This window comes from Leptosomus discolor, unplaced genomic scaffold (assembly GCF_034619465.1).
Source record: "Leptosomus discolor isolate bLepDis1 unplaced genomic scaffold, bLepDis1.hap2 HAP2_SCAFFOLD_167, whole genome shotgun sequence".
Classification (NCBI taxonomy): domain Eukaryota; kingdom Metazoa; phylum Chordata; class Aves; order Leptosomiformes; family Leptosomidae; genus Leptosomus; species Leptosomus discolor.
In genome coordinates, this window is record NW_028237868.1 from 1 (window position 1) to 127,500 (window position 127,500).

The following is a 127,500-nucleotide window of genomic DNA, read 5'->3' on the forward strand; positions in this document are numbered from 1 at the left end:
TACTTCCAACGGCCGCCGACGCGGCCCTTCCCGACCACCTTCTTGCTGCGGGGGGGAGGGGGAGAGGTGGGACCCCCGGAGAGGGACCCCCCCCCGCCACAGCCCCCCCCGACCCAGCGACCCCCCCCCCCCCACGACGTTCCCAGCGCACCCCCCCCCCGACCCCTCCCCAAGTGCCCCCCCCAGTGACCCAAATACCCCCCCCAGGGATCCCGGTTCCCCCCCAAGGACCCCAAATTCGCCCCTCAGTGACCCCCAGTTCCCGCCCAGTGACCCCCCAGGCCCCCCCAACCTCCTCCTTACAATTTCTGGGCGTGGCTGATGCGGTTGTACAGGACGTTGATCTGGGGAGGGGAGGGGTGAGACCGGGCCCCACATCGCCCCATAGCGGCCCGGGGCCCACATGTCCCCACACCGCCCCACACCTCGTATTTCTGCCGCCGCAGCTTCTCCATGAGGTCGAACTTCTCGGACTCGAGCTGGTGGATCCAGTCGTGGAGCTCCTTGGCCTTGACCCTGCGGTGGGTCGGGGCGTGGGTCGGGGCGCGGGGCAGGGTGTGGGTCGGGGTGCGGGGCAGGGTGTGGGTCGGGCCCCACCTGAGCTCGTCCTCCCGCAGGTGCTCGATGTCGAGCGGCCGCTTGCGCTCGGCCAAGATCCGCAGCTTCATCTCCCGCCCGGTCTGGCGCTTGCCTCGCCTCTGCTCCGCCTGTGGGGCACGGGGCGCTGTGGGGCGGCTGTGGGGCAGCCTCCACAGGCTGGACCCCATGGTGGGCTGTGGGGCGCTACGGGGCACCCAAAGGGGGCTGTGGGGTGCCCAAAGGGAATTGCAGGGTACCTTACAGGGGGCTGTAGGGCACCCTGTGGGTACTACGGGACACCCAGAGGGGGCTGTGGGGCAGCCAGTGGGGGATGTGGGGTGTCCTATGGGGCTGGCGCAGGCCTCCTGCCTCACAGGGGGCCCCTTACTCCCTGCCCTGGGGGGGTCGCTGTGGGGCTGGGGCTGTTCCGTGGGGCTGCCCCCCACCTTGGCCAGGTACCCCCCGAAGTGGGGCATGGTGGACAGCACTTTCTTCTTCTTGGCGTCGTCCTCCGCGCGCTTCTTTGCCTCCTCCTCCTCCTTGCGCAGCTTCTCCTCCTGGGGGGGGACATGGGGGGTGACGGGGGGATGTGGGGGGCCCGGGAGGGTCACGGGGGGGGGTCCAGGGTCCCCCCGCTCACCGCCAGCCGCGCCTGCCGCTCCCGCTCCTTCTCCGTGCGGCTCCGCAGCTGCTCGTTGCGCTCGGCGCGACGCCGCTCCTGGGGCACCCGCGGCTCCCGTCACCCCTGGGACCCACGGCTGCCCCACGGGGAACCACCAGCACCCACAGAGACTCACAGCCACCCACTGGGACCCACTGTCGTCCACTGGGACCCACGGGGACCCACAGGGAACCACCATCACCCACTGGAACCCACAGGGACCCACAGCTGCCCATGGGACCCACCAGGACCCGCAGCCGCCTGCAGGACCCACCATCACCCACAGCCACCCCTGGGACCCACAGGGACCCCCTGTCACCCACAGTGACCCACAGCCACCCCCTGGGGACCCATGGCCACTGACAGCCACCCACAGGGACCCACGGCGATCCATGGGGACCCATGGGCACACTCTGACCCCCATGGCCACCCACAGCGACCCCTGGGGGCCCCCTGGCCCCCTGCAGGGCCCCATAGGACCCATGGGGACCCACAGCCGCCTGCAGGACCCACCATCACCCACAGCCACCCCTGGGACCCACATCCCCCCCGCCCCGGGCCCCCCCAGGCCCCCCGGACCCACGATGCGCTCCATGAGGGCCACCAGCTCCTGCTCCTCGCGGCGCCGCTGCTCGAAGTGGGCGTCGATGAGGGTCTGCAGCTCCAGCAGGTCCTTCTCCATCCGCTTGCGGTGGATGTCCTGGGGGCACGGCCCCACAGCTGCCCCACGGCTGCCCCCCCCCAGCCCCACGGGCCCCCCCCCAGCACCTCACAGCCCCCCCCCCGAGCAACCCGCGGCCCCACAGTGACCCCCAGCAACACCCCCCAGCCCCATAGCACCCCTCAGCCCCACAGCGTGCCCCCCAGCCCCATAGCACCCCCCCCAGCGATCACCCAGCCCCATATTGACTCGTCATAGCGCCCCGTCAGAGACCCCCTGCCCCATAGAAACCCTCAGAACACCCCAGCAGCCCCCCCAGCCACCTCCATAGCCCCCTACCCCAGCCCCCCAACTCACATCGAAGTCGACCCTCTCCCCCTCGGGGATCTTGGGGGGCGCCAGCTGGGGCACGACGGGGCTGGGGGGGGCCGGGGGCAGCGGGGGAGGGTCAGGGGGGGCTGGAGGGGCAGCAGGGCCGCCTCACCCCCACCCCGACCACCCCCCAGCTCACCGGGGCCGTGGCCGCTCCTCCTCTGGGGGGGGAAAAAGGGGGGTTAGGGGGGGTTGAGGGGGGGTCGGGGGGGTTTGGGTGGTGGTGGGGGTCATACCTGGCTCCTTGGGGGGCTCCGACGCTGCGAGGGGGGGGGCAGGGGGAGAGGGGGGGGGTGTCAGGGTCTGCAGGACCCCCAGGACCCCCCCCGTGCTGGGGACCCCCGTGTCCAGGGGGGTCCCTGGATTTTGGGGGGGGGGGGTCCCCACACTCACCTTCCTCCTCCTCTTCCTCTGCCGCCTCCTCCTCTGGGGGAGATGGGGGGAGGGGGGGCACGGCCAGCCCCCCCCCAACCCCCCGTGTTAATGACCCAGAGCCGTTAATGAGGCAGTAATTAACAGCCGGGGCTCGGCATGGACCCCCCGACCCTCGTTAGTGGCGTTAGTTAATGATCGGGGGTGGTGGGTGGGTTAATTGGTGCTTTGGGGCTTCGTTAAGGCATTTCGGGGTTAGTTAATGCATTGGGGGTCAATTAATTAATGTATTGAGGTCAATTAATCAATGTGTTGGGGATTAATTAATGCATTGGGGGTGAGTTAATTAGTGTGTTGGGGTTGGTTCCTGCCTCATCGCCACCAGCTCATTAACAGGGGGGTTAATTGGGGGTAATTAACGGGGCTGGGGGCACTCACCTTCCGGCTGCTCCCTAGGGGGGGAAGGAGAGGGGTGAGGGGGGGCCGGGGGGGACGCCCATCCCAGTCGGGGGGCACTGGGAGCACTGGGAGGGCACTGGGGGGACACTCACTCCTCGTACTCCTCCTCGGCCTCCGACATGGCGGTGGGTTGGGGGGGTCCTGGGGGGATGGGGGGGGATGTCGGGGGGCCTCGTTGCCCCCCAGGTGGAGCCAGGCATTCGGGCCCCCCAGCCCAACCCCCCCAGCCCCCCGGACCCCTATCACCCCCCATGAACCCCCCATCACCCCCCATGAACCCCCCATCACCCCATAGCCCCCCGCAGGACCCCCTCACCACCCATAGCCCCCCAGGACCCCCATCACCCCCCATACCCCCACCCCATCACCCCTCATAGCCCCCCCATCACCCCATAGCCCCCACCCCACCACCCCCCAGGACCCCCAGCCCCACCGCTGGGGTTGCTCCCTCGGGCTCTGCAGAAGCTTCACACCCTCCCCCCCCCTCAAATCCGGGGGTCCCTTTATCGGGGGCTGCCCCACCCCCCCATGACATCACCCTCAGCCCCCCCCCGGGCCGGGACCCCCCCAAATTCCCCCTCATTGTTCCCGAGATGCCACCGAAATGTCACCGACACCGGACACCAGCACCTGTCGGGGGCAACAGCGGGGGGGGCCGGACCCCTGGGTCCGCTTAGGGGGCAGCGGGGGGCTGGACTTAGGGGGCAGCAGGGGGGGGCTGGACTTGTGGGGCAGCAGGGAGAGGGGTCTGGACCCCTGGGTTTGCTGGGGGTCAGTGGGGGGGGGGGTCCGGACCTGGGGGGCAGCATGGGAGGGTCTGGACCCCTGGGTCCACTTGGGGGTCAGCGGGGGGGAGGGGCTGGACTTGGGGGGCAGCAGGGGGGGGGGTGTCTGGACTTGGGGGGCAGCAGGGGGGGGCTCGGACCCCTGGGCTCACTTGGGGGGCAGTGGGTGACTGGACTTGGGGGTCCCGCACTCCCGGGTCCCCGGGGGGCGGTTGGGGTCACCCGGGGCCATTTTGGACGAAGACAAAGGCCGGGGGGAGGGGGGGGGGGCGGGGCGGGAATGTGGGGCCCGAATGTGGGGTCCGGACTCCTGAGTTCTATTCCCGTCCCCTGACGTCACCCCCCCCCAACCCTGATGTCACCCTCGCACCTGTCGGGGCTCCTGCCCTTTGTTGGGGACCCCCGGGGGTGGGGGGGTGTCAAAGTGGAGGGAGGGGCCCGAGCACGTGACCTCCGTTTTGTGCCAATTTCCTTTATTTCCGTAAAAAAAAAAACCTCATTGCCCCCCGCCCCCACCCCCAGCACCACAAACCCCCCCTCCCCCCCCCGCAAGCGCGAGTGGGGGCCCAGGCGTCCGGCACCGTGGGGGGAGGGGCGCAGAGGCAGGTGTGGGGCAGCCCCCCAAGCGGGGCTGGGGGTTCGGCCCTCCCAGAGGGGGGTCGCCCCCCCCGCCCCTCCCCCCTCAGGCCTGCAGCGCGATGGCCCCGTGCGTCACCACCAGGCGCAGCCGGGGGCAGAGGGGCGCCGCCCCCTCCCCCTTCCGGGGGGCCCCTCCCCCCGCCCCCCCCAGCCGCACGTGGGCGTAGAGGGAGAGTTTGGGGTCGGGGGGCGGGGGGAGGGGCGCGGGGGGCGGCGGGGGGAGGGGCAGGCGGCAGAGGCGCACGCGGGGCTCCCCCCGCAGCCGGCAGCCCCCCCCGCACGTGACGCAATCGTGGAGGGAGACGCGGGGCTGGGGGAGGGGGGGGGAGGGGCGGCGGGGGAGGAGGCGGCGGCGGCGACGGCGGCGGCGTGGGGGGAGGGGCGGCCATCGCCCCCCCGCCCCCTCCCCCTCCCCCGCCTGGCGCAGGCGCCCGTCGGTCTCGCGCAGGTCGTACTTGGGGGGCGGCGAGGGGGGGGCGGGGGGGCGGCGCGCCCCTCCCCCGCTGCCGGAAGGCGCCTTCGCCCCGTCTGGAGGGGAGGGGGGGAGGGGGGTCAGGGGAGGACCCGGGACCCCCCCAAGAGACCCCACCCCCCCCCACCCCCCCCGCAAAATGTCACGGGGTGCCCTGAAACACCCCTTCGGGGAACAAGGGGGGGGGGGGGGGCTTCAAACTGTGCGAGGGGGTCCCTAAAGTCTCCCAGGGGGCCCTGAACCCCCCCTGGGGGGTCCCCAACCTCCCCCAATTGGGGGGACCCCAAAAACAGGGAGATGGGGGGACCCCAAAAACAGGGAGATGGGGGGGCGAAGGGTGTTGGGGTGAGACACACCCCCCCCCCCAGACATCCTGGAACATTCTCGGGGGTGGGGGGGCTCTGGGGTTCCCCAGGGGGCCGTTTTGGGGTTCACGTGGGACATTTTGGGGTCCCCCCAGGTTTCGGGGTGTGTCCCCCCGGTTTTGGGGTTGTTTTGGGCTCCCCCGGGGCTTTCCGGGTCCCCCCCAGGGGGGTGCTTCGGGGTCCCCCGTGGCGGTTAGGCATGTGCCCGCCCCCCCCGGGTCTCGGGGTCCCCCCCCGGGTCTCGGGGTACCTCTCGCAGGTGTGGCACTCGCAGCGCTCGTTGTTCTCCCCGAAAAATCCCTCCCCGTAGAAGCAGGTGATCTCGTCCCGGGGTGCGATGTCCCGCAGCGCCTGCACCCGCGCCGCCGTCCCCTCCGCCGCCACCAGCTGCGCCCCCAAACTGGCACCGCGCCCCCAAACCGCCCCCCCCTGCACCCCCGGAGCTCCTCAGCCCCCCCCCCGGGACACCCCAAGCCTTTGGGAACCCCCCCCAAAACAAGTGAGGAACCCCCTGTGACACCTCAAGACCCCGGGGACCCCCCCCGACACCCCCAAACCCATGGGGAACCCCCTGTGACACCTCAGAACCCCCAGAGACACCCCCCCCAAAACCTTGGCAACCCCCCTACTTATACCCCCCAGACCTTTGGGGACCTCCCCCAACCCAGCACCCCTAAAAATGCTGCCCTCAGGGCCTCCCCCCTGACACCCCCACCCTCCTGGGGACCCCCCCAGCACCCCCAACCACAGGGGGAACCCCTTCACATGACACCCCCCCAGGGACCCCCCCCCAAACCCCATGGGGGTCCCGCTACCCCCCCCAAACACTGACCTTGCAGTTGGGACGACAGTCTGGGGAGGGGGGGGGGGGGGGAAGGGTCTGTCAGCAGCTGCTCAAGGACCCCCTGGCTTGTTTGGGGGGCCCAGGGGGACTTGGGGGTCCCCCAGGGGGGTTTTGGGGGGCTCTGGGGATCCCCCTGGGGCAGACAACAGCAGTGGGGCTGAGCCAGAGCTGGGGGTCCTGGGACTGGAGGGGGGTTGTGGAACCTGGGGAAGCTTTGGGGACCCCCCCAGGGGTTTGGGGACCCCCCGGGGGGTGTTTGAGGACCCTCCACGCGAGTTCTGGGGACCCGAGAGGGATTCAGGGGGGCCCCCTCAGGTGGCTTTGGGGACACTGCACCACCCCCAGGGGTTGATGATGGTGGCAAGGCTGAGCCAGAGCTGGGGGTCCTGGGGGAGGCAGGGGGTGGGTTGGGACCTCATGAGGGCATCAGGGACCCCCCAGGTGATTCTGGGGACCCCCTCTGGGGTCTCAGGGACCCCCTCAGTGTTTTGGGGACACCCCCCCCCAGTGTGACAAAGCCCACGGAGCTCAGCCAGACCCAGGGGATGACATGAACCCCCGGGGCAGGTTGGGGACCCTGGGGGGGTGTCAGGGGCGTTTGGGGCACCCCCAGCTGGGTTCGGGGGTCCCCCCCAGAGTCTCGAGGTCTCCCTCAGGATTTTGCGGGGGTCTCAGGGACACCCCCAGCACCTCGAAGCCGACAGAGCTGAGCGAGAACCGTGACATGACGTGAACCCCGGGGTGCACTGGGGACCCCGCGAAGGCTCTTGTGCCCCCCCGCGGATGCTTCTCCCCCCCCCCCCCCCGGATTTTGGGCTCCCCCCCGGGGGTCTTGGGGTACCCACCGTGGTTGATGAAGGCCACGGGCCCCAGCCAGAGCTGGGCCTGGCGCCGGCGGGTCGAGTACATGACGCTGAAGTCGTTGTCCCCCGCCCGCAGCAGCCCCCGGTCGCCCGCCCGCAGCTCGGCCACGCAGCCCACCAGCAGCTCCAGCGTCTCGTGCTTCCGCCTGGGGGGGGACACAAGGGTCTGGGGGGGGTCCCTGGGGTCGGCACCCCCCCGGGACCCCCCGGGACCCACCAGAGACGGGTGGAGACGACACGGGCGCCGTGGCGGTCGCGGGAGTAGCGGGAGCAGGGCTGGATGGCGACGCCGCTCTCGGGCAGCAGCAGCCGCAGGTACCGGAACACCTGGGGGGGCGAGGCAGGAACTGGGGGCGTCGGGGGGGGGGGGGCACACCCCCCCCCCCCCCACAGCGCGGGGGGGGACCCAGGCATCCTGGCCTGGTGGCGCCCATGGAGGGACCCGCCTGTGACCACCCCCCCCACCGCCTTAGGGAGGTGACAGGGACCCTCTCCAGAGGGTCTATAGAGCCTCTATAGAGCCCCGTCCCACCCCATAAGTCCCCCGTGCCCCCCCCCCCAGGTCCCCTTGGGCCCCCCCTAGATCCTTCCCCCACACACCCCCCCCATAAGCCCCACTGTACCCCATAGGAACCCCCCAGTATCCCCCAGGGACCCTCCAGCCCCCCCCGAAGACTCTTCTGTGCCCCACGGGGATTGCTCTGTGCCCCCCAGCCCCCTCTAGAGACCCCATGGGGACCCCCAGCCCCCTAAGCCCCTCCTTGGGGACTGTCCTGTGTCCCTCAGGGACCCTCCCGCCCCCCACAGGAACCCTCTTGTGCCCCACGGGGACCCCCCCGAGCCTCTCAGTCCCCTCTGGGGACCCCTCTGTGCCCCCCAGCCCCCCCCCCAGGGCCCCCCGCCCTACCCCCTGGGGACCCCCCAGGCCCCCCGAGACCCTCCTGTGCCCCCTAGGGAGCCCCTCCCCCCCGGGGACCCCCCGCCCCTCACGTGGCTCTTGAGCGCGGCGCGCTGCAGCGGGCGGCGGCGCTGGAAGAAGGCCCCGGCCCAGGCCCCGCTCAGCGCCCGCCACGTCGCCTCCAGGTCCCGGCGGCGGCAGAACCGCTCCACGGCCGCCCGCAGGAGGTGCCGCCGCCGCAGGGCGGGCAGGGGGCTGCGCCGGCACCGGGGGGCGTCACCCCAGGGGCAGGGACAACCCCCCCCCCCCCCCCCGACCAAGCAACCCTGGGACGGGGACACACCCCCCCCCCCCAGGAGAGGGAACTTCAGGACCACCCCCCCGCCAGCAAAAGGACCCCAAGATTAGGGACATCCCCCCCCTCCTCCAGGACAGGGAACCCCCACGATGGGGACACCCCCCTTCCCCAGGACAGGGGGCGCAAGGACCCCCGGGACCGTTTCCCCCCGTGACCGGGACACCATGCCGCCCCGGGTCCCGGGTCCCGTTCCCCCCCGACCGGAACCGCCCCCCCACCCCTCCTCCGCCCGGGACCCCCCCGGTTTCCCCCACCCCTCCCCATGACCGGGGCCCCCGGGACACCCTCCCCCCGGTGCCCCCCGCCCCACCTGACGCCCATCTTGTGGGTGCGGAAGCCGAGCGCCGAGTCCAGCACCAGGCTGGTGGCCAAGTCGTCGTTCTCGCAGAGCTCCCGCGCCGTCACCTGCCGGGACCCCATCGCCCTCCGCCGCGGCGAAACCTGCGGCCAACCGGGTTACCGGGCACCGGCCCCGCCGCACCGGGCCGGGCCCAGACAAAGAGCCCGGAGTTGGCTTGGGGGGAGGGAGGGAGGGGAGCACACCGGGACCCCGCGTCCCGCCCGGCCCCGGCCGTTACCGCAGCGCCGCCGGCCCGGCCCGGGCCCCGGTACCGGCTGCAGCGGGGGCCGGGCCGGGCTGGGCCGGGCCGCCGCCGCCGGCCCGCTCCCGCCGTCCCCGCCGCCGCACGCGCACGCCTCTCCGCCATTCCTATTGGCCGCCCACAGCTCTCCGCTCCCTTTCTGTTGGCCGCCGGTACAGCCAGTCGCGGGTCGGTCCCGCCCACGGCGTCCGGCGCTCGCCGCTCCCATTGGCCGAGGCGCGCTGGCCCGCACGGGCGGCACGTGCCGCGCCCCATTAGCCGGGGCGTTCCTGGGTGGCTATTGGCCGGCACCGACGCCGGTTACTCCTCTCTCCCGCCGCATTGGGCCAGGGGTCAGAAGCCCCGCCCCTCGCTCTCTAGAGGTTAGCAACCACCGCCCTCCCCGGCTCCTATTGGCCTCCCCCCTCCCCGAGCGCCCTCCCCTCGCTCCCATTGGCGGAGCGCGCTCTGCTCCGCGGCGCCGGAGCACAATGAGCTCTGCGTGACGCCTGTGGGAAACAATAAACCCCGCGCCCCGCTTCGCCCCGCCCAGGCCACGCCCCCCGCCCGCGCCGCTCCCGCCCTTTCCGCTGCGCAGGCTCCGCCCCCCGCGCAAGATGGCGGCGCCCAGTGCGAGCGGGCGGCTGTGAAGAGGTGCGGGGGGGGGCCCGGCGGGGCTGGGGGTGTTTGAGGGGGGTCCTGGGCGGTCGGTGGGCCCCAGGGGGAGACGAAGGGACCCCGGTGCGGGCCCCGGTGCGGGCCCCGGTGCGGGCCGGGCCGCTGAGTGCGCCGCGGCAGGGTGATGGCGGCGGCGGCGGGAGGAGGAGGAGGCGGCGGCGGCAGCGGCGGCGGCGGAGGTGGGGGGAGCCGACGGGAGCCCCCCCACACGCTGCAGGGGCTGCTGGAGATGGCGGTGGTGGCCGGGGAGCCCCAGCCCCCGCCGAGGGAGCCCATGGGTGAGGAGGTGAGCGGGGCCGGGGGGTGGCACGGGGGGGGCCGGGTGGGTTGGAGGGGCCACGGGGGGGTTAGTGAGGGGCATTGAGCTTCCAGGGGGGTCTCTGTGGGTCCTGGGGGGTGGTGGTCAGTGGGCCGCGGGGGGTCCGTGGGTCATGGGGGTCATAGGGGCTCCTGGAGGGGGCATGGGGGCTCACGGGGGTCCGGAGGGAGTGGGGCAACGAGGGGTCTGGAGGCTCCGGGGGGCTCAGTGGGCCCGGGGGGGGCGTGGGGGCCCCCGGGGTCCTGGGAGAGGGGGGCAGCGAGGGGTCCGGGGGGCTCAGCGGGTCGAGGAGGCCCCCGGGGGGGGGGGTCTTACGGCCACCGGCGGGTCCTGCAGCGGCAGCAGTGGCTGCGGGCGGCGGTGGCGGAGGCGCTGGGGGGACCCGGGGGGGCGCAGGAGGAGCTGCGGCGCTGCCTGGGGGTGCTGGCGGGGCCCTGCCCCGGGGAGGAGGCAGCCGAGAGGGGCCAGGGGGAGACGGGACCCCACGAACAGGCCCTGGAGCTGTTGGCGGAGCTGTGCGAGAGCCTGGACAACGCCACTGGTGAGGGGGGGGAGCTGGGAGGGGGCCAGCGGGTCGCTGGGGGCGACTGGGGGTCCCACAGAGGTCCCTGGGTGGGGCTGGGGGGGTCCCACGAGGGTGGTTGGGAGGAGGGGGGGGGGGCAGGCAGAGGGGCCCCAGCAGTGGCTGGAGGGTCTTGGGGGACCCGGAGGGAGTTGAGGGGCTGGGGAGTGTTCACGGGGTGGGCCAGGATGGTGCTAGGGGATGCTGGGGACTCCTGGGGGGTGGGTGGTTGCGGGGCTCGGAGTCCTAAAGAGCGTGTGGGGGAGCCCTATGGTTGTAGGGAGGGGGTTCAGGACACATGTGGGGGTGCGAGAAGGGTCGTGACACTCCTTTCTTGCTCCCTCCTCCTCAGATTTCTGCGCTTTAGGGGGGCTGGAGGCAGTGGTGGGACTGCTGGGCCACCCCTGGGCCCCCCTCCGGGCGGGGGCTGCTCGAGTGGTGGGTGCCTGTGCCCAGAACCTGCCGGGGGCCCAGGGGCAAGCGCTGGCCCTGGGGGCTCTCCCTGCTCTCCTAGGGGGGCTGCGGGGGGACCCCGACCCCCGTGTCCCCCCCTGCGCCTTGTTTGCCATCTCCTGTGAGTTGGGGGGGCGGGAGGCGGAAGGGGGGGGGCGCATGGGGGTGGGGGCACGTCAGGGGGGCTGTGAGTGTGGGGACGTCATGGTGATGGGGTTGGGAGTCATCGGGGGGTGGGGGAGCACAGGGGGCTGATGGGGTGGCGGGAGGAGGGTGGACAGGGGAATGGGGGCATTTGGGGACAAGGGGGTGGTTTTGGGGATGGGGGGGTGGGATTGGGTGTGGGGGTGGGGGGGAAGGTTTGACGCCTCCCTCTCCCCCCCCTCCCCTCAGGCCTGGTGCGGGCGCAGCCCGAGGGCCTGGAGCAGTTTGAGCGCCTGGGGGGGCTGGAGGCGCTGGGGGGGGCCCTGCAGAGTCCCCGGCCCCCCCTGCGCGCCCGCGCCGCCTTCCTGCTGCACTGCCTGCTGCGCGAGCACCCCCGCCTGCGCGGTGAGACCCCGCGAGCCCCCACCCCGAACACCCCCCTGCTCCAGGCACCACCCGCCCCAGACCTGCCCAGAGACCACCCAGCCTTGTACTGGGGACCCCCGGGACTTTTAACCCTGCAGCGGGAGCTCCCCCGGGACCCTCAGCCCCTCTTGGGACCCTCTGGGTCCCCCCCAGACCTTTGTGAGACCCCCCCCCGCCCTGTGCCAGGGACCCTCACAGTCCGTCTGGGGCCCCTTGGGACCCCCCCAGGCTTACCCTGGGCCCCCCAAACTCTTACTCAGACTCCTCCAGATCCCCCTCCTCAAAACACCAATCCTCCCTTGGGACCCCCCCCAGTTCCCTCCTGAGGACCCCAACCGCTCATGGGACCCCCCAACCTTGCTCTGGAGCCCCCCTACCATCCCTCCTGGCACCCCTTGGGACTCCCCCTCCTCCTGATGTTGTCACACCCTCCCCCCCCCAGAGCCCCTGTGCCGGCTGGGGATGGTGGCCCAGCTGGTGGCCCTGCTGCGGACGGAGCACGACGGGGCCCACGAGCATGCACTGGGGGCGCTCTGCAGGTGAGACCCCCAGGGGGGGCCGGGGGGGCCAGGGGCTCCCCTCGAGCAGAGCCTGGCGGGGACTGTAGGTGCACCCTAACACCGGGGTCTCCTTGGCAGGGAGGGGTGAGGGGGGTGTTGGGGTGCCTGGGGAGGATGGGGGATGCGGGGAGGGGGGTGCTGTGGGGCGGTTGTGCCCCCACCCAGCCCCTTTGCCCTCCCCTCCCCCCCCCAGTTTGGCTGCAGATTTCCCAGAGGGGGTGCGGGAGTGCCGGGCCCCCGTCCTGGGGCTGGAGGAGCTGCTGCGGGAGCGGCGGGGGCTGCTGCAGGGCCGGGAGGAGTTCCAGGTATGGGGGGGGGGGCGGGGGATGATCCCGGGGGTGTCCCCACGGCTGGGGGGAGGGGGTGGCAGCAGGGGGATACCCAGAGTGACACCTCCCCCTCCACGGCAGGAGGAGCTGGAGTTCTGCGAGCGGCTGCTGCAGCTCTGCTTCGAGACCCCCCCCGAGGAGAGCGGCATGGACCGGTGACCCGGGACCCCCCGGACCCCCCAGGATCCCCCGGGGAAGCCCCAGACGCCCCTTGCCGCACCCCAGCCCCAGGGGCATAATAAAGGCCTCGCTCCTGGACGCGTCCCGGGCTCTGCTGGGGCGGGGGGGGGGGAAGAGCTGCTGTGGTGATGTCATCGCTGATGTCATCTTGTCATCTACCTAGCGCCGGCCACCACGTCTACCCCCCCCGGGGGACCCGGGCGACCGGGAACGACTGGGCTCCCGTCAGCACCGCCGGGACGGACAGCGCCGGGGGCGGGGCCTAGAGCTGGAGGGCGTGGTCTCGCGCCGGACCGTTGCTGGAGGGCGTGGTCTCGCGCCGGACCGTTGCCGTGGCGACCGCGTCCCTCTCGGCTGGCGGGACGTCCCCGTTCTCGCTCTTCATTGGTCCGCCGCGCTCCGGTTACCGGCGGAAGGGGGCGTGACCGCGCCGCCGGCGGCCCTCCGCCATGGAGGAGGGTCTGGGGACCGTCTGCTGGTGGGGGCTGTCCCCGGCGCTCGACCTTCGCCAGTACCGTGAGCCCCGCACCCCCACCCCTCCCCCCTCCCGGTGCACTGGGGTGCCCCCACCCAGGTGCCCCCCCCCCCCCCGTGACACCGGCTCCCCGCAGTCCCCCCGGACCCTGACCCCGAGGCGGAGGCGGCGGTGCTGCTGGTGGGCGCGGCGGAGGGGCGGCACCTCCTGCTGACGGCGGCCCGGGCCCGGCGGGGACCCCCCCGCGCCATCACCGTACGGCACCGGCACGGGTCGGCGTCCCGGTTCTGGGGCAGCTGTGGGGGTCCTGGGGGGCTACCGGGGCTTCGAGGGGGCTGAGATTCCGGGTGGAGTTACCGGGGTGGGGGTTACTGGGGGACGATGGTGTCACTGGGGCTTCCCGGGCGGGTCGGCGTCCCGGTTCTGGGGCAGCTGTCGGGGTCTGGGGGGTTGCCGGGGCTTCGGGGAGGTTGGGGTCCTGAGGGGGGGTGGTCCCCAGGGGTCACCGGGGGGTGTTACCGGGGGTTCCCCGGTGTTACCGGGGGTTCCCGTCCCCCTCAGCTGTTCGTGGCGGAGCAGCGCCCCGAGGCCGTGGCGCGGCAGCTCCTCTTCCTCCTCCTGGCGGCCGAAGCCCCAGGACGTACCCAGCCGGCAGGTACGGGAAGGGGGGGGATGCCCAGAACCACCCCTCACCCCCCCCCCCCCCCCGACCCTGCACTGGGGCCCTCACCTCCGAGCCCCGTTACCCGCCGCAGCCCGCGCCGCTGCCATCCTGGAGCTGTTGGGCTCCGGTCGCCTCCGCGCCGCTACCGCCGCGCTGCTGAGCGGGGCCGCCGCTCGCCTCCGCCGCTGGGTCACCGAGGACCGGTACCGGGAGGGACCCGCCGACCTGGGACTGATGAAGGTCGATGCTTGGGGAACCGGAGCGGGGGGTGCCGGTGGTCCCAGGACTGACCGGTACCGGTGGGAACCGGGGGAACCTGGGGTGGAGGGTCCCGGGGCTGCCCAGTGCCGGTGGCAGGTCCGGGGATCCCGGTGCCGGCGCTGTACAGGGAGCTGCCGCCCGCAGTGCCGGGAGCGGGACGCGCTGGAGGCGGTTCTGCGGCGCTGGGAGCGGCCGGTGCCGGTACCGGAGTCCCGGGCGTGGGATCGGCGGCTGCGGCGGCGACTCGGAGCCAGATACGATGCGAGGGCGGCGGTGGCGGACTGGGAGCTGCGGATGGGGCTGCACCCCCGGGGGGTAACGGGGGCACCGGGAGGGGGGGCACCGGGGTTACCGGGGGCTGCAAGCCCGGGGGTAACGGGGGGGGGGGAACGACGACGACACACGGACGGGACCGGAGGCTACGGGGGTTACCGGGGGCTGTATTCTCGGGGGTAGTGGGGGGACGCTACCAGAGAGGTACTGGGAGTAACCGGGGGGTTACCAGGGGATGTATTCTGGGGAGTACCGGGGGGCTGCACCCCGGGGGGGGGAGTAACAGGGAGGACGGGGGCGGTACGGGGGTACATGGGGGGGCCCTGGGGTACCGGGGGACACCCCGGGGGCTACTGGGGGGAGAACACCGGGATCCGAGGAGAATTATGGGGGTCCGGGGCGGGGATCCGTGGGTCCATGCCCGCCCCCCCCCCCGCCTCCAGGCCACCACCGTCTCCCCGTGCGAGTTCGGGCGCTGGCGGGAGAGCGGCGTCGCCTTCGTCCCTCGAGGGGGGGGCGACGTCCCCAACCCCACCCTGCAGAGCAGCTGCCGGCCCCGCGCCGTGAGTGGGGCGGGGGGGGGGAGGGGGAGCGGGGAGGAGCATGGGGGGGCTCAGGGGGCGCTGACATCCCCCCAACCCCCACACCCCCCCCCCCCCAGGACGGGCAGCCGGGGCCGGACAGCGGGTACTGGGGGGACCACCGTGACCGGGCCCTTCCTCGCCTTCGGCCTCGACACCGACGGGCTGCGGAGCTCCGGAAAGGTGGGGGGGGGGGGGGGGGGCAGGGGAGTGTTTGGGGGGGGGTCCCAAGGGAGGGGCGGGGCTCACTGTGGCCCCCCCCACCCCCCCAGACGGCCACCGAGATCTCCCTGGCCAACGTGACGGCGCTGCTGCACGAGCTGCACACTGGGACCCCCACCCCCGACGACCCCCTCCGACGACCAGGACCCCCCCCACCGAGGGGGAACCCCCAGACGACCGAGACCTCCCTGAGGGACCCCCCAAAGGACCCGGACCCTCCCGGAGACGACACCGGCCCCCTGGGTGAGCAGCCCCCCGATCGGTTCCGACACTCCCCTCTCCCCGTGATCCCCGCCCCGTTCCTGCAGGCCCCCCACCCCCCCTGAATCCCCCCCCCCGGTTCCCGCAGGACCCTTGCTGCCCCTCCCGGTCCAGGTCCGGTTCCTGCCGCTGGGCAGCGCCTGCCGTCCCCCAGCCCGCGCCCGCCTGGGGGGGCTCTGCCGGCTGCTGCTGCTGGGCTGGAGGTGGGGGCGCCGGGGAGAGGAGGGGGGTGCTGCTGGAGGAGGGGGGGGGGGGCGCCCGGACGCCTGAGTCCCTCAGCTCCCTCGCCCCCCCCCCCCCCCCCCCCCCCCCCCAGGTCGCTGCAGGAGCTGACCCCCGAGCTGGGGGGGCTGGCGGCCCCCGGGGCCACTCTCCTGGTGGAGCTGCCCACGTACGTACCAGGACCCCAGACCCCCCATTCCCTCCCCCGTGACCCCCATCAGGGTCTGGGACCACCCCCCCACCGTGCTCCCTGACCCCAGGTCCCCAGTGCCCCCCCGCGGGGTCCTGACCCCTGACCCCCGCCCCCCAGGTTCGCGCCCACCCTGCGGCAGCCCCAGCTCGACGCTTTCCTGGCGCAGGCGGCGGCACTGGCCCGGGCCAGCGGCTTCGAGCCCTGGGGGGGCCCCGGGGAGCCCCCGGCCTGCGCCCGCTTCCGGCGGACCCCCCACCCCTGACACCCCCCCCCCCCCAGCCCCGCCGACCCCCCCGACCCCCCCCCCCGGCAGCTGCCGGGACCCCAGCCCCCCCCCTCCCAACACCACCCGGAGCCCCCCCCAGACCCCTCCACTTGGCGAAGGGGGACTCCAGGCTCTGCCCCCGTTCCCGCGACCCCGCCCCGTTCCCGCGACCCCGCCCCATTCCCGCGACCCCGCCCTCCTGTCCCCGAGGACTCCTCCCCCTCCCACGAGGCCCCCGCCCCCGTCCATTCATAAAGCGTCGCCGCCGCCCGCGATCTCCCGGCTCCGGCGCGGGCTAGGTAACGGGGGGCGAGGGGCTCCCGAACCCTGGGTCCCATTCTGGGGGGTGGGGGTGGGGGGGGGTGGGGTGTTGGAAGTCGTCACCGGGGCAGGGGCTGCCAGGCGCATAGGTCCTCTCGGATCAGGGCGGTGGGGGGGTCCCTGGGGTGGGGAGGGGGGCGGGGGGAGTCCCTTCGGGGACAAGGTAGGGGGGGTGTGTCACCGAACCCCTGGGCCCCCCGGAGGGAGGGGGGAAGGTGTCTGGGACTCCTGGGGGCGTGGGGAGGGGGGTCTTCGGGGTGGGCAGGGGGTCCTCGGACGCCTGGTGCCCTGGTGGGGGGGGTTGGGGGTGCCTGGGTCTGGGTCCTGGATGCCCTTGGCTGGAGGAGGGGGCGGGGAGGGACAGGGCTGCCCGGACTCCTGGGTCTCCCCGGGGTGGGGGGTGGTGGGGGTGGGGTGTGTCTATGTGTGTGTCGATAAGGGCTATATTTAGCCCCCCCCCTTATCGGCTCTGGAGCTGCCAGCCCCATATAGGGGCAGTGGCGGGTCTGGAGGGAGGGGGCGGCCCCCCACCGTGACCGGCCCTCCCCCCCCCCCCCCGCCCCCTCATCCTCCCCGGACCCCCCCAGCACCGCTCCTGTCTTCCAGCACAGGGACCAGCAGAATGGCTGAGTGAGTGGGGCGAGGTGGGGGGAGGGGGTCCGATGCTCAGCCGGGTCTCTGACCCTTCCCCCCCCCCCCCCACCAGGGAGGATGTGCCGGTAGGTGTTCCCCGCCCCTACCCCCCCCGCCCCTGTTAACCCCCTCGCCGTGTCCCAACTCCCTGCTGACACCCCCCCCCACCCCCCCCCTCGCGCAGCGCCCTCTGGAGGAGGAGCAGGAGGAGCCGGGGCCCCCCCCAGCGCCCCCCCCAGCCGCAGCCGCCCCCCCTGCGCCGCAAATCCTCGGCCAACTACCGGGCCTACGCCGTGGAGCCCCATGCCAAGGTGTGTGGGGGGCACATATGGAGGGGGGGGAATTTACAACAGGGATGAGGGGGGCCCCAGGCCCCTCCACCTGACCCCCATTTCCCCCTCCCCAGAGGCAACCCAAGATCTCAGCGTCCCGAAAGCTGCAGCTGAAGGTAAAGGGGGGGGGGGGGGGGGGGGGTGTCCCATGTCCTGGGGGGGGGGGGGTCATTGGGACGCCTGGATCCCCTCTGACCCCTCCCCCCGACTATCTGTGTGCCCCCCCCCCCCCCCCCCCCCCCCCCCCCTCCAGACGCTGCTGCTGCAGAGAGCGAAGCGGGAGCTGGAGCGGGAGGAGCAGGAGCGGGGGGGGGGAGAAGCTGCGGCTGCTGGGGGAGCTGTGCCCCCCCCTAGCACTTGAGGGGCTCAGCCTTGCCCAGCTCCAGGTGCGGGGGGGACACGAGCACACCCTGCCTGGCTGGGGACACACACAGGGACATGGGGACACACACACACACAAGACACACCAAAGGCGGCGGGGGGGGGGGGGGGGCGGCACGCCATGCCACTGGGGACCTGAGGGCTTGGGGAGGGGGCCAGGGGGACACACACCAAGGAGACGGGGACGGGACGGGTTGTGCAGGTACAACTCATGGGGACTCGGGGGGTGGGGGGGGGGGGACATTTGGGACCTGAGGGCTTGGAGGGGGGGGGGTGTCTAGGTGACACTGCGGGGGGGGGGGGGACGGATAGGGTGACATGGTGGGGGGTGGTGGGTGCAGTGTATTTCACCCCCCCCCCCGCCAGGAGCTGTGCCGGGAGCTGCATGCCCGCGTGGGGCGTGTGGATGAGGAGCGCTACGACATGGGCACCCGCGTCAGCAAGAACGTGGCCGAGGTGGGGACGCGTCCGTGCCCCCCGGTGTCATCGTCCCCCCCCCCCTCCCCGTCATCGGCATATGTTCCCGTCCCGTCCCCCCCCATTGTGTCCCCAGATGAAGGAGGAGGAGCTGTGGTGGCGGGTGGCTCCATGGTGTCCCCATGTTTGTGTGTCTCCCCCATGTCCCCAGATGGCAGCTGCGCCGTAGGTGCCTCCGTGTCCCCACGTCCCGCTAACGTCCCCAGGCCAAGGCGCTGCGTGGCACCTTGTGTCCCCCTTCCCAAATGGCCATACCCCAGCAGGCAGCTCACATCCCCGTCCCCCCCCGTTGTCCCCCCCAGATGGAGGAGCTGCGGCGGCGGGTGGCCGGGGGCCGCTTCGTGCGGCCGGCGCTGCGGCGGGTGCGGCTGTCGGCCGACGCCATGATGGCGGCGCTGCTGGGGGCGAAGCACCGGGTGGGCACCGACCTGCGGGCGGGGCTGCGGCAAGTGCGCAAGGACGACGCCGAGAAGGTGGGGACATGGGGGGGGGGGACACGGGGGGCGTGGCTACAGGCGGAGTGGGCGTGTCCCAGGGAGGCGACAGGGCGTGTGCCGGGCGTGGCACACGCGGGCGAGTCGCCACGTTGCGCCTGTTGAGCCTTGGCCGGGAGGGCGTGTCCCGGGCCGGGGCGTGTCCCGGGCGGGGGCGGTGACGCGGTGGGCGGGGCAGGAGAGCCGCGAGGTCGGGGACTGGCGGAAGAACGTGGACGCGCTGAGGCGGGATGGAGGGCCGCAAGAAGAAGTTTGAGGCGCCGGGGCGGGCCACGGCCTGAGGGTGAGACAAGGACACCCCCCCCCCCCGACCCCCCAGCACCCCAGGGGGCCCCTCCCCCAGGGGGACCCCCTGACCCCTCTTCATCTCGTGCAGGCGCAGCCGCCCCGGGACCCCTTCCAGGGACCCCAGCACCATCATCACCATCACCTTCATCACCCCCCACAGATAAACCACATCCACCCCCCCCCACCCCCCCCCAATAAATCACCCCCCAGCATTGACCCATTGACTCATGGTCCGACTACGGGTGTCGCCGCTCCCCCTCCAGGAGCTGGAGCCGCCCATTTTGTTCCATCTCATTTATTAGTGACCCCCCCCCCACTGCTGACCTTTGACCTTTCACTTTGGGGGGGGGGCATGTCCCAGGTGTGGGGGGGTGGTACCCATAAGGCTTTGCAAGCACCAGCATGTTTCCCAGCATCCTTTGCAGCCCCCCCTTCCCCACTCACGGGAAGGATTTTCCCACAATGCCCTGGGGTGTGGGGGGGGGGGTGGGGGGTGTGCAGGACCCAGAAGCCCTTGGGGCGGGGCTGGGGGTACCCAGAAGGCACTTCGGGGGGGGGGGGAACAGAGCCCAGTCTGGAGCCCTCCCCCCCCCTCCCCATATGGAGGAGGCAGCTCAGAGTATTGCACAGGGGGTTGGGAGAGGCCTGAGCTGGGGGGGTGTGTGCAAGGACAAGGACCCCCGGGGGGGGCCGGAGTGTTGGGTTGGGGGGGGGCGGAGGGGTTGCCCCCCCCGGGGGGTATTTGGTGTTGGAGGGGGACATACCCCAGAGGGGCTGGGGGCGGCAGCAGGAGGGCATCTGTCCACCCCCCAGTATTTGGTGTGTTTGGGGGGGGGTATTTGTCCCCCAGGGTACGCTGGGGGGGGGGGCAAAGCCCCCCCGGGTGTCCGGTGCTGTCGGGGTGGGGGGGACTCGGCCCCCTCCAGGGTCACAGGGGGCTGGGCCCACTCGCTGGGGACGCGGCCATACTGCAGGGAGGGGACGGGGGGACAGGTCACTGGGGGGGTGACTCCCCCAGACCACCACCCCGTGTGTGTCGTGTCCGTCGTCCCCCCCCCCGCCCCGCGTCCCTACCTGGATGTCGCTGAGGACCCGCAGGAACCGCTGTGCCAGCTCGGGGCCGTGCTCCATTGTGGGGATGTGGTGCCACTAGGAGGGGGCAGGGGGATCACAGGGGGGACACTTGCCCCCCCCCCCCCCGACCATTGTCCTACCCCCCAGGGCCCCTCCAAATCCCCCCTCCCCCCAGGAGGTGCCCCAGAGCACCCCCACCTCATGCTGCCATTACCCCCCCATAAACTACCCTGAAGATTCCCCCCCCTGACAGCCCCCGCAGGTATTGGGGTCCCCCCCCCCAGTGCCCCCATAACCCCTCCCTGCCCCCCCAGCACCTCCTGTACTCCCATATCCCCCCAAAGGACCTCCCCCCCCAGCTATGGGGGTCCCCACACACTCCAGCTCCCCCATAACGTCCTATCACCCTCCTCTGCCACCCAACCCGCCCATACCCCCTTACCCCCCCCCCCCCAGGACACCCCCCCCCCCACCCCCCCCAGCCCTGGAGGTCCCTGCACCCCGGCCCCCCCGTACCTGTCCCCTGTAGAGGATCCTCCCCACCGGACACACCACACAGGGCCGTCCCCGACCCGAACATCTCCCGCAGGCGCCCCCCCGCCAGCCGCTCCCAGCACAGCCTCCATGGGCAGGGGGTCCTCACGCACCCCAAACTCCCCCTGTGGAGAGGGGGGGGGGCCGTGGGGGACCCTGCACACACCCCCCCCCCCCCCCGCTCCGGGTGGGGAACATGAGGGTGGCTCATCCTCCCCATCACTCCCTGCCCAATCTCCCAGCAGCCCCCCCATGGCCTCCCCCCTCCCGCTTCCCATTCCCCCCTTCCCTCCCAGACCCCCCATATCCCCCTTGACCCCGCCCCATGTCCCCCCTCCCTCTTTGCTCCCCACGTCCCCCTCTTCCCTCCCACACCCTCATACCCCCCTGACTCCCCATGTGTCCCTCCTGCTCCCCATGTCCCCCCTTCCCTCCACCCATATCCCCCTGCTCCCCCACATTCCTTCCTGCTCACCCTGTGTTCCCCTACCCCATGTCCCCCCCACTCCCCATGTCCCCTCCCCCGAACCCCCCCCATATCCCCAGGTCCCCCACCCCACATCCCCCCTTCCTCCTGCTCCCCCATGTCCCTCCTTCCCTCCCAGGCCCCCCTCCATCCCCCCATGTCCCCCCCGATGTCCCCCCGTACCCACTCCCGCGCCAGCTCCAGCAGACTCTGCCTCGTCACCCCCGGGCAGGATCAGCCCGTCCAAGGGGGGGGTCACCAGCTCCAGCTCTGGATGGGGATGTAGGGGGGTGTGTCACAGTCACAGAGGGGGGTTTTTAGCCCCCCCCCTCCCCCCGGACCCCCCCGTACCCCCGTCCTCGCGGTGCCAGAAGACGAAGAGGTTCATGGTGCCCACCTCGGTGAGCAGCCGGCGGGGGCCGTGCAGCCACAGCACCTGCTGGCACCCCTGCGCCTGCGCCGCCTGCTGCAGCGCGATGGTGGGGCCATAGTTCCTGGGGGGGGGCACAGGGGCAGCTGGGACCCCCCACCACCCCCAGCCGCCCCTGCGCCGGGAGACCCCCAGACACCCCAAGCACCCACATCATTGTCCCCAAAATGTCTGGATCCTCACAAAAACATCTGAATCCCTCCCCCCCCAAAAAAGAACCTGAGGAGGTCCCTAAAAATCTGGGTGCCCCCCCCCCCCCAGTTGCATGGGTGCTCTGCCTTGTCATTAGGGTCCCTTCAAACACTTGGGTCCCCCAGTCCCCTCCTCGACCCCCTGGGTGCTCTCCCTCCCCTCAAATGCAGGCATCTGCCCTCAAAATATCTGACACCCCCCCCCCCCCCCCAAAAAAAAAAACAAACCTGGGGCCCCTAAAGATTGGGTCTCCCCCCCCTAAATTGCCTGGTTCCCACCAGGGTCCCCCCAAAGCTGGGTCCCCTGATCCCCTCCTGGATCCCTGTGTGCCCCCCCCCAATGCCTGGGTCCCCCTTGATGCCTGCATTCCCCCTCTGCCCCCTCCCAGACCCCCCTAAAAATCTGGGTCCCCTCCCCCATCACCTGGGTCGCCCCAAACATCTGGACGCTGCTAAAACTTTGTGTCCCCCCCCAAATGGCTGGGTCACCCCCTGTCCTCTGGGTGTCTGCCCCAAAGACCCCCCCGGGTGTGCCCCCTGGCCCCACTCACCCCCCCCAGCTTGCAGTGACCGGCCCCCCCGGGCCAGGCGCGGACGTGGGAGGGGTCGGCCAGGAGCCCCACGGGGCTGAAGTGGCCCCCCGGGAAGTAGGGCCCCACCGGGCAGAGGATGACGAAGAGCAGCGCCCGCCCGGGGGGGGCCACCCCCAGCGAAGGCTGACAGGGGGTGTCAGCACCCCAGAGTCCCCCCCCCCAGAACCCCAGTGGCCCCCAACCCCCCCCCCAGAACCCTGTGACCCCACTGGGACGCCCCCCCCCCCGAACCCCCATAATCCCCTCGGAGATACCCCCAGGACCCTATGAGGCCACTGAGATGCCCTCCCCGTAACCCCTCGGACCCCCATGAACCCCTAGAGCACCCCATAACCCCTTAAGGGTACCCAACCCCCTCCAGGACCCCTGTAACCCCCCCAAGCCCTAAAGGCATGCATTATCCCCCCCCCGGACCCCTGTAACCCCCCCAACCCCCTAAGGGCACCCATAATCCCCCTCCCCCACGACCTTCTAACCCCCCCGGGTACGCCATAACCCCCCGCCAAGTCCCCCAGAGACCCTCCCAGAACCCCCAGGACACCTGTAATTCCCCCAGGACCTCCGCAAGCCCCCCCAGGGCACCCCATAACCCTTAAGGGCACCCTCCCCCCAGGACCCCTGTAACCCCCCCCAACCCCCTAAGGGCACCCATAAACCCCCCCAGGACACCTGTAACCCCCCCCCTGGGTACTCCATAACCCCCCCCACGTCCCCCATAATTCCCCCCGGACCCCAGAGACCCTCCCAGAACCCCCAGGACCCCTGTAACTCCCCCAGGACCCCTGCAACCTCCCCAGGGCACCCATCACCCCCCCAGGCCCCCCCGAGACCCCCCCACCTCGGTGCCGATGAAGGTGGGGCGGATGTAGAGGCTCGCCACCTCCGAGCGGGGCACCCACTCCTGCTCCAGCCGCACCAGCGCCCGGATGCACTCCAGCAGCTCCCCCCGGTCGAAGGCCTGCGGGGTGGGGGTCAACCCCCAGGGACCCCGTGAGTGACCCCCTCCCAAAACCCAGGGGACCCAATGGGTGACCCACCCCCCCCAACTGCAGGGGACCCAGGTATCCAGGACCAATCCCCCCAGGGGACCCATAGGTGACCCCCTCCCACCCCAGGGGACCCAACGGGTGATCCCCCCCAACCCCAGGGGACCCATGGGTGACACCCCCCCCCCCCCCCCCGCAGGGGGCCCAGCCCCCCACTCACGGGCAGGCAGACCCTCTCGGCCGAGCGCTCCATCCGCTCCATGTTGAGTTCGGGGCGAAAAAGTCGGATTTTGTCGTCGACGGCCTCGGTACGCTTTCATGCCCTCGAAGAGCTGCGGGGGGGGGGGGGGGTCAGCGGTCACCGGGGGGGTGTCACCGGTCACCAAGGGGTCCTGGGGGTCCCGGGGGGGGGTGTTATCGGTCACCGGGGGTCCCGGGGGGCAGTGTCACGGGTCACCAGGGGGTCCCGGAGGGGGGGCGGTCCCGGGTTACCGGGGGGTCCCGGGCGGGGGGCGGGTCACGGGTCACCGGAGGGTCCCGCGGGTCCGGGGGGGGTCACCGGTCCCCAAGGGGGCCCCGGGGGGGGGTCTGACTGACCTCGACAGCGTAGTGCAGGGCGGAGGAGGCGGGGTGCAGGCGCAGGTCCTGGAAGGGGTGTATGCGGGGGCGGCCCCACCCGGCCGCCCGGGTCCACTCCACCGTCAACATGTGGTCGGTGAAGACGCGGCCGAACGGCAGGTCCCGGGGGTCCGGTTTGGCCCCGGGGCTGCGGCTCTGCTCCACCTCCAGCTCCGCCGCCTGGCGGGGCCGGGGAGGGGTCAGGGGGGTCGGAGGTCCTCGGGGAGGGGGGGGCTCAGGGGGACCTGGAGGGGACCCCAGCAGCCACGGAAGGGGGGGACCGGGGGGGGGGGGGCGGTCAGGGGTACCCCAGCAGCTGGGGGAGGGTGTGCTCAAAGGGACGCAGGGGGTCCAGGGGGACCCCAGCAGCTGGGGAGGGGGGAGCTCACGGGGACCCGGGGGTCCTGGGGGGGACTCAGGGGGACCCCAGCAGCCAGGGAAAGGGGGGCTCAAAGGGATGCAGGGGGTCCAGGGGGGCTCAGGGGGACCTGGGGGTCCTGGGGGGCTTGGGGGGACCCCAGCAGCTGGGGAGGGGGGAGCTCAGGGGGGGTCAGGGGGTCCTGTCCCCCCGCACTCACCCTGAACACGTGGGCGAAGCCTCGCCGGGGTCCCAGCAGGGTCACGAGGAGCTGGGGGGGGTCGGGGGTCAGGGGCAATGCAGACATTCCCCCCCCCCCCCCCCCAGTTCGTCCCAGTCTGGGACCAGTAAGGGAGAAGGGTGCAGTGGGCGGGGCGGGGGCAGGGTCAGACTCTGGGTCCCCGCCCACCTCCCCCGGACTTTGCACCCCTCGGACTTTGCCCCCCAGTGCCGCCATCGCCAGAGTGGGAGACACCCGGACGACTGCGGCGCTGGGGGGGCTCCAGTAGGAACTGGGGGGCACTGGGAGGACTGGGAGAGGCCCCAGTAAGACCTGGGGGATGCTGGGAGGACCAGGGGGCCCCAGTAGGCACTGGGAGGGCTGGGAGGGCACTGGAGGACCAGGAGAGGCTCCAGTAGGCACTGGGAGGGCACTGGAAGAGCTCCAGGAGGGCACTGGGAGGACCAGGAGAGGCTCCAGTAAGACCTGGGGGACACTGGGAGGACAAGGGGGGGCTCCAGTAGGGACTGGGAGGACATGGAGGGGCTCCAGTAAGACCTGGGGGACACTGGGAGGACCAGGGGGTGGGCCTCCAGTAGGCACTGGGAGGACATGGAGGGGCTCCAGTAAGACCTGGGGGACACTGGGAGGACCGGGGCAGGGGGAGCTCCCTTAGGCACTGGGAGGACTGGAGGGCACTGGGAGGACTGGGAGGGCACTGGGAGGGGCTCCAGTAAGACCTGGGGGCACTGGGAGGACCTGTGGGGCTCCAGTAAGGACTTGGAGGACAGGGAGGGCGCTAGGAAGACTGGGAGAGACTCCAGTAGAGACTGGAAGGGCAGTGGGAGGAGCTGGGGGGGGGCTCCAGCAAGGCCTGAGGGGGCACTGGGAGGACAAGGGGGGAGTGCCAGTAAGGACTCGGGGGCACTGGGAGGACTGGAAGGACAAGGGGGAGCTCCAGTAGGGACAGGGAGGGCACTGTGAGGACTAGGAGGGGCTCCAGTAGGGACTGGGTGGGGCTCCAGTAGGGACTGGGGGACACGGGGAGGACCGGGGGGGGCTCCAGTAGGCACTGGCAGGGCACTGTGAGGACTGGGAGGGGCTCCAGTAAGACCTGGGGGACACTAGGAGGACCGCGGAGGGGGCTCCAGTAAAGCCTGAGGGAGCACTGGGAGGACTGGAAGGACAAGGGGGGGAGCTCCACTAAGGACTCGGGGGCACTGGAAGAACTGGGAGGGGCTCCGAGAGGACCTGGAGAGGCTCCAGTAAGACATGGAGGGCACTGGGAGGACCGGTGGGGCTCCAGTAAGACCTGGGGACACTGGGAGGCCCGGGGGGGGGGGCTCCAGTAGGCACTGGGAGGACCAGGAGAGGGTTCAGTAGAGACTGGGGGGCACTGGGAGGAGCTGGGGGGGCTCCGGTAGGGCCTGGGGGGCACCAGGAGCACCAGGAGGGGGGCACTGGGAGGACCCCCGGCAGACACCAGGAGGACCCACGGGAGCCCCACCCCGGAAGCAGTTCCCTCGCGCCGGAAGCACCGCACTCACCGCTCCGCCGCCCCGGGCCCGTGCCCGCAGCGCCGCCGCCGCCATCACTCCTCCGCCCCACACCCCTCCCGCGGCCAATGGGGGCGCGCCGCGCCACCCCGCCTCCGCCGCCCGCCAATGGCAGCCGCCTTCCTGCCCGCCGCTCGGCCACGCCCCCCGCCGTGCCTCGCCGCCAATGGCGAGCGACCCCGCCGGCACACGCCCCCATCGAGGCCACGCCCCGTACGGAGGGAAGGGGCGGGGCGACGCGGTAGGCGGGGAAGCCTCAATAAACGCCATTTTCCAACCTTCTTTTAGCCTCGAGGCCCCGCCCTTATCTTCAACTTCAGCCATGCCCCTCCCCTCTCATTTGTATGCCGCCCCCACCCCCCTCCATTGCTTCTGATTGGCCCACAATGCCCCGCGGGCGGTGCCTGACACGTGCGTGGGAGGGGCCCCTCCCCACTGTGAGTGACAACACCCGCACGCCTGGGTCCCCCCCTGGGGCGTGGGTGGGGCCCGGGGCTCTGGGTGGGTCCCCTCCCACCCCCCCGTTGGCCCCATCAGCGCTGCCCCTCTGCCCCTGGATAGAGGGGTCCCAGGGTCAGAGGTCAGACCAGCCCAGCACCCCCCCCCCCAATCCCCACTGCGACGTCTGACCCCTCTGTTCCACGGTGGAGGGGGGTGGGGTGGGGGGAGGGGTGCCACCCACGAGTAGGGGCGGGGCGGGCGGGGGCTCTCATCCCCCTGCACCACGCCCGGGCAGGTGCAGACATGGAGAGGGAGCCGCAGTGCCGGGACGCCGGGGTCCCCAGGGAGGGGAACGGGGGGTTCCCGGACCTCGGGGAGGGGCAGGGGGGGGTCCTGGACCCCGGGAAGAGGGAGGTAGAAGGGGGGGTTCCTGACGCTGGGGTCCCCCCACCTGGCCCCACCTGCTGGGGCATCTGCTCGGCGGACGCATCAGCCACGACTTCGTGGTGGCCCTGAAGACCCTCCCCCCCGAGGAGCACGTGGTGCGGCCCGACCCCCCGGGGTGGGGGGGGGGGTCCTAGGGAGAGGTCCCCCTGGGGAGGGGTCCCCCGGATGCCTGGGTCCCCTGTGGGGGGGGGGTCAGAGGGGTTCCTGGGTCACATTGGGGGGGGGGTGTGTGTGCTGGATGGTTGCGGGGGCAGGGGGGCTCCTGGACGCCTGGGTCCCCCTGACACTCCCCCCTGCCCCCCAGGCGGTGGCCGTGGCCGCCCGGGAGCTGCCGCGGGCCGAGGCCTTCGCCCGTTGCCACGGGCTGCCCCGGGCCTACGGCTCCTACCAGGAGCTGGCGGAGGACCCCGACGTGGGTGAGACCCCAGGGGTCCCCTTTGGGGGGGGCAGGGGGATGGGGGGTGTGTGACTGGGACGGGGTGCCCCAGGAGGGGGGGGGGGGGGCTGGGCTGAGCCAGGTGCCTGGGTCCCCTTTTTTGGGGGTGGTGAGTGGGACGGGGGGCTCGCGGGGGAGGGAGGGTCTGGGCTGACCCGGGCTCGGCCCTCAGCTGTGGTGTACGTGGGGACCGTCACCCCCCAGCATGTGCCGGTGGCGCAGCTGATGGTGGCCGCGGGCAAGGCTGTGCTGGTGGAGAAGCCGATGGGCGTCGGGGAGCGGGAGGTGCGGGAGCTGGCTGCCATCGCCCGCGCCCGCAGGGTCTTCGTGATGGAGGTGGGCACCGGGCACGCCCAGTCCCCCCTGCCCTCACTCCTCGTGCTCCCAGTTCCCCCATTTCCAGTTTTATTTCCAGCTCCCCATCCTCCCATTCCGAGTTCCCCCAGTCCCCCCATTCTCAGTGCTCCCAGTTCTATTCCCAGTACCACCACTCCCATTCCAGTTCCTCTACTCCCATTCCCAGCTCTGGTCCCAGTGCCACCACTCCCCGTTCCCTCACTGCTCCCCTTCCCATCTCCATTTCAGTGCTCCCAGTACTCCCACTCCTCTCCCCTTCCCAGCCCCATCCCCAGTCCCCGCAGTGCTCCCCATTCCCAGTTCCCCCAGTCCTGCCATTTGCAGTTCCATTCCCAGCGCTCCCAGTTCCCCCCACTCCCCCCCAGCGCTCCCAGTGCCCTCGCTCCCCCCAGGGCTACTGGACCCGCTTCTTCCCGGCCTGGCAGCGGCTGCGGGCAGCGGTGGCCGAGGGGGCCCTGGGGGGTCCCCGCCTGCTGCGGGCGGCGCTGGCCCATCCCCTAGCGGGGCTTGAGCGGGTGCGGGAGCCCGGCCTGGGCGGTGGGGCCCTGCTTGACCTGGGGGGGTACCTGCTGCAAATGGCCACCGCCCTGCTGGGGGGCGCCCCCCGCAGCCTGCGGGCCCACGGCTGCCTCCACCCCACCGGTAAGGGAGCGCGGGGGGGACTGGGGGGAATGGGGAGGGGGGCACGGAGGTATAGTGTGGGGGACACTTGTGGGAAAGCAGGGCACGGGGGTATAGCGGGGGGCAGTGGGTACACCGGGGTAGAGTGGGGGGCAGTGGGGTACACTGGGTTGAAGTGAATGGGAGGCACTGGTGTACACTGGGATATAGTGGGGGGGGCAGTGGGGTACAGCAGGGTGAAGCAAACGGGGGGCACTGGTGTACACTGGGGCATAGTGGGGGGCAGTGGGGTACAGCGGGGAGAAGCAAATGGGGTGCACTGGTGTACACTGGGGGGCACTAGCGATGGGCGCTGTAGTGGGGGTAATGGCGCAGCAGTGGGGCCGGGGGCATGGGGGGGGTGGGGGGCAACAAGGGGAGTGGGCTGCCGGGGGTCGTGGCGGCCCACAGCCGCGAGGGTCGGGGGGTCCTGGGGGTCGCAGTGCCCCACGACTGTGGGGCGCAGGGGTGGACGAGACGGTGACGATGACGCTGGAGTACGAGGGGAACCGCCAGGCGGCGCTGACGTGCTCCATCGCGGCCGAGCTGCCGGGGGGTGCTGCCCTGGGGGGCCCCCATGGCTGGGCTGAGGTGGGGCTGGGGGATCTGCAGGTCTCATGGGGCTGCAGGAGGGTCCTGGGGGGATCTGGGGGTCCCACGGAGCTGGGGGGGTATCACAGGGGGAACTCAGGGGTCCCATTGGGGGGAACTCGGGGGTCCCACAGACCTGAGGAAGGACGTCCTGAGGGTCCATGGGGCTGAGGGGGGTGTCCTGGGGGGTCCCACGGGGCTGGGGAGGAGGTCCTGGGGGGATCTGGGGGTCCCACAGGGCTGAGGGGGGGGGGGACCATGGGGCAGGGAGAAGTGCCAAGACACCCAGGGTCTCTCTTGTTTCAAGACCCCTGCTAGGGAGGTCCCCAACTTGGCGGGTATATGGGGGTTCTCTACCTTGGGGGGCACATACGGGGGGCGGATCTCGTGCCCCCCCCGGTCCCTGACGTGACCCTCTGCCCCCCCCCCCCCAGTTCCCCCAGCCACATGAACTGCCCCACAGAGCTGGTGGTGGGGGGCCGGCAGGAGGTCTTCCACCTGCCCCCCCCCTCGCAGCCCCTCAACTACCCCCACGGCACCGGCCTGCGCTACGAGGCCCAGCACGTCCGGGAGTGCCTGCTGCGGGGTGAGAGGGGGTGAGGGGGGGCGAGGGGGGGCCCCGGAGTCCTGGGGTCCCCCTAACACCCCCTGCTCCCCCCGCACAGGTCTGACTGAAAGCCCCGAGATGCCGCTGGCCGAGAGCGAGCTCATCGCCGGCTACTGGATGAGGCGCGGCAGCAAGTGGAGGCTGTGGGGCTGGAGAGGGGACGCCGGGAGCCCCCAGCCCCATGGAGTGAGCCCCTGCCCCACAGCAAGCCCTCAGCCCCACGGTGTGAGCCCCATGGTGTGAGCCCCCCCCCCCCCTTTGAAACGCAATAAAGAGCTAATTGCCCCCCGCAAATGTGCCCGTTCCTCGCCCTCCCCCAGTCACAAACCAGTGGCCCCCCAGTACAGACCAGTGCCCCCAGCGCCGGGGTCCCTTTATTCACAGCAGCAGCCCGTGCTGCCGCAGCACCGCCCGTGAACGGTGCCGTCTTCGCCTCCACGTTGCGCTCGGCCCGGCGCCGCAGGCTCTGAAATTTCGGGGGGGGGGGGGTGGAGGGGCAGGAGGCGTTGGGGGGGCCGCCCAGCACCCCTGGGTGTCACCCACCCCCCTCCCAGTGTTTCCCGCTCCCTCCTTTTTGTGGATTCCCTGCCATTTTCTGGGGACATCGCCCAGGCAGGGCCGAGCCCCTGCAGCAGCTCCCAGGATGCCCACGCAAAGGGTGACTGCAAGCCCCCCCCCCCCCAGTGTTGCTCCCCCTAATTTCTTTTGGAGACTCCCCCCATTCCTGGGGACACCCCCCCCCCCATTTTTGGGGCTCTCACCATCAGCTTCTTTTTCTTGTTGTAGCGCAGCTTTGCCTTCTCCTTCCGCTTCTCCTCCAGTGCCGCCGTCACCGCCTGGTACTTCCAGCCCACCTCGTGCGCCAGCCGGCCCAGGAACGCAAACTGGGGGGGTGCAGGGGTGGTCGGGGGGGACCCCGATACCGGAGGAGCCCCCCCCCCCCATCTGCCCCCCCAACGCTTTTACCTTGCGGGTGGGCTTCAGGCGGATGATCTTGAGGGCGGCCGGGACGACCATGCGCTTGCGCTGTCAGCGGGAGGTCAGTGAGGTGGGGATTTGGGGAGTCCAAGAGGGATTTGGGGGTTAGGGAGGGGCAAGGGGGTTTGGGGGGGCCCCAGTGTCTCAGTGGTCAAGTTTCTCTCAGGGAGCATCAAACAATGTAGGTAAAAACACATCATTGACACGGGGATGGGACAGATTTACAGGGGGTCCCAAGGGGATTTGGGGGGGGGGGAGCAGGGTACTTGGGGGTGCCAGGGGGGTTAGCGGGATCTGGGGGAGCATTTGGGGTTCCCAGGGGGTGAGGGGGGGTCCTGTGGGGGATCCCACGGGTATTTGGGGGTCCCAAGGAGCGAGTGGGGTCCTGGAGCAGTCCCAAAAATCTGAGGTGGGTCTATGTGCGTTTAGGAGTCCCAAAAGGGTTAGGGGTGTCTGGGGGCAGACCTAGGGGTCCCACACGGACTGGGAATGTCCTGGGGGGTTCCATGGGGCCGAGGTGGTGCCGGGGGGGATTTGGGTGTCCCACAGGACTGAGGAAGATCTTGGAAGGATTTGGGGGTCCCCTCACCTTGTCATAGGGCGGGGGGATGCCGTCGAACACTTTCAGCCTCTCCAGCGCCGCCTGACCCCGCTTCGTCTTGTGGGGGAGCATCCCTGGGCGGGGGGGGGGGGGCGCACAGTGGGGGGTGTCAGGGGCACTCTGGGGCGTTTCCCCGGGATTTAGTGGGGTGGGGGTGTCCCGGACCGCCCCCCCCGCACTCACCTCTCACCGTCCGCCAGAAGATGCGGCTGGGGGCGCGGAAGTGGTAGGGCCCCCGGGAGGGGTTGGTGTTCATCCGTTTCCGCAGGAACGCCAGGAACTTCACTGCGAGGGGGCGGCGGGGAGCGTTACCCCACCCCCCCCCCCGCACGGGGGCGGGACCCAGGCATCCGGGGCTCCCGTTAACACCCCCCCGGCCACCGATCACCCCCTCCCCAAACTTACGTTTGTTGCGGTAGAAGTTGCCCGAGATGTTGATGCCCTCGCAGCGCACCACGACCACCCGCCGCCCTGGGGGGGGACACACACGACGGACGGGCTCAGGGGCGGCAGCGGCCGCGTCCCCGTCCCGCCGCCCCCCGCGGCAGCCTCAGGCCCCCCGCGCTCAGCTGGTAGTGCATGGAGGCGGCTCTCACGGTCGCGAAACTCGACAGCCGAAGAGGCTCGTCACCGCGCGGGGGGTCCCGGTGTTCCCGAGGGGGGGCGGGGATCCCACACTTACCCAGCAGCACCTGCTTGGCCACGATGGCCGCCAGCCGGCCGAGGAGATGCCCGCGGCCGTCGATCACCAGAACCTGCGGCACCGGGAGGAGCGGCGGGGGGCGTCAGCCGGAGGCCCCGGAGGCACTCAGGCCCCACGTGGGCGCGCTCCCCGCCGGCTCTCGGAGGCCCCCGCACTCCGCCCCGCTCCCCAGGGCTCCCCCGCCGCCGAGGCCCGCCGCAGCCCCCTCCCGGGACCCCCCGACACCCCCTGACCCCCCCCCCGGGCCTCCCCGGTCGCCCCGGCCCGCACCCGCGGCTCCGCCATCACCACCGCCCGCTCGAGAAAGAGGCTCCGCCCCCGCGCGCGCCGCGGGGTCACCCCTTCCGGCGGGGGTTGGGGCGCAGGGGCGGAAGTGACGTCTCGCGAGCGGCGGAAAGAGGGCGGGGCGCCGCGCTGGGAGGAGCTGCGCCTCCCGCACCGCTTGGCGTTATGGAAATGAGGGGGCGGAGCCTGGGCCCTCCCTCACCCCGCGAGGTCCTAAACCTCTCGGGCACCCCAAGTCCCTCCCAGCGAGTCCCGCGTGCCCCAGTACCGCCCAATACAGCCCCCAATATCTCCCCATATACCCCCACCGAGCCACTCCGCAGTGACCCCAGAGTCCTCCAGGATCTCCCAGGACCCCCTCCAGCGCACCCTAGTACCTCCCAGTGCCCCAAACTCATTGCCCTGTCCCCAGTATCTCCCACTACACCCTCCAGTGCCACCCCCCAATGCCCACCAGTACGACCCAGTTCCTTCAGCAGACCAGACCCCAGCTCACACAGACCGAGGAGCCGATCCGGGGCCGCAGCCCTCCCTGTATTTATATATGTACAGCAAGGGGAGGGGGGGCGGCCTTGTGGGAGTCCTGGGGGCACTGGGGGGGGCGGGCTCCAGTGGGGCTGGGGAGTCCCTGGAGGCAGGGGGCTTTGGTGGTCCCGGGGGGCTGGGAGGGTCCTGGTGGTCCCTGGGGGTCCACAGTGGTCGTCGGGGGGGGGGGGGTGTGTCCTGGTGGTGCTGAGGGGAGACCCCGGTGGTGCTGGGGGGTCCCGGTGGTCACTGGCGGGGTCCCGGCGTGGTCCCGGGGGGCGGGGGGGGGGGCTCACCCGTGGGTGTCCCCGTGGGGGGCGGGGGTGGTGCCAGTGGCCCCGTACCCCGCGGGGGGCCCGCCCGGCGGTCCTCCCCCGGCCCCCCCTTCCTCATCCCCCTCCCCCTCCTCCTCCTCGTCGCTGTCCCCGCCCCTGGGCGCCAAAGGCTCCGCCTCTTCGCGCGGCGGCTCCGCCCACCGCTGCGGCTCCCCCGAGGCGAAGATGCCGTAGAAGGCCACGCCCCCGTAGTGCACCAGCGCCGCGATCAGGAACACCCACTGCCACTCCTCCCGCGTCTGACAGCCAATCCGCAGCCGCCGCCGCCGCCAATCGGCGAGCCGCGGGAGCGAGAGCGGGGGGGGGGGGGGGGGGGGGGGGGGAAGGGGGGAGCGGGGGTGGAGCCGACGGGGCGGCGGGCGTGGTCGAAGAGGGGAGTTCGGGAGCAGGGAGGGGGCGGGGCCGAAGCAAAGGGGTGGGCCAAGGCAAGTGGGCGGGGTCACGGGGTGCGGTGAGTCTCAGGGTCCCAGTGCCCCCGGCCAACCCACTCGTTCCCCTCCCTTGTCCCAGTGCCCTCCCTTGACCCCTCACTGAGTCCCCCCCGGGCCCTAGTGCCCCCACCAGGGTCCCCCATACCGCCTCCTGTCCTACTGCCCCCACCAGGGCCCCTGATGCTCCCCCATACACCCCACTGCCCCCCCAGCTCCTAATATCCCCCCTCAAACTCCCCACTGTCCCCCATACGTCCCCATTACGCCCCCGAGTAACTATTTCCCCAGGGTTCTGATGCCCCCCCCAGGTCCCCTCGACCCCCAGCCCTGCACCCCCCCCCCACCTCGTCAGGCTCCCCCCACCTTGTGCCTGGTGAGGGCCCCCACGATGAGAGGACAGACCATCCCCGAGAGCGTCCCCACCCCATTGGAGAGCCCCATCAGCACGCTGGCGTAGCGGGGGGCGATGTCTAGGTGGTTCACGTTGAACCCTGGAGGAGGAGGCGGGGTGGGGGGGGTGTCACCCATATGCGTCCCCTCCACCTTGACCCCAGGCCCCCCCCCAATCCCCATCCCCACCGGAGATGGCGAAGCCACTGAAGCCGACGGCCAGGACAAGGAAGGAGATGGCGACAGCGCGCGACCGCGAGTACCCCACCACCAGCAGCAGCGTCGCCTCCATGCCGAAACCTGGGGTCAGGGCAGGGGGCGGTCACCCATGGCCAGGGATGCCCCAGACACACTTCCCCCATCTGCCCCTGGGGACCCCCAACACCCCCTGATTGCAGCCAGGTGTCTCCATATCCTCCCTAAGACCCCCTGTGCCCCAGAGCCCCACCATCCCCCACCCATATTCCCCTCCTTGTCCCCCTCCATGTTCCCCCACGTCCTCTTTTTGTCTCCCTCACTGTCCCCCCCCCATGTCTTCCTCTGTGTCCCCTTTATGCCCCCCATGTCCCCCCCTGCGTACCCCCTCACCCCCACCCTCGCCACACCCTCCCCTCACCGCCGCAGTTCATCATCTTGCGGACATTGGTGGTCGACATCAATCCCCGGGACCGAAGGAAATCGGCGATTTGGCCCCAATGGGGACGACGATCGTCATCACCAGGTGGGGCAGGGCCGAGAGCAGCCCCACCTGCGGGGCCGTCAGTCGGGGGTGGGGGTGGGGGGTGGGGGGGGTGTGTGTGTGAGTGTGGGGGGGTGGTGCCCTGGGGCACTCGTCCCCCCCCCCAGATGCCGGGGTTCCCCCGGGGCAGGGGCAGGGTCCCCACCTTGCTGATCTCAAAGCCAAAGACCTCCTCGAAGTAAGCGGGTTGGCTGATGAGCAGCAGGTAGAAAGTCCAGCTGCGGCAGAAGTTGGCGACGATGATGGCGTAGACGGGCATCGAGGTGAAGAACTGCCGCCAGGGCGTGGCCAGCTGTGGGGGCAGGGCTGCCAGTGACCTCCCGACTCACCCCCCCAGCCTCCTGACCCCGCTGCTGGGGACTCAACGCCCAGCCTGAACCCTGCACCCAGATATTTGACCCCTGACCCCACCTCTGACCCCTGACCTGACCCTGATGGCACCTCTAACCCCACTTTGACCCCCAACCCGGTCCTGACGGCACCCCTGACCCCAATTTGACCCCGTGGCCGATGACCCACCGGACTAACCCGACCCTTAACGCCACTGCTGACCCCTGACCTCATCCCACCCTGCCACCCATATCCCACAGCCTCAACACGGCCCGCCCCCCCCCCCTTGTGACCCTGCTGACCCCTGACCCCGCCCACCAGCAGGGGGTTGCTGCCGACGCTCTCCCCGATGCTCTCCTCGATGTACTTGCGCTCCTCGGGGGAGATGGTGGGGTGCTGGGCCGGGCTCTCATACGACACCAGCACCCAGAAGAGGTACCAGCACACCCCGAAGCTGCCTGGGGGGTGGGGGGGGTCAGGGCGGGGCCCCGGGAGAGGTCCCCCGCGTGGGGTCTGGGGTGTGTGGGGGGTGTCTCTCACCGTAGACGTAGAAGACGGAACTCCAGCCCGTGTACTGCACCAGGACGCCAGCCAGTGGCATGGCCACCACCGCCCCCGCGTATGAGCCTGCCAGGGGGACCCGGGCGTCCGGGGCGGGTAAGGGACTGCGGCCTCCCACTGCCCTGGCCCCTCCCTGCCAGCTCTGGGGCCCCCCAGAGGGAACCCCACTGTTCAGGGTCCCTGTTCCAGCCCACAGACCCTCAATTCCCCAGGGATCCTGGTGTTCAGGACCCCTAAAAGGGACCCAGGCGTCTGGGACACCCCACCCCCCGTAACACGGGATCCAGGCATCGGGGACCCCCACCCCCTCTATGATAGAGAACCCAGGCATGCAGTAATCCCACCCCCCATAACAAGGGACCCAGCTGTCCAGAACCCTCACCCCCCCCCCCCCCCCCCAATAACAGGGGACCGAGGCATCCAGGACTCCCACCCCCTCTAACAGAGATCCCAGCTGCGCGGGACTCCCCCCCCCAGGCCCCTGTCCCCACCGCAGAAGGCCGTGGTCGCCAGGCGGCTCCTCTCCAGGGGCGGGGCCCATTTGCTCCAGATCCCGTGACACGCCGGGTAGGTCACGCCCTGGGCGGGACAGGGCGGGGTCACATCCAGCCCCACCCACTGCGAAGGCATCAGCCCCACCCCTTCTCACCCCTCCCACCCTCACCCCCCCCACCCCACCCACAGCAGCCAATAGGGAGCGGACGCTCGCCCCCTCCCTAGCCCCACCCTGCCCCACCCAGCCTCAGCGGCCAATGGGGCACCATCATGGCGGCCCCGCCCGCACCTCCACCAGCCCCTGCAGCACACGGACGGTGATGACGCAGCCGACGTGGGTGCGGGCGGCCGCCGGGATGAGCATGTTGAGGAGCGACGTGGAGACGATGGCAAGGCCGAAGACCCTGTGGGGGCGAGGGGGGGCTGGGGGGGGGTCTCGTGCGACAGGGGGGAGGCGCAGCGGAGCTTGCGCAGGAGGAGGGGACACGCCACAGGTCCACATTTGGGGGCTGGGACTGGTGCCCCCTCCCCAACCCCATCCCGTCCCCCCCCTCCACATCCCATTCCCCCGTCTCCCCCCCAAACCTGTTAGCTGCAAACTTCTGGGCGATGAAGCCCCCGGGGATTTGGGTGACGATGTACCCCCAGAAGAAGGAGCCGTGGATCATCCCCACCGTCTCGGGATCCCAGTTGAACTGGGCGCGCTGGGAAGGAAGGTGGGGGGGGCAGCGGGGAGTGAGGGGGCAGCACAGCCAGGACCTCCCTGAACCTGCTCCTCCTCAACATGCCCACCCCCTGCACCCCAACTCCTCTGGCCCCCCCGTACCTGCGCTAGCCCCCCAGCGCCCCCCACCCCCCTGTACCTGCCCTTGCCCCCCGGCCCCTCTGTACCTGCCCGTGCGCCCCGTTGACCATGCTGACCACGGCCACCCCCAGGTTGCAGCGGATGCCGAAGCTGATGCAGAAGCCGATGGCGCAGAGGATGGCGATGCCGTAGCGCCGGGGGAGGCCGCAGCACGTGCAGTCCAGCACGGGGGGGTGTGGGGGGCCCCCCCCAGACACCCCCCCCGGAGACCCCCCCAGAGCCCAGCTCCAGCCCTTCCACATCCTCCTGCCGTCGCTCAAGGGCTCTGCGGGCACGGGGGTCCCAGGGGGCAGGGGGGCAGCTCTAGTCACCCCATGGCCCAGAGCTCCCCCTGGGCCCACCCCCTGAGCCCCACAACCTGGAGCCCCCCCCAGCCCCGGTGTCCCCACAGGCCCCATGTCCTCCCACCCCACTCCCCCCCCCGCTCCCCATGTCCCCATGTCCCCCTGGCACGGCGGCAGCAGATTACCATGGCTCTAAATCCCCCGTCTGAGCCCCCTGGGGGCGGGGGGGGGGGGGGGGGGGGGCCGAGGCCACACGCGTGTGCGACAGCTGGGGGGGGGGTGCATGCGCGTGTGCATGTGTGTGTCAGACCAGCACACACGTGTGCGAGTCCCCCACCCCCTGCGTGTGCTCCGTCACGCTCACACTTACATAAACCACACAGGGGATTAGGAGCAGCAAGGGGCGGGCAGGGGGGGCGCGTGTCAGAGCAGCTTGCACACGCGTGTGCACGGGGCAGGGGCGAGACACCCCCACCCCGGGGCAGCACAAGGGGCCCAGGTACCAGCCTCCCAACGCTAACGCCTCCGGCCTTTGCGCCCCCCAAGCGCACCCCAGCCCACATGCCGGGGTGTGGCCCCCCCAACGCCCGGGTCTCCCCCTCCTCCCCGCCACCCAGGCCCCCCCGTTGCCCCCCCACTGCCGCCCCGGTCCCCGCTCACCGGTGCAGACGGCCCAGCCCAGCCCCCACCTGCCGCCGGAACTCCTCCCGGTTGAACTGCATGGCGGCTCAGGGCACCATCGTCTGCTTTGTGCCCCTCCCCGGATGCCTTGGTGTCCCCCCCCGGGACACCTGGGGTCCCACTCCCCACTGCCCCCCACCGCCCGGGCCCGGCTCCTCTCCCCTGCACCCGGACGCCTGGGATCTCTGGGAGCCCCCCCGTGCCCTCCCCCGCCGGCGGCTCAGCGCTAAATCCCCCCACGCCCCCCCCCCCATGCGGGGGGAGGGGCGGGCTGCCCACAGGCCCGGGTTCCCCTAGAGGACCGAGACTGGGCAGCAGGGGGCGCCATCACTCGCTCCCATCACCCTTTATTGGGGATTTTCGTACAAATCAAAAGGCGACTGGGGGGGGAGGGGACACCCCAGTGCCCAGGGGCGACCCACCCCCCCCTCACACCTTCAGGGGCATCGTCACAGTGAGGACCTGGGGGGGGAAGGTCAGAGGTCAGAGGTGGGCAGTGCCTCCCCATCCAAGGGGTGGGGCTAAAGGGTGGGTGGGGCTAGGGACCACCCCACCCAGGTGCTCGGAGTGGGCGGAGCTAATGGCAGGGCCGGGGGTGGTGGGGCCGGAGGTTACCTTGGTGCGGCAGTGGAAGTGGGCGTGGCAGCGGGCAGGGTCAGGGGGGAGGGGCAGCCCCAGCTCCAGAAGAGGGGGGCTCCCCTCCCCCTCTGCCCCCCCCAGCACCAGCCGCTCCTCGCTCAGCCCCAGCCACAGCGACCCTGCCCCTGCCTGGGAGGGGGTAGGGCAGGGTCAGGGGAGGGGCCGGACAGCCCGCCCCCCCCAACCATGCCCTCCCGGACCCCCTCTTACCCCTCCCCGGACCTTTACAGGGACCCTCCGCCCTTCCACACACCCCAGCAGCAGGTTGACTACGCCCCCAGTTCCCCCCCCGACTCCCACAGTCCCCCCCTCAATTCCCCCCCAGCACCTCCCCAGCCCCCCAAGTTCTTCCCCAAGCCCATATCACCCGTCCCAGCCCTCCCCAGTCCCACAGCACCCCTCCCAGTAACCCCTGCAGCCCCCTCCTAGTACCCCCCACTCACGGCGTGGGGCAGGAGGACACGCGCCTGCAGCACCTGTGGGTGCTGGGCCGAGGGCTCAGCCACCACCACGTACTTGGGAGGTCCTGGGGGGCTGCGGTGGGGGGAGGGGGGCACAGGTCAGGCAGGGGGTGGTCCCAGGGGGGTCCCATCCCCAACTCAGTCCCACGGCTCCTACCTGGGGGGCGGCAGCGGCTCCTGGGGGGGGCTGCGGGGAGAGGGAGGGAGGTCAGGGAGGGGTGGGGGGACAGAAGGGTCCCAGGGGACACCAAGGGGGTGGGGGGGTGTTGGGAGCCCCCACTCACCCCTCGAGCTCCTGGATGTGGGGCCGAGGCCGCGCCCGGATGTTCTGGGCCGAGATGGAGCCCATGAACTTGCGGTTCTGCAGCACCCGCCAGCCTGAGGGGGGGAAGGGGTGTCACAGGGGTGCAAGACCCCCCCACACCTCCCAACCCCCCCCCCAGCACCTCCTCCCAGTCCCCCCCCCACTGCTGCTCCCATTCCCTCCCGTTTCAACTCCCCAGTTTATTCCCATGACTCCCAGTCTCCCCAGTTGTCTCCTTCCCTTCCCTACCCGCCCCAATTCCCACCCAGTCCCCTCCAGTTTTCCCTGTTCCCAGTTCACTAGCTCCATCCCCAGCCCCTCACCCCCCCCAGCACCCCCCCAGCCCCCCGCACCAGTCAGCTCCAGCTCCACCCCGTATTTCTCCGACAGCCCCTCCATGGCAATCGTCAGGAAGAATTCCAGGTACAGGGGGTCAGCCTGGGGGGTGGCAGAGGGGATTAGAGCCACCACTTTCCTCTCACGAGCCCCCCCGACACCTCCCCAGCCCCCGCCTCACCTGGAGGGTGCGGAAGAACCCCGAGTTCACCACCACGTCATAGGCGGTGCAGCCCCGGCCGCCTGCGGGAGATGGGGGGGTCGGGGGGTGTTGGGGGGCTGGGGAGGGCGCTGGGGGGAGCGTTGAGGGGGGGTGTGTGTCTTACCGCGGTCCAGCTCGGCGTGGGGCTCCCCCAGGCTCATGGGGATGCGGAAGGCACTGGCAGCAGTGGGGGGGGCGTGGAGGAGGCGCCGCAGCCCGGGGGGGGACAGCGGGGGGGGCGGGGGCACCTCCCCCGAGTGACAGACATTGACAAAGACCTTGGTCCCCCCTGCCCGGGTCTTCACACACAGCCCTGAGCGGGGGGGGGGGGGGGGCGGGTCAGGGGGCGGCCAGATCCCCCCTGAGACACCGCCCCCACGTCCCCCGGGCCCCCCTACCTGGCTGCGGGGTGACAGCGCGGGAGGGGGCCGCGGGGGGGGGGTCCTCGTCGTCTTGCGTCACCTGGGGGGGGGGGGAGAGGGGGGGGGCCAGAGCTCAGTGCCGGGACGTCAGTACCGAGAGCCCCGGGACCCTCTCCCCCGTCCCCACCTGCAGCAGGAGCCGCCGCAGCGTCTCGTCCTCCCCCTCCTCCGCCTCCAGCTCGGCCGACAGCAGCGACGGGTCCGCGGGGGCCGCCATGGGCTGCGGGTGGGGGGGAACGTGGGGAACCGGTGCCCGGGAGGGGCCTAACTGGCTCCAACGTCCCCCCCGGGCCCCGTCACCGACCTTCCGTCCCACCCGGGCTCCCCCAACCCCCTCCCCTCCCCCCTCAGGATCACCCCCCGCCGCCGTTACCGGCCACCGCTCGCTCCAGCCGCCCAGCACTTCCGGTTCCGGGGGCGGGTGGGGGGGCGTGGCCACCCGTCTCTATGGTTGCGCGGCGGCGCCAGGGCCGCTCCTTCCCCCTGGGTGCTCGTCTCTCTGGTGCGATGGCGGCGATGGCGGCGCTGGGGCCCCCCGCGGTCCCGGAGATTTTCAGCACCATGGAGGAGGGGCCGAGGCCCGGGGGGGCTGCACCGGGAGAGGTGGGGGAGACACGGGGGGTGCTGAGGGGGCTGCGAGGGACCTTGGGGGGTCCGGTGGGGGGGGCTGTGGAGCCGTGGGAGGGGTTCTGGGGAGCTCGAGGGGTCTCCTGGGGGTCTGGGGGGGGGGTCCTGAGTGAGCTAACGAGGCTGGGGGAGGACACCGGTGGGCCCGATGGGGGGTCTTGGTGGGTCCATGGAGCCAGGGGGGGTCAGAGGAGGGGTCTTGGGGGACACCGGAGGGCCCATGGGTTTGGGGGACACTGGGCATATGGGTAGGGGGGATAAAGGCTCTCGGACGCCTGGGGAAGGTCAGGGTCCATGGGGCGGGGATGGAGCCCCCACGGGTCTGGGGGACACTGGGCAGATGGGTAGGGGGGATAAAGGCTCTCAGACGCCTGGGGAAGGTCAGGGTCCATGGAGTAGGGATGGAGCCCCCATGCCGTGGGCCGAAGGTCGTTGCTGGGGGCCTGGGGGGGCGGGGGGGGTCGCACCCCGAGGGGACCCAGGCGTCGGGGCCCCTCCAGGTGTGGCTGGAGACCCACGGCCGGGCCCTGGGGCACTTCGTGGCCGGGACGTGGCTGAAACTGCCGGGACGGGAGACACTGGAGTGCCGGGAGGCCGCCACGGGTACGGGGGCGTCAGGGATCAAGGGTCAGAGTGTTGGGGGGGGGGGGTGTCAGGGTCAGGGGTCACGCCCACCCTCCCTGCCCAAGGGCGGCTGCTGGCAACGGTGCTGCGGGGGGAGGAGGCCGACCTGGCGGCGGCCGTGGAGGCGGCGGCGGCGGCGGCAGCAAAATGGGGGCGTCTGGGGGGGCCCCAGCGGGCCCAGTACCTGCAGGGGTGAGTCCTGGTGGTCTCTGACCCCTATCCTCTGATCCCTGACCTTGGGGGACTTCCCACACCCCCTTGTGCCCCCTGTGACTTTCCGTTTCTCCCCATTTCCCCCTTCCCTCCTGCAGCAACATGAGCCTCTGCGACCCCGTGTGACCCCATGCTCACTCCTGCTCCCCATGCCCCTCCCTGCCCCAGCACTCCCCATGTCCCCCCGTGTCCCTGTGCTCCCCCACGTGTCCCCAGTGCCCCCCGCTGTGCCCTCACCCTCTGCCCCTTGTCCCCGCAGGCTGGCGGTGGCGCTGGAGCGGGGGTCCCCGGGGCTGGGGGCAGTGGCTGCTCTCGCGGGGGGGCGTCCGCTGGCCCAGGCCCTCGGGCCTGACTTGGAGCTGGGGCTGCGGCTGCTGCGGGCGCCGGCGGGGTGGGCCCAGCTCGGCCCACCCGGCCTGGATGACTGGGTGCCCCTTGGTGAGTGTCGTCCCCGGGGACCCCTGGGACCTCAGCACCCCCTGGGACCCCACTGAGCCCCCGCCCCCCGTGCTGTCCCCAGGGGTGGTGGCTGTCATCCTGTCAGGTTCCTGCTCCCTGGCGGCGCTGCTGGGGAAACTGGGACCCCTCCTGGCCATGGGTGAGTGGGAGGACCTCCGAGTCGGGGGGGAGGGACACCTGGTGTTCAGAGGATCCAGGCGCCCGCGGCGGGGGTCTCAGGTGTTTGGGGATGATGACCAAGGTGTTCAAGAGACCACGGCCTCTGTGGGGACATGAGCGGGTGGGGGCACCCAGGGGTTTTGTGGGGGGAACCAGGCATCTGGAGAGAGGACCCAGGCATTTGGGGGGGGGGGGGGGAATGGGGACCCTTGTGTGCCCAGATGGGGGGTGCCAGGCCCCGGGGGGACCCAGGCATCCCATGCAGGCAACGCGGCACTGGTGCTGCCGCCGGCCGAGGCTGCGCTGGTGCCACTGCTGGTGGCGGAGCTGAGCGGGGAGGGGGGGGCGTTGCCCCCCGGGCTGCTCAACGTGGTGACCGGGACCCTCTGCCTGCGCCGCGCCCTCTGCACCCACCCCCGTGTGGCCGCTGTCACCTTCCTTGGCGCCCACCAGGTATGGGGGGGCCCTGCTCGGGGGTGGGGGCGGGGCGGGTATGGTCTGGGGTGAGATGACACAGGGATGTCCCCCTAGGGGGGATCAGGCTGCGGTTGGGGGGGTTCTCATGTCCCTGTGTCCATCCCCTGCGTCACACAGGAGGAGGTGCTGGATGTGGCCTGGGGGTCCCCATGCCGGGGACCGCAGCTCCGGGGGGCCCGGGGGGGCCGCATCGTTGTCATTGTCCTGGACTCGGCTGACCTGGACAGCGCAGCCGCTGCCATCGCGGGGAGCGCGGGAACCCCCCCAGCACTGGTGAGTGGGGGTCCCAGAGGGTTTGGGGGCTCCTGGGGGGGTCTGGGAGCATCTCAGAGGCTCCCTGACCCCCCCACCATGTGTTCTCAGTGCCCGTGGGGGGGCTGCGTGGTGCTGGCACAGGAGGGGGTGGTGGCACCACTGGAACGGCGGCTCCGGGCCCGACTCGGGGGGCTGCGGGTTGGGGACCCCCTGGATCACAGCACCGACGTGGGGCCGCTGCCCCCTGCCGCCACCCCCCCAGAGAAGCTGGTGCAGGCGGCACGTGAGGAGGGGGCTGAGGTGAAGGGGCATGGGGAAATTGGGACGTGGAGGGGATGAGGACACGGGAGGGTGTTTGGGACTGTGGGAGAACACGGAGGGGGTGCTGAGGTGAGGGGGAACATGGGGGCACAGGGAGTGGGGAGGGGGCCTGGGGGGAAGTGAGGGGGAACATGGGGGCGCAAGGGACATGGTGAGGCTGAGCTGATGGCAGACACAAGGGGATTGGTGCTGGGGGGGCATGAGAACAGGGGAGGCCTTGGGCACATCAAGGGGGACACGGGGGGACTGATAGGGGTGGGATGGGGGGGACATGGGGTCCCTCGGGCGGTACCCGAATGCCTGGGTCCCCTGCGGGGGGGGGGGAGTTGGGGGTACCCGGACGCCGGGGTCCTTTTTTCTCCCAGGTTTTCCAGCCATCGGTGATGCTGCCGCCGGGGGAGCGGTTCTACCCACCTACCTTGATCACGGGGGTGGCCCCCACCTCATGCTGCCTCCGGGAGCTGGTGGGTGCCGAGGGTGGGGGAGAGCTCGCAGAGAGTGGGCAAAATGGGGAGGGGGTGGAGCAGCCAGCCAGGGCTTAGGGGGGGGTACAGGGCAGGGGTCCGCTGACATATCGCCCACCCCAGGCGCCAGGGCCGGTGCTGGTGCTGCTGCCAGTGCGCTCCCCGGGGGAGGCTGTCACCGTGGCCTCGGGGCTGCCCCACGTGGTCGCTGGCTCTGTCTGGGCCCAGGATGTGACCCTCGCCCTCGACACGGCCAACAGGTAGCCCTAACCCCTGACCCCCCATCTTGGTGCTCGTTCCTCTGACCTTTGACCCCTAACCCCGCAGGCTGCCCCTGGGGCTGGTGGGGCTCAACACCCTCAACCCACTGGAGCCGGTGGGGGACGGTGCCAGCCTGGAGGTAGGGGGTCCTGGGGGGGTGCTGGGGGGGGTCTGGGTTGAGACTGTGCGGGGGTGGGTAGGAGGGGTCTGGGGGGCCCTGGGTGGGTTGGGGGGGGGATGTGGAGGAGCTGGGGGGAGCTCCAGGGTGGGTCTGGGGGCTGTGGGGACCCTGTCCCAGGACAAATGGGCTGTGCCCCGCACACTCCCCCCCGCCCCCCGCCAGGCATTGCGAGAGTTCGGGCGTCCCCCCTGGGAACCCCCCCGGGGTCCGGGAACCCCCCCTGAGACCCCCCTGGACCAAAAGCTCAGGTAATGCCCCTTCCCACCTCCCCACTTGCACCTTGGCGACCTCCCCCCTGCCCCCCCCCCAGCCGAGCACCTCTGATCTCTGACTTTGCACCCCCCAGCCCAGAGCCAGTCCTGGGGGGGCCTGCTGTGGCCCTCAAACCCGCTGATGTCGCCTCAGCCGTGGGGGCTGCCCGCTGCAGCGCCCTGGAGTGAGTGGGGGGGGGGGGGGGGGGCAGGGGATGTGGGCCCCCAGATGCTGGGGTCCCTGCTGGGGGGCGGGTCCCCAGCGTCCTCAGCGCTGCCACGGTCCCCCCCGCAGGTGGGGCCAGCTGCCAGGGGCAGCACGGGCCAGGGTGCTGCAGGGGGCAGCGGCGGCACTGGGTGACCGAGACGGCGGTGACGGGAGGCTGCGGGGGGCGCTGCTGCGGTGGGCGGCACACGTGGAGCTGATGGGCGGGGCTGTGCAGGTGGGTGGGGCGTGTGGGCAGGGGGAGGGGCCTGAAGCAGGAGGAGCTGGGTTGGGGGTGGAGCTTGAGGATTGAGCATGGCGTTGGGTAATGGGCAAGATGGGGCGGGGCTGGGTGTTGCATTGGGTGGGGCCAGGCAGCAGGGGTGGAGCTGGGTAGGGAGGGGGCAGGATGAAATGTGTGGTTTGGGCCACCGGGGTGGGGCAGTGGGCCTGGTCACGAGGGGGGGGCGTGGCTAATACCCGTGCTGAGGGGCGAAGCCTTTTGGCAGGGGCGTGGCTAATGTGCTCCCACAGGAGGTGCCCGGGGGGCGGGTCCTGGTGACGCGCAGGCCGCTGGGGGTGGTGGGTGTGGCCTGGAGCGGGCCCCGCCCCCTACAGCATGCGCTGGAGCTTCTACCCCCCGCACTGGCACTCGGCAACGGCATCGTGGTGGTAGCGCCCCCCAGCGGCATGGGCCCCGCCCAGCGCCTGCAGCAGGTGGGGACACCCCGGGAGCCCTCGTGGACCCCCATGTGCCCCCTGGGAGACCCCTCATGGACCCCCAGGGACCACTATGTGCCCCCCAGGAGCCTCTCAGCAACCCGTGTGGTTTTTCTCTGGGACTCATCTCATGGAAACCCCCTTTTGACCTCCTGAGGACCCCCCAGGACCTCACTTAACTCCCCCAGGGGTCTCTCATGGACCCCCAAGAATCCCCCTGCTGGTTCCCTGTGACCCCCCTGGGCTCCCCACAACTCCACTGACTCTGTGACCCCCAAGACCCCCAGCCTCCCCCCCCCCCCCAGGTGGTGACAGCCGCCTCCCCTTTCTCTGTCTCCAGGCACTGGTGGCTGCCGGGCTGCCTGGGGGGGCCCTGGTGGTGCTGCCAGGGGGTGCCGGGGGTGAAGGGGCAGCACTGGCACGGCACCACCCAGATGGGCTGTGGCTCTGCGGGGGGGGCACGGTGAGTAACGGGGGGGGGGGAGGTGGGGGGCACATGTCGGGCTGCAGAGGGCAGTGAGCCCTGCTGCGGGGGCGTCCCTGGGGTGCTGAGGGGGTCCCCATCGATTGGGGGCAGGGGCAGTTGTTGCAGGGGAGGTTGTGTGCAGCACGAGGGTGTCCCTGTCCCACGCCCCCCCTCAGCGACTCCTCCCCCCCCGCCCCCCCAGGACCCTGATTGGGCCTCGGCCGGACACGTCGCCCATGTGTGGGTGCCGGCAGGGGTCCTGGGGGGTCCGTGGCAGGATCCCCCCCCCGGCGCTGAGCAGGAGCTGGAGCTGCGCTGCACGCGCCCCCACTGCCTCTGGGTACCTGCGGGGGGGGCGTGAGGACACCCTCCCCCCCTTGCTGACCTCTGACCTGCGACTGTGGAGGTGTGACCCCTGACCTGTGGACCCCAACCCAATAAACGCCCCCGGGCTCTGCCTGCCTCACGTCTGTGCCCCGGAAAGGGTCCGAGGGGATCCCGGGGGGGGGGGGGGGGGGGCGGGGGGGTCGTGTCGTCGTGTGTGTGTCCCCGCCGGCAGGGGGCGCCCCACACCGCCACGTGCCCGGACGCGTGGGTTCCCCCCTGCGCTCGAGGCAGCCGCGCCCTCGGGTTAGAGCGCGCGCGCGCGCGGGGGGGGTCTTGGTCCCGGACTCCTGGGTTCGCCGGGGGGGAGCGGGACCCCTGGGTCCCCTTGGCAGGGGAGGAGGCTCCCGGACGCCTGGGTCCCATTTGGGGGAGGGCGGGTCCCGGACGCCTCGGTCCCCTTTTGGGAGGGGGGGAAAGGCAGGACTCCCGGGCGGGGGGTGGGGGGAGGCTCCCGGACGCCTGGGTCTGCTTGTGGGTGGGGGGGAGGCTCCCGGACGCCCGGATCCCCTCCCAGCCCCGGCGCCGCTTTCGCTTTCGGTCCGCCGCGGCCCCGGGAGGGGGTGTGTGTCCCTGGGGGCGGGGGGCGGGAGGGGGGGGGGGCGCCGGACCCCGCTCACCCCTCCCCTCCGCCGGCCCCGCCCCAGCTCGGTCCCGCCATGGACCCGGCCCCCCCCGGCTCTGCTCTGGTAAGTGGGGACCTTCCCGGACCCCCCCAGACCCCTCAACCACCCCCCCCCGACTTTCTCCCCATCCGATCTCCCCCGGGGTCCCCCTATAGCGCCCCCCCTCCACCTGCCTCACCGGCCCTGGACCCCCATGGGACCCCCAATCCCCCGCAACCCCCCAGGTCCCCCCACCCCCTGGTGCCTCCACCAGGCCCCCCCCTCCTGCTCCTCCTGGACATGCCCCCCCAGGTCCCCCTCCTGCTCCTCCTGGCTCTGCCCCCCCGCGGCGCCTGCTGCTCCTTCGACTTCAGCCCGGTCAGCAGCACCTTCACCACTCACGTGGATGCCCTGGTGAGACCCCCCACGGGAACCCTCAACCCCCGCTGGGACACACACCCCACCCCCCCCCCCCGGGACACCTCCCTCATCCATGTAGGTGAGAGACCTCGAATCCCCCTCCCCAAGACCCGTCCAACTTCCCTCGGCCTCCCTAAACTCCCCTGGGACCCCCCAGGAACCCCCTGAAACCCCTCACTTCCCTGGGAATCCCCCCCCCCCCCCCGCGTCCCCCAAACCCGCTGGCACCGCACCCCCCCCGATCCTCTGGGACCCCTGAGCCCCCCCCAGCCCCCCTGGATTTCCTGGGGGACCCCTTAAGCCCTGCCCGGGTCCCGCAGACTCCCTGGCTGATCTTGGACTACCCCGTGGCCATGCCGGGCAACCTGGAGATGGTGAGCGAGAGCCCACGGGCCCCCTCGTGTGCCCCCCCCCCCGTGTCCCCCCCATCCCCCTGACCTCAAACTCCCTTCCTGACCCCTTGACCCCCCCTGCACCCCCTCATCCCCCTGACTCAAAACTCCCCTCCTGCAACCCCTGACACCTGCTGACCCCCAACTCCCTTCCTGCACCCCCTGACCCCCCCCTGCACCCCCCATTCCCCTGACCCCCAACTGCCCTTCTGCGACCCCTGACCCACCGTGTCCACCCCCCGCCCCCCCCAGGACAGTGGCTGCTCCGACCTTTGGGGGCTGCACTTCGGGGTGGCGGCGTTGGGACGCATGGCGGGGGCGGCGGGGGGGTCGCTGGCCCCCCGGCTCCGGGCCCTGGCCGCCCACATCGCCTTTGTGGCCGAGTGCCACATCCATGTGAGTGGGGGGGTGTCCCCGGGGGAGGTCCCGAGAGCACATGGGGGGGGGGGGGGCTTTAGGGGGACTCAGGTGGTCCTGGGTAACTCGGGGGGTGGGCTCTGAGGGTCCCGAGGGGGCCTCTTGGGACCTTGCAGGGGTCTTAGGGGGGGCTGTGGGGGTCCCGGGGGGGCTCTTGTGACTGTGCAGGACTCTGGTGGGGGAGGCTCAGGGGTTCCTGGGTACCTTGGGGGGGGGAACCTGCAGGAGGGATCTGGGGGGGCTCTGAGGTTTCTTGTGTCCCCTGGGGCGTGAGGAGGGTTTGGGGGGGGTCCTGGGAGGGCGGTGTGTCTCGTGACACCACCACCCCCCCCAGGACCCCCAGGGCTGCGTCCAGCTGGAGACGGTGAACGTGTCACAGCTGCTGGGAGCCCTGGTGCAGCACCTGGCGGCGCTGCAGGGGCGACTCCCCCACTTCCCTGGCTGCGCCCGCCTGCGCTGCCACCCAGGTACCCCTCCGGGACCCCCCGCCGGGGACAGTCCACCCCCTGGTGAGCCCCCCCCCCGAGGCCCCCAGGGTCTCTGTGCCCCATGTCGATCTTCCCAGGCTCCCCTGCAGCCCCCCAGCACCCTCCAACCCCCCCAAATCCCCCCTGGGACCCCCCTGACCCCCATCTCCCCCCCAGGCCCCCCCACGCTGACCCCCCCTGCGGTGCAGCAGGAAAGGACCCTGGGGTCTTGGCAGGGCCCCCCCGGCCCCCCCCCCAGCCCTGGCACCCATGGGCTGGTGCTGCTGGGGGGGCTCGGGGGGGCCCTAGGTCTGGCTGCAGTGGCCTGGGTGCTGCGGAGGCGGCCCTGCACCCAGGTGGGGGTCACTGGAAGCACTGGGGGGGGGGGTGTGCAGGGGTACTGGGCATGCTGGGGAGGAGGGCGGGGGTACTGGGAGCAGTGTTCTGGGGCTGGTGCAGGGGTGCTGTAGGTACCAGGATGGGAACACTGGGAGCACTGGGGGTGGGTGAGGGGGTGGGTGGGGCACTGGGAGCACTGGGGAGGAGGGCGGGGGTACTGGGAGCAGTGCTCTGGGGCTGGTTTGGGGGTGTGGTAGGCACTGGGATGGGAATACTGGGGGTGCTGGGAGCACTGGGTCGCCGGTCTCAGCCCGCCCTAGCCCTCGCAGGGGACCCCGGCACCTGCACAGGACGGGACGTGAACAGCTGCGGGATCAGGGCTGCGGGAGAGACGGGGGACCCTGGATCCCCCCCGGATGCACGGAGAGACCCTGGGGGCCATGGAGGGGGTGGCCCGGGACCCCCCCCAATCCACAGAGAGACTGAGGGACCCCGCCCCCCCCCTCCATAAAGTTGGTCTTGTTTGGGATGTTGACTCTGAGCCTGATTGGGGGGGCTGGGGGGCAGAGCCTGTGGTACCCCAAGCCCCACCCCCCCCCCCCCCCGAGCCCCCTGCACCCCGAGGGGGGTCCCCGGGGCTCTGCCCCGCTCCAAACCCACCTGCTTCTCTCTGGAGAGGGAACTGCGATGGGCTGGTGAGAGACACAGGGGACCTGGGGGGACTGGGATGTGCTGGTGAGAGGCTGGGCAAACTGGGATGGCCCTGGGGGCACTGGTGAAAGGCACCGGGAGGACTGGGCTGGACTGGGGATGTGGTGCCCAAGAGGCGTTTATTGGGGTGGGGGTCCCTGGTGGTGCAGCCAGGGCTGGGGCCAGACCACCCTGCAGTGGGGCAGCCCCGGCCGGCAGCGGGGCAGGAGGCAGAGCAGTGCCAGCAGTGCCAGCAGCACGAGCAGTGCTGGCAGCACCGGTGCCCGCGGCGGTGCTGGTGGTGCCGGCAGTGCCCACGGTGGTGGCAGCCTGCCGGGAGGGAAGGAGAGGGGCCGTCGGCCACTGGGCTTCGAGCCGGTGGCCGGGGACGCGCCTCACGGTGGGGCCGGCTCCTGGCCCTACCTCTGGCTGGGGCCTGGGCACCGCTGAGGCTCCGCCGGCTCCTCGCCGTGACCTGCTGGGGTTCCGGGTGCCACCATCCCTGCATCCTCTTCCTCCTCTGTCTCCTGGTCAGAGCCATGGGCTGGGGGTTGGCGGCTGGGGCTCCCCTGCTCATGGACCCTGTCCCCCCCACCCTTACCCGGTACATTGCACTGATCTCGGCGCCCAGCGGCTGCGCCGGGACATCGGCCTCGCCGAGCGGGTCCCACGGCTGCCTGCTTGAGGAAGAGGAGGTGTGAAGTGGGGTGGTACGGAGGGGTGGGGGGGGACACCAGGTGCCATGGCCGGGTCATGGCAACGGGGAGGAGGTGTCGGCAGCAAGGCTGGAGCATGGAGGAGCCGGAGCAGGTGCCAGCCCCGCGCCAGCCCTGGGGGAAGCGGTGCCGGGCTGGCAGAGCAGGATCCGGCAGGCGGATGCGGGGCGGAGGCCATGGTGCCCCCACTCCGAGCGCCTCCCGCTGTGGCGTGCCACGGCATGCTGCCGGCAGCCCTGCGGCCGCCCTGCTCTGCCGGGGAGGTGGTGCTGCGGGCGGCGGTGGGCTTCCCACCCTGCTTCCGCCAGGCCCCGTTTTTCACCATTTGCTCCTTTTTTTCCCCGCTGCTTCAGGCTGCCAGAGCGGGCCAGCGGGATGCCGTGCAACATGCCCGGTGCTCCCCATCCCTGAGGAGCCCAAGCCCAGCTCGCATGCCAGTAGCATCCCACCCACGCGTCCCTCCCGGCCCAGCGGAGGCGGCGGCGGCGGCGTACATGGCACAGGCGTCCTGCATCCGGCCCAGCTGGCCGCGGAGCTGTGTCGTCTCCAGCCGCAGCTCCTGGTGGGGGAGAAGAAGGGGTTTTTTTCAGATGCTGCGGGGGCGTTTGGGCCCCCTCCACGCCGCTCCGCCTTCCCCGGGGTGGGACTGGTGGGGCCCGGTGCTGCTGCGGGTTCCTGGCACGGCTGCTGAGTGCCGGTTCTCTCCTACGGCCCCCCCGGGCCTGCGCTGTGGCCAGAGGAGCTGTGGGCTGTGGCTGGGGTCTGTGTCCCCTGACCCCAGCAGTGGGTGGCCACCTTGGGGGTCTGCCGGTGGCTCTGGCTTGCCATGGGGGGACGGTTGGGGGGACGCAGTCCTGTTCCCCCTGGCTGCGGAGCACAATGGTGCCAGGTGTGCTGTACCTGCACCACCCGGCCGTACCCCTCCAGCGCCACCGTGAGCTCCTCCACCTGCTGCCGTGCCTGCGAACAGGGGTGGCAGTGAGGGGGGGGGTGTGCAGGGGCCTGGGGGGGGGGGGTCTCTGGCCACGGCAGGGGCCACGGGGTGTCCGGAGGGACAGTGATGCGGTGGCCAGAGCCGTGGGTGTCCCTGGGCGGTGCTCACCTGGGTGAGGGCGGTGTCCCGGGTGGCGAGGAGCGCTGTGCTGTGGCAGAGCTGGGCCTGGGCAGGGGGAAGGGGCTGCGTTAGGTGGGGTATGTGCCGTTGGCTTTGCCGTGGCTGGGAGGAGGGGGCTGCTCAAGGGTGGGCAGCGCCTCACCCCCTCAGTGTCCCCGGGGCACGGGACAGACACCCGCCTCGTTAGCGCTTAGCGAAGCACTCGGCACTGGCCGGGTGGCGCGGCTGCCACCGCTCACCTCCAGGTCGGCCGTCTCGGCTGCCAGCGCCTTGATCTGGTCCCTCAGCCCCTGGCCCTCGGCGAGCAGCCACTGGTTCTGCTCGGGGCAAAAGGGGCCAGTGTTCACCACGACCCCGGCACTGCCGGAGCAGCCCCCCCCTTCCCCAGCGGTGTCCTCACCTCCTCTTGGAGGCCATCAGCTCGCGAGCACAGGCCCCTCTGCTCCTTTTCCTGGGGACAGAAGGCACCGGGGGGGCCCCTGAGCCATGTCCCCACGGCCTGGCTCGGCATCTCGGCAGTGGTCGGGCACTCACCAGCCGGCGTGCCTGCCGGCGGAGCTCGCCGTTCTCCTCCTCCAGTCCCTTCGCCACGGCCTTCAGGTCCTCCAGCTCCTCGGTGGCGGCTCTGGCCTTCTCCGCCACCTGCTGGCTGCTACCGGGGACACCGGTGCTTTGGCGCGGCCCGGCAGCCCCAGCCGTCCCCGGGGGTAAGCACCCACCAGCAAGGCGGCGGCCACCTGCCCTGGCACCCACCACCCACGGGGAAGCCCCCCAGCCCTGCCCCGCGCCGGCACCGCACCACCGCAGCTGAGCCTTCAGCTGCGCCATCTCCTCAGCCAGGCGGGCGTTGAGCTCCTCGGCCACCTCGACGTCCTGCTGCAGCTTGGCATTCTCGGCGGCCAGCTGCTCGGCGCGGCTGCGCAGGCCGGCGGCTTCGGTGCTGCGGTTGGGGGACACGCTGAGGCAGGGGCCGGCATCACTGTGGCGCAGAGTGTGGCCGGGGCCACCATGATGTCCCTGGTGAGCCGGCACTTACAGGCTGGCGATGTCTGTGTTGCCACCGTTGCCCTCGAGTGGCGCAGCTTCTGGCGCCGCGCGGCCTTCCCCAGCTGCGGGACAGGCACAAGGGGATTTGGGAGCTGTGCCGTGCTGCGGTGCTGCGGTGCTGCCGGGGGGACGGCGGGCTCTTTCCCCGTGCTGTCTGTATCTGCGCCTTTGCCGTCAGGAGCAACCCGGGGCTGGCAGCACCAAAACGGCTTCCCTGGATTTCAAAGTTGTTGGCTCCTGCGCGCTCCTGCAAACACTGTCACCGGCACAGCCCGTGCGCCGACCCGGCCGCTCTCTCCGGCAGGAAGGAAGGAGGCGATGGCTGTCGATCTCACCGCAGTGGCGGCTGAGCCACCCTGTCAGGGTGGTGGAGAGGGACGCGACCGTGCTCACCAGACATCGGTGTCCCCCACCACGGTTCCGGCAGCCCTGCTCCGCCGGGAACCGATCCTCCCCTCCCTCCCCTCGACCTCTTCCTGCGCTGACACTCACCTGCTAGCGCCAGGCTGACGTCGCCCACCACCGCATCCCGCTCCTCGGCAAGCCGCGAGCCCCTGGGGAGACGTGAATGGTCAGTTGCGCTGGCCGGTGCCACGGCTCTGGCCCCGTGTCCCCTGGCACAGACCCGTCCTGCTGGCATGAGATGATCCACTCCCTCATGGCGGCGCAGAAGGTGGGCAGGTCCAGCGCTGCACCTGCCGCCTCGGGGTCCAGCATGCGGTGCAGCGCCCGCAGCCGGCCGTCCTGGCCGCTCAGCCCCGTCAGCCCCTTCACGTACTCGACCACCCGCCACGGCAGCACCGTCCCTGCAGCACATAGTGGGGGAGGGGTCAGGCTGCACAGGGCCACTCCTTCACCAAGTGACACCGGGTGACCACCCCCCAGGAGCAGCAGCCGGGGTGGGACGGGGAAAGGGCTGCACTAGAAGGAGGGCGGGGGGCGGGGGGGTGTGGGGGGGTTCGGCCCCTAGTGCCTCCCCATCCCTGGGTGGAAGGTTTTTCTGGCACACGGCGGAGCCGGTTAACCGCAGGGCCGGCCCTTGGAGCACCTTGAAGCCCTATCTGGGGCTGTGCCCCCCGCTACCTGTCTGCTCAGGGTCGCAGGCGGCGAAGGTGCAGTCAAGGACGATTTCCTCTGAGCAGCAGCTCTCGCCCCGCCGTGCAGCTGCACCATCCCGAGTCGCTGGGGATGGCAGAGCTTACGGGGGGCCTGTCCCCTCACCATTTCCCGGTCCCCCACACCAACCACCTGCCGGTACCCACTTTGTGAGTGGTCCTGGGGGGTCTCTGCTTCCACCGTCGCTGGCAAAGCAGCCTTCTTGCAGGGGCTGGTGGCACCGAGGGTGTGGGGCAAGGGGGCTGGTGGCCCCTTTGCAGCCATTATGCCCAGAGATGGGGGTCGGGGGGGAGGTGGTGTGCGGGGAGAACTCGGGGGTCTCCACTGCCCTGGGGCACGGCCGGGGTCCTGCGGGGCGACGCTACTCTGAGAGGGGAAACGGCTGCGGGCGCTGCCAGAGGCTCGGCCGGGCCAGGTGGGGCAGCGGGGAGCTGCGGGGGACAGCAGGCACAGGGAGGGGCTGTGGGGACGGCGGAGGACGGACCGCGCTCCCCTCAGATGGAGGGCGGCGGCAGCGCGAGCCGTTCCCGCCCAGGAGAGAGGCGGGGAGAGGGGCGGGGGCTGGCGCGAGCCCCTCCCGCCCAAGGAGAGGGGCGGGGCCGGGCGCGAGCCGTTCCCGCCCAAGGAGAGAGGCGGGGCGCGGCGCGGCGCGAGCCCCTCCCGCCCAGGAGAGGGGCTGGGCCGGGCGCGAGCCGTCCCCGCCCACGGAAGGGGCGGGGCCAGCGACGCTCCGGGCCGCCGGCAGTCGGTCGAGGTGCCGCCGCCGCCGCGCCCCGTCATTTCGGTTCCAGCTGTTTTATTGACCGATCGCCGAGAGAGAACAGAGACTCGGGAGCTCCGCGGTGCCCCTCCCACCCCCCCCCCCCAGCCCGCCCCCCTCAGAGCCCCCGCAGCAGTTTCTCGTAGTCGGGATCCAGGTTCCTGAGCAGGAACATCGACAGCATCAGCAGGCAGAGCTGGTGAACAGGGTAAGGCGCTGCCTCACGGCTGCCACGCTCCCTCCCTCAAACCACCCCCTGGCCCCCCAGGCTGCCCCACAGCCCAGCCCCACTGCGCCCCAGACCACTCCCTGGGCCCCCCAGGCTGCCCCACAGCCCAGCCCCGCTCCCCCCCAGACCACCCCCTGGCCCCCCAGACTGCCCCACACCGCCCAGCCCTGCTGCCCCCAAACCACCCCCCGGGCTGCCACAACACACGCCCCCAAACTGCTCCACGGACCCATGAGCTATCGCAGCACCCCAGCCCTCCCTGTGGTCCTGCCGCCCCCCGGGCTGCCCGCCCCTAGCTCAGCCCCCTCCAGTCCCGGGGCAGACCCCTACCTCCATCAGACCGATGCCCAGGCACACCCCCACGACGGTGACCAGGTTTTCGGCCAGCCAGCCCTGGACGCTCTCAGCACAGCCCTGTTGGGACAGGGGGGTGACAACCGGAGGGGGGCATTTGGAACCCCCAGGCCACCAGCCCCCCCCTTGCTCTGCGCTCCCCGCAGAGCTCTGGGACCCCCCTGCCCTCCCCCCGCAGTGACCTGTGCTGAGCGCCCCCCCCTGCTGCACCCACTGTGCCTCACCCTGGGGAAGATGTCCTGGGGGGCACCCGTGGGGCAGCGTCCGTGGGGCAGTGCCGGGGGGGACGCCTGGGTGCTGTTGGGCGCTGGCACCTTGAGGCAGGAGCAGGCGATGGCTCTGGCCTCGGGGGGGCCATCAGGGTGGTCCCAGTCCTGGGGTCCGTTCCAGCCGCAGCACCTGAGCTGGGGGCAGGCAGTCAGTGGGGCGGCCGTGGGGCGGCCGTGGGGGCTCCCTAGGCCCTGTGAGGTCTCACCTGCTGCTGGACGGCGTCCCAGCTCTCGTGGGGGTCCCCGGGTGGCCCCTGGGCTGGGTACCCCCGGATCAGCTCCTGCGTGTAGGTGGCCACCTTGGTGGCCAGCTGTGGGGGGGGTGTGGGGTGAGCACAGTGCCCCACGGCCCCCCAGGTCCCTGCCCCACGGCTGCAGCTTCCCCCCTAGGTCCCTGCCCCATGGCTGCAGCGTCCCCCCGCGGCACCTGAGTCCCCCCCGGTCCCTGCCCCATGGCTGCAGCGTCCCCCCGTGGCACCTGAGTGCCCTCAGGTCCCTGCCCCGCAGCTGCAGCGTCCCCCCAGGTCCCTGCCCCATGGCACCAGCACTCACGGTGACACGCTGCGTGTAGACGATGACCCCCACTGCGATCTGGGCAGCGAAGAGCAGCAGCAGGATCCCGAAGTACTGGAGGGGCAGGGGAAGGGGTCAGCCAGACACCACCACCCCCCAAGCCCCATGGCACCAGGGGGGCGCAGAGGGGACAGTGTGGTGTGTGTGTGCGCCCCAGCGCTCCCCCCCCCCCCCCCCGCTGCCCCACAAGCGCAGGATGTGGTGGGGCCACGTGGCCCCGCAGCTGCCCCAGGAAGTTGCAGCAAAAGGCCCCCCCCCCCCGCCGGCCCCCCAGGACCCCCAGCTCCCCCTCACCAGCAGCAGCAGGGCCTTGAGTTCCTTGAGGGCCCCCAGGCACCCCAGGAAGCCCAGCAGCATTGTCACGAAGCCAACCCCCGAGAAGGCGTAGGACCAGACACGCAGGCTGTACAGCGGCGAACCTGGAGGGTGCGGGGGGGGGCCGTCAGGGCGCCCCAGGGCTCCGGGGTGCCCTGTCATGGCTCGGGGGGGGTGCCCCACGGGTCGCGGGGAGGGAGGGGGGGGCTCCCTTACCCAGCATGGCAGCGAAGCTCTGACGGTCAAAGAGGACCCAGAGGCCGAAGGCGAGGAGGAGACTGCCCAGGGCCTGGGGGGGCCGGGGAGGGGCCCGGCCCAGGTCAGCGAGTAGGGAGGCTCCGGGGGTGCTCTGGCCCCCAAACAGCCCCCCAAGCATGGCTGGGCCCCCCCAGCCCCGTGTCCCCCCTGCACCTCAAAGTCCCCCCGTGTCCCCCCTGCACCTCAAAGTCCCCCCATGTCTCCCCTGCCCTATGTTCCCCAAGTCCCCCCCGCACCCCATGTCCCCGCTGCACCTCCAAGTCCCCTCATGTCCCCCCCCTGCACCCCAAGGCCCTCCCTGCACCCTCAAGTCCCGTGTTCCCCCCAGCCCCTCACTCACGAAGAAGAAGAGGTTGAAGAGGAAGAGGAAGCACTTGGCGAACCCGAGGCAGCTTTTGGGGTTCATCTCTGCACCGGGGGGCCGGGGGGCACGGGGTCAGCGCCCACCTGGGGCCCGATCCAGCCCCTCCGGGGGTGCGAAGCGCCCCCCGACCCCCCGCTCCCCCAGCTCCCCCCGGCACCTGCGGCGGCGTCTCCCGCGGGCGGCCCCGTCCCGGCTCCGCGTCGGGGCAGGAAGCGCCGGGGGCGGCGGAAGCTCCGCGGGGGCGGCACCGGGGCCGGGCGGCCCCGCGACCCCCCGGGCGGGACCCCTCCGGCCGCCCCGGGGAGGTCTAACCACCGCCTCCCCCGCCCCGCATCTCCCGGGGGGAGTCTGGTGAGGATGATGCACAGGGGAGACCCTGCCCCACGTTTTGGGACACCCCCCCCCCCCCCCCCCCGGGGGGTCCGGGGGGCGACGCCTTTGGGCGGCCCGTCCCGTCCCGTCCCCGCCCGTCCCGGCTGATGCAACCGACCGTGGCACGGCGGACCCCGGGTGAGTGGGGCTGGGGGGTGCGGGACTTGGTGGGGTAGCTGCAGGACGTGGTGGTCTGTGGGACTTGGGGGGCTGCAGGGCTAAGGGGTGCGGGACTGGGGGGGGAGCTGCAGGACTTGGGGGGCTGCAGGGCTGAGGGGTGCGGGACTCTGGGTTCTGCGGGACTTGGGGGTTGCAGGGTTCGGGGGGCTGCAGGACTTGAGGGGCTGGGGGGCTTTGGGAGCTCCGTGTTTGGGCTGCTGGCACGCTTGCCCACGCGCTGCTGGCTGCTCCCACACGTGTGTGCACGGCTGCCCACGCGTGGGCCTGGCGCCAGCGCGACCGTGACACACGCGTGTGCGTGCATGTGCACCGCCTTGCAGCCCCCCGCCATGCAGAAGGCCCAGCCGGTGCTGGGGGGTGACGCTGGGCCCCTCCAGGAGGAGCTGCCCCCCCGCCCCACCTGGACCAGTAAAGCCCAGTACATACTGGCCCAACTGGGCTTCTCTGTGGGGCTGGGCAACGTCTGGCGCTTCCCTTACCTCTGCCACCAGAACGGAGGCGGTGAGTGCTGGGGGGGCGTGCTGGGGAGGGCTCTGGGGGACCCCCAGCCCCCCCCCCACCCTCTCGTCGCCCCCCCCCAGGCGCCTTCCTCCTGCTCTACCTGCTGCTCCTCTTCCTCCTGGGCATCCCGCTGCTCTTCCTGGAGCTGGCAGCCGGGCAGTGCCTGCGCCAGGGCAGCGTCGGGGTCTGGAGGAGCATCAGCCCCCGCCTGGCTGGCATTGGGCTGGCCAGCTGCCTGGTATGGGGCTGGGGGAGCCTCTGGGGGCGTCTCTGCAGGGCTGGGGGGGGTCTCTGGGGGGATGAGGGTGGTCACTGGGGGCCAAGGGGTGTCACTGGGAGTGTCTCTGGGGGCTGAGAGAGGGTCTTTGGGGGGCTGAGGGGGGTCTTTGCAGGGCTAGGGGGGTCCTGGGGGGTTCCCTGGGGGTATTGTCTGGGATTCTGAGGGGGTCTCTGTGGGCTGGGGGGGGTCTGGGCACCACGGCGGTGCGCAGGGTGCTGCTAGGGGCTCACAGGGTACTGCCACTGTGGGGGGAGGTGGCATGAGGGGACCCTTGCGGGGTGGTGGTGGGGTCCAGGGTGCCCCCACGGCCGACTTGCGCCCCCCCCCAGGTGTGCGTGTTTGTGGCGCTGTACTACAACGTCATCATCGCCTGGAGCCTCCTCTACCTCGCGCGCTCCTTCCAGCACCCCCTGCCCTGGCAGAGCTGCCCCAGCGCTGGCCCCAACCACACAGGTGGGGGTCCTGGAGGGGGCGGGGTGTGTTCTCGAGGCACACCAGCCCTTCCTTGACCTGCTGTGTGCCCCCCTCCTCCAGAGCCCGAGTGTGCCCTGAGCTCGCCCACCACCTACTTCTGGTACCGGCAGACCCTGGATGTCACCCCTGAGATGGGGGTTGGGGGGGGGCTGCAGCCGGCCCTGGTGGGGGGGCTCCTGGGGGCCTGGGCCCTGGTGGGGGTCTCCCTGCTCAAGGGCATCAAGTCCTCAGGAAAGGTGGGTGATGTGGCCCCTGCCGCAGTGCTGGGTGGGCTGCTGGAGCTGGGGGGAGGGGGCTGGAGGTTGGAGGGGGAGGTCCTGTACCTGGGGCTGGTGGTGCTGGGGGTCTCTGGGGTGTGTGGCTGCCGGGGGGGGGGGGAGGGGGGGGGGCGCGTGCATGGCTCTGGGAGGGGAAGGATTTAGGGGGCTGGTGGCCCTGTGGGTCAAGCAGAGCCAGGGGTTTTGCTGGCCCCAGTGGGTTGGGGGTCCCGGTGGCCCTGGTGGATTGGGGGTCCCAGCGGCCCTGTGGGTCACGGGGTGTCCCCGCAGGTGCTGTACGTCAGCACCCTCTTCCCCTACTTCGTCCTCCTCTGCCTCCTGGTGCGGGGGCTGCTGCTGGAGGGGGCCCCTGAGGGCATCCGTGTCATGTTCACCCCCAAGGTGAGGACCCTGCCCCGGGGACGCCCCCAGACCAACCCCCCCCCACCGTCCCCGAATCGGCCCAAACCCACCGTGCCCCTGCCTGCCCTGGGCCTGTCCCCGCAGGTGTCAGCGTGGGGCACGGGCCGGGCCTGGCGGCAGGCGGCCACACAGGTCTTCTTCGCACTGGGGCTGGGCTTTGGCACGGCCATCGCCTACGCCAGCTACGGCGCCCGCCGCGGCCGCTGCCACCGCGACGCTGCGCTGGTGGCCGGCCTCAACGCCCTCACCTCCCTCCTGGCCACCCTCGTTGTCTTCGCCGTCCTGGGTGCCCGCGCCGCCCGTGCCACGCGGCGCTGCCTCCGCAGGTGAGGGGGGGGGGTCCCTGTGCGGAGGTGGGGTGTCCCCTGCCCCGTGTCCCAATGCCAGCGTGTGTGTGTGTGTGTCCCCAGGAACATGGAGCTGGTGTCGCGGGTGCTGGCACAGGGGGGGCTCCCCGAGACCGCCTGGCCCCCCGGGAACGTCACGGCGCTGCTGGCCCCCCAGTACAGCGCCTGGGTGCAGGGGCTGCCCCCGGCCGTGCGGGACACCCTGGGTGTCACCGACTGCCGCCTGGAGGAGGAGATGAACAAGGTGATGCCAGGGACGCCTCCCAAACAGTCCTGTCACCCCCCCTGAAACCAGGGTGAGAGTCCTAACCGCCTGCCCTCCTCACCCCAGGGGGTGGAGGGCCCAGGCCTGGCCTTCATAGTCTTTGCGGAGACGCTGACGCTGCTGCCGGCGGCGCCGCTCTGGTCATCCCTCTTCTTCCTCACGCTGCTGGGGCTGGGGCTGGGCACCATGTTGGGCATCGTCCAGGCTGTCCTCACGCCCCTGCTCGATTCCTTCCCCGGCCTGCGCCGCCGCCGCGCTCCGCTCACCGGTACGGCTGGGGAACACAACCGGGGGGGTGATCCCCCCAACCAGGGACCCCCCCCAACCTGGTGCTCTGCCCCCACAGTGCTGTGCTGCACCGGGGGCTTCGTGCTGGGGCTGCCCTTCGCCCAGCGCTCCGGCAGCTACTTGGTGGCCGCCTTCGACGACTACGTGGCCACGCTGCCGCTGCTGGCCGTGGCTGCCTGCGAGGCTGTGGCCGTGGCCTGGGTCTACGGGGCTGAGAGGTGAGCCCCACGACCCCCCCCCCCCCAAAAAAAACCAACTCTGTGGCACCCCTGACCTGCCCCCCCTGTCCCCCAGGTTCCTGGCTGCCGTGTGGGAGGTGACGGGCCACCGGCCCTGGCGGCTCTACGGGCCACTGTGGCGCTTTGGTAGCCCCGGTGCCTTGGTGGCCCTGCTGGGGGCCAGCCTCGGCCAGCTGGCCCTGCACCCCCCCACCTACCAGGCTTGGGACCGCGCCACGGTGAGACGCTCCCCCCCCCCGCAGCACCCCAACAGGGACACCCCATCTCCAAAGTCTTCCCCGTGACCCCAAGACCTCCCCCACCCCTTGGTGGTCACACAGCACCCCCCTCCCCGCGCCCCTCCCCCCCGACACCTCCCCCTCTCCTTCGTGCACCCCCCCTGACCCGTCCTCCCCGCAGGCAGCGTCGTGGCTGCGGCCATACCCACCCGGGGCCCTGGCCCTCACCCTGGGGCTGATGGTGCTGGCCGTTCTGCCCATCCCCCTCGTCGCCCTGCGCCGGGTCCGGGAGCCACCCCGGGACCCCACCGGGCCACCGGGCCGGGGGGCTCAGGAGGAGGAGGAGGGGGAGAGCGCGGCCGACCCGCCCCCTCCCGCCCCGGCCCCGCCTCGCTGCCCGGATGAGTGGGAAGACGCCCCGTTGGAGGACGGCGAGGAGCTCTGCTTCCCGATTGGCCACGCTGCGTGAGGCAGGAGCGGCGCCCATTGGCGGGGGGACGGTTGCCGCCTCGCGTTGCCATGGGGACGGTGGGCGGCCGTGCGAAAGTGGAGCAATAAAGGACCTGGAGGAGGCGGAGCTGAGTCCTGATGAGGGGCGGGGCAAAGGGCGAGGCGGTGGAGACGGGCGTCGCCCTCGCCGCTGCCCATTTAAAAGCGGCGGGGCTGCCTTATGTCAGTCATCGTCTTGCCTGTTACATGACCGTTCACCGACACCTCCACCCACCCCACTACCACCCCACCACCCGTTGTGTCGTGTCTGTTCCCCTCCCTCCTCCCCCCCCCGCTCGTTTCCACGTGACCAGGGCGCGGTCGGCAGCCGCTCACTCCCCCCGGCCCTGCGGCTGGTGTCACGTGACGCCGGCGGCCCGGACCACGTGGTGCGGGCGGCCATGGCGGCGGCGGCGGCGGCCCAGCGGGGCGGCGGCGGCGGCGGCGGCGGCGGCGGCGAGACTGGGGGCGGCTCCGGCGGCCGCGAGCCCGACCCGCCCCCGGGGGGCGGTGGTGAGCGGCGGGGGGCCGGGTGGGACCCTTGGGGGCCGCGGCCGGGGCTGGGCCGGGCCCGTCCCGGCTGGGGGGGGCGGAGGCGCGGCCTGCGCGTACCGGGGGGCCCCGGGACCGGTTGCCGCTTCCTCCGGGTCAGCGCTCCCCGCTCTCCGCAGGGGACTCGTCGGACCAGATCATGCGGACGGGGGCGATCCTACTGCGGGGGTGAGTGGGGTGGGGCTGGGGCCTGCGGGAGGGCCCGCCAGGAGAACTGGCGTGGGGGAAGGGGGGAGCCCGGGGCGTCCCTGAGATCTCCGGGGGGTCCCTGTCGCCGCCTCCCCAGGTTCATCCGGGAGCGCGTGGAGCGCTGCGGGGACGCGCAGGCGGTGGCCCTGAGCCAGGCGGAGCTTGGGGGGCCGCAGCCCAGCAGCCCCGACACGAAGCGCCTGAGCGAGTGTCTGCGCCGCATCGGGGACGAGCTCGACAGCAACACGGAGCTGCAGAGGTGGGTGGGTGGGGTGGAGGGGGCGGTCCCGGTCCCCGCCCCCCCCCCCCTCCCCCGCTCACCGGCCCTGCTGGACCCCCCCCCCCCAGGATGATCGAGCAGGTGGGGTGCCAGGCCCCCAAGGAGCTCTTTTTCCGGGTGGCCGCCGAGATGTTCGCCGACGGCACCTTCAACTGGGGCCGTGTCGTCGCCCTCTTCTACTTCGCCTGCAAACTGGTGCTGAAGGTGGGACCTGCGCCCTGCCACCGCCCTGCGTGTGCCCCCCCCCCCCCGCTCCCGGACCCTCTTGACCCCCCCCCCCCCCCGCCCCCCCCGTCTGTGCAGGCTCTCTGTACCAAGGTCCCAGAGCTGGTCCGGACCATCCTGGCCTGGACCATGGAGTACCTGCGGGAGCATGTCCTGGCCTGGATTCAGGCCCAGGGAGGATGGGTGAGTCCCTGCACCCCCCCCCCCCCCCCGTGACACCCTCGCTGCCCCTTACCCAACCTCCTGCCTCCCACCCCTCCATAGTCCCTGATTTCCTTCTTAACAACATGATTTTCCATCACGGGGAGAGGACCCCCAGGTGTCTAGTTCTGCCTGTGGGGGGGAGGGTGGGGGACCCCGACATGTAGCTGATGTCCCCTCCTTTCCCCCCCGTGCCCCCCCAGGAAGGGCTCCTCTCCTACTTCGGCACCCCGACCTGGCAGACCATCACTATCTTTGCCGCTGGCGTTCTCACGGCCTCGCTCACCATCTGGAAGATGTCATAGACTTGAAGGGGGGGCAGCAGCCTACACCCCCCCCCCCCAACCCCCCAGGACTGGCCCCTGCCGGCAGGGATGGTGCTGACTCCCCCTCCAGCCCCTCGGGCACTGTGCCTTTTGGGGGTGGGGGTGCCTTTTTAACGAACAGGAGTTCGTTAGGACTCGCCCTGAACTTTGAGGGGGCCGAGCTGGGGGACCCTCCCTCCCCCAGGGCACCTGCGGCTCCCCCCACAGTGGGCAAGTGTGCCTGGGGGTCATGGCTGGGACCCTGACAGATTCGGGGAGGAGAGGGGGCACAGAGCTTCACCCCCACCCCCTAGTCCTGGTGCTGGGGTCCCCTCCCCGATGCCCAGGGGTGGGTGGCTGCAGTCCCAAACACAGCCCCGGCGTGGTTTGACCCCAGGACTTGGGGTGTTTTGGTGGGATCCTGCAATCCCAGCCCCCCCCTGATATGAGGGATGGGGGGGATCTCTGTGACCCCCAAAAATGGGGCTGTTGGGGTTGGGGTGGAGGGAGGGTTGCAGCCGTGGCTGCAGGTCGGGTATTTATTGGGGGCTCCCTGCCCTGAGAAAGGCCCCCCCAGGTGCAATACCCCCCTCCCCGGGGTGGGGGCCCCCCTCCCTGGCAGTGGCTCTCAGGGTGGGGGGGCCGTACCCCCTGTTTACACCCCCCCCGGGTTCTGGAGGTTCCCACTTCACAATCAGTGTCCCCAGGGAGCTGCCCCGAGGTGGGGGCAAAGTGACCTCCCCCACCCCAACTTGGTGCTCTTTGGGGTGATGTCATGAAATGATGATGTCATGGGGGGAGCCCTCCCTTTGGCTGGGGGGGCCTTGCCTTCCCCCCACTTTTCTTTTGATTGTTTTTTCCTCTTTTTTTTTTTTTTTTTTTGTACCTTGTTTTGTATCGCGGGTATTTTGATGTCTGGAAATAAAGGGGAAACGGAGCCCCAAGGCCACCGGCGTCGTCCATGCCCCCCCCTTGTGTCCCCCCACCCCGTCCCCCCGAAACCCCCTCGTGGAGCCCCAAAGGGGAGTTGCTGCCCCGCCCATGGCCAGGGGGACCCGTGGGTCCGGGAGCCCTGTGGGTCCCCGGGCGCGGGATGGAGGGGCAGGAGGGTGGGGGGCTCCTGGAGACCCGAAGGGAGGCAGGTACAGGGGTGGGGGGCAGCAGAGGGGGACGGGGCGGGGGGCAGGGTCGCTTTCACTTTCACTTTAGCCATGTGGCTGGGCGGGGGGGAGGGGCTGGACGCCCTGGGTGCATTATGGGGGGGGTCCCGGAGGGTTGGGGGGGGGGGGGCGGCTTCTCCCCGTTCTCTGTGTCGCCCCCCCAGGCGCTGAGAGCATCTCCTGCATCGTGCGGATCGGGGCCGCCCTGCTCCGGGGGTGAGTCTAGGGGTTCCCCTGCCCCGGCGGGGGGGGCTGTGGGGGTCCCCCACTTTTGACTCTTCCCCCCCGCCCCCCCCCCCCAGGTTTGTTCTGTGCCTGCTGGAGCAGGATGGGGGCCTGCCCCGGCGGGTGCCCCCCGAGGAGCTGGGGGGTGAGGCAGGGGAAGAGACGGCCGTGGCCTCGCTGAGGGCAGCCGCCCTCCGCGTCTGGGGCCGCCTGAGCCGGGACCCCGAGATGGACAGGTGAGACACCCCCCCACCTGAGGCTGTCCCCCAACTGCGCCCCCCCCCCAGCCTCAGCTCTGCCCCTGTCTTCCCCAGCCTGGTGGGGGCCCTGGCCGGCCGCCCCCCGCTGCCTGCCCTGGCCGAGGTCTCTGAGCAGCTTTTCCAGGACGGCATCAACTGGGGCCGGGTCATTGTCTTCTTCTACTTCACCTATCGGGTGGTCCGGCAGGTGGGCCTGGGTCCCCTGGGGAGGGGGGGGAGGTGTCCCGGGTCCCCTGGCGGCGGGGGATCGGGTCTGAGGTCTCTGAGTCCCCTGGGTCCCTAGGAGGGGCACCCAGGCACTAGGGTCTCTGAGGAGAGTAGAGGCGTTCCCCCCCCAGGGCCTGTGGGATGTTTGGGGAGGTGGGGGTGGGTGTGTGTGTGTGTGGGGGGGTGTTTTGGAAACCTGGTTTGGGGGGGATGACACCCAGACCCCCTGGAGTGGGGGGGAGGTGCCCGTGCCGGATGCCTGAGGGGGGGGTGGGGGTGATGGTGGGAGTCTGACGCCCGGTTTCCTGCAGGCGCTGTGCGGCGACCACCCTCTTCGGACCATCCTCGACTGGGCCGTGTCCTTCCTCCAGCGGCGTCTCTCTGCCTGGATCCAGCACCAGGGGGGCTGGGTGAGGGTGGGGGTGAGCCCTATGGTGGGTGTGGGTGTGTGTCTGGGGTTGCCCCCCCCCAAGCTGAGCCCCCTCTTTCCTTGCAGGGCTCCATTTTCAGCTACAGTCCCCCGGGCCGTGGGGAGCCCTGAGAAGTAACTGCAGAAGATTGGAGCTGGTCCCTGTGGGGTGGGGGCTGCTGGCCCCCCCCCCAGGCTCCCCCCCGAGCTCTCCCCACTTCTGCAGCAGTGGAAGCCCCGAGTCAGCACCGGTGCAGGGCCAAGTTCCTCTTTTATGGCCCCCGGGCTGAATCAGCTCCTTCCACCCCCCATAACCCCCCTTCATTAAAACTCCAATTAAGAAGAAATTGCAGCCTCGACAAAGGGATCAGGACGAGGATGGACACCCCAACCCCCTGCCCAGCTTGCTCCCCCACCCCCAAGCTCCCTGCACTCTTTGGAGGGAGCGGGGGGTACCCCTGAGCTGCCCCCCCGCCGCAGGGCAGCCCTTGCCTCTGCCTGGGTGGGGTGCACGGGGCCGGACACCCTCTCCCCCCCCCATTCCCCGGTTCCTGCCCAGTCTGCCCAGTCATGCTGACTCAGACCGTGTGACAAACAGGGACAAAGGCCAAGGCCGCCCTGCCTGGCGCCTGGGTCCTTCCTGGAGGGGGTGCTGGGGTCCCTTCCCCCCGCTGAGGGAGGGAATGGGGACAGATGCCTGGGTGGGGTGGGCGAGGGGGGGCCCCCCGGGTCCTCATGAGGGGGAGGGGGCGGGGCTGGGTCCCCTTTCCCCGCCCACCGGTGGCAGCATATAAGCGCTCCGTCGGGGCTTGGCACAGGCAGAGCCGCGTTCTCGCTTCAACAGTGCTTGAACGGAACCGGCCCCCCCCCCGCTCCCTCCATCTCTCCATCCCGCCGCTGCACCCGTCTGCCTGTCTGTCCGTCCGCCTGTCCGTCCGCCACACCCGCCTGCCATGGACTCCCAGATCCGCCAGAACTACCACCGCGACTGCGAGGCCGCTGTCAACCGCATGGCCAACATGGAGCTCCACGCCTCCTACGTCTACCTCTCCATGGTAGGGGGCCGTGGGACCCCCTCCCGGTACTGTGGGACCCCCCTGCGCCCCAGGGCCATCCTGCCCAGAGCTGGTTGGTGCTGGTTTTGGTGGGGGCGGCGCCACCTGTGAGGGCTAGATAAGGGGATGGGGGGCAGGGAGGGTTCTCTCGGGTGGAGCTGGGGGGGGTCCCTGCAGGAGTGGGGTGTGGGGGGTGCCTGTTCTGACCTTCCTGTCCCCACAGGCCTTCTACTTCGAGCGGGACGACGTGGCGCTGCCCCGTCTGGGCCGCTTCTTCCTGGCGCAGTCACACGAGGAACGGGAACACGCCGAGGGGCTGCTGCGCTTCCAGACGCGCCGTGGCGGCCGCGTGCTGCTGCACGATGTCAAGGTGGTGTGTCGGGGGGCGAGGGGGTGGGAGCTCAGGCTGCATGGCGGGGCCATGGCTGCATTGGCGGCACACGGGGGGGGGCGGATGTGACCATCCCTGTCCCCTCTCCCCAGAAACCGGAGCGTGACGCTTGGGGCTCGGCGCTGGAGGCAGTGGAGGCGGCGCTGCAGCTGGAGAAGTCGGTGAACCAGGCGCTGCTGGACCTGCACCGCCTGGCCTCCGAGAAAGGGGACCCCCATGTGAGTCCACCCTCCTCTGTCCCGTTGTTGTTCCCCCCCTCCTCTCCCAGGGTCTGTCTCTTGAGATGCTGCTGAGGGGTCCCTGTGCCTTTTCCCACACCCGTCCCTTGGAGCCTGCCCCTGTGCTGGAGGGTCCTCACCCTGGTCCCCTGCCCCTCCAGGGTCTCCTTCTGGACGTGCTGGCCTTACCCTTGTACCTCCCTTGGGATCCCCAGCTCTCCTGGAGGGTCTCTGCCTCCCCCAGACCCCTGTCCCCTCCCTGTGGAGCCCCCCTCTCCAGCCCCTGGCTGACACCCCTGTCCCCACAGCTCTGTGACTTCCTCGAGTCCCACTACCTGGACGAGCAGGTGAAGGCCATTAAGGCGCTGGGAGACCACATCACCAACCTCCGGCGCCTGACTGGGGGGGCCGGGGGGCCGGGAGGGGCCCCAGCTGGCCTCGGCGAGTACCTCTTCGACCGCCTCAGCCTGGAGGAGCGCAGCTGAACCCCCCCCACGGGCAGCACCCTGGGAACCCCACTCCTAGGACTCTTCCCCCCCCTCCTCCAGACCCTGTAACCCCCCTGCCCCATCCAAGGGGGCTTGCCTGCTGTGGGTCTCCCCCTGCAGCATGACTCCAATAAAGGGTCTGTCCTTGCCACCACCTGTCTGTCTCCTTTGAATGCACCCCTGGGGGTTCCGCTTCTCCCTGCCCAGTGCTCTGAGGGCTGGCTTGGAGGTCGTGCCTGTCTTGGGGGGGATGAAGGGGGACTGTGCAGCCCCTGAAGCCCCTTGTCCCGGGAAGCGGGGCTGGGGTGGGACACGGGGCTCTGGGGGCCGGGGGAGGCTGTGCAGGCACTGGCAGTGACTCGGGGCGATGGCGGCGGCTGGCGGGCTGCGCAGTTCTCTGCCAGGGCAGACATGTTGGCTTGTGATGCATGCTGGGAGTTGTGGTTTTGGGCAGCCAGGCTGACATCCGAGGCAGGAGCTGCCGTTCGGGCGAGGATGCCTCAGCATGTCCCTTGCTCAGGCTCCAGGGACAGCGGGGGTGTCACCAGTTTGCCTCTTTGGGACCTGGGCAAAATCCCATCCGAGGCCCCGGGGCTCGCCAGACGGGTGTATTCCCCAGCGTTTACATTGCGGCCCGACACCTTGGGAAGGCAGCAGTGAAAAGCCTGGCGGAAGCCCCGGCACACTCAGTGAGGCAGCCTGACCCCTGGCACTTGGGAAGGAGGCCTCACATTCCCCTTCACCCCAACTTTTTTCCCCCACTCTCCTACCTACAGTGCCACGGGGGGAAGGCTGTGCCACACAGGATGTGGCGGGGTAGAAAAATGGGGATGGGGAGATGGATTGAAGGAAACATAGAAAGAAAATTTAAAAAGTGACAGTGTACAGGACAGAAGGAGGGATTAAAAAATAGGGACAGGGCACCAGAGAGAGGGAGATGTAGAAAGAGAAACTGAAACGCAATGGGGTACAAGAAACACAGGAAAGCTTTAAGAAACTGGGAGCACGAGCTGCAGAGAGGGAAACAGAAAAAATTAATACGTGAAGCGGTACAGGTCAGAGCTGGCAGAAGAGTAAGAAGCCTGGGGAGCCGGACAGATAGATGGACCGGCAGAGAGGGAGAGGCAGGCAGAGACCTGGGGCAGGGCAGCAGAGACGGATCGGGATGCACAGGAGAGAGCGCGCGACTCGCCGCAGCTCCTGGCACCGGTAGGAGACCTTCACCGCCCTGTTGCTTCTCTATCTGCCTCCATGCCGGTGCTAAGGGCAAAGCAACAGGGCTCCCCTTGCGCTTTGTGAAAGCCCGATGGAAGCCCTGGGGCTTTTGGGAAGGCGGCAGGGTTCACAGTGGGCTTTGGCAAAGCCCGGCAGAAACCCTGGCGCACTGGGCGAGGCAGCAGGTTCCCTGGTGTGCTTTGGGAAAGCCTGGCGGAAGCCCTAGTGCACTTGGGAATGCAGCAAGGCTGACTGCGGGGTTTGAGAATGATCAGCATGTGCCCTGGCACTCTTGGCAAGCGTATTGGGGCCCCATCTGGCATTTTGGAGCCCTGGTGCACTTCGGAAGGCAGCAAGGGTGACAGTGCGGCTTCAGAAATGACCAGTGGATGTCCTGGTACTCTTGACAAGTCAATGGGGGCCCTGTCGGGCTTTGTGGGAAAAAAAAAAACCAAAAAAAAACGGTGAAGTGCTTTGGGGCTTTGCCAGGGCCCTGTTGCTGCTGGGCTCCAGTTTGGCAGGTGTGGCCAGTGAGGCTAAGGGTGGGGCTGGCCCAGCTGTGGGCTATGAAGGGGCTGCATGGGGGTGGTGAGGATGGGGCTGGGCCAAGGCTTTAAAAAGGCTGCAGGAGGGGGTGGGCTGGGGCAGGCAGTGAGGCTGAAGGTGGGGCTTGTTTTGCTGTGGGAGGGGTTCCAGCTGGGGAGGGGCTGCCTGAGGAGCCAAATCAAGGGGCTTCCACAGGCAGCCACCTCCAGCAAGGAAGGGTGTCTGTCTTTTTCTACTCACACCGCAGGAAAATGATGTTGACTGCCCCACCCGCTCGTGTTGCTGATGCCATGGATGCAGTCAAGGAGCAGGGGTTGTCGTTTCCAGTACAGGAGGGCTCTCTTTGCTCAGCACTTTGCACTCCATCAGCTGAAGGCAGGTGAGAAAACTCTGCTGCTCCCATGGCTGCATCTGTGTGACCTGGTGCTTGGCCCCTCTGCCAGCCAGCTACAGGCTCAGCTACATCTCTAGCAGACAGCACCCTTGGATGCAGCATTTTTGAGGTGAGTAATTTTGTTTGGAGTGCTCTGGGGTGGCAAGATGGCTCAGTAGTACATTTGCTATTTTTGATTCTCGGTGTGTTGTGTTTTCCTGACATTCCTGACTTTACTGAAGAAGGACCCTTGCTTTCCTAACCAGTTTTGCTGTACCCTGTGAAAGGTGATCCCTTAAGAGAACGGATGGTGAGATTATCACGCAGGAGTTAGGGTGCTTGGGGTGGGCTTTCCCGAAGCCGGCTGGGTACGCTGATGCCTTCCAGGCAGGCTGGGGCACCCATGGGGTCCTGGGAAAACTCAACAGAAGCCACGAGGACTCAGCAAGGCAGCAGAGGGCACAGAGGGTTCAGGAAAGCCTGCTGGAAGCTCTGGAGCAATTGGGAAGGAGCAGGGCCAGGGTCAGGCTTCACGAAAGGGTAGTGGAAGCCTGATTGCACATGGGAAGGATTCAGGGAAAACAAGGTACTTTGGGAAATGATGGTGAAAACCCAGAGCACTTGGAAGGCAGCAGGTCCCCTGGCGGGCTTGGGGAAAGCCTGGCTAAAGCGCCAGTGTACTTGCAGAGGGAGTAGGGAGCTCGGTGTGCTTTGGGAAAGCCCGGCGGAAGCTCTAGTGCACTTGGGAATGGCTCAAGGCTGATGGCGGTCGGCAGGAAGGAGCAGCGGAAGCCCCGGCGCTCTTGGCAAGTCAACGGGGGCTCCGTGGGGCTTTGTGAATGCCCGGTGGAAGGCCTGGGGCTTTTGGGAAGGCAGCAGGGTAGACAGTGGTCTTTGGAAAAGCCCAGCAGTAACCCTGGCGCACTCAGTGAGGCAGGAGGTCCCCTGGCGGTCTTCGGGGGACTCACCCCCACCGTGGCAGTGACACTGGCACTTCTGCATGGCAGTGCTGGGAGCACGGTGGGTGGCTCCTCCTGATGGGCCTCAGGGTTACATCAAAAGTCAACATTTTTTATATTTTTGCGGTTGGGGGGCCGCCTGAGCCTGGGTGGCTCTGGCCACCCTGTGCTTTTGGGTTGTGTTTTCCAGGCACGAAGCGCCGCGCTGAGGAGCCGCCCGGGAAGGTGAGGGGGGGGCCGTGGGGGCTCCCGAAGGGGTGAAAAACTCTGCGACGGGGACGATGTGAGCATGGAACAGCCCTGCGGGGACTGGGGGTCTCCTGTGGTGGTCCCAGGGAGGAGCCCTGCGCCACGGAGCCCACGCTGGAGCAGGAGATGAGCTCGAGGAGCAACAATGGCAGAGATGGTGCGTGATTGACCGACCGCACCCCCCGCGTGGCTCGCAGGGGGAAGATGTGCCCGGGAAAAGAGAGGGGTGGGGGGCAGGTGTTTGGGTTCGTTCTGATTTCTCAATAGCCTGCTCTGAGGTTGGCTGACAAATAAATTCAAGCGGTTTCTCCGAGTGGAGTCTGTTTTTTCTGGGGCAGCGGCTGCTGTGCGACCTCCTTTACCCTCGATCCACCCGCTGTGCAGTCGCGTTCTCTCCCCCGGCCTGGCTGAGGAAGGGGAGTGCTGGGCACCCACCAGCCTGCCAAGGTCGACCCCTCACCGGTTGCTTCTCTCGGACTTCCTGTTCCTGCTGTTTCATTCTTGCTTCTTGTACCCCATCGCTTCTGAAAGGCTCCTTCTCCCTCTCCATCCCTGGCTTTTAATTTTTTGCAGAAGTTTCATGAACACAGTCACTTTTAAATTTTTCTTGCTGCCTTTCTCCCGCTGTCCCCCTCCCTCACCTAATTTGAATTTCTTGCCTGTGTTTCTTGTATCCTGTTGCTTTTCAGATTTTTTTTCTACATCTCACTCTATGCAGCTCTGGACACTGATTCCTTTAGTTCCCGCCTGCGATTCCTGTATCCTGTCACATTCAATGTTTCCTTTCTGAATTTCCCCCGTCTTGAGCTCTTCATTCTTCCCTCTGTGTCCTGTGCCCGATTGCTTCTTCAGTTTTCCTTCCTCCTCCCCCGTCTCCCTGTTCCGCTGCGTTAGTTCTCGCCCACGTTTCTTGTGCCCTGTCACTCTGAAAGAATGGTTCTGCATCTGCTGCCCTCTGGCTCCCTGATCTGTTTTTTATTTCTTGCCTGTGTTTCTTTCCCCCTGTTGCTTTGTCCCCGGCCCTCGGCTTGTCTCTGTCTTGCCGGACCCTCCCGCCTCACTCCCTGTCCCTCCCACGTGTCCCTGCACCTCCCTGTCCCTCTTGCTCCGTGCAAGCTCGCCGCTCCCCTCCCTCTGCACTGCTGCCCCTCTCCTGTTCACAGGAACTCCTGTTCTCTCCCTCTCTCTCCCAATTTCTTAACATTTCCCTGTGTTTCTTGTACCTTGTGACGTTTCGGGGATGCAGTGGGGAGCCCGGGATGCTCGGGGAAAGCCTGTCAGAATCCATAGGAAAGCAGCGAGGGTGACGGCAGGGTTTGGGAATGACCAGTGGGCGCCCTGGCGCTCTCGGCAAGTCACTGGGGGCCCTGGCGGGCTTTGTGGGGGGAAAAAATAAAAATAAGAAATGGGTGAAGTGCTGTGGGGCTCTGGCCAGGCCCCTGTTCCTGCTGGGCTCTGGGTCTGGCCAGTGGGGCTAATGACAGGGCTGGCCCAGCTGTGGGCTATAAAGGGGCTGCCTGAGGGAGCTGGTAAAGGGGAACAGGCTGAGGAGGGAGTGGAGGTGCCTCCACTAAGGAATGGCTGGTCCCTGTGGTGAGGAAGGATCCCCCTGAGCTGCCCCTGAGGGAGAAGAGCGCTGGCACATGGTGCCCGGAGCTCGATGCCCACATCGGCCATGCACGTGAGCCGCTGGCCCGCCTGGCGGTGGAGGGGAGTTGAGAGAAAAGCATTGGGGTGGTGAAGGTCTGAGCCAGTGCCGGGATGTGTTGAGCGTTCTCCCATGTGTGTCCTGGTCCCCATCTCTGCTGCCCTGCCTGTTGCTCCTTCCGCTGCCTGGGAAAGGGCTGCCCAGGGATGGGGAGGGCCAGCAATGGCTTTCTGTCCTGGCCCCTTTGCTGTGGGAGCCTGCCGGGCACCCTGCTGCCATTCCGAGGGCACTGGGGCTTCCCCTCAAGCCAAGGGGGGGTGGCAGGGCTGGAAGAAAGTGGAGGCTGAGATGGGGTGCGAAGTCAGTGAAAATGTGGAAGTCAAGAGGGGGTGGGAGGATGGAGAAGTGCTGTCACTCTTTTTTTCCATTTTCTTTGTAAGTCGCCCTCTTTCTTTCTTCCTGACCCTATGTGTCAGTTCTTGCCTCTGTTTCTTTTCCCTTATCACTTTAGAATTTTCCTTTGTCCCTCATCTTGCCCCTACCTTGTTGTCCTGCTGGTCCCTTTGGCCTCTCTCTCCTGCTCCCCCTCTCTCTTATGTCTTCCTCCATCTTTCCCTGTTTTTTTTGCTCAGTTTCTGAGCTCTCCTCTCTCTATACTGTTGCTCCACTGCCTGTCCCTCTCCCATTTGCAGCGTCTGGTTTCCTGGCTGCCTGTCCCCCACCTCTTCTCTACCTTCCTCCTGCTTTTTCCCTTCCCTTGTCTCCTGCTGCGTTTGGGCACTGAGCCTGGTAGCCAGCTCAGTGCCAGGGTTTGTTCTGGGCAGGAGTGAGTAAACTTTTCCTGCCTCCTCTGTGCCCCTGGATGGTTTTCAAGCCCCTGTGGGCAGGTGCCAGGGAGGGGGCCATGTGCTGTGGGGCTCTGGCCAGGCCCCTGTTCCTGATGGGCTCCAGCTGGGGCAGGTGTGGCAAGTGAGGCTAATGATGGGACTGGCCCTGCTTTGGGCTAGGAAGGGGGCTGCCCGGGCATGCCTGCCTGCAGGAGGTGGCTGAGGAGTCAAACCAAGGGGCTTCCACAGGCAGCTGTCTCCAGATGGTCCCTGTGGCAAGGAAGGATCCCTCCCAGCCGTCCCCAACAGAGCACGCCACCAGCACATGGCACCAGGACCTTGGCACCTCTGTTGGCCACTCGTGTGAGCTGCTGCGTGTCCAGGAAACCTCGTGGGAGAGGTGTATTGGGTACCCACCGCCTACTCCTAAGGTCAGGCAGCCGGTACTGTGGAGGAGGAAGGGGCAGAGAAAGAGAGAAAAGCCTCGGGGCGTGCCGTTGGCACCAGGAGCCACATGTCCCCTAATGTGTGTCCGGGCCCATCCCTGCCCTGGTTCTCCAGATCTCTGCCTGCCTCCTTGCCTGTCCCTGCCTCTGTCTGCCTTTCAGGCTGTCTAGTTCCCCAAAGCTTTTTGCTCTTCTGCTAGAATTGCCCTGTAAAGTGTCACCTTCTACCTTTCCTTTCTATGTCTTTCCCTTTCTGGCACCCCACCAGCTCTGATTTAATTCTTCCCTGTTGCTTGTGAAAATGGCATTTCTAGGTCTCCCTCTCTCCATATCTCCATTGATTTAGTTCCCTGTGATCGTGGGAAGGGTGGTGGTCAGGGTCTGGAGTATATGAGCCCCGGGCTCTGTTCAGGGAGCTCATTCTGCTCTGGGGTTGCTGTGGTGTGGGTGCTCTGTTGGTGCTGTCAGCGGTGGCAGCTTGGGAGCTGGCTGGGCTGTGTGGGCATTGGGGTTTGGTCATGGTGAGAAGCGGAAGCATCTGTGTGAGGTAAGAGCTGTGGGACTGGGCAAGGTCCAGCAGCACATAGAGTAGAGAGTGACGTTGGATGCCAGTTTGTTGTTTTTGATGTCAGTAATTTTATACTGAGTGTTCAGGGGTGGCAAGATGCTTTAAAAACACAGATTTTTTTTTTTTAACTGAATTTTTTGTTTTATTCTAGCTGCACTGGATTTTCCTGGAACTCTGGACTTCATGCAGGATGGAAACTTTTTTTTTTGGCTGACAGCTTTTCCCTTAATATGACTGAAGGTGAGATTATTAGGTATTAGAAGGTGCAACATGTATGCACCTGTATATGCCCCTCCCTATCCACCTGTCCATGCCTCCGTGAGAGGTTTTTGCCCATGTGAGGCTTTTCCCGTGCCTGGTCTTCTGGCCGCTGGCCGGGCAACCTGACCAAGAGGTTCCTGTTCTACAGCCTCTTCCCCGGCGGCGCTTTCCGCGCTCTCCGCTGCCACCCTGTGACCAAAAAGCGGTACTGCAGCCCCGAAGACGCTTTCCGCGCTCTCTGCTACCACCCTGTGACCAAAAGCCGGTACAGCAGCCCCTGCTGCACGCTGCCACCCTCTCCGCGGCCACCGTGTGACCAAAAAGCGGTACTGCAGCCCCGGCGGCGCTGCCGCGCTCTCAGCTGCCTCCGTTTGACTATAAAGCGGTACTGCAGCCCTGGCGGCACGTTGCCGCGCTCTCCGCTGCTACCGCCTACAGTGGGTGTGCTGCGCACTGCACGCGCTCCCCCGTGTGCCCTGTGCTCGTCCCTTTCCTTTGGGATGGTGGGAAGGGTGGTGGGCGGGGCCTGGAGTAGATGAGCCCCGAGCTCTGCCCAGGGAGCTCCTTCTGTGCGAGGCGAGAGCTGTGGGACTGGGCAGGGACCAGCAGCACCCACAGGAGAGAGTGCCCTGGGATGCAGCTTGGGCTTTTTTTTTTTTTTTTTTTTTCTTCTTTTAATGTCAGCAGTTTCCTACGGGATGTTCAAGGGTGACAAGAGGGTTTTAAAACACACAGCTTTTTTAACTGATAGTTTTGCTGTTGTTTTGTTCTAAGTGCACTGGATTGTCCTGGAATTCTGAACTTCCTGCAGGATGGCAACTTGTTTTTTGTGAGGAGTGTTTCTGACCTCATTTCCCTTCCTAGGACTTGATTATCGAGCAGCCATGAGGACGTGCACCGCATCTGCACCTGTCTGTGCCCCCCATCCCCTGTCCATGCCTGCAGGTGGGGTTTTTCCCATGCCACCCCCAACTTGGTGGCCTTGCCAAGGGTGGGTGTGCCTGGCCCTACTTCCCGTGTCCCTGTCTCCCATGAGTGTGCCTTGCCTGCTTTTTGTACCCACTTTACGGGTGTGCATAGCTAACACCCTTGTCTTCGCCCTGTGCATCTGCCTTGCACCCCCCCCGCCATGGGTGTGCCTTGCACCTGCCTCCCATGGGCATGCTTTGTCCTCCCCCTTGTCCCTGTTCCATGCACCTGCCTTGCCCCCACCTCTCCAAGTACTGCTGCTCCAGATGCACAGCACCAAAAAACTGTTTGCATTCCAGACTTTGCTCTGGCACTTCCTTGGACCCCAAATCCCTATGACTACCCCAAAATGCCATCACCAGTAGATGTTAGGGGGAATGAGGGGCACCCAGCAGGGACACCCTGAAGTCTCATTGTTTCCATCAGGCTTTCCCAAGGGCAGGGGTGGGTGGGAGAGTGGAAAAGCAGTATCACTTTTTACATTTTCTTCCTACATCTCCCTCTTCCGAGCTCCTTGTCCCTGGGTGTTTGTTCTTGCCTGTGGCCCCTGTTCCCAATGGGCTCCAGGTGTGGCCAGTGGGGCTAGTGACAGGGCTGGCCCTGCTGTGGGCTGTAAAGGGGCTGCCTGAGGGAGCTGGTAAAGGGGAACTGGCTGAGGAGGGAGTGGAGGTGCCTCCAGCATGGAATGGCTGGTCCCTGTGGTGAGGAAGAATCCTCCTGAGCTGTCCATGATGGAGCAGATCACCAGTACATGTTGCTGGGAGCTTGGTGCCTGCATCGGCTGTGTGTGTGAGCCGCTGGCCAGCCTGGCGGTGGAGGGGAGTTGAGAGAAAAGTGTTGAGGCGCTGAAGGTCTGAGCCGGTGCTGGGAGCTGGGGTGAGTCACACGTTCTCCCATGCACATCCCAGTCCATCTCTGCTGCCCTGCCTGTCATTCCTTCCGCTGCCTGGGAAAGGGCTGCCCGGGGATGGGGAGGGCCAACAATGGCTTTCTGTCCTGGCCCCTTTGCTATGGGAGCCCACTGGACAGCCTACCACCTTCCTGGTTGCACTGGGGCTTCCCCTCAAGCCAAGGGGGGGGTGTGTGTGGTAGGGCTGGAAGAAAGTGGAGGCTGAGGTGGAGTGCGAAGTCAGGGAAAATGTGGCAGTCAAGACGGGGTGGAAATGGTGTCACTTTTTACATTGTCTTTGTAAGGCTCCCTCTTTCTGTCTTCCTGACCCTATGTGTTAGTTCTTGCCTCTGTTTCTTTTCCCCTATTGCTTTAGAATATTTCGCTTGTCCCTCGTCTTGTCCCTGCCTTGTGGTCGTGCTGGTCCCTTTGGCCTCTCTCTCCTGCTCCCCCTCTCTCTTATGTATTCCTCCATCTCTCCCTGGGTTTTTTGCTCTGTGTCCCAGTACTTCTCTCTACGCTACTGTCCTGCTCCCTGTCCCTCTCCTGTTTGCAGCATCCCATTTGCTGGCTGCCTGTCCCCCACCTCTTCTCTACCTTCCTCCTGCTTTTTCCCTTCTCTTCTCTCCTGCTGCCCTGCTGCCTTTGGGCACTGAGCCTTGTAGCCACCTCAGTGCCAGGATTTGTTCTGGGCAGGAGTGAGTAAACTTTTCCTGCCTCCTCTGTGCTCCTGGATAGTTTTCAAGCCGCTGGGTGCAGAGCTCATGGCTGTGGGCAAGTGCCAGGGAGGGGGCCATGTGCTGTGGGGCTCTGGCCAGGCCCCTGTTCCTGATGGGCTCCAGCTGGGGCAGGTGTGGCCAGTGAGGCTAATGATGGGACTGGCCCTGCTTTGGGCTAGGAAGGGGGCTGCCTGGGCATGCCCAACTGCAGGAGCTGACTGAGGAGTCAAACCAAGGGGCTTCCACAGGCAGCTGTCTCCAGATGGTCCCTGTGGCAAGGAAGGATCCCTCCCAGCCGTCCCCAACAGAGCACGCCACCAGCACATGGCACCAGGACCTTGGTGCCTCTGCTGGCCACATGTGTGAGCTGCTGCATGTTTAGTGGTAGGCTTGGCAGTGTTAGGATAACTGTTGGACCTGATGACCTTAAAGGTCTTTTCCAACCAAAATAATTCTATCATTCTATTTTTTTCTTCACCAAAAAAAGTGAAACCATATGGGGGATCTCTTATCTCACTGACTTTTTATAAGTTTGATTTATGACAGGAAAAAGTTAAAATTGTGTAACTTACAAATGGACTTGCTTTGTTTAAACTGTAACTGCCAAATAGCCGCAGTGTGTGGTTTATGAGGGGTGTTTAAGCAGTTCGGTATTTGTTCTAAATGTTTAAAAAGAGAGGCCGCTGAATGTTACGGGTGTTTTTCCACATAGTTGGACACAGTGCTCCGAAGTACTTTATTTCTGTCTGGCTTTTGATGGTGAGGTTCTCTGGCCGTTCGGTGTCATCTCTCCTGCGTGGTGCAGCTGGCTAGACATCCCTCCTAATGGTGTAATGCACAGGAAACCCCCTAGTTGGATGGGAATGGTGTATTTTGGAGCCAGGTAATTTAATGGTATCCATTCACAGCTAGGCAAGTTCAGTTAGTGCAGATGGAAAATCAAATAATTTTGTAGTGTAAGCATTTTTATTGGACGTACATAAACACCCACGTGCCTTTTGTAGTATAAAGCGAATTACTGAGATTTGTTCTTTCTTTAAAGAAAGTTTTAAACTTGACTTTATTATTTTTATTTAAAGTTTTACACTTCACTTTTCAGATTTATCGACTGAGCAAACGAGACGAGAGTACTCCTGGCAGCATCAAGTGTGAGAGCTGTGGTGAGTCCTGGGCCCTGGGGGGCCCTGTCAGCCCTCGTGCATCCCAGTCTACCCCCACCCCTCCTCTGGCCCTTTCTGTTTCCCATGCCGTTGTGATGGTTTTGCTTCCCTATACTTCTCTTCTATCCTGCTCCCTTTTCCTCTCTCCCTTCCTCTCTCCTGTTCTACTACTCTCTTTTCTTTTTCTCTGCACTTCTTCCTGCTCCCTCTCCTTTTTTTTTTTCATCCTGTTTCTGCCCTGTAGCCCACTGCTATTTTTTTCCCTTTTTTTGTCTCTCTTTGGCCTGATTTGCATGTCTCTTCCCCCCCCCCCCAATTTCTCTGGCCTGTCTCCTGGCACTCTTTTCTTCTCTGCACCTGTATGTGCTGCTCCATGTCCTTGTCCTGCTCTGGTTAAGATTTTCCCATATTAACGTTGCGAGGCCTGGTTGTTTTAAGCTATGTAGTTTAGTCTTTGAGAACCATTTGACCTTATGCCCTGTGTTTGTAATTTACATTGCTTGTCTGTCAGAGATCAGTCAAAGAGACAGGGAACTTATCGTGTGTTTGTGCCAAGGAAGAAGAATGACCTTTGGTGATTGGAAGATATAGGTATACCACCATATGTAAATAACAGGAACTTGGAAATATACACAAGTAAACCATAAGATCGGGGTAACGAAAAATATGTTCCAAGATCATCAACGTGTAGCAATGAATTCTAGGAAAGTACTGAATATGTCATGAATATGGATGGATTAAACTGTACTTAAACTGCTTTGTGAAACCACTCTGGTGGAGCGATCCCCGGTGCTGCCCAGCGCTGCAATAAAGAATGCCTGCTTAATAACACACTCTAGTTTTTGAGTTTTCATCTCGGAATCCTTACCCAGCCGCACCTAGCCTCCTACCTCTGTGAGGAGCGTTAGAAAGCAAGGGGGTTTGGAAGCTCCGAATTTTGCTTCTGTCCTCTTCTAGCTTTCCTTCCTTTTTTCCTTCTCTCTCAATGCCCCTCTGGTCTTGCCCACTGTTGCTATGTTTTTCATTCTGTATCTCACTGTCCTGTTCCTCCTTGCTGTTCATCTCTTCCTCTCTCTGATCCTTTGTGCTTCTCCCTGTTCCTGCTATTTATTACTTCACTTCTCTGTCCCTGTCATTCTCTGTTGCTCTCGTCTTCTCTCTATCTGGGTATCTGGCTCCCTGCCCCTGTCTCTTTCAGAGTATCCGGCTTTCTGGCTCCCTGTCAGTCACCTGTTTTCTATGTTGCTCTGTCCTTCCTCCTGTCTTTCCTTGTCCCTCTGGCCTGCTCCCTGTCACTGTCTTTTTTTTTTTTTTTCTGTCTTTCCTTATCTCTGGGTGGTGGCGGGCCAAGTGGTCAATGATCAAGGCTAAAAGGTTATGGTGTCACAGGTCAGGGTCAAAATGTCACAGGGTCAAAGGTCAAGGTCTAAAAGGCACAGGGAAATGTTAAGGACCAAGGGTCACAAGTCAAACGCAAAAAAGATTGCAGGGTCAAAGGTCAAAAGGTCATGGAGTCAAAGGTCAAGGTTAAAAGGGAGAAGGGTGAAAGGGTCACAGGACCAAAGGTCAACAGGTCACGTGTCAAAGGTCACGGTGGTAAATTTCAAGGTCAAAGGGTCACGGGTCAAAGGCAAAAAAAGTTGCAGGGAAAAAAGGTCATGCGGTTAAAAGCCAAGGTCAAAATATAGCAGTGTCAAAGGTCAAAAGGTCATGGGGTCAAACTCAAAAGGTCACGGGGTCAAAGTTCAAAAGATCACGACTCAAGAGTTAAGGTCAAAATATCACGGGGTCTGTCAAAAGATATTGGAGACAAAGGTCAAAAGGCCACAGGTCAGAGATCAAGGGTCAAAATATCACAGAGTCAAGGTGAAAAGGTCACAGGGCTGAAAGGCCAAGGGCAAAAGGTCACAGGGTCAAGGGCCAAAGGTCAAAGGTCATGGGTAAAGAACAAAACAGTCAAAGGTCATGGGATCAAGACCAAAGGTCAAAGGGTCACGGGGTCAAGGTCAAAAGGTCAAAAAGGTCAGGATCAAAGGTCAAAAGGTCAAGGTCAAAGGGGCAAAAGGTCACGGGGTCAAGGTCAAAAGGTCACGGAGCCAAGATCAAAGGGCCAAAAGACACGGGGTCAGTCAAAGGGTCAAAAGGTCAAGGTCAAAGGTCAAAAGGTCATTATGTCAAGGTCAAATGGTCAAAGAGTCAAGGTCAAACGAAAAGGTCAAGGGGCCAAGGGCAAAAGGTCAAGGTTAAAGGCCAAAAAGTCACGGGACCGAGGTCAAAAGGTCGAAAGGTCAAGCGGTCGTCAAAAGGTCACAGGTCAAGGTCAAAAGGTCAAGGGACCAAGGTTAAAAGGTCACGGGGTCAAGATCAAAGGGTCAAAAGGTCAAGATGACAAGGTCAAAGGATTAAAAGGTCAAGGGCCAAGGTCAAAGTGTCAAAAGGTCAAGAGGCCGAACTCGAAAGGTCACAGTGAAAGGCAAGAGGTCAAAAGGTCACGGGGTCAAGGTCAAAAGGTCAAAAGGTCAAAACAAAGTTAAAAAGGTCAAGGTCAAAAGGTAACGGGGTCAAGGTCCAAAGGTCACGGGTCAAGGACAAACTGCTAAAAAGGTCGTGGGGTCAAGGTCAAAGGGTCAAAAGGTCACGGGGTCAAGGTCAAAAGGTCACGGGGTCAAGGTCAAATGGAAAAGGTCAAGGTTAAAGGTCAAAAGTCACGTGACTGAGGTAAAAGGGTCGAAAGGTCAAGGGGTCAAGGTCAAAAGGTCAAGGGACCAAGGTTAAAAGGTCACGGGGTCAAGGTCAGAGGGTCAAAAGGTCAAGGGCCAAGCTCAAAAGGTCACAGAGTCAAGGTCAAAAGGTCACGGGGTCAATGTCAAGAGGTCAAAAGGTGATGATCAAAAGGTCACAGGGTCAAGGTAAAAGGTCAAAAGGTCAAGTTAAAAAACTCATGGGGTCAAGGTCAAAAGGTCAAGGTAATAATGTCACGGGATCAAGGTCAAAGATTCAAAAGGTCAAGGGGTCAAGGTCAAAAAGGTCACGGGGTTAAGGTCAAAAGGCCGTGGGTCAAAGGTCGCGGGTCATGGTCCAAAGATCAAGGGATCAAAGGTCAAAAGGTAGTGGGGGTGAAAGGTCAAGTTCAAAAAGGTCAAAAGTAGGGGGTCAAAGGATAAAAGGTCACAGGGTCAATGGTTAGGAGGTTATGGGGTCAATGGTAAATCCAAATGTCATGGGGTCAAAGGTCAAGGTAAAAATTTCATATGTCAAAGATCAACAGTCATATGGTCAAACGTCAAAAGGTCAGTTGCCAAGAGTTACAGGTCAGCAGTCAAAAGGTCGAGGTCAAAATGCCAGAGGTAAAGGCTTGGGGTCAAAGGGTCAAAGGCCAAGGAAAAAGTCACAAGGTCAAAGTTGAATTTTAAAAGGTCAAGTACCACGATCAAAAGGTCACAGGGTCAAAGGGGCACGGGTCAAGGTCACAAGGCCATGCTGTCAAAGGTCAAAGTCAAAAGGCCAGGGGTCACATGGTCAAAGGTCAAGGGGAAATGGTCACAGGATCAAGGTCAAAAAGTCACAGGTTCAAAGACCACAGGGTCAAGGTCAAAAGTTTATGGCTCAAGGCTTTGGCCTTGGGTGCTCGGCCGGTGCTGCCGGCGGTGTCAGCTCTGGAGCTGGCTGGATGTGCGGGCACTGGGCTTTGGTCACGGAGAGAAGCGGAGGTGCCTGTCCGAGGTAAGCACTGCGGGACAAGGCAAGGTCCAGCAGCACATAGAGTAGGAACTACCTTTGTACGCAGTTTTTGGTTGTTTTTCAGGTTGGTAATTTTCTGCTGAGGGTTTGGGGGTGGCAAGATGGTTTAATAGTGTGCAATTTTTTTCTTTTATTTTAGATGTGTTGTGTTTTCCTGGAATTCCTGACTATGAAAGATGGGACCTTGGTTTTTTCCCACCGGTTTTGCTGTAGGCTCTGTAAGTTGCCGATATTTCAATCTATGCTGATTTTCTCTCTTAATAGGACTGATGGTCACGTTTTCCAGCAGGGGTTAGGGTGAGCACCTTGTATGCATCTGTATACAGAGTTTGAGCATTTTTCAAAATAGCAGCAGCAACATAAAGCATAGTGTATTTCAGGGTCTGAGAAGGCCCATTGCCTTTCCCAGTCACCTGCAGAGCACCACATTGTCCCTAAAAACTGCACCTCGTGGCAAGCTCTTCCGAGTTTATTAGCATCAAGACTGTGCTTATTTTGTGGGCCTGTAGCCCACGTGGGTGTACCTGTCACCCCTGACTCATGCAGCCCCGCCTCCCGTGGGCGTGCCTCGTGCCCCTCCCAATTACCCACCCCATGGGCGTGCCTTAGCCCCCCTTCCCACGACCCCACCTCTCATGCGTGTGCCTTGCCTGTTTTTTGTACCCACTTTGTGGGTGCGCACACCTCACCCCCTTGTCCTCGCCCTGTGCACCTGCCTTGCACCTCCCTCAGGTGGGCATGCTTTGTCTCCCCCTTTGTCCCCACCCCATGTGCCTGCCTTGCCCCCACCTCTCCAAGTACTGCTGCTCCAGATGCACACCACCAATAATCCGCTTGCATTCCGAACTTTCCTCTGGCATCTCCTTGGGCCCCAAATCCCTGGGATTGCATCAAAATTACCCCCACGGTGTGTCAGCACCACCCCCATGCCCTTTGCCATCCTGCCCCTTGGGGGCATGTTGGTGCTGCCCCTGACCCTCTTGTGGTACCCACCCTTGTGCATGTGCTGGTCCCACCGCTGACCCGCCTCCCTTGGGTGTGCCTTGCCTGTGCCCCTGCCCCATGGGCATGTCTTGCCCCCACCCCTCCAAGTATTGCTGCTCCAAACACACACCACAAATAAACTGTCTGCACCCTGAACTTTGCTCTGGCAACTCCTCAGGCCCCAAATCCCTGGGCTTACCCCCAAAATGCCATCACCAGTGATGCCAAGGGGAAAGAGGGGGGTACTCAGCAGGGACATCCTCAAACCCCGAGGCCTCCATTGGGCTTTCCCAAGGCCAGGAGGGTGGAAAAGCGGTGTCACTTTTTACATTTTCTTCCTACATCTCCCTCTTCTGAGCTCCTTGTCCTTGGGTGTTTGTTCTTGCCTGTGGCCTCTGTTCCTGACGGGCTCCAGGTGTGGCCAGTGGGGCTAATGAGAGGGCTGGCCCTGCTATAGGCTATGAAGGGGCTGCCTGACGGAGCTGGTAAAGGGGAATTGGCTGAGGAGGGAGTGGATGTGCCTCCAGCATGGAATGGCTGGTCCCTGCAGCAAAGAAGGATCCCCCTGAGCTGTCTGTGATGGAGCAGACCACCAGCATGTGGTGCCGGGAGCTCAGTTCCTGTGTCAGTCATGCATATGAGCTACTGGCGAGCCCGGCAGTGGAGGGGTGTTGAGAGAAAAGCTTCGGGGAGGTGAAGGTCTGAGCTGGTGCCAGGAGCTGGGGTGAGTTGAGGGTTCTCCCATGTGCATCCTGGTCTATCTCTTCCACCCTGCCTGGGAAAGGGCTGCCCAGGGATGGGGAGGGCCAGCCATGGCTTTCTGTCCTGCTTCCTTTGGTGCTGGAGCCTGCCAGGCACCCTGCCACTTTTCTGAGAGTGCCAGGGCTTCTGCTCAAGTCAAGGAGGGGGTAGCAGGGCTGGAAAAAAGTGGAGCCTGGGATGGGGTGCAAAAATCAGGGAAAATGTGGCAGTCAAGACAAGCTGGAAGGGTGGAAAAGTAGTGTCACGTTTTTCTACATTTTCTTTCTAAGTCACCGTCTTTCTATCTTCCTGACCCTATGTGTTAGTTCTTGCTTTTGTTTCTTTTCCCTTACTGCTGTAGAATCTTTCTTTGTCCCTTGTCTTGTTGTCCTGCTGGTCCCTTCCATGCCTCTCTCCTGCTCCCCCTCTCTCTTATGTATTCCTCCATTTCTCCCTGGGTTTTTTGCTAAGTCTTTCATCTCTTCTTTCTCTACACCATTATCCCGCTCCCTGTCCCTCTCCTGTTCACAGCATCCCTTTTGCTGGCTGCCTGTCCCCCATCTCTTCTCTACCTTCCTCCTGCTTTTCTCTTCCTTTCTCTCCTGCTGTCCTGCTGCGTTTGGGCACCGAGTCCGGTAGCCAGCTCAGTGCCAGGGTTTGTTCTGGGCAGGAGTGAGTAAACTTTTCCTGCCTCCTCTGTGCCCCTGGATGGTATTCAAGCCCCTGGGTGCAGAGCTCGTGGCTGTGGGCAGGTGCCAGGGAGGGGGCCATGTGCTGTGGGGCTCTGGCCAGGCCCTTGTTCCTGATGGGCTCCAGCTGGGGCAGGTGTGGCCAGTGAGGCTAATGATGGGGCTGGCCCTGCTTTGGCCTATGAAGGGGGCTGCCTGGGCATGCCCAACTGCAGGAGCTGGCTGAGGAGTCAAACCAAGGGGCTTCCACAGGCAGCTGTCTCCAGATGGTCCCTGTGGCAAGGAAGGATCCCTCCCAGCCGTCCCCAACAGAGCGCACCACCAGCACATTGCACCAGGACCTTGGCGCCTCTGTTGGCTGCACACGTGAGTTGCTGAATGTCCAGGAAACCTTGTGGGAGAAGTGTGTTGAGTCACCCACTGCCTACTCCTAAGGTCAGGCAGCCAGTACTGTGGAGGAGGAAGGGGCAGAGACAGAGAGAAAAGCCTCAGGGTGGTGAAGGTCTGCCGTTGGCACATGTCCCCTCGTGCTTGTCCGGGCCCATCCCTGCCCTGGTTCTCCAGATCTCTGTCTGCCTCCTTGCCTGTCCCTGCCTCTGTCTGCCTTTCAGGCTGTCTGGTTCCACAAAGCTTTTCTGTCTTCTGCTAGCATTGCCCTGTAAAGTGTCACCTTCTACCTTTCCTTTCTATGTCTTTTCCTTTCTGGTACCCCACCAGTTCTGATTTCATTCTTCCTCATTGCTTGTGACAATGGCATTTCGAGGTCTCCCCCTCTCCGTGTCTCTGTTTAACCAGTTCCCTGTGATTGTGGGAAGGGTGGTGGTCGGGGTCTGGGTTATTTGTGTCCTGGGCTCTGCTCAGGGAGCTCATTCTGCTCTGAGGTTGCTGTGGTGTGGGTGTTCTGTTGGTGCTGCCAGCGGTGGCAGCTCGTGAGCTGGCTGGGCTGTGTGGGCATTGGGGTTTAGTCATGGAGAGAAGCGGAATGGAACCTTGTTTTTTTTCTCTAGTTTGGCTGACAGCTTTTCCCTTAATATGACTGAAGGTGAGATTATTAGGTATTAGAAGGTGCAACATGTATGCACCTGTATATGCCCCTCCCTAACCACCTGTCCATGCCTCCGTGAGAGGTTTTTGCCCATGTGAGGCTTTTCCCGTGCCTGGTCTTCTGGCCGCTGGCCGGGCAACCTAACCAAGAGGTTCCTGTTCTACAGCCTCTTCCCCGGCGGCGCTTGCCGCGCTCTCTGCTGCCACCCTGTGACCAAAACGCGGTACTTCAGCCCCGAAGACGCTTTCCGCGCTCTCTGCTACCACCCTGTGACCAAAAGCCGGTACAGCAGCCCCGGCTGCACGCTGCCGCCCTCTCCGCGGCCACCGTGTGACCAAAAAGCCGGTACTGCAGCCCTGGCGGCACGCTGCCACGCGCTCTGCTGCTACCGCCTACAGCGGGTGTGCTGCGCACTGCTCGCGCTCCCCCCGTGTGCCCTGTGCATCCCTATGGGGCCGGATGAAACACACCCGAGAGTGCTGAGGAAGCTGGCGGAGGAACTTGCCAAGCCACTGTCCATCATTTATCAGCAATCCTGGTCAACAGGAGAAGTCCCGGAAGACTGGAGGCTTACCAATGTGATGCTGTCCTAGGTTACAGTGTAAAATGTGCCAAAAGAAAAAAAAGTATTCTGTTACCATGCTAAATAAAAACTGAGATCTCGAACACCCTAGCAGCCTTCTTCCACTGGATTCCCAGAGGAGTTTTTTCCCCCACTGGAGTTCCAGAGGACAAGAGCTACCTACCTACCACTGGACCTTCGGAGGAAGACCAGACCCTTTTACAAGATCGCTGCTTCAACAGAACTACATCCATCGCTTCAGGAGGACTGCAGCCAGCATCTTATCGGACTGCTACTGCCACCCTAACAGGGTGTCAGGTTGTATTTCTGACTCTGTCAGTGTAAACCAGTGGGTTGTTTTTTTTCCCTGCCTTGTGTTATTTTTATATATATATATATATATATATAAGTAAAGAACTGTTATTCCTATTCCCCATATCTTTGCCTGAAGGCCCGTTAACTTCAAAATTATAATAATTTGGAGGGAAGGGGGTTGCATTTTCCATTTCAAGGGAGGCTCCTGCCTTCCTCTGCAGACACCTGTCTTTCAAACCAAGACAGACGCTCGTCTCCAAGAAGGGCTAGAAGGAGGATCTGGGGAACTACAGGCCCGTCAGCCTGACCTAGGTACCGAGCGAGATTATGGAGCGGTTCATCTTGGGTGTGCTCGCAAGGTAAGTGCAGGATATCCAGGGAATCAGGCCCAGCCAGCATGGGTTCATGAAAGGCAGGTCCTGTTTGACCAACCTGATCTCCTTCTATGATCAGGTGACCTGCCTAGTGGATGAGAGAAAAGCTGTGGATGTTGTCTCTCTGGACTCCAGTAAAGCATTTGATGCCGTTTCCCACAACATCCTATTGGACAAGGTGGTGGTTCATGGCTTAGACAGGTGTACTCTTCGCTGGGTTAGAAACTGGATGCATGGCCGAGCTCAGAAAGATTTGGTAAATGGAGTTAAATCCAGTTGGCGACCAGTCACAAGCGGTGTTCCCCAGGGCTCAGTATTGGGGCTGGTTTTGTTTAATACATTTATCAACGACCTGGGTGAGGGGATCGAGTGCACCCTCAGCAAGTTTGCAGATGACACAAAATTAAGTGGGACTGTTGACCTGTTTGAGGGTAGAGAGGCTCTGCAGAGGGATCTGGACAGGCTGGATGGATGGGCTGAGGACAATTGCATGAAGTTTCACAAGTCCAAGTGCCGGGTCCTGCGCTTCGGTCACAACAACCCCCAGCAGCGCTACAGGCTTTGGAAAGTGTGGCTGGAAAGCTGCCCAGCAGAAAAGGACCCAGGGGTGCTAGTTGACAGTCGGCTGAACATGAGCTGTCAGTGTGCCCGGGTGGCCGAGAAGGCCAACAGCATCCTGGCCTGTATCAGCAATGGTGTGGCCAGCAGGAGCAGGGGAGTGATCGTGCCCCTGTACTCAGCACTGGTGAGACCCCACCTTGAGTGCTGTGTGCAATTTTGGGCACCACCGTGTAGGAAAGACATTGAGGTCCTGGAGCAGGCCCAGAGAAGGGGAATGAAGCAGAGGGGTCATGAAAAAATGTCTTATGAGGGGCTCCTGAGGGAATTAGGATTGATTAGCCGAGAGAAGAGAAGGCTGAGAGGAGACCCTATTGCTCTCTACAGCTACCTCAAAGGAAGTTGTAGTGAGGCTGGCGTTGGTCTCTTCTCCCAAGTAACTAATGACAGGACAAGAGGTAATGGCCTCAAGCTGCACCAGGAGAGATTTAGATTGGATATTAGGAAGAATTTCTTGACCGAAAGAGTGGTTAGACATGGGAACAGGCTGCCCAGGGAGGTGGTGGAGTCACCATCCCTGGAGGTGTTCAAAGACTTATAGGTGTGGTGCTGAGGGACATGGTTCAGTGGTGGGCTTGGCAGTGTTAGGATAACTGTTGGACCTGATGACCTTAAAGGTCTTTTCCAACCAAAATGATTCTATCATTCTATCTTTTTCTTCCCCAAAAAAGTGAAACTATATGAGGGATCTCTTCTCTCACTGACTTTTTATAAGTTTGATTTATGACAGGAAAAAAAAAAGTTAAAATTGTGTAACTTACAAATGGACTTGTGTTGTTTAAACTGTAACTGCCAAATAGCCGCAGTGTGTGGTTTATGAGGGGTGTTTAAGCAGTTCGGTATTTATTCTAAGTGTTTAAAAAGAGAGGCCGCTGAATGTTACGGGTGTTTTTACCCATGTTTGGCCACAGTGCTCCGAAGTACTTTATTTCTGTCTGGCTTTTGATGGTGTGTTTCCCTGGCCGTTCGGTGTCGTCTCTCCTGGGTGGTGCAGCTGGCTAGACATCCCTCCTAATGGTGTAATGCACAGGAAAACCCCTAGTTGGATCGGAACGGTGTATTTTGGAGCCAGGTAATTTAATGATATCCATTCACAGCTAGGCAAGTTCAGTTAATGCAGATGGAAAATCAATTAATTTTGTAGTGTAAGCATTTTTATTGGCCGTACATAAACACCCACGTGCCTTTGTAGTATAAAGCAAATTACTGAGATTTGTTCTTTCTTTAAAGAAAGTTTTAAACTTGACTTTATTAATTTTATTTAAAGTTTTACACTTCACTCTTCAGATTTATTGACTGAGCAAACGAGACGAAAGTACTCCTGGCAGCATCAAGTGTGAGAGCTGTGGTGAGTCCTGGGCCCTGGGGGGCCCTGTCACCCCTTGTGCATCCCAGTCCACCCCCACCCCTCCTCTAGCCCTTTCCCTTTCCCATGCTGTTGTGATGGTTTTTCTTCCCTATACTTCTCTTCTATCCTGCTCCCTTTTCCTCTCTCCCTTCCTCTCTCCTGTTCTACTACTCTCTTTTCTTTTTCTCTGCACTTCTTCCTGCTCCCTCTCCTTTTTTTTCATCCTGTTTCTGCCCTGTAGCCCACTGCTGTTTTTCCCTTTTTTTGTGTCTCTTTGGCCTGATTTGCATCTGTTTCTCTTTCCACACCCCCCACACCCCCCCATTTCTCTGGCCTGTCTCCTGGCACTCTTTTCTTCTTTGCACCTGTATGTGCTGTTCCATGTCCTTGTCCTGCTCTGGTTAAGTTTTTCCCGTATTAACGTTGAGAGCCCTGGTTGTTTTAAGCTATGTAGTTTAGTCTTTGAGAACCATTTGACCTTATGCCCTGTGTTTGTAATTTACATTGCTTGTCTGTCAGAGATCAGTCAAAGAGACAGGGAACTTATCGTGTGTTTGTGCCAAGGAAGAAGAATGACCTTTGGTGATTGGAAGATATAGGTATACCACCATATGTAAACAACAGGAACTTGGAAATATGCACAAGTAAACCATGAGATCGGGGTAACGAAAAATATGTTCCAAGATCATCAACATGTAGTAATCAATTCTAGGAAAGTACTGAATACGTATTGAATATGGATGGATTAAACTGTACTTAAACTGCTTTGTGAAACCCCTCCGGTGGAGCAATCCACAGTGCTGCAATAAAGAATGCCTGTTTAATAACACTCTTGTTATTGAGTTTTCATCTTAGAATCCTTACCCGGCCGCACCTAGCCTCCCACCTCTGTGAGAAGTGTTAGAAAGCAAGGGGGTTTGGAAACTCCGATTTTTTTTTTTCAGTGCTCTGGTAGCTCTCCTTCTTTTTTCCTTGTGTCTCTATGCCCCTTTGTCTTGCTTACTGTCGCTGTGTTTTTCATTCTGTATCTCACTGTCCCATTCCTCCTTGCTGTTCATCTCTTCCTTTCTCTGACCCTTTGTGCTTCTCCCTGTTCCTGTTATTTTTACTTCACCTCTGTCCCTGTCATGCTCTGTTGCTCTCATCTCTCTATCTCAATATCCAGCTCCCTGCGCCCCTGACTCTTTCAGAGTTTCCTGCTTTCTGGCTCCCTTTCAGTCACCTGTTTTCTATGTTGCTCTGTCCTTCCTCCTGTCTTTCCTTGTCCCTCTGGCCTGCCACCTGTCACCGTCTTTTTTTGGGCCAAGTGGTGGCAGGCCAAGTGGATATTAGGAAGAAATGCTATGAGGGTGGTGGGGCACTAGAGCAGGCTGTCCAGAGAAGCTGTGGCTGCCCTCTCCCATGGAATTGTTCAAGCCCGGATTGGATGGGGCTTGGAGCAACCCGGTCTAGTGGAAGATGTCCCTGCCCATGGCAGGGGGGTTGAAACTAGATGGTCTTTAAGGTCCTTTCCAACACAAACCGTTCAATGATTCTAGTCTTAATACTGCTTTTAAGTGTTCAAATGGCTTTTAAAGGATGTGTTGTGTTTTGAGCTGCCCTGTTTACCTAGAATCCTCCTCTAGCTTGACTACTATCCTATCCCTTATTCTGAACTAATTCCTCTGCTTTCTTCTGTACTATTTTTTTAATATGCTGCAATATATTTGGGGTTTTTGTTTTCTGGATGTGTGTCTGTAAGCATCTTGTGGTGCTCAATCGATCACCCTCCAAGCCTGGGTTTGACCATTGCACAGCAGAGCCTGAGCAAGAAAAGTGGCACCATCCTCTGGCACGCTCTCTGCCCCACCATGGGGCAGCCGCCAGCCTGTGGGATAGGGGCTGGGAGGGACCTGCAGCCATCTGGGGGGGCTATCCCCCTTTATTTTTCTAGCAGAGCTCCCCTTTTATGGGGTGGAGGTTCGTACGTATGTAAATAGTGTTCTCAGAGTTAATGAGCTGCTGGTTGGGGCAGTTTCCCTCATTTTGTGACTGTTTTTTTCTGAGTGAATAAAAAGGGGCTTGTATGTGTGATGTCACTTGGGCTTCTAAGTATCACAGGGAGTGATGATGCAGCAGAGTAGTGGGTGAGTGGGGGATGAGGGGGGTTGTGGGGTTCCCCCAAAAAGGGGTGGGGGATTATAGCCAAAAACCACCTGAAAATTCATGAGGGGGGATTAAAAAAATATTAAAACATGTAAATATGGGTGTGAGGTGTTGAAATAGCGAAAAATGTCTCATATATATGTATAGAGACAATAATACTCATTTATATGTATAAAATGAAATGGAAATGAAAGCCATGTATCTACTACATGCACTAGTGCAGTTCACTGTCCTAAATCTCCCTCTTTCTTTCTTCCTGATCCTATGTGTTAGTTCTTGCTTCTGCTTCTTTTCCCTTATCACTTTAGATTTTTCCTTTGTCCCTTGTCTTGTCTCTACTTTGTTGTCCTGCTGGTCCCTTTGGCCTCTCTCTCCCCCCCCCCCCCCCCCCCTTATATATTCCTCCATCTCTCCCTGTTTTTTTTTTTTTTGCTCAATCTCTCAGCTCTCCTCTCTCTCTACTGTTGCCCCTCTTCCCGTCCCTCTCCCATCTGCAGCATCTGGTTTCCCTGCTGCCTGTCCCCCACCTCTTCTCTATCTTCCTCCTGCTTTTTCTCTTCTCTTGTCTCCTACTGTCCTGCTGCCTTTGGGCACCAAGCCTTGTAGCCGACTCGGTGCCAGGATTTGTTCTGAGCAGGAATGAGTAAATTTTTCCTGTGCCCCTGGATGGCTTTCAAGCCCCTGGGTGCAGAGCCTGTGGCTGTGGGCAGGTGCCAGGGAGGGGCCACTGTGCTTTTGCCAGGCCCTTGTTCCTAAGGGACTCCAGCTGGAGCTTGGGCAGGTGTGGCCAGTGAGGCTGACAGTAGGGCTGGCCCTGCTGTGGGCTGTGAAGGGGACTGCCTGGGCATGCCCAGCTGCAGCAACTGGCTGAGGAGGCAAACAAAGGGGCTTCCACAAGGAGCTGCCTCCAGCAAGGAGCAGCCAGTCCTGGTGTGTGGTGGGTTAACCCTGGCCAAAATGCCAGGTGCCCACTAAAGCCACTCTATCGCTGCCCCTCCTTAACTGGACAGGAGAGAGAAGAGGGAAAAAAAAAAAACCAAAAAAACCCCAGGCTCATGGGGTTGAGATAAGGACAGGGAGATTATTCAGCATTTACCATCACGGGCAAAACAGACTCAACTGAAAGGAAATGTAATTTATTATCACTTAACTCAGAGAGGAGTAATGAGAAATAAAACCAAATCTTAAAACACCTTCCCCCCACCCCTCCCTCCTTTCCCGGGCATAACTTTGATCCTGATTTTCCTCCTTCCTCCCCTCCAGTGGCACAGGGGGGAAAACAGGGGATGGGGGTTAGGGTCAGTTCATCACACTGTTGTTTTCTGCTGCTTCTTCCTCCTCAGGGGGAGGATTTCTCACTCTTTTTCCCCTGCTCTAATGTGGGGTCCCCCTCACAGGAGAAGGTCCTCTGTGACTTCTCCAGCCTGAGCCTTCCACGGGTTCAGTCCTTCATGAACTGCCTCATTGTGGGTCTCCTTCATGGTGTGCAGTCTTTCAGGAACCAACTGCTCTAGCGTGAGCCCCCCTCACGGGGTCTCTAGCAGCAAACCTGCTCCAGCGTGGACTTCTCTCTCTCCACAGGCCACAGGTCCTGCCAGGAGCCTGCTCCGGTGCAGGCTTCCCACAGGGTCACAGCTTCCTTCAGGGATCCACCTACTCTGACGTAGGGGCCCTCCATGGGGTGTAGGCAGTCTTCTCCTCCACCGCCCATGGGCTGCAGGGGGACAACCTGCTTCACCATGGTCTTCACCACACGTTGCAGGGGAATCGCTGCTCTGGCACCTGGAGCATCTCCTCACCCCTTCTTCACTGACTTTGGTGTCTGCAGGATGTTTCTTTCACATATTCTCACTCCTCTCACTCGCTGCAATTACTGCTGCACAACAACTTTTTCACTCTCTCAAATATGTTATCACAGAGGCGAAAAACACTGTTGCTGATTGGCTTGGCCTTGGACAGCGGTGGGTCCGTCTTAAAGCCAGCTGGCATTGGCTATATCCGACATAGGGGAAACTTCTAGCAACTTCGTACAGAAGCCACTCCTGTAACCCCCCTGCTACCAAAACCTTGCCACACAGACCCGTTACACTGTGGCAAGGAAAGAGCCATCCCCAACAGAGCACCTGACCGACACACGACTCCAGGACGTTGCTGCCTCCATCGGCCACACTTGAGCTGCTGCGTGTCCAGGAAACATCATGGGAGAGGTGCATTGAATCACCCACTGCCTACTCCTAAGGTCAGGCAGCTGGCACTGTGGAGGAGGAAGGGGCAGAGACAGAGAGATAAGCTTTGGGGTGGTAGAGGTCTGCCGTTGGTGCCGGGAGCCATGTGTCGCCTCACATGGGTCCCGGCCCATCCCTCTCATGGTTTTCCAGATCTCTGCTTGCCTCCTTGCCTGTCCCGGCCTCTGTCTGCCTTTCAGGCTTTCTGGTTCCCCAAAGCTTTTCTGTCTTCTGCTAGCATTGCTCTGTAAACTGTCACCTTGTACCTTTCCTTTCTGTCTCCCCACCAGCTTACTTCATTCTTCCTCATTGCTTGTGAAAATGGCATTTCCAAGTCTCCCTCTAAATTTTCTCTTTGTGTTTCCATTTATCCGGGTCCGTGTTCGTGTGGCTTATGTCTTCTGCACCTTCGTCACCTTTATTTAGTATCTTCACTTACTTAGTTTGCTGACCCTATTTCTCTCCCCTGCCGTGCTCTGTTCTTAATCCTTCCTTCAAAATTTCCTTTTTATCTGCCTATTTTAATTTGCTATTGCTTCCATTTTGTTTGTTTTATAGATAAAGGAAAGCACATAATTTTTGATAATAATCTTGCTGTTGTATTTAATGAGCTACTTCCCTACACAGCTTGATAGGGCATCTATCTTTTTTCCTACCTACACCACAGAAAAATATTTTTTTTTCTTTAGAATTCCCTATCCAGTCACATTGCTGATGCAATTAATGTAGCTGCAGTAAAAGAGCAGGAATGTATGTTTCTGGTACAGGTGGCTTTCTCCATTTGACAATTTGCACCCCATAAACTGAAGGCAGCTGAGAAAACTCCCTGCTGCTCCTCCAGTCACCTTTATGTGTTGTGGTGGTTGGCCCTGCCCCTTTCCCAGGTGATTGCGGGAAGGGTGGTGGGCGGGTCCTGGAGTATATGAGCCCCCGGGCTCTGCTCAGGGAGGTCATTCTGCTCTGGGCCTTCTCTGATGTCAGTGCTCTGCTGGGCCTTCAGGTAATGGCAGGTTTTGACCTCTCTAAAATATTTGGGCAGATATGTTTTGATGTTTAAAGAAGCAGAGAGCTCTGTCTGAGGTAAGAGCTTCAGGATTGGTCAAGGTTCAGCTGCATTTAGCTCAGAAAGAATGCTTGTATACAGCTTTTTTTTTTTTAGGTCAATAATTTTGTTTTGAGTCTTCTGGGCTGGCAAGAGGGCTTAATAGTGTGCCTTTTTTTAATTTAATCTAGGTGTATCATGCTTTTTTGGAACTCCTGACTTTATTGAAGATGGAACTATCGAGCTATACAACTATTTGTTGTATATTGTGTTAATTGTTGTTACCTTCTCTCTATAATAGGACTGATGGTGAGGTTAGCTAACAGGGGTTAGGGTGAACATCTTGTATGCATCTGTGAGATGACAAATTATGCGCTTTCTCAGAAGCACAACGGTAGTTTTCCGTCTTCTGGCATTTTAGGTGCTGCAAGCGATGATGGCTACAGCATCCGAGGCTAAAATCGGAGCAGACGAGAGGAAGGCCACGTTCCTTTTGAGCAGGAGAATGTTGTGGACAAAGTCTGTGTTGATGCTTACTGCTGGTACCAGTTCTGTGCAGATGAAGAGGAACCTGGTAACTGAGGAACATCCTGGCTGGCTGATGTGGTATTTTGTTGAGGATGGATTCAGAGCCTCGGCCCTCTGAAAGCTAAGTGGAGGGACTGATGTTTGGGAGGAGGGAACAAGGTTGGGAGCTGTAAGGAGGGGTTTCAAAATTGGCGTGGGGAGAGGGCTGTCCAGGAACCATCCCCTTTGGGCAGGTAAAGGGAGCGGGTTGCTCTTGGCACAATACTAGCTTGTGCCAGGCAGGACTCTTCCAGCCTGTAGCTGCGTAGCTTGTGTAGCGTGTCTTCTGTGTATCGGACCTTTCTCAGGTCTCGATGTCCTCATTGCTCTTTGTGCTCAAGGAGCACTTCACGTGCCTCGGGTGCCGTTCCTAGGGTCTTGCCTCACACTCTATGGCTCTGTGTCGTGCTGGATCTTTACTGTAAACTAAGACTGTGTTGCACCGTACAGCTCCTTATGGCACTGGGTGTTGCATCACACACTATGGCTATGTGTCACGCCAGGTCTTGACTGTGACATAAGACTGCGTCACGCCGTACGGCTCCATGTTGCACTGGGTCTTGCATTGCACCGTACGGCTGTGTTGCACCGGGTCTTGACTGTACTCTAAGACTGCGTTACACCGTACAGCTATGTATTGCGCTGGGTCTTGCATCACACTCTATGACTCCGTATTGCGCCGGGTCTTGACTGTTGTCTAAGACTGGGTCACACTGTACGGTTCTGGCTCTTGCATTGCACCACATGGCTTTGCGTTGCGCTGGGTCTTGACTGTGATCTAAGACTGCATTGCACCGTACGGTGCCGGGTCTCTTTTTTTTTTTTTCTTTTGCCCTGTCTGTGTGGGTCTTTTTCTTTCCCCAGTCCCTATCGCTCTGTGTGGCACTGTTAATTGTAAATGTTTGAACTGCGGAGGGTCTCGGGCTGGGGTTTTCAAAGGCAGGGCGATTTTGGAGGCCAGCGGGAACCCTGTTCCTGAGGAGAGCCGCAGACCTGTGGTGGCAGGCAGTGGGCGAAGGGCAGAGCGGAGAGGGAGGGGTGGTTTGCAGGGTAGGTGAAGTGAGAGTTGTGCATGTGTGTGGCTTTGGTTGTGTGGTAGTATGTAAGTGTTGTTAACATGTTATAGCTGGAGTCGAGGTATTTTTCTTTTCCAGGCCTTATATAAAAAAAGCAACAAACCACAACCCCAAAACAAACACACCACACAAACCCAAGATATTCTAATAAGAAAAAAAACCCAGTCAGGGGATTTTTTTTTTCCACTTGCTGTTTTTTTGGTTTTTTGTTTTGTTTTTTTTTTTTTCTTTTTAACCTAATTGGGTCCTAGTTGGTCTGCACAGAGATGATTTCTGCCAAAGTTTGGATGGTGGAAGGCAGCAGGGTACTTGGTGGGCTTTTGAAAAGCCCGGCAGGATCCCTGGCACACTCGGAGAAGTGGCATGTCCCCTGCTGGGCCTCGGGAAAGCCGGGAAAAGACACAGCACACTCGGCGATTTAGTAGGGAGCTTGGTGTGCTTTGGGAAAGTCCGGCAGAAGCCATAGTGCACTTGGGAATGGAGCAAGGGTGACGGCGGGGTTAAGGAAAGACCAACGGACGCTGTGGAGCTCTTGGTAAGTCAACAGGGAGCTCATCCTGCTCTGGGGTGGGTGCTCCACTGGTGGTGGCAGCTCCGCAGCTGGCTGGATGTGCGGGCATTGGGCTTTAGTCACAGAGAGAACCGGAGTCGTCTTTTCCAGGTAAGAGCTGTGAGAAAGGCCCAGGTTCAGCACCACATAGACTGGATAGGGGGGAAATGGGGGGAAAACAGAGATAAAAAGGAGAAGGGAGGGGGACCAGGGGCGACGGAGGCAAAGATGGGGAAACGAGGGAGAACTGGGGCAAATGAGGAGAAAGAAATGGAGAGTAGCAGTGATTATACCCTTTGCTGTTTTTTTAATTATTTCTTAGTTTTCCTTAGTGCTGATGTTATTCATATTTTCTTTCTACTTGTTGGTTTGCTGTCCCTATTTAATAATTTTTTCATTTCCCTAGTAACCATACCTTTTTTATTCTTTTTTTATGCTTACTTTTATTATTTCCTTTCTTTCCTTAGTGCTCTTTCATTTACTTTTTTTTAATCCATTTTAGTTCTCCATCATTGTGTTTAAATTTCTTGTCTTAATTCCTTTTAAAATTTTGTCTCCTTAGATCCCATTTACTGTCTTAATTTTGAGACATTTTAAAATTATTTTGTGCATTCCTCTGCTCCCTCACTATTTAGATATTCTTTCTACCTTGGCATTTTCTTTTGCTGTGGCTCTTTGTTCTTTCCTCTCTTGTTATTTTGGCTATTGTTCCATTCTTTCCTGTCCTAGTCTATTGGCTTTAAAAATTTTGTTTCTGTGTCTGCTTTTATCTAGTTTGCTGGTGGTGTGTTTAAGTTTTTTGTTTGTCCTCTACCTAGTCACTTTTTTTTTTCTCCTTTGACCCAGCTCTCTATCCTTATTTTTAATAGTTTCCAGTTTCTTGAGTACCCGGTCACTTTTTGAATTTACTTTTGACCTGCGTCTCTTTTTCAGCCTTTATTTTTTAGGTTTGCTTGTCTTGCCTCATATGGCTTTTTATGTTTTCTGTGCTTAATTTTATCCCAGCTAACATGTTTGTTTGTTATTTCCTTCCCATGTGTCCTGTAGCCTGTGCTTCTTTTATGATTTTTTTTTTCCACAAGTCTATTCATTTAGATTGTTGTCTCTGTTTTTGAATTCTTTTCCTCTCTCAATCTCTTGGCTTTAAAAAGCGTTTCTACACCTGTACAGGTAATTTAGTTTGCCGTCTCTTATTTTCAGTTCTCTGATGACCATACCGTAGCTTTTTGCATTTTCAGGTTTCCTTCTCTGTCTCCTTTTGGTAAGCTGACTATCCCTGTGTTTTAATCCTTTCTTGTCTGTTACATACCCAGTCACATTTGACTCTCTTGTCCTTTATTCAGTTTGCGCTCCCTATTTCTTTTTAAATTTTCCTTACTCTGGCTATTTAAATCTTATTTTAATGTCTCCATTTATCTAGTTCCCTTTCCCTTGTTTTAGTTTTTTCCTGTCCTGTACCATATTGCTTTAAAAATTTTATTTCTGTTATCATTTACCGAGTTTCCTGTCCTAGAAACTTTAGCCCATGGCTTTTTATGTTCCGCTTTGAATCTCCTCCTAACAAGTTTTTGAATTTGCTACCTTTTGGGAGCAATGCCAACGATATGGAAGATTGATTGAGACTAAAATAGAAGTGTGAAGTTAGTGTTCAACATGTAAGAATAAACACGATAAAAGACCAGGTGTTCCAAACAAGCCACATGGCAAAATGAATCTTGAGCATACAAAAAAGCCAAGCTGGAAAGCGCCTGGGAGGATGCGTGAGAGAGGACGTAACTGCAAACAGTCACGAGCGTGGGCGCGCCAGAGAAGAATGTTAAAACATCCCCCTTGGCTTTTTAGTTCAGGAATGAGCGCGCTCTGTATAATTGCTTGAAAGAGAGAAGCAAGAGAGCTTCCTTTGCTATTCCGCACATTCGTGCCGATTAAAGAATATACCTAGAAAAAGGCTACAAAGTCTGCATGTCCTTCATCACTGCAGATAGGTGCCCCGTGTGAGGAAAACCTCTGGGCGAGTTTGCTTTTTATAGTTATACTAAGGTTTTTGTGGCTACATTCCTTAAATAGGAACACCTGCACCCATTGAACAGGAAAACTACAGGATCATTGTAATGGGACAGATGGCTTGGCAAGAGCTAAATTACATTAAAAAGCACCGCAACAGGTATTGCGTGCTGCTGGTTACCATGTAACTAAAACCCATCTAATGTGATCGCTGCTGTTGGTAAAAAAAATTGTAATTGGTTCCCAGTAGATGGCGCACTTGATAGCGCTATGCGGGAGGGTGTAGGGGAATGCTTACAGAAACCTGAAGGGCTAGGTTTTGAGATTCCTGATGCTGTTATTGTGACACGGCAGTTTTTATACTCCATGTTGGCGCAGCTCAAACCTTTAGAGGCTATTGTTAGAAAAAGGGAAAAAAAAGAAAAAAGATAGAAACGGGGGCCAAAGGGCTAAAATATATATGATCGAGCTAAAGATGTCCCAAATAATTCTGAGACTGAAGACCCTTTTGACCCTGGGCCGCTTAGTGTAGAGGGGGAACCAGATTTATACCCTCTATTACCATTACCTCCTCAGCCATTAGAGACACCGCCCCCACCTCCCCCACCCCCCACTGAAATTTTCACTTCCACCGCTGTTACGTTCTATATTGTCTACGGTACCTGCTAATCCCTTTCTGAAGGAGTTATCCAAGATCAAGTCGGTAGCGCAGAAATGTAAAGAAGCATCTATAAAACGGGCTAATTTTACTTTTGCTTTCTGTTATAAAGAAATAAAACCGGTCCCCAAGTAATGATGGCTTGCCTTACCAGGTTTCTAAAGAGCTTAAAAAAAAAACTATTACAGAAAATGAATTACAAAATACGTTCGTCGTAGGATTAACAGAGGCAGTGCGGGTGGCATACATAATGACACCACGGGATTGGAAAATATTAACGAAAACAACATTATTTTCGGCACGCTGTGAGGTTTGGCAATTAGAATATTACGACTTAGTAATAGAGCAGGCGATGGATAATTTGAGTGCAGGAATACCAATTCATCGGGGTCTGCGTACAGGCACAGGACAACATATAACCACACAGGCACAAATAGCCCTGGATAGATGGGCTTTTGAACAAGCCCGGCTGGGTCAGTGAGGAGGAACAAGGAGAGAAGGGATGGAAAGAGTTAACAGGATTCAGGCACGTCCTGCCCTGAGCCTTGAATAAGAGTAAAGAAAGATAACAGGGAAGTAAACAGGTGCAGACCATCAGGTCCGAGAGGAGCACAAGCCTGCAGGATAGCAGCCAAGGGAGTGAGCAGTAGCGACGCGTGAACCATGCCTGTACACCAATCATAGCTTACGTAGTGGTGCGTGCGCTAATAGAGAAAAGTATATAATGATGGTGGTAAGAAACAATAAAGGTCTTCGGTTCATCCCCAATCGGAGTCCATGCCCTTCATCCGCCACAAGTCGGGACATCGTACGGGATCTTTTATGACAATAAGACGAGGTTCTCGGGAGCCCTCTGACATTTGAAGACATACTGCAGGGGGCAAAGGCAAGTAGATAATCCTGAAGCCGCTAAAGCTTTGTTATTCCAGTTGGCTTTTGAAAACGCTAACAGTGACTGTCAATCAGCGCTACTACTATTGAAAGGAAAGGCAATGGACGTAGGGGAATATATTAAAGTACGTCAAAACATCGAAACTGAGACTCACAGAGTATCGGTTCTCGCCGCCATATTATCTCAATTGCAAAGTTATCGGAACACTGTTAAATGTTTTAATTGTGGTAAACAAGGACATACAAGCCAGGAGCATCCTGAAAAGCGGCAGATGCGCAAGAGTAAAAATTTGACAAAACCCATGAAAAGATATTGCCGGACAGTATTAACACTGAAGCCGAGAAACCTCAGTCACAACCAAGTGTTATTAAGCAAGTATTCTTTATTGCGGCGCCAGGCAGCACGGGGGATAGCTCCTTCCGTACGTGCACGCTCAAGCGTTAGGATTCTTGCCTTATATTTACAGCTTTCATGTTTATTCATTACATTTCTATGAAAAGGTTGGGTTATTCTAATTATTTCCAGGAATTCGTTAACATAAGTTCCTCCCATAGTCCCACCCCAGTCCACCCAATTTACGCCCCCCCGTCAGTGGTCATTGGGGATGAAGGTCCGAGTCTTCCTCACAGTTGAACTTTTGAACTTGTCCTGTGGCGCATGCCCTGTACCATCCTGGGTCTTTTCCAAACCGCAGGACCAGCTCTTGCTAGCTGCTCTCCCTATCTCTCCTGCTTAGTCTTCTGTGTTCCTTGAGCCCCACAGTCTGATTGGAGGATTGCACCTGGTGTCCTTCACTTGGCGGATTCTGCTTCGTTCTTATCTTTAAAGTGTTTGTTAGTTAGTCCGCAATGGATATATGCATAACGATTAGCACAAATCGGCCTCCCTCCCTATCTCTAAAGGCTGGTCAGCAGCACTTTTCTAAAAGCCAGTTAGCCATTCTTTATTACACCGCAAGGCACAACGAACAGCTCAACCGTCTGTCGGACTGCGGTCGCGACCGCTCCGCAATCGACGAGACAAAATTTCCCGTCCGGTACGATATATCGTTACACCGATGACATTCTTGTCTGTGTAAAAAACCAAAGGATACTTGAAAAACATCCTGCATCATATGCCAGATGAAATAAAGTCTCATAGATTGCAAATCGCTGATTAAAAAGTACGAACTGCCACTGTGGAAATAGCCGGCGTGTATTTTATCAGAAAATGTACTAAAACTTACAAGACAAAGTAGACCTTGAATGACTTACAGAAGTTATTAGGAACCACCAATTGGTTACGCCCTCGGCCGGGTATTTCTAATCGGGAAGTGTCATTCATTTGCACCTTTGAAAAGGGATAGCAACTTTACCTCAGGATGCTGCTTACCAGCAGAAACAAAGAAAGAATTGGACCCTGTAGCACAAAAATTATCTGAGCTTCAAGCCGACAGAATTTGACCAGAATTACCCGTGGGTCCTTTCATCCTCAGAACCGAACGTCAACCCATCGGGTCAGTGGGTCAGTTGTCGGTAGACAATAAGCGAGTTTTTTTACCTAGAACAGTTGTTTTTTACCAAATGCGCTTAACAAAATCATAACCCCTTATTTAGAACTGGTCACATGGTTAATTACAAAAGGGCGTCATTGCATTCGGACGCAGACAGGATACGATCCCAAAATCCTTTATCTGCGTTTACGAGCGCAAGAATATTGCTGGCAGAAACACGACCGCCGCAGAAAGGCATTTTTCAATTTCAGAGAAACAATCGCATCGTCCAGAGGTCACATACAGGGGCCCCAGCGCCAACGACCGACAGAACCGTTCCACCGAATCGATCACGTGGGGGAGAGGGGTACGCGCACGTTCTTCTTCCGTCAGGACCGCAACGGTTTCCGGCACGATATATCAAGCCTTATCGCAAGCTGCAAAGATGTGACCCGGAATCCAGTGCCTCAGATGGAGAAGTTGAACCCAAATGAAAATAAGAGACCACGGAAATGAAAGAGAACAACAAAAGATGATCCTGTCGCCCGGGGAAAACTGAAGCAACTACAACATAGCACAAGTACAACGACAGCATCTGCGGGTGCATCGCCTACCCCAGCAAACACCTTTTTTGGCGTACTTAGCAGTCATCGCCAGGAACAGTACGGTAAGGACGTATACTTACTCTTTACGCGATACGTCATCCTACTCGAGCTTGACATTTGTATCGGGCACGTGTGTCGGACCCCTCACCGCCATTTAAACGAAATACCTGGTGGGATCCGGAAATTCCCATTTCAGATAACGATTCAAAATGGACGGAGGGAACCCGAATTCCCCCTTCAGGGCCTTTAATGGAAGGCAAGGACGGGGTACGAAGTAACGACACCCATCAGTATCATACCGAGTTATCACCCATTTGCACATCAAACGAGCCAATACCGAATTGCCTTAATACGGGAGAAAAATTTCATCTATCAACATGGGAAAATAGACAAGGAGCAACTAGCCATTTAACATTCAGCTCTGCTCCCGGAATAGCCGACGCGGTCGTCAGTCAAAATGCAACCACGATTCCCCCTGTTAACTTACCTTTATGTAAGATCCCCAGAGATATGACAAAGGATGTAACAAATCTTAATCGGACACCTCATAGCCTACCAAAAACCTGTGCTACAAAACACAACCCATTTAATATTTTGGGACCTGGGTCCCCACGGACACCTCATAACTAATTCCTCGAAGGACGTAAATTTTTTATGCACTAACTAATGAGTCGAAGCGGTCAGAAGGAGGTCTTTCAGGACCCGTGCTACAGGCTCAGTTTAAGGAGAGTTTTAGTTCATATTTTGCAAAGCTTTGCCGATCGGCCTCGCCGTTTAGACTCAGACACGTAGCACGTGGAGTCTATTCAAAAAATAATAATTAATATTCTTTACAGTTGATCAATTTTCATAATGACTCTTATTATTTGTACCTCGCATCCTTACGCTTTTGTGGCCGCATCTGAGATTAATATTTCCAAAAACAAGTCATACCTTTGAACTCACCTTACAGAACTCATATCATTTCAGTTGCATTACACACACAAAAATCTCTAAATTAAATGTATCTGCCACAATACCAATGAGACGAGAAGCCGAGATACGTCTTCTCGTAAATGCGACTCGACAACGGGTAGGGGATTCTGGCCTAAGTCGGTTAGCGAAGGCACTGAAACAACCTCCACAACGAAGAAAACTCTGTATAGGACGTGTCATCGCTTTTATAATATCCGCAATCAATATCTTAGCTACCGCAGCTATTACCGCTACAGCTTTAGCAGAGTCTGTACACACTGCACGCAAAGTAGCGGGAACATTGAGTAACATAAGCCAAGAATTAACTACGCAAGCAAATATCGATCGGCAAATATTAACGCGCTTAGACGCATCGGAAGCGGCAGCGATACGGTTAGGCGATAGGCAAAATGCAACGGCTAATCGAATGAAATTACAAATGCGACTGGGAATGTAAAGAAAAAAGTTATGCATTACTCCATTAGTATGGAACGATAGCGTATATACGTGGGATCATATTAAACAGCACATTCAAGATGCTTTTTCAACTAACATAGATGGCACGGTTCAAGATTTGACCCTCGCTTTGCAAGGACAAGTGGCAGCGCTTACAAGTTTTAGCACATAAAAGCATAACGGATGACATCTCTGATAGCATGACGCGGCCAAAGCCCCCCCGAAAAATCGGTTTACCGGATTAAATTTACAAATTTGGGCAATTGTTGGTCTCGGCCACACTTGTGTCCTTTTTATACTTGTAGCGCTCAGAATCGTCTGGGGAACCATACAAGATCCCAGAAGAACGGAAGTCGAGGTTCCTTGCCGCTCTTGCCGTGAACCCGACGTTCCAAAACAAAGAGGGGGAGATGTGGGAGCGGTGCCACACGGACGAACGACCAAGACTAAAAGAGAAGCACGAGGCTAATACTCAATACGTAAGAATAAACATAAAAGACCAGGTGTTCTCAATAACTCTCCACACAGGAGAACGAGACTTGAGCGCATGAAAAGGCCAGGCTGGAAACCCCCCCGGGATCGTGCATGAGAAAAGACATGGCTGAAAAGAGTCACGAGCGTGGGTGTGCCAGAGAAGAATATAAAACATCCTGCTTGGCTTTACAGTTCGGGCATGAGAGACCTCTATGTAATTGCTTGAAAAAGAGAAGCGAGAGAGCTTCCTTTGCTATGCCGCACGCCCGTGCCAATTAAAGAATATACCTAGAAAAAGGCTACGAAGTTGGAGTCTCCTTCATCGCCGCTCTGCTCCAATTCCGCTCCCTTTCTGTTTGTTACTCCAGTCATCTTACGTTCTCTAGTTTTGAATTCTTTGCCAGGTTTGTCGCTTTTCAATTTGTCTATGCCGGTATGCAGCTGTCTTTTTTAAAAAGAATTCTTTCTGCTTTCTTCCTCTTTTATAGTTTTCTCTCCATCTCCCTCTATCCGGTTCCCTATCGTAGTAAAATCCACAACCCCGCTGTCCACTCTCTTCTTCTCCTGGCTGCGGGCACCTCGCTCTCTCCATCCCTCTCTATCGCACCTCTCTGTCCTCCTCCTTGCCGAGCTCCGTTTCTCTCTCGACACCCTCGTGCAGTTCCCCGTCCCCGTCTCGTTCCCGGTATCCCATTTCCCAGCTCCCCGTCCCACACCTCTACCTTTCCTCTGGCCTGCCTCCTGCTTTCCTCATTCCTCTTTTCCTGCTGCCTGCAGACATCGATCCTCGTAGCGAACTCACCGCCGCGACTTCCGAAGGGCACGAAGGCGCAAACCGTCACCGCCTTGTTTGCAATCCCGGATGCGTTTCCGGCCGCCGGGCCGCAGAGGAGGGGGCGATGTGCCGTGGGCCCAGGGTGTTCTGTTCCCTACGGGCTCTAGCCGGGGTCCATCCCCGCCGCAGTTCTCTAGATCTCTGCCTGCCTCCTTGCCTGTCCTTGCCTTCCTCTCTTTTTCAGGCTGTCTGTTTCCCCAAAGCTTTTTCCTCTTCTGTTAACATTGCCCTGTCAACTGTCACCTTCTACCTTTTCTTTCTATGCCTTTCCTTTTCTATCTGCCCACCGGCTCTTATTTCATTCTTCCTTGTTGATTGTGAAAACAGCATTTCTAGGTCTCTCTCTAAATTTTCTTTTCGTGTCTCTATTTATCCAAGTCCCTGCTGTTTTTTTTTTGTCTTCCTGCCTATGCTCATCTTCATCACCTTTTACGTTTTGTTTCAATATCTTCATTCATGTAGTTTGCTGACCCTATTTCCCTCCTTCCTTTTTAACATTTCCTTCTTATCGACCTATTTTGGTTTCCCTTTGTTACCATTATGGAATTTTTTAAACTGGTAAAGTAAAAGGACATAATTTTTGATAATAATAATATTGCTGTTATAATCAACGAGTGACTTCTCTCCATAGCTTAGTAAGGCATCTATGTTTTTCTACCTACACCCCAGAAAAATGAAGTTGAATTCCCTACCTGGTCACGTTGCTGATGTAATGGATATAGCCACAGTAAAAGAGCTGGAATAGTAACTTCTAGTCCAGGTGGCTTTCTCTATTCAGTGCTTTGTGTCCTGTAAACTGAAAGCAGATGAGAAAAGTCCCTGCTGCTCCTCTGGGTGCCTTTATGTGTTATGGTGGTAGACCCTGCCTCTTTCCCAGGGGATTGTGGGAAGGGTGGTGGGCGGGTCCTGGAGTATATGAGCCTCGGGCTCTGTTCAGGGAGCTCATTCTGCTCTGGGGCTTCTTTGGTGTCAGTGTTCTGCCGAGCCTTCGGTTATTAGCAGTTTTTGAACAGCCTAAGCTATTTTTGGCAGATATGCCTTGACGCTTAAAGAAACAGAGGGCTCTCTTTGAGGTAGGAGTTTCTGGAGTGGTTGAAGTTCAGCTGCATTTATCTTACAAAGTATGCTTATATACAAATTTTCTTTTTTTAGGTCAAAAATTTTGTTCTGGGCTGGTAAAAGTAGCATGCTTTTTCTTTTAATCTATGTCTATTGTGTTTGTTCGGAACTCCTAGCTATTGAAATGGAACTAGTTTTAGTGTATACCGAGTTAATTGTTACTATTTCTCTAAATAGGACCAATGGTGAGGTTAACTAGCAGGGGCTAGGGCAAATATCTGGCACGCAGTCACAAGATCGTGAATTACCTGATTTCTCACAAGAGCAACAGCAATCTTTTGTCTTTCGGTATTTTAGGTGCCGCAAGCAACGATGTCTCTGGCATCCAACGCTGGAATTGCTGCAGGTGAGCAGAAGGCCACATTCTATTTGAGTAGGAGGGTGTAGTAGAAGAGGTCTGTATCGATGCTTGCTGCTGGTACTGGTTCTGTGCAGATGAAGATGAGCCTGGCAGCTGCAGGAACATCCTGGCTAGCCGATGCGGTATTTTGTTGAGGATGGATTCAGAGCCTCGGCCGTCTGAAAGCTAAGTGGAGCGATGGGTGTTTGGGAGGGTGTTCTGGGAGGTGGGGACAAGGTTGGGAGTTGTAGGGAGGGGTTTTAAAAATAGCGTAGTGGGGAGAGGGCTGTCCAGGAATAGGTCTCCGGAGCAGCACGGGCAGGGTAGTTCTAACCTGTCTCTGTGGTGTTATGTAGTCTGTCTAGTCTGTTCACTGTGTATTGCAGATTTCTCGGGTCTCCATGTTCTCGTTCCATTTTGCGCTCGAAGAGCAAGCCAGACATCTCGGGCGCCATCCCTGTGGTCTCGAATACCTGTACCGGCTGGCGTAGCGCCGGTCAGGCGTTTTGTTGTCTTGCGTGATGAACTTGAAGCGTGGATCGGTCTTGCATCCCGAAAGTTCCGGGCGTTTACTCATTTGCGGCGTCCCTCCGGGCCGCGTCGGCGGCTCTGCTCGCTAGCTGTCCGTTTTCACGGACTGAGACTTCTTCCTTGTATCCCTATGTTCATAAGTCTTGAAGCCAGCCTTCTTGCCCATCAGTCATCTCAGTTTTGACCATAACTTCTTGAAACAGGCCATTACATTCAAGCTTTTTTTGTGGGGCTGCCGTAGAACCTCCTCGCCTTGCGTTGCGTCTCCGTAGGTCTTCTTGCCCGACAGTTTGTCTCGTTCGGGAGTCATCCTTCTCGCCGGGAGTTTTCTCTCCTCTTTGAGTCGCCTTGTTCACAGTGTTCTGTGTAGCGCTGCTCACTGGGTGTGTGCGTGTGGCATGGAGCTGCTCTGCCCGGGGCTGTAGGGTCAGGGGTAGGTGGTATAGCGATAAGCATTTCTGGTTAATGTGTTGAGGATATGCCTAGACCATTTAGGCAACGGTTGTACAGTCTTCTCGGGTTGAGTAGCCATTGGCAGGCTGTGCGGCCAGTTGTTTTGGGAGTGTTTCATGGAGAGGATGGGAGCCTTCTGGGAGGGGCTGTTCAGCAGTAGTGAAGCAGAGTGCATCTCACAGGTGTTAAGGCCTCTAGGCGGTATTCTGAAACGGAGACAAGAGCTCTGGAATTGTAAAGCTATCGATCAGCACCTGGGTGGCTCTTGTTACTATTTTTTTTTCAGATGCAGAGGGACAAGGTGTGCTTTGAAGAGCGACAGAGGAGGCGAGCGAAGCACTATAAGAAGGTGAGACGGTGCATGGTTTGGGAGGGAAGTTGTGACCAGTGGCTGTTTGACTACATTATCTTTTGGTCATTTTTTGTATTTTAAAGGCACGATACGATGAGCAAAGCGGGATACAGGCACCAGTCGTGACTCGGGCAAGGTGTTGTATTGCCGGTGAAGTTTTAAGCATCCCTTGTTTGTTTTACAGGTGGTACCTGAGTCTCAATGCAGCTATCTGAAATGACAGAAACAGGACCGGGGAGCGGGTAAGGTAAAGCAGAAGGAGCTAGGTATTGCTGTGGGCACGAGTTGGTCTCTGGCAGTATCTCAGCAGATGTCTTTTGCCTTGCGTTTGGCAGGTGCCCCACACAGGCTCGGAGGAACGAAGCCTCACGCTGACGAGCCGTCCGAGAAGGTGAGGTGTTAGCGTGCCGGGTCAGCGTCTAAGAGCCAAGTATTCCATGGCCACTTGGTTAAGCGCTTACCTTTGTTTTTGCAGGTGCCGTGCAGGCTGCCTTTGGAGTCGGACGAGCATTTGAGGTGAGCTGGGGATTAGCGAGGAGGATCCTGGGGCCGGTGACCTCTCACAAGCAGAACAGTAATTTTGTTTCTTGGTATCTCAGGTGGGGTGAGCGATGATGGCTGTAGCCCATCGCTTTGGAACTGATGAGGAGCAGATGAGGAGTAGGATGACATGGCCCTTCTGGGGCTGTGTGTGTGTTGTGGCAGAAGCTGGCATTGACCGGTGCGTTGCTGTCTACCAACACTGTTTTCTTGTTCAGATTTTGTAGACGGTGAAGAGGAGTTTGGAGACAGTGGGAGCATCCCATTTGGCCGACGTGTTTCTTTTGCTGAGGGTGAATTTGTCCCCCCGGCCCCCTGCAAGCTAAGTTGTGGAACAGGTGTTGGAGGGAGGGGGGTGGGACTGGGGGAAGATAACTTTGGGAATTTCAGGGAGGGCATTTTAAAGTTAGCTTAGGGGAGAGGGATATCCAGGGTCAGTTCTCCTCGGGCGGGTAAAGGAGCGGGTTACTTTTTGGCACCAGTGTAGCACGGGCAGGGCAGTTCCAGCCTGTCTCTGTGGTGTTATGTAGTCTGTCTAGTCTGTTTACTGTGTCTTGGAGATTTCTTGGGTCTCGATGTCCTCATTCCTCTTTGCGCTCGAGAGCAAGGCAGACATCTCGGGCGCCATTCCTGTGGTATTGAATGCCTGTACTGGTTGGCGTAGTGCCAGTCGGGCGTTTCTTTGTCTTGCATGCCAAGCTTCAAGCGTGGATCCATCTTGCATCTCGGAAGTTCCCAGGCAGTCCTCATTCGCGGCGTCACTCTGGGATGCGATGGTGTCTCTACTCACTAGCTATCCGTTTCCACGGACTGAGTCTTCTTCCCTGCATCCGTACAGTCATAGGTTTTGAGACCAGGCTTCTTGCGCATTAGTCATCTTGGTTTTGACCGTACCTTCTCATAACAGGCCATTACTTTCGAGGCTTTTTTGTGGGGCTGCCATATATCCACTCGGCCTTGCGTTGCGGCTCTGTCGGTCTTTTGGCCCGACACCTTGTGTGGTTCGGGTGTCATCCTTCTCGCCGGGAGTTTTCTCTCCTCTTTGAGTCGCCTTGTTTGCAGTGTTCTGTGTAGCATTGCTCACTGAGTGTGTGCGTGTGGCTTGGAGCTGCTCTGCCCGGGGCTGTAGAGTCAGGGGTAGGTGGTATAGCGATAAGCATTTCTGGTTAATGTGTTGAAGATACGCCTAGACCATTCAGGCAACGGTTGTACAGTCTTCTCTGGTTGAGTAGCTGTTGGCAGGGTATGCGGCCAGTCATTTTGGGAGTGTTTCATGGAGAGGCTGGGAGACTTTTGGGAGGGGCTGTTCAGCAGTAGTGAAGCAGAGTGCATCTCACAGGTGTAAAGGATTGTGTCTGTGGGCCGCGAAGCTCGGTGTGTTGTTTTGAATGGCAGGCTCCCCTTGACCTCTGGGCGGTACTCCGCAATGGAGGCGAGAGCTCTGGAATTGTGAAGCTATTGATCAGCCTCTGAGTGACTCATGTAACAAGATTTGTTTGGTTTTTTTTTTTTTTTCAGAAGCAGAGGGACAAGATGCGCTTTGGAGAGCAACAGAGGAGGTGAGCGGAGCTCTGTAAGAAGGTCAGTGCAGGGTGTTGGACGGAAGTTGCGACTGATGGCTACATGACTACATCATGGCTTGGTGGTTTTTTTTTTTCTGATTTGAAGGTGCCCAGTGATGCGCAAAGCGGGATGGTGCTGCCGGTGCTGACTCTGGCAAGGTGAGCCATGGCTAGCGGGCTGAAGTAGCGGTTATTTTTCAGTTGTCGTATTGTCAATGAAGATTTAAGCATGCCTTCTTGTTTGTGTTTTACAGGTGGTACGCAAGCCTCGTTGCAGCAGCCTAAAATGACAGAGGCTGGACAGGGGAGCAGGCAAGGTGTAGGAGGCGGGATGTACGCATCGCTGCAGGCAGGCATTGGTTTTGGGCTCTAACTCAACATGTGTCTTCTGCTTTGTTTTTCACAGGTGCCACACAGGGGCTGGGAGTGACGAAGCCTCATGTTGATGAGCAATTGGAGAAGGTGAGGCTGTTGTGGGCTGCCTCGGTGGCTGTGAGCCAAGTGTTACATGGCAGCTTATTTAAGCACTTACCTTTTCTTTTGCAGGTGAAGTGCAGGCTGCTTCTGGAATAGGATGAAAGTTTGAGGTGAGCCGGGGGGAGGAGGATCACGGAGCCGGTGACTTCTCACAAGCGCACCAGTGATTTTTGTTTCTTGGTATCTCAGGTGCGGCGAGCGCTGAGGGCCACAGCACCCAAGTCTGGAACCGGTGCAGGGCAGGTGAGGAGTGGAACGCCTCGGCCCTTCTTGGGGGTGGTTGGGTGCGTGTGTTGTGGCAGAGGTTGGAACTGAGCGGTGCGGTGCTGTCTGCCAGCAATATTTAGTTATTTTCTTTGGATTTTCCAGACAACAAGGAGGAGTTTGGAGACAGTGGGAGCATCCCGTTTGGCCGACGTGTTTCTTTTGCTGAGGATGGATTTGCGCCCCCGGCCCTCTGCAAGCTAAGTTTTGGGACGTGCGTTTGGAGGGAGGGGGTAGGGACTAGGGGGAGATAACTTTGGGAACGTCGGGGAGGGAATTTTAAATTTAGCTTAGGGGAGAGGGATATCCAGGGTCAGTTCTCCTTGAGCGGATAAAGGAGTGGGTTACTTTTTGGCACGAGAGTAGCACGGGCAGGGCAGTTCCAGCCTGTCTCTGTGGTATGTAGTCTATCTAGTGTGTTTACTGTGTCTTGCGGATTTCTGAGGTCTCGATGTCCTCATTCCTCTTGGCACTCGAAAGGAAGCCAGATGTCTCAGGCGCCATCCCTGCAGTCTCGAACGCCCGTACTGGTTGGCGTAGTGCCAGTGGGGCGTTTCTTCTTTCTGCATGAGGAGCTTAAAGCGTGGATTGGTCTCGCATCTTGCAAGTTCTGGCCATTACTCGTTAGTGGCGTCACTCCGTGCTGTGTCAACAGCTCTGCTTGCTAGCTGTCCGCTTTCAGGGACTGAGACTTCTTCCCCACATCCTTATGTTCATAGGTCTTGAGGCCAGCCTTCTTGCGCGTTAGTCATCTTGGTTTTGACCATAACTTCTTGAAACGGGCCGTTACGTTCGAGGTTTTTTTTTTTTGTGGGGCTGCCCTATAGAACCTCTTCGCTTTGTGTTGCGGCTCTGTACGTCTTTTAGCCTGACACCTTGTGTCGTTCGGGTGTCATCCTTCTCGCTGAGAGTTTTCTCTCCTTTTTGAGTCACCTTGTTTGCACAGTTATGTGTAGCGTTGCTCTCTGAGTGTGTATGTGTGGCTTGGAGCTGCTCTGCCCGGGGCTGTAGAGTCAGGGGTAGGTGGTATAGCAATAAGCATCTCTGGTTAATGTCTCGATGATATGCATAGACCATTTAGGCAATGGTTTTCCAGTCATCTCTGGTCGAGTAGCCATTGGGAGGCTGTGCAGCCAGTTGTTTTGGGAGTGTTTCATGGAGAGGCTGGGAGCCTTCTGGGAGGAGCTGTTCAGCAGTAGTGAAGCAGAATGAATCTCAACGGTCTTAAGGGATGTTTGTTTGAGCTGCAAAGCTCGGTGTGTTGTTTTGAATTTCAGGCTGCCCTTGGCCTCTAGGTTGTACTGTGAAATGGGGACGACATCTCTGGAATTGTGAAGCTACTTAAACAAGTCACCCAGGTGCTGATAATTTTTTTTTTCAGATGCAGAAGGACAAGATGTGCTTTGAAGAGCAATAGAGGAGGCGGGTGGAGCCCTGTAAGAAGGTGAGACGGTGCAGGGTGTCGGAGGGAAGTTGTGACCGGTGGCTACATGTCTACATCATGGCTTGTTTTCTTTTTTTTTATTTGAAGGGTCGCAGCGATGTGCAAAGTGGGATGTTGGTGCCGGTGCTGACTCTGGCAAGGCGAGCCATGGCTAGCGGGCTGAAGTAGCAGTTATTTTTTCAGTTGTCGTATTGTCGGTGAAGTTTTAAGCATCCCTTCTTTTTTGTGTTTTACAGGTGGTACCTGAGCCTCATTGCGGCAGCCCAAGATGACAGAGGCCGCACTGGGCAGCGGGCAAGGTAAAGAAGTGGGGCGTAGACATAGGTGCAAGCAGTCTTTGGTTTTGGACAGTATCTCAGCACGCGTTTTTTTTGCCTGGTTCTTTGCAAGTACCACACACAGACTTGGAGGAAAAAAGCTGCACGCTGATGAGACATCCGAAAAGGTGAAGCTGTTGAATGTTGGGTCAGTGGCTAAGAGCCAAGTATTAAATGGCAGCTTGGTTAAGCGCTTACCTTTTTGTTTCGCAGGTGACATGCAGGCTACTTCTGGAATAGGATGAAAGTTTGAGGTGAGCTGGGTATTAGCGAGGAGGATCATGGAGCCAGTGACTTCTCACAAGCATAATAGTAACTTTGTTTCTTGGTATCTCAGGTGTGGTGAGCGATGATGGCTGCAGCGCCCAGCTTTTGAACCGGTGCAGGGCAGGTGAGGAGTGGAACGGCACGGCCCTTCTTGGGGGTGGGGGTGGTTTGGTGGGGGTGGGGATGTTGCGGCAGAGGTTGGAATTGAGCGGTGCGGTGCTGTCTGCCAGTAATAATTTGGTTTTTGGAGACCATGGGAGCGTCCCGTTTGGCCATCATGATTCTTTTGCTGAGGATGGATTTGCACCCCCGGCCCTCTGTAAAGTAAGTTTTGGGATGTGTGTTTGAAGGGAGGGGGGCGGGATTGAGGGGGAGAGAAATTTGGGAATTTTGGGGAGGGGATTTTAAATTTAGCTTAGGAGAGAGGGCTGTCCAGAGTCAGTCCTCCTTGGGCAGATAAAGGAGCGGGTTACTTTTTGGCACCGGAGTAGCACGGGCAGGGCAGTTCCAGCCTGTCTCTGTGTTGTTCTATAGTTTGTCTAGTCCGTTCAGTGTCTTACAGATTTCTGAGGTCTCAATGTCGTCGTTCCTCTTTGCGCTCGAGAGCAAGCCAGACATCTCAGGCGCCATCCTTGTGGTCTCGAATGCCTGTACTGGTTGGCATAGTGCCACGCGGGCATTTCTTTTTTTCTTTGCGTGACGAGCTTCTAGCGTGGATCGGTCTTGCATCTCGGAAGTTTCCGGGCCGTCCTCATTTGTGGTGTGGTTCTGGGCTGCACCAGCAGCTCTGCTTGCTAGCTGTCCATTTCCATATACTGAGAATTCTTCCCTGCATCCTTGCGTTCATAGGTCTTGAAGGCAGGCTTCCTGCGCATCAGTCATCTCGGTTTTGACCGTAACTTCTCAGAACGGGCCATTAGGTTCGTGCCATTTTTTTTTTCTGAGCCTGCCATAGAACCCCTCGCCTTGCATTACGGCTCTGTATGTCATGTTGTCCGACAGCGCAACTCAATCGGGAGTCATCCTTCTTGCTGAGAGTTTTCCCTCCTCTTTGAGTCGCCTTGTTTGCCCAAACTCTCTTGGTTGCAGAGTTGTGTAGCGTTGCTCTTTGAGTGTGTGTGTGTGTGTGGCTTGGAGCTGCTCTGCCCAGGGCTGTAGAGTCAGGGGTAGGTGTTATAGCGATAAGCATCTCTGGTTAATGTCTTGATGATATGCATAGACTGTTTAGGCAACGTTTGTACAGTCATCTCTGGTTGAGTAGCTGTTGGCAGGCTGTGCGGCCAGTCATTTTGGGAGTGTTTCATGGAGAGGCTGGGATCCTTCTGGGCAGGGGCTGTTGAGCGGGAGTGAAGCAGATCGCATCTCAAAGGTGTAAAGGACTGTGTCTGCGGGCCGCGAAGCTCTGTGTGTTGTTTTGAATGGCAGGCTGCCCTTTGCCTCTAGGTGCTACTCCGCAATGGAGGTGAGAGCTCTGGAATTGTGAAGCTATCGATCAGCACCTGGGTGTCCCATGTAACAAGTTTTGGTTGGGGTTTTTGTTTTCTCAGATGCAGAGGGACAATATGCGCTTCGAAGAGCAACAGAGGAGGTGAGCAGACCATAGTGAGGGGCTGAGCAGAGCCTTGTAAGAAGGTGAGTCAGTGCAGGGTGTCGGAGAGAAGATGTGACCGGTGGCGATGTGACTACATCATGGGTTGTGTGGGGTTTTTTTCTGATTTGAAGATGCCCAGTGATGCGCAAAGCGGGATGGTGCTGCCGGTGCTGACTCTGGCAAGGTGAGCCATGGCTAGTGGGCTGAAGTAGCGGTTATTTTTCAGTTGTCGTATTGCCAATGAAGTTTTAAGCATCTCTTCTTATTTGTGTTTTACAGGTGGTACGCAAGCCTCATTGCAGCAGCCTAAAATGACAGAGGCTGGACAGGGGAGCAGGCAAGGTGTAGGAGGCGGGATGTACGCATCGCTGCGGGCAGGCATTGGTTTTGGGCAGTAACTCAAACTGTGTCTTCCGCTTTGTTTTTCACAGGTGCCACACAGGGGCTGGTAGTGACGAAGCCTCCTGTTGATGAGCAATTGGAGAAGGTGAGGCTGTTGTGGGCTGCCTCGGTGGCTGTGAGCCAAGTGTTACATGGCAGCTTATTTAAGCACTTACCTTTTCTTTTGCAGGTGAAGTGCAGGCTGCTTCTGGAATAGGATGAAAGTTTGAGGTGAGCCGGGGGGAGGAGGATCACGGAGCCGGTGACTTCTCACAAGCGCAACAGCGATTTTTGTTTCTTGGTATCTCAGGTGCGGCGAGCGCTGAGGGCCACAGCACCCAAGTCTGGAACCGGTGCAGGGCAGGTGAGGAGTGGAACGCCTCGGCCCTTCTTGGGGGTGGTTGGGTGCGTGTGTTGTGGCAGAGGTTGGAACTGAGCGGTGCGGTGCTGTCTGCCAGCAATATTTAGTTGTTTTCTTTGGATTTTCCAGACAACAAGGAGGAGTTTAGAGACAGTGGGAGCATCCCGTGTGGCCGACGCGTTTCTCTTGCTGAGGATGGATTTGCGCCCCCGGCCCTCTGCAAGCTAAGTTTTGGGATGTGTATTTGAAGGGAGGGGGGTGGGACTGAGGGGGAGATAAATTTGGGAATATTGGGGAGGGGATTTTAAAGTTAGCTTAGGGGAGAGGGCTGTCCAGAGTCAGTTCTGCTTGGCCAGGCAAAGGAACGAGTCCAACCGTGATCTAAGATTGTGTAGCATTCTATGGCTCTGTATCACGCTGTCTTGACTGTGATTCAAGACTGCGTCGCAATGTTTGGTTCTGTATTGCGTTGAGTCTTGGGTCGCCCTCTATGGCTCTGCATTGCGCCGGTTCTCGACTGTGATGTGAGACTGCGTCGCCCTCTATGGCTCCGCATTGCGCCGGTTCTCGACTGTGATGTGAGACTGCGTCGCACTCTATGGCTCCGCGTTGCCCTGGGTCTCAAGCGTGGTGTGAGACTGCGTCACACCATACGGCTCAGCATTATGCTGGGTCTTGTGTTGCACCGTACAGCTTCATATTGTGCTGGGTCTCGACTGTGATGTAAGACTGCGTAGTATTCTGTGGCTCTGTATTGCCCTGCGTCTTGACTGTGATTCAAGACTGCTCGCACTGTTTGACTCCTTATTGCGTTGGGTCTTGCGTCGCACTGTTGCTCTGTATTGCTCTGGGTCTGGAGTGTGATGCCAGACTGCATCACACCGTATAGCTCTGTATTGCGCTGGGTCTTGCGTCACACTGTATGGGTCTGTATTATGCTTGGTCTCAACTGTGATCTATGACTGCCTAGTATTCTATAGCTCTGTATTGCGCTGGGTCTTGCGTCGCACTGTATGGGTCTGTATTATGCTTGGTCTCAACTGTGATCTATGACTGCCTAGTATTCTATAGCTCTGTATTGCGCTGGGTCTTGCGTCGCACTGTATGGGTCTGTATTATGCTTGGTCTCAACTGTGATCTATGACTGCCTAGTATTCTATAGCTCTGTATTGCGCTGGGTCTTGCGTCGCACTGTATGGGTTTGTATTATGCTTGGTCTCAACTGTGATCTATGACTGCCTAGTATTCTATGGCTCTGTATTGCATTGGGTCTTGCGTCACACTGTATGGCTCTGCATTGCCCCGGGTCTGGAGCGTGAAGTGAGACTGTGTCACACGATATGGCTCTGCATTGCCCCGGGTCTCAAGCGTGAAGTGAGACTGTGTCACACGATATGGCTCTGCATTGCCCCGGGTCTCGAGCGTGATGTGACGTTTTCCTGTGCTTCCCATTATGAAGGCTGACATTTTGGCCTCGAGTGGAGCGGTGATGCTGTTTGGAGGATCCTAGTGACTCAATTTGTGGGCTGCTTCTGGAATTGGGGGAAATATGCTATTCTAGAAGGTCACTGGTGAAGCAGAGATGTTTGGAGGAGGGGAGCAATGAATGGGAGTTGAATGAATGAATGAATGAATGGGAGTTGAATGGATGGATGGATGAATGAATGGGAGTTGAATGGATGGATGGATGAATGAATGGGAGTTGAATGGATGGATGGATGAATGAATGGGAGTTGGATGGATGGACGAATGAATGGGAGTTGGATGGATGGACGAATGAATGGGAGTTGGATGGATGGACGAATGAATGGGAGTTGGATGGATGGACGAATGAATGGGAGTTGGATGGATGGACGAATGAATGGGAGTTGGATGGACGGACGGATGGATGGGAGTTGAATGGACGGACGGATGGATGGGAGTTGAATGGACGGACGGATGGATGGGAGTTGAATGGACGGACGGATGGATGGGAGTTGGATGGATGGACGGACGGATGGATGGGAGTTGAACGGATGGATGGACGGACGGATGGATGGGAGTTGAACGGATGACTGACTGGGAGTCGACCGACTGACTGACTGACTGGGAGTCGACCGACTGACTGACTGACTGACTGGGAGTTGGATGGATGGATGAGTGGGAGTTATTGTGTGTAAACTTATGGGTGTGTGAATGTGGTTTGTTTGTTTGTTTTTATTTCAGGTAGGATATAATGTTGACAGTAAGGTATTGATTTGAGAGTACCGCAACGTAAAAAACCAAACCAGCTGGGGGTTTTTTGTTTTGTTTTGTTTTTCTTTCCCTGGCTGGGTGTGGGTTTAATTTTTTTTTTTTCCCCAGGTCCTCATTGCTCTGTGGGGTGCCTTCAATTGCCAAAGTTTGGGCGGCGAGGGGTCTAGGGCCAGGGTTTTCACACAAAAGGCCATTTTGTAGTCTCCCGGCAACGCCATTCTCAGTGAGCCGCAGAGACGGGATGATGGCCCATGGTGCTGGGCGAAGGGATTAGCAGAGAGGGGAGGGTTGGTTTGTCGGGTAGGTGAGTGAGTGTTGTGATTGTGCATGGCTTTGTATTGTTGTGTGTTAGTATGTAATAGGTGTTAGCGTGTTGCATATGGAGTTGAGATTTTTTCTTTTCCAGGCATTGTATTAAAAAAAAAAAATCAACCAACCACAACTTGGAATAAAAAAAACCCCAGTCGGGGGATTTTTTTTTTTTCCCCCGGCTGGGTTTTTTTTTCCCCCGGTCCCGGTCGGTCCGCACGGCGACAATCATCGCCAAAGTTTGGGCGGCGGAGGGCCTAGGGCCGGGGTTTTCGCAGGCAGGGCGATTTTGGAGGCCCCCGGGAACCCCGTTCCCGAGGAGAGCCACGGAGACGGGGCGGCGGGCAGCAGAGAGAGGGAGGGTTGGTTTGTTGGGTAGGTGAGCGAGTGTTGTGCCTGTGTGTGGGTTTGTATGGTTGTGTGTTAGTATGTAATAGTTGTTAGTGTGCTGCATATGGAGTTGAGATTATTTTTTTTTCTTTTCCAGGCATTATTTTTTTTTTTTAAATATTAACCAACCACAACTTAGAATAAAAAAAACCCCAGTCGGGGGATTTTTTTTTTTTTCCCCCGGCTGGGTTTTTTTTTCCCCCGGTCCCGGTCGGTCCGCACGGCGACAATCATCGCCAAAGTTTGGGTGGCGGAGGGCCTAGGGCCGGGGTTTTCGCAGGCAGGGCGATTTTGGAGGCCCCCGGGAACCCCGTTCCCGAGGAGAGCCACGGAGATGGGGTGGCGGGCAGCAGAGAGATGGAGGGTTGGTTTGTTGGGTAGGTGAGCGAGTGTTGTGCCTGTGTGTGGGTTTATATGGTTGTGTGTTAGTATGTAATAGTTGTTAGTGTGCTGCATATGGAGTTGAGATTTTTTTTTGTTTTCCAGGCATTAATATTTTTTTTTTTAAATATTAACCAACCACAACTTAGAATAAAAAAAACCCCAGTCGGGGGATTTTTTTTTTTTTCCCCCGGCTGGGTTTTTTTTTCCCCTGGTCCCGGTCTGTCCGCACGGCGACAATCATCGCCAAAGTTTGGGCGGCGGAGGGCCTAGGGCCGGGGTTTTCGCAGGCAGGGCGATTTTGGAGGCCCCCGGGAACGCTGTTCCTGAGGAGAGCCGGTCTGGAATGTGGCTATTTCTCTGTTATTGTAAGGTGCTATGTTTAGATGAGTGTCTAAGGAAGGCAATTGAGGATCCTGCAATAAAAAGGTACAGTGAGAGGGGCTAGATAGTCTTTTTTGAGGAAGGCAGGGTTGTGAAGCGGGCCTCTCTGTATTTTAAATGGCTATGCTTTTAACTGTGGCTGTGTGTTTTTTGCTGTAATGGTATTGTTAAAAATTGTTTGTTTGCATGCAGGTGCCAAAGGCCAGGTCCCGTCAGGAGGAGCAGAGCCAGCCGGCTCTTTGCCCGGGCATCGTAGTTTTTGGAGAAGTAGTCACTCTAAAAAGGAAAAGGGACGGACGCCAAGCGAGGGATGCGAGCCCCGTGTACGTGAGAGCGTCCGATGGGAAAGATGGTGGGTACAGTTTGTACTCAGTGTTGTAAAGCTGTGCCCTTGAGTGTGTAAACTGTAAGCTTGGTGCTCTGTCATTGAAATCTGTGCTGTTTGTGCTGTGTGGTTTAAATCTGTAAGCTCTGTGTCTTCAGCATGCTCTGGGCATGACTTAGTTGCCTACACTTTGTACCTGCTGTAGGCTCTGGGCCTGAGCTATGTACATGTTGTAGCTGTTGTAGGCTGTGCGCCTGAGCTCTGTACACTTTGTGCCTGAGCTCTGTACACTTTGTGCCTGAGCTCTGTACACTTTGCGCCTGAGCTCTGTACACTTTGCACCTGAGCTCTGTACACTTTGCGCCTGAGCTCTGTACACTTTGTGCCTGCTGTAGGCTCTGCGCCTGAGTTATGTATGTGTTGTAGCTGTTGTGAGCTCAGTACTTTGCAGAGCTACAGTCATTGAGTTCAAGTTTGACTGAAATAAAGAAAATAAGCAGCAAAGGAATAAAGTTTAATAAAGAGTTTTTACTCCTTGGTGTTTGTCTTTTTCTTGTGTGTCTCTTTTTCTTTTTTTGTAAACTGGTGCAGCAGCAGGGCTTGGCTTGCTCTGGGGCGTAGTTGTTACAAGTTTTAAAGAAAATTAATAATTTATTAAGGAGCGACTACGCCCCAGGAGCAAGCCAAGCCCTGCTGCTGCATGCATTTCTTATTATTTTTATTCTTTTTATTTACTATCCCATACCTCATTAAATATTCCCCACCTGACACATAGAGGACCTAGACAATTAATTACATAAACAAACCAATTAATTATGCAAACGAGATGCAAATTTTTCTTCCACCACCCAGATAACAAAACACCCCCACCCAACAATTACCACCCAAGCACACCTACACAACCCCAATCAACATAACAGGTGGAAACAACAGGATCACAACTACAACTGCACGTCACAATTTACAGCTCAGCAACTCAACTCATTACAGTCAACTACACTGTCATGTTCTAATGTGACAGTAGCAGTTACAGAGTCAGGTCAGGGTCACACTGTCACATAAAGGTATCACATCACAGCAGTTAGGGTGTCAGGTTAGGGTGTCAGGCTAGGGTGTCGGGTTAGGGTGTCGGGTTAGGGTTAGGGTGTCGGGTTAGGGTTAGGGTGTCGGGTTAGGGTGTCAGGTTAGGGTGTCGGGTTAGGGTTAGGGTGTTAGGGTTAGGGTGTCGGGTTAGGGTGTCGGGTTAGGGTTAGGGTGTCGGGTTAGGGTTAGGGTGTCGGGTTAGGGTGTCGGGTTAGGGTGTCGGGTTAGGGTTAGGGTTAGGGTGTCGGGTTAGGGTGTCGGGTTAGGGTGTCGGGTTAGGGTTAGGGTTAGGGTGTCGGGTTAGGGTTAGGGTGTCGGGTTAGGGTGTCGGGTTAGGGTTAGGGTTAGGGTTAGGGTGTCGGGTTAGGGTGTCGGGTTAGGGTGTCGGGTTAGGGTGTCGGGTTAGGGTTAGGGTGTCGGGTTAGGGTGTCGGGTTAGGGTGTCGGGTTAGGGTGTCGGGTTAGGGTGTCGGGTTAGGGTTAGGGTGTCGGGTTAGGGTGTCGGGTTAGGGTGTCGGGTTAGGGTGTCGGGTTAGGGTGTCGGGTTAGGGTTAGGGTGTCGGGTTAGGGTGTCGGGTTAGGGTGTCGGGTTAGGGTTAGGGTTAGGGTTAGGGTGTCGGGTTAGGGTGTCGGGTTAGGGTGTCGGGTTAGGGTGTCGGGTTAGGGTTAGGGTTAGGGTTAGGGTTAGGGTTAGGGTTAGGGTGTCGGGTTAGGGTTAGGGTTAGGGTTAGGGTGTCGGGTTAGGGTGTCGGGTTAGGGTTAGGGTTAGGGTGTCGGGTTAGGGTTAGGGTTAGGGTTAGGGTTAGGGTTAGGGTTAGGGTTTTAGGGTTAGGGTTAGGGTTAGGGTGTCGGGTTAGGGTTAGGGTTAGGGTGTCGGGTTAGGGTGTCGGGTTAGGGTTAGGGTTAGGGTGTCGGGTTAGGGTTAGGGTGTCGGGTTAGGGTTAGGGTTAGGGTTAGGGTTAGGGTTAGGGTTAGGGTTAGGGTTAGGGTTAGGGTTAGGGTTAGGGTTAGGGTTAGGGTTAGGGTTAGGGTTAGGGTTAGGGTTAGGGTTAGGGTTAGGGTTAGGGTTAGGGTTAGGGTTAGGGTTAGGGTTAGGGTTAGGGTTAGGGTTAGGGTTAGGGTTAGGGTTAGGGTTAGGGTTAGGGTTAGGGTTAGGGTTAGGGTTAGGGTTAGGGTTAGGGTTAGGGTTAGGGTTAGGGTTAGGGTTAGGGTTAGGGTTAGGGTTAGGGTTAGGGTTAGGGTTAGGGTTAGGGTTAGGGTTAGGGTTAGGGTTAGGGTTAGGGTTAGGGTTAGGGTTAGGGTTAGGGTTAGGGTTAGGGTTAGGGTTAGGGTTAGGGTTAGGGTTAGGGTTAGGGTTAGGGTTAGGGTTAGGGTTAGGGTTAGGGTTAGGGTTAGGGTTAGGGTTAGGGTTAGGGTTAGGGTTAGGGTTAGGGTTAGGGTTAGGGTTAGGGTTAGGGTTAGGGTTAGGGTTAGGGTTAGGGTTAGGGTTAGGGTTAGGGTTAGGGTTAGGGTTAGGGTTAGGGTTAGGGTTAGGGTTAGGGTTAGGGTTAGGGTTAGGGTTAGGGTTAGGGTTAGGGTTAGGGTTAGGGTTAGGGTTAGGGTTAGGGTTAGGGTTAGGGTTAGGGTTAGGGTTAGGGTTAGGGTTAGGGTTAGGGTTAGGGTTAGGGTTAGGGTTAGGGTTAGGGTTAGGGTTAGGGTTAGGGTTAGGGTTAGGGTTAGGGTTAGGGTTAGGGTTAGGGTTAGGGTTAGGGTTAGGGTTAGGGTTAGGGTTAGGGTTAGGGTTAGGGTTAGGGTTAGGGTTAGGGTTAGGGTTAGGGTTAGGGTTAGGGTTAGGGTTAGGGTTAGGGTTAGGGTTAGGGTTAGGGTTAGGGTTAGGGTTAGGGTTAGGGTTAGGGTTAGGGTTAGGGTTAGGGTTAGGGTTAGGGTTAGGGTTAGGGTTAGGGTTAGGGTTAGGGTTAGGGTTAGGGTTAGGGTTAGGGTTAGGGTTAGGGTTAGGGTTAGGGTTAGGGTTAGGGTTAGGGTTAGGGTTAGGGTTAGGGTTAGGGTTAGGGTTAGGGTTAGGGTTAGGGTTAGGGTTAGGGTTAGGGTTAGGGTTAGGGTTAGGGTTAGGGTTAGGGTTAGGGTTAGGGTTAGGGTTAGGGTTAGGGTTAGGGTTAGGGTTAGGGTTAGGGTTAGGGTTAGGGTTAGGGTTAGGGTTAGGGTTAGGGTTAGGGTTAGGGTTAGGGTTAGGGTTAGGGTTAGGGTTAGGGTTAGGGTTAGGGTTAGGGTTAGGGTTAGGGTTAGGGTTAGGGTTAGGGTTAGGGTTAGGGTTAGGGTTAGGGTTAGGGTTAGGGTTAGGGTTAGGGTTAGGGTTAGGGTTAGGGTTAGGGTTAGGGTTAGGGTTAGGGTTAGGGTTAGGGTTAGGGTTAGGGTTAGGGTTAGGGTTAGGGTTAGGGTTAGGGTTAGGGTTAGGGTTAGGGTTAGGGTTAGGGTTAGGGTTAGGGTTAGGGTTAGGGTTAGGGTTAGGGTTAGGGTTAGGGTTAGGGTTAGGGTTAGGGTTAGGGTTAGGGTTAGGGTTAGGGTTAGGGTTAGGGTTAGGGTTAGGGTTAGGGTTAGGGTTAGGGTTAGGGTTAGGGTTAGGGTTAGGGTTAGGGTTAGGGTTAGGGTTAGGGTTAGGGTTAGGGTTAGGGTTAGGGTTAGGGTTAGGGTTAGGGTTAGGGTTAGGGTTAGGGTTAGGGTTAGGGTTAGGGTTAGGGTTAGGGTTAGGGTTAGGGTTAGGGTTAGGGTTAGGGTTAGGGTTAGGGTTAGGGTTAGGGTTAGGGTTAGGGTTAGGGTTAGGGTTAGGGTTAGGGTTAGGGTTAGGGTTAGGGTTAGGGTTAGGGTTAGGGTTAGGGTTAGGGTTAGGGTTAGGGTTAGGGTTAGGGTTAGGGTTAGGGTTAGGGTTAGGGTTAGGGTTAGGGTTAGGGTTAGGGTTAGGGTTAGGGTTAGGGTTAGGGTTAGGGTTAGGGTTAGGGTTAGGGTTAGGGTTAGGGTTAGGGTTAGGGTTAGGGTTAGGGTTAGGGTTAGGGTTAGGGTTAGGGTTAGGGTTAGGGTTAGGGTTAGGGTTAGGGTTAGGGTTAGGGTTAGGGTTAGGGTTAGGGTTAGGGTTAGGGTTAGGGTTAGGGTTAGGGTTAGGGTTAGGGTTAGGGTTAGGGTTAGGGTTAGGGTTAGGGTTAGGGTTAGGGTTAGGGTTAGGGTTAGGGTTAGGGTTAGGGTTAGGGTTAGGGTTAGGGTTAGGGTTAGGGTTAGGGTTAGGGTTAGGGTTAGGGTTAGGGTTAGGGTTAGGGTTAGGGTTAGGGTTAGGGTTAGGGTTAGGGTTAGGGTTAGGGTTAGGGTTAGGGTTAGGGTTAGGGTTAGGGTTAGGGTTAGGGTTAGGGTTAGGGTTAGGGTTAGGGTTAGGGTTAGGGTTAGGGTTAGGGTTAGGGTTAGGGTTAGGGTTAGGGTTAGGGTTAGGGTTAGGGTTAGGGTTAGGGTTAGGGTTAGGGTTAGGGTTAGGGTTAGGGTTAGGGTTAGGGTTAGGGTTAGGGTTAGGGTTAGGGTTAGGGTTAGGGTTAGGGTTAGGGTTAGGGTTAGGGTTAGGGTTAGGGTTAGGGTTAGGGTTAGGGTTAGGGTTAGGGTTAGGGTTAGGGTTAGGGTTAGGGTTAGGGTTAGGGTTAGGGTTAGGGTTAGGGTTAGGGTTAGGGTTAGGGTTAGGGTTAGGGTTAGGGTTAGGGTTAGGGTTAGGGTTAGGGTTAGGGTTAGGGTTAGGGTTAGGGTTAGGGTTAGGGTTAGGGTTAGGGTTAGGGTTAGGGTTAGGGTTAGGGTTAGGGTTAGGGTTAGGGTTAGGGTTAGGGTTAGGGTTAGGGTTAGGGTTAGGGTTAGGGTTAGGGTTAGGGTTAGGGTTAGGGTTAGGGTTAGGGTTAGGGTTAGGGTTAGGGTTAGGGTTAGGGTTAGGGTTAGGGTTAGGGTTAGGGTTAGGGTTAGGGTTAGGGTTAGGGTTAGGGTTAGGGTTAGGGTTAGGGTTAGGGTTAGGGTTAGGGTTAGGGTTAGGGTTAGGGTTAGGGTTAGGGTTAGGGTTAGGGTTAGGGTTAGGGTTAGGGTTAGGGTTAGGGTTAGGGTTAGGGTTAGGGTTAGGGTTAGGGTTAGGGTTAGGGTTAGGGTTAGGGTTAGGGTTAGGGTTAGGGTTAGGGTTAGGGTTAGGGTTAGGGTTAGGGTTAGGGTTAGGGTTAGGGTTAGGGTTAGGGTTAGGGTTAGGGTTAGGGTTAGGGTTAGGGTTAGGGTTAGGGTTAGGGTTAGGGTTAGGGTTAGGGTTAGGGTTAGGGTTAGGGTTAGGGTTAGGGTTAGGGTTAGGGTTAGGGTTAGGGTTAGGGTTAGGGTTAGGGTTAGGGTTAGGGTTAGGGTTAGGGTTAGGGTTAGGGTTAGGGTTAGGGTTAGGGTTAGGGTTAGGGTTAGGGTTAGGGTTAGGGTTAGGGTTAGGGTTAGGGTTAGGGTTAGGGTTAGGGTTAGGGTTAGGGTTAGGGTTAGGGTTAGGGTTAGGGTTAGGGTTAGGGTTAGGGTTAGGGTTAGGGTTAGGGTTAGGGTTAGGGTTAGGGTTAGGGTTAGGGTTAGGGTTAGGGTTAGGGTTAGGGTTAGGGTTAGGGTTAGGGTTAGGGTTAGGGTTAGGGTTAGGGTTAGGGTTAGGGTTAGGGTTAGGGTTAGGGTTAGGGTTAGGGTTAGGGTTAGGGTTAGGGTTAGGGTTAGGGTTAGGGTTAGGGTTAGGGTTAGGGTTAGGGTTAGGGTTAGGGTTAGGGTTAGGGTTAGGGTTAGGGTTAGGGTTAGGGTTAGGGTTAGGGTTAGGGTTAGGGTTAGGGTTAGGGTTAGGGTTAGGGTTAGGGTTAGGGTTAGGGTTAGGGTTAGGGTTAGGGTTAGGGTTAGGGTTAGGGTTAGGGTTAGGGTTAGGGTTAGGGTTAGGGTTAGGGTTAGGGTTAGGGTTAGGGTTAGGGTTAGGGTTAGGGTTAGGGTTAGGGTTAGGGTTAGGGTTAGGGTTAGGGTTAGGGTTAGGGTTAGGGTTAGGGTTAGGGTTAGGGTTAGGGTTAGGGTTAGGGTTAGGGTTAGGGTTAGGGTTAGGGTTAGGGTTAGGGTTAGGGTTAGGGTTAGGGTTAGGGTTAGGGTTAGGGTTAGGGTTAGGGTTAGGGTTAGGGTTAGGGTTAGGGTTAGGGTTAGGGTTAGGGTTAGGGTTAGGGTTAGGGTTAGGGTTAGGGTTAGGGTTAGGGTTAGGGTTAGGGTTAGGGTTAGGGTTAGGGTTAGGGTTAGGGTTAGGGTTAGGGTTAGGGTTAGGGTTAGGGTTAGGGTTAGGGTTAGGGTTAGGGTTAGGGTTAGGGTTAGGGTTAGGGTTAGGGTTAGGGTTAGGGTTAGGGTTAGGGTTAGGGTTAGGGTTAGGGTTAGGGTTAGGGTTAGGGTTAGGGTTAGGGTTAGGGTTAGGGTTAGGGTTAGGGTTAGGGTTAGGGTTAGGGTTAGGGTTAGGGTTAGGGTTAGGGTTAGGGTTAGGGTTAGGGTTAGGGTTAGGGTTAGGGTTAGGGTTAGGGTTAGGGTTAGGGTTAGGGTTAGGGTTAGGGTTAGGGTTAGGGTTAGGGTTAGGGTTAGGGTTAGGGTTAGGGTTAGGGTTAGGGTTAGGGTTAGGGTTAGGGTTAGGGTTAGGGTTAGGGTTAGGGTTAGGGTTAGGGTTAGGGTTAGGGTTAGGGTTAGGGTTAGGGTTAGGGTTAGGGTTAGGGTTAGGGTTAGGGTTAGGGTTAGGGTTAGGGTTAGGGTTAGGGTTAGGGTTAGGGTTAGGGTTAGGGTTAGGGTTAGGGTTAGGGTTAGGGTTAGGGTTAGGGTTAGGGTTAGGGTTAGGGTTAGGGTTAGGGTTAGGGTTAGGGTTAGGGTTAGGGTTAGGGTTAGGGTTAGGGTTAGGGTTAGGGTTAGGGTTAGGGTTAGGGTTAGGGTTAGGGTTAGGGTTAGGGTTAGGGTTAGGGTTAGGGTTAGGGTTAGGGTTAGGGTTAGGGTTAGGGTTAGGGTTAGGGTTAGGGTTAGGGTTAGGGTTAGGGTTAGGGTTAGGGTTAGGGTTAGGGTTAGGGTTAGGGTTAGGGTTAGGGTTAGGGTTAGGGTTAGGGTTAGGGTTAGGGTTAGGGTTAGGGTTAGGGTTAGGGTTAGGGTTAGGGTTAGGGTTAGGGTTAGGGTTAGGGTTAGGGTTAGGGTTAGGGTTAGGGTTAGGGTTAGGGTTAGGGTTAGGGTTAGGGTTAGGGTTAGGGTTAGGGTTAGGGTTAGGGTTAGGGTTAGGGTTAGGGTTAGGGTTAGGGTTAGGGTTAGGGTTAGGGTTAGGGTTAGGGTTAGGGTTAGGGTTAGGGTTAGGGTTAGGGTTAGGGTTAGGGTTAGGGTTAGGGTTAGGGTTAGGGTTAGGGTTAGGGTTAGGGTTAGGGTTAGGGTTAGGGTTAGGGTTAGGGTTAGGGTTAGGGTTAGGGTTAGGGTTAGGGTTAGGGTTAGGGTTAGGGTTAGGGTTAGGGTTAGGGTTAGGGTTAGGGTTAGGGTTAGGGTTAGGGTTAGGGTTAGGGTTAGGGTTAGGGTTAGGGTTAGGGTTAGGGTTAGGGTTAGGGTTAGGGTTAGGGTTAGGGTTAGGGTTAGGGTTAGGGTTAGGGTTAGGGTTAGGGTTAGGGTTAGGGTTAGGGTTAGGGTTAGGGTTAGGGTTAGGGTTAGGGTTAGGGTTAGGGTTAGGGTTAGGGTTAGGGTTAGGGTTAGGGTTAGGGTTAGGGTTAGGGTTAGGGTTAGGGTTAGGGTTAGGGTTAGGGTTAGGGTTAGGGTTAGGGTTAGGGTTAGGGTTAGGGTTAGGGTTAGGGTTAGGGTTAGGGTTAGGGTTAGGGTTAGGGTTAGGGTTAGGGTTAGGGTTAGGGTTAGGGTTAGGGTTAGGGTTAGGGTTAGGGTTAGGGTTAGGGTTAGGGTTAGGGTTAGGGTTAGGGTTAGGGTTAGGGTTAGGGTTAGGGTTAGGGTTAGGGTTAGGGTTAGGGTTAGGGTTAGGGTTAGGGTTAGGGTTAGGGTTAGGGTTAGGGTTAGGGTTAGGGTTAGGGTTAGGGTTAGGGTTAGGGTTAGGGTTAGGGTTAGGGTTAGGGTTAGGGTTAGGGTTAGGGTTAGGGTTAGGGTTAGGGTTAGGGTTAGGGTTAGGGTTAGGGTTAGGGTTAGGGTTAGGGTTAGGGTTAGGGTTAGGGTTAGGGTTAGGGTTAGGGTTAGGGTTAGGGTTAGGGTTAGGGTTAGGGTTAGGGTTAGGGTTAGGGTTAGGGTTAGGGTTAGGGTTAGGGTTAGGGTTAGGGTTAGGGTTAGGGTTAGGGTTAGGGTTAGGGTTAGGGTTAGGGTTAGGGTTAGGGTTAGGGTTAGGGTTAGGGTTAGGGTTAGGGTTAGGGTTAGGGTTAGGGTTAGGGTTAGGGTTAGGGTTAGGGTTAGGGTTAGGGTTAGGGTTAGGGTTAGGGTTAGGGTTAGGGTTAGGGTTAGGGTTAGGGTTAGGGTTAGGGTTAGGGTTAGGGTTAGGGTTAGGGTTAGGGTTAGGGTTAGGGTTAGGGTTAGGGTTAGGGTTAGGGTTAGGGTTAGGGTTAGGGTTAGGGTTAGGGTTAGGGTTAGGGTTAGGGTTAGGGTTAGGGTTAGGGTTAGGGTTAGGGTTAGGGTTAGGGTTAGGGTTAGGGTTAGGGTTAGGGTTAGGGTTAGGGTTAGGGTTAGGGTTAGGGTTAGGGTTAGGGTTAGGGTTAGGGTTAGGGTTAGGGTTAGGGTTAGGGTTAGGGTTAGGGTTAGGGTTAGGGTTAGGGTTAGGGTTAGGGTTAGGGTTAGGGTTAGGGTTAGGGTTAGGGTTAGGGTTAGGGTTAGGGTTAGGGTTAGGGTTAGGGTTAGGGTTAGGGTTAGGGTTAGGGTTAGGGTTAGGGTTAGGGTTAGGGTTAGGGTTAGGGTTAGGGTTAGGGTTAGGGTTAGGGTTAGGGTTAGGGTTAGGGTTAGGGTTAGGGTTAGGGTTAGGGTTAGGGTTAGGGTTAGGGTTAGGGTTAGGGTTAGGGTTAGGGTTAGGGTTAGGGTTAGGGTTAGGGTTAGGGTTAGGGTTAGGGTTAGGGTTAGGGTTAGGGTTAGGGTTAGGGTTAGGGTTAGGGTTAGGGTTAGGGTTAGGGTTA

General features: G+C 61.4%; 16 protein-coding genes, 1 long non-coding RNA gene and 2 other non-coding genes across 19 annotated transcripts; 10 read left to right on the forward strand and 9 right to left on the reverse strand.

The window, feature by feature from the left end:
• Positions 1–8: 8 nt before the first annotated feature.
• TNNT1 (troponin T1, slow skeletal type) lies at positions 9–3,225 on the reverse strand (the record flags this gene model as incomplete). Its single annotated transcript, XM_086481225.1, has 13 exons — positions 3,197–3,225; positions 3,084–3,097; positions 2,661–2,699; positions 2,510–2,533; positions 2,413–2,434; positions 2,259–2,319; positions 1,824–1,940; positions 1,220–1,297; positions 1,026–1,136; positions 598–707; positions 426–516; positions 304–344; positions 9–45 (listed from the first exon to the last, which is right to left on the reverse strand). Coding segments are annotated over exons 1-13 (774 nt in total), but the record flags the coding sequence as incomplete, so codon positions are not given.
• Positions 3,226–4,571: 1,346 nt separating this feature from the next.
• KMT5C (lysine methyltransferase 5C) lies at positions 4,572–8,748 on the reverse strand. Its single transcript, XM_086481226.1, is given in 8 exon segments — positions 4,572–5,013; positions 5,015–5,056; positions 5,616–5,752; positions 6,198–6,217; positions 7,055–7,218; positions 7,290–7,399; positions 8,063–8,225; positions 8,639–8,748. Coding segments are annotated over 8 exon segments (1,188 nt in total).
• Positions 8,749–9,711: 963 nt separating this feature from the next.
• Positions 9,712–12,567, forward strand: HSPBP1 (HSPA (Hsp70) binding protein 1). Its single transcript, XM_086481227.1, has 7 exons — positions 9,712–9,873; positions 10,243–10,369; positions 10,983–11,042; positions 11,315–11,650; positions 11,913–12,030; positions 12,245–12,356; positions 12,462–12,567. Exons 1-7 carry the CDS (start codon positions 9,712–9,714, stop codon positions 12,537–12,539), a joined length of 993 nt encoding a protein of 330 aa, XP_086337353.1. The 3' UTR covers positions 12,540–12,567.
• A 442-nt stretch (positions 12,568–13,009) lies between these two features.
• Positions 13,010–15,974, forward strand: DNAAF3 (dynein axonemal assembly factor 3). Its single transcript, XM_086481228.1, has 11 exons — positions 13,010–13,076; positions 13,172–13,290; positions 13,597–13,690; positions 13,791–13,939; positions 14,105–14,275; positions 14,677–14,786; positions 14,895–14,997; positions 15,087–15,279; positions 15,386–15,500; positions 15,614–15,688; positions 15,830–15,974. The coding sequence occupies exons 1-11, from the start codon at positions 13,010–13,012 to the stop codon at positions 15,972–15,974; spliced, it is 1,341 nt and encodes a 446-aa protein (XP_086337354.1).
• A 1,035-nt stretch (positions 15,975–17,009) lies between these two features.
• On the forward strand, positions 17,010–18,896 carry TNNI3 (troponin I3, cardiac type). The gene is given in 9 exon segments (XM_086481229.1): positions 17,010–17,017; positions 17,116–17,242; positions 17,338–17,379; positions 17,517–17,570; positions 17,572–17,649; positions 18,011–18,100; positions 18,424–18,594; positions 18,794–18,838; positions 18,840–18,896. Coding segments are annotated over 9 exon segments (672 nt in total).
• Positions 18,897–19,343: 447 nt separating this feature from the next.
• Positions 19,344–29,704, reverse strand: LOC147412558 (branched-chain-amino-acid aminotransferase, cytosolic-like). Its single transcript, XM_086481231.1, is given in 16 exon segments — positions 19,344–19,370; positions 19,668–19,871; positions 19,978–20,052; positions 20,494–20,535; positions 20,537–20,587; positions 20,589–20,636; positions 21,161–21,205; positions 21,207–21,247; positions 21,329–21,493; positions 22,146–22,314; positions 23,030–23,149; positions 23,398–23,475; positions 23,477–23,509; positions 23,775–23,975; positions 29,569–29,617; positions 29,691–29,704. Coding segments are annotated over 16 exon segments (1,362 nt in total).
• DHDH (dihydrodiol dehydrogenase) lies at positions 25,998–29,536 on the forward strand. Its single transcript, XM_086481239.1, is given in 9 exon segments — positions 25,998–26,142; positions 26,666–26,848; positions 26,851–26,912; positions 27,122–27,233; positions 27,426–27,589; positions 28,003–28,252; positions 28,737–28,878; positions 29,296–29,457; positions 29,527–29,536. Coding segments are annotated over 9 exon segments (1,230 nt in total).
• A 106-nt stretch (positions 29,705–29,810) lies between the features above and the next one.
• RPL13A (ribosomal protein L13a) lies at positions 29,811–32,047 on the reverse strand. Its single transcript, XM_086481238.1, is given in 9 exon segments — positions 29,811–29,879; positions 29,881–29,934; positions 30,230–30,352; positions 30,435–30,494; positions 31,036–31,121; positions 31,231–31,332; positions 31,453–31,518; positions 31,730–31,802; positions 32,021–32,047. Coding segments are annotated over 9 exon segments (612 nt in total). The 5' UTR covers positions 32,036–32,047; the 3' UTR covers positions 29,811–29,846.
• Positions 30,584–30,654, reverse strand: LOC147412561 (small nucleolar RNA SNORD34). Its single transcript, XR_015184188.1, has one exon. It is a non-coding gene; the product is annotated as a small nucleolar RNA SNORD34 (small nucleolar RNA).
• LOC147412562 (small nucleolar RNA Z195/SNORD33/SNORD32 family) lies at positions 31,607–31,685 on the reverse strand. The gene has a single exon (XR_015184189.1). It is a non-coding gene; the product is annotated as a small nucleolar RNA Z195/SNORD33/SNORD32 family (small nucleolar RNA).
• An 805-nt stretch (positions 32,048–32,852) lies between the features above and the next one.
• On the reverse strand, positions 32,853–37,712 carry LOC147412563 (vesicular glutamate transporter 1-like). Its single transcript, XM_086481232.1, is given in 14 exon segments — positions 32,853–33,134; positions 33,690–33,817; positions 33,906–34,016; positions 34,333–34,410; positions 34,413–34,464; positions 34,601–34,747; positions 35,104–35,243; positions 35,326–35,412; positions 35,838–35,925; positions 36,131–36,245; positions 36,427–36,545; positions 36,733–36,900; positions 36,902–36,971; positions 37,651–37,712. Coding segments are annotated over 14 exon segments (1,647 nt in total).
• Positions 37,713–37,993: 281 nt separating this feature from the next.
• Positions 37,994–40,252, reverse strand: PIH1D1 (PIH1 domain containing 1). The gene is made up of 9 exons (XM_086481233.1): positions 40,163–40,252; positions 40,012–40,075; positions 39,738–39,926; positions 39,593–39,654; positions 39,429–39,513; positions 39,056–39,149; positions 38,754–38,844; positions 38,287–38,439; positions 37,994–38,133 (listed from the first exon to the last, which is right to left on the reverse strand). Exons 1-9 carry the CDS (start codon positions 40,250–40,252, stop codon positions 38,101–38,103), a joined length of 861 nt encoding a protein of 286 aa, XP_086337359.1. The 3' UTR covers positions 37,994–38,100.
• Positions 40,253–40,542: 290 nt separating this feature from the next.
• ALDH16A1 (aldehyde dehydrogenase 16 family member A1) lies at positions 40,543–43,712 on the forward strand. Its single transcript, XM_086481234.1, has 9 exons — positions 40,543–40,692; positions 41,163–41,265; positions 41,352–41,478; positions 41,759–41,937; positions 42,020–42,097; positions 42,383–42,570; positions 42,712–42,867; positions 42,958–43,149; positions 43,536–43,712. Exons 1-9 carry the CDS (start codon positions 40,543–40,545, stop codon positions 43,710–43,712), a joined length of 1,350 nt encoding a protein of 449 aa, XP_086337360.1.
• A 10,591-nt stretch (positions 43,713–54,303) lies between these two features.
• Positions 54,304–56,720, reverse strand: CD37 (CD37 molecule). The gene is made up of 9 exons (XM_086481237.1): positions 56,705–56,720; positions 56,524–56,591; positions 56,142–56,214; positions 55,905–56,029; positions 55,590–55,664; positions 55,244–55,348; positions 54,993–55,172; positions 54,745–54,828; positions 54,304–54,381 (listed from the first exon to the last, which is right to left on the reverse strand). Exons 2-9 carry the CDS (start codon positions 56,587–56,589, stop codon positions 54,304–54,306), a joined length of 786 nt encoding a protein of 261 aa, XP_086337363.1. The 5' UTR covers positions 56,590–56,591; positions 56,705–56,720.
• Positions 56,721–57,401: 681 nt separating this feature from the next.
• Positions 57,402–60,860, forward strand: LOC147412567 (sodium-dependent neutral amino acid transporter B(0)AT2-like). Its single transcript, XM_086481235.1, has 11 exons — positions 57,402–57,600; positions 57,681–57,838; positions 58,210–58,333; positions 58,415–58,590; positions 58,903–59,013; positions 59,119–59,360; positions 59,445–59,625; positions 59,713–59,914; positions 59,993–60,152; positions 60,229–60,391; positions 60,573–60,860. The coding sequence occupies exons 1-11, from the start codon at positions 57,402–57,404 to the stop codon at positions 60,858–60,860; spliced, it is 2,004 nt and encodes a 667-aa protein (XP_086337361.1).
• A 119-nt stretch (positions 60,861–60,979) lies between these two features.
• Positions 60,980–62,663, forward strand: LOC147412568 (apoptosis regulator BAX-like). The gene is made up of 7 exons (XM_086481236.1): positions 60,980–61,063; positions 61,195–61,393; positions 61,552–61,600; positions 61,719–61,880; positions 61,970–62,105; positions 62,205–62,309; positions 62,531–62,663. The coding sequence occupies exons 1-7, from the start codon at positions 60,980–60,982 to the stop codon at positions 62,630–62,632; spliced, it is 837 nt and encodes a 278-aa protein (XP_086337362.1). The 3' UTR covers positions 62,633–62,663.
• A 1,017-nt stretch (positions 62,664–63,680) lies between these two features.
• LOC147412569 (apoptosis regulator BAX-like) lies at positions 63,681–65,240 on the forward strand. Its single transcript, XM_086481242.1, has 6 exons — positions 63,681–63,774; positions 63,957–64,008; positions 64,095–64,253; positions 64,332–64,464; positions 64,796–64,894; positions 64,981–65,240. Exons 1-6 carry the CDS (start codon positions 63,726–63,728, stop codon positions 65,023–65,025), a joined length of 537 nt encoding a protein of 178 aa, XP_086337368.1. The 5' UTR covers positions 63,681–63,725; the 3' UTR covers positions 65,026–65,240.
• A 410-nt stretch (positions 65,241–65,650) lies between these two features.
• Positions 65,651–67,199, forward strand: LOC147412570 (ferritin, higher subunit-like). The gene is made up of 4 exons (XM_086481240.1): positions 65,651–65,948; positions 66,172–66,318; positions 66,432–66,557; positions 66,866–67,199. Exons 1-4 carry the CDS (start codon positions 65,847–65,849, stop codon positions 67,040–67,042), a joined length of 552 nt encoding a protein of 183 aa, XP_086337366.1. The 5' UTR covers positions 65,651–65,846; the 3' UTR covers positions 67,043–67,199.
• Positions 67,200–68,905: 1,706 nt separating this feature from the next.
• Positions 68,906–74,362, forward strand: LOC147412571 (uncharacterized). Its single transcript, XR_015184187.1, has 3 exons — positions 68,906–70,544; positions 74,028–74,116; positions 74,286–74,362. It is a non-coding gene; the product is annotated as an uncharacterized LOC147412571 (long non-coding RNA).
• The last annotated feature ends 53,138 nt before the right edge of the window (positions 74,363–127,500 follow it).

Bases quoted from the DNA above. Each gene is read 5' to 3' on its own strand.
- HSPBP1 (XM_086481227.1), top strand. From the start codon at position 9,712: ATGGCGGCGGCGGCGGGAGGAGGAGGAGGCGGCGGCGGCAGCGGCGGC. The intron at 9,874-10,242 runs GTGAGCGGGGCC...CGGGTCCTGCAG, and splicing joins GGGAGCCCATGGGTGAGGAG to CGGCAGCAGTGGCTGCGGGC. The intron at 11,651-11,912 runs GTGAGACCCCCC...CCTCCTGATGTT, and splicing joins TGGGTCCCCCCCAGACCTTT to GTCACACCCTCCCCCCCCCA.
- CD37 (XM_086481237.1), bottom strand. From the start codon at position 56,589: ATGAACCCCAAAAGCTGCCTCGGGTTCGCCAAGTGCTTCCTCTTCCTC. The intron at 56,030-56,141 runs GTAAGGGAGCCC...CGCACCCTCCAG, and splicing joins GAGCTTCGCTGCCATGCTGG to GTTCGCCGCTGTACAGCCTG. The intron at 55,349-55,589 runs GTGAGTGCTGGT...CCCCCCCCACAG, and splicing joins TCTACACGCAGCGTGTCACC to CTGGCCACCAAGGTGGCCAC.
- LOC147412570 (XM_086481240.1), top strand. From the start codon at position 65,847: ATGGACTCCCAGATCCGCCAGAACTACCACCGCGACTGCGAGGCCGCT. The intron at 66,319-66,431 runs GTGGTGTGTCGG...CCCTCTCCCCAG, and splicing joins TGCTGCTGCACGATGTCAAG to AAACCGGAGCGTGACGCTTG. The intron at 66,558-66,865 runs GTGAGTCCACCC...CTGTCCCCACAG, and splicing joins CCGAGAAAGGGGACCCCCAT to CTCTGTGACTTCCTCGAGTC.
- LOC147412568 (XM_086481236.1), top strand. From the start codon at position 60,980: ATGAGGGGCGGGGCAAAGGGCGAGGCGGTGGAGACGGGCGTCGCCCTC. The intron at 61,601-61,718 runs GTGAGTGGGGTG...CCGCCTCCCCAG, and splicing joins GGGGCGATCCTACTGCGGGG to GTTCATCCGGGAGCGCGTGG. The intron at 62,310-62,530 runs GTGAGTCCCTGC...GTGCCCCCCCAG, and splicing joins TTCAGGCCCAGGGAGGATGG to GAAGGGCTCCTCTCCTACTT.
- LOC147412567 (XM_086481235.1), top strand. From the start codon at position 57,402: ATGTGCACCGCCTTGCAGCCCCCCGCCATGCAGAAGGCCCAGCCGGTG. The intron at 57,601-57,680 runs GTGAGTGCTGGG...GCCCCCCCCCAG, and splicing joins CTGCCACCAGAACGGAGGCG to GCGCCTTCCTCCTGCTCTAC. The intron at 58,591-58,902 runs GTGGGTGATGTG...GTGTCCCCGCAG, and splicing joins GCATCAAGTCCTCAGGAAAG to GTGCTGTACGTCAGCACCCT.
- PIH1D1 (XM_086481233.1), bottom strand. From the start codon at position 40,252: ATGGCGGCCCCCGCGGACCCGTCGCTGCTGTCGGCCGAGCTGGAGGCG. The intron at 39,150-39,428 runs GTGCGGGGGGCT...TCCCCCCCTCAG, and splicing joins GGTGGAGCTGGAGCTGACTG to GCTGGCGGGTGCTGCAGAAC. The intron at 38,440-38,753 runs GTGAGTGGGGGG...ACCCCCTCCCAG, and splicing joins GTGTCCTCCTGCCCCACGCC to GCAGGGGCAGGGTCGCTGTG.
- ALDH16A1 (XM_086481234.1), top strand. From the start codon at position 40,543: ATGGCGGCGATGGCGGCGCTGGGGCCCCCCGCGGTCCCGGAGATTTTC. The intron at 41,479-41,758 runs GTGAGTCCTGGT...TTGTCCCCGCAG, and splicing joins CGGGCCCAGTACCTGCAGGG to GCTGGCGGTGGCGCTGGAGC. The intron at 42,098-42,382 runs GTGAGTGGGAGG...CATCCCATGCAG, and splicing joins GGGACCCCTCCTGGCCATGG to GCAACGCGGCACTGGTGCTG.
- DNAAF3 (XM_086481228.1), top strand. From the start codon at position 13,010: ATGGAGGAGGGTCTGGGGACCGTCTGCTGGTGGGGGCTGTCCCCGGCG. The intron at 14,787-14,894 runs GCCCCGCGCCGT...CCCCCCCCCCAG, and splicing joins ACCCTGCAGAGCAGCTGCCG to GACGGGCAGCCGGGGCCGGA. The intron at 14,998-15,086 runs GTGGGGGGGGGG...CCACCCCCCCAG, and splicing joins GGCTGCGGAGCTCCGGAAAG to ACGGCCACCGAGATCTCCCT.
- LOC147412569 (XM_086481242.1), top strand. From the start codon at position 63,726: ATGGAGGGGCAGGAGGGTGGGGGGCTCCTGGAGACCCGAAGGGAGGCA. The intron at 63,775-63,956 runs GTACAGGGGTGG...TCGCCCCCCCAG, and splicing joins GGAGACCCGAAGGGAGGCAG to GCGCTGAGAGCATCTCCTGC. The intron at 64,895-64,980 runs GTGAGGGTGGGG...CTTTCCTTGCAG, and splicing joins TCCAGCACCAGGGGGGCTGG to GGCTCCATTTTCAGCTACAG.